The sequence below is a fragment of the Homalodisca vitripennis genome, chromosome 4 (assembly GCF_021130785.1).
Source record: "Homalodisca vitripennis isolate AUS2020 chromosome 4, UT_GWSS_2.1, whole genome shotgun sequence".
Classification (NCBI taxonomy): domain Eukaryota; kingdom Metazoa; phylum Arthropoda; class Insecta; order Hemiptera; family Cicadellidae; genus Homalodisca; species Homalodisca vitripennis.
The window spans coordinates 105127476-105249371 of record NC_060210.1 but is presented as its reverse complement, the minus strand read 5'-3'; the positions used below and the strand labels follow the sequence as shown (position 1 = coordinate 105249371).

General features: G+C 31.5%; 4 protein-coding genes across 4 annotated transcripts in view; 2 read left to right on the top strand and 2 right to left on the bottom strand.

Moving 5' to 3' along the window:
- Positions 1-1816: 1816 nt before the first annotated feature.
- Positions 1817-68484, top strand: LOC124359885 (oocyte zinc finger protein XlCOF6-like). Its single transcript, XM_046812999.1, has 5 exons — positions 1817-1856; positions 51148-51276; positions 55075-55242; positions 61175-61345; positions 65815-68484. The coding sequence occupies exons 2-5, from the start codon at positions 51250-51252 to the stop codon at positions 67198-67200; spliced, it is 1752 nt and encodes a 583-aa protein (XP_046668955.1). The 5' UTR covers positions 1817-1856; positions 51148-51249; the 3' UTR covers positions 67201-68484.
- On the top strand, positions 10276-21094 carry LOC124359883 (uncharacterized PE-PGRS family protein PE_PGRS24-like). Its single transcript, XM_046812997.1, has 2 exons — positions 10276-10388; positions 18066-21094. The coding sequence occupies exons 1-2, from the start codon at positions 10338-10340 to the stop codon at positions 20565-20567; spliced, it is 2553 nt and encodes an 850-aa protein (XP_046668953.1). The 5' UTR covers positions 10276-10337; the 3' UTR covers positions 20568-21094.
- On the bottom strand, positions 26120-31533 carry LOC124359886. Its single transcript, XM_046813000.1, has 2 exons — positions 31437-31533; positions 26120-27314 (listed from the first exon to the last, which is right to left on the bottom strand). The coding sequence occupies exons 1-2, from the start codon at positions 31473-31475 to the stop codon at positions 26577-26579; spliced, it is 777 nt and encodes a 258-aa protein (XP_046668956.1). The 5' UTR covers positions 31476-31533; the 3' UTR covers positions 26120-26576.
- A 20743-nt stretch (positions 68485-89227) lies between the features above and the next one.
- The window catches only part of LOC124359882 (heparan-sulfate 6-O-sulfotransferase 1), a 53860-nt gene continuing 21191 nt past the window's right edge, over positions 89228-121896 (bottom strand). Inside the window, exons 4-5 of the mRNA XM_046812996.1 lie at positions 113277-113458; positions 89228-105033 (exon numbers count right to left, since the gene is read on the bottom strand). Of these exons, the coding sequence (XP_046668952.1) occupies positions 104895-105033; positions 113277-113458 (321 nt within the window). The 3' untranslated portion in view covers positions 89228-104894. The remainder of the gene's footprint in view (positions 105034-113276; positions 113459-121896) is intronic.

Here is a 121896-nt window from a genome sequence, read left to right as displayed (position 1 = left end):
CCAAGTTAGCATTTGCTGTAAACAACAAGGCTTGTGCATCTAATAGTACATCACTTAATCCTTCTATCGGTTAACTTGAAAATTATTACAGAGTAAATTTGTCAATAAATTATGATGTTTAATTAAAGCTATGAATATATTCCTTTAAATAAATATATGTCAAACTAATTGTTGTAAGAAAACAAAGCTCAGTTTCACCATCAGCGTTTTTTTATTGTATTTAGACCTATTAAAGAGAAAATAATTTCTTTCAATAGTTCGCTTTTTATTGTAGGCTTATAAACTGGCGTGCATTTTGTTATATACTTGGTAATATCTTAAACTCATGAATGTTAACATATCTTTGTTTATATAGAATATATAAGAGAAAAAGAGTAATGTCTAAAATCTGCTGAAGTGATGAGCTCATCCGTGAAAACTTCCTAAATTGGGAAAAGTCATGAAATATGTTCACAAAAATATACACTAAAATATAATATGCAAAATATGTACTGTAAGATTACATATCCAATGTTAGTTTCTGTACCGTGCTAAATTAGCTAAGATAACACAAACCAAGTAATATTTCTTGTGTAATTGATTTTAGTCCTAAATATATGTTAATTTTTTACTTCGATAATTTTATAAAATAAAAATAATCTAACATTAGCCAGTAGTTTATTTTCACATTTGAATGTATGCCAATTAACTTCTAAAGTTATAAAAGAAGTATTCTTCCATTCACATACAAATACTAGACTTCTGTATTTGGGGAGAGGCAATATACTGTCACCTACAGGTGACAAAAACATAATATAAAATTGTTTTTATTTTGACTAAGTTTTTTGTGCTTAACTGGTATCAAGCATAATTTAACATAATTTTGTAACAAAATAAAGAAAAGTTAATTTTCTAGGTACCTACGGTATGGATCAATCAAGGTTCTTAATAAATAGGTATTAAGAAGTTAAACTTAAGTCTTATGTAGGATTAAAGAATAGATGTTATTTTTAAACAGAGAAAACTGTACTTTTTAACTCTTGGCTGAAAGTTCAGTAAAAAATACTTAATTTTATGAAACTAACTTGATTTATTTAAGTTGCAAACATTAAAAATATTTTAGTACCAGTATCCAGTATTAACCCTGAAGTTTGTTTCAAAGGTTCTTTGAATTAATACTTCTCTACTCAAAAGAATAAAACATAATATATAAAAATTAATTTTACAACAAATGAAACGGGTTCAAGTATTAAAAAAGCATACATTAGTATAAAACAATGTTCAATGTAGCCTCCATTTTTCAAACTAGGTACATGGGCCCAGGCGATTTTTCATTGATTTCTTACCTGCCCAAAGAATGGTATATTCTTCAGCTATCATTTTAATGATCTTTTGATATTCCTCTAATATGTTTGATTGGAAAAACAATCAAACATATTAAACCTTTGGCAGTTATTGGACATAAAAAAATTTACATACATATATGAACACACAACGTGGGGATCGGTCGGTGTACACCTCAAGATGCGGTTGGTAGCCTACTCTACAGCTACACATGATTATTCTTGGAACTGTCAAAATAAAAATAGAAAAAAGTTGATAATTTGTTTTGGTATTCATTAATCTGTCTATCGTATCTAAATTCTATGGTGATGATACGGACTATTTAGGGTTATCAAAATGTAATCAAGCTTTTATAGTTCTACCTATTTTACGGGAAATAAAGTGTGGCTTTTGGTATTCAGTAATTTAAAATTATGAATTTCCCATCAATGTGTCGACTATGTTTAATTCCTAATCAGATGAATCAAACAGTTGAAATATTTGATGACTCCAATGAAATACCGGAGAAGATTTTGGAACTTACTAATATTCATGTAAGTAAAATAAACCAGTTACTATATTCCTAAAGACATATTTATATATGTAATACAGTTTCATGAGATGACTGGTGTCCTTTTAACTATTAGGAATGTAGGCTAGGAATGTAAACATTTTATAAATAAAAATGTAAACATTAGGTTCAAATTTGGAGTACTGCTATCATTCAATTACAAAGTGTGTCCTCCTCCGTAGACTAATGGTTATAGTCTCGGCTCTCTAACTGAGAGATCACTGGTTCAAATCCCTGGGAGGTCCAATCATGTACTTGACAATAAAAACCAGTGAACATCAAAGCCGGCATAGCTAAGACGCTGAGGCTTAAATGAGGAAAAAATTACAAAATGAGCAGCAACACTAATAGGCTAATATATATATATATATATATATATATATGGTATCAATTTACAAAATCGTGACCATGGAAAGGTATGTTAATTTTTTTTTTCCTGAAAACTACAATTTTTCCTGAAAACAATAGTGAAGAAAAAATTCGTCGGCAACGAAAATCAAAGGAGTTACAATTTTTTTGAAATCCTCTGAAAACTCTGTTTTTGACAGTACCTCTGGCAATTTTACTGAAATGATGACGTTAATCCTGTCAACGATGCCTGCCCGCTGCGCAGTGCTTCGCACTGCTTGCTCTTTTAGAAAAAAAAATTAACTCGAGCTTGCAAAAGTCGAATCCCAGATCACGTGATGCCCCTGATCCTTAACCCTCCAAGTGTTGTTCGACAAAATTTTGTCGGTTATTTACCATCCTTAATGCAATAATGGCCGAAAGGCATCAATATAATACAATGATATACTTTCCCCCCAGTTTATATGCACCTGTGATAATAATACTTGGCTATAAATGCCCAACCCATGAAAAAAAGTCCATTTTTCATGGTCACGGTATTGTAAATAAATACCTATATATATATATATATATATATATATATATATATATATATAATAACACATTACCAAAGGACAGTGTAGTGTTGTGTGATGACGCTCTGAACTCCTTTGTAGCCAAACTGTTATAAGCAGACTAGTAACTAAAATATTAACTGGGTTTAGCAGTATTTCTCTTCATTTAGGCCTGAGCCTGGTTGAAACAACTGGGCTATTGGAGCATCTTGCATCTAAAATCATTGCAGTTCATTCACAAGAAAGCTGAGCAGTTGAGCTATTATGAACAGAAGTCAAAGGCTGTAACAAGTACTGAATATAGGCCTATTACAGCACGACCTATGCTCTATTTCTGTTCTGAAACTGGCACATTAGTCTCATGTGATAAGTTAGGCATAATTATATGGCAGAACATTTTTTATATTACTTAGCTGGTAAAGTTTGAAAAGGTACTTTGGCACAATCCAGAGGACACTATTTTTGGAGGAGTTTGGTTGCAGTATAATAATAAGCGGCCACTAACAAAATTGGATGATGATTATCAAATGAGTAGAATCATCGATATTCACGACCATCCAAAGGACTGAAAGCAAAATATCTGACTAAATAACGTAATAAATTTCAAAGAACAATATGGTTTTACTAGTTTTCAATCATAGAAATGAATATATAAATATTAATATAATTTACAAATTAAAATATAATATATAATTAAAAAAAAACATTTACTTACCTTATGTATTTTCAAGGATTTACGTGACAGCCTGTGAAACAAAAGAGACACGTATGTCACTGTTGTTGCTGCCATTAGTCAACAACAAAATACATTATTTTAATTTTGAATATATTTCCAAACACGTTTTTACTTTGAACAAATTTTGAACGATGATGTTGAATTGAATTAAGTTTTAGGCTTTAAAAATTTAAATATTGAGAAGCTATATTTTTTATGTAAAAGAAATGAATTTGTTTTTTAAACTAATAAAATAACTAAACTGTATTAAAGTACCATCAAGCTGTGTAGAACTAGCTATTACTTCACAGGGCAGACATGTTTGATGGCATTTAAAAAATGTTCAATGGTTCACCACCAGTTCCTTTTCTTGCAGTTATTTAAAACAATCCTCAGTGTTTATAAAAGCCAATATATAATTTAAGCCATTATCTGTATATTCATAGCCATTGTTCCTGTTGTCACTAGCTGTCTGCTACATAAATGAAATAACAACAACTGGTAATGACGTCACTAGTCTAAATAACGAAAGCTGGCAATGATTAATTATGAATATCTATAGGACTAGGTCAAATGTCGTATTCTATAGTATCAATATTTAAAATAGAAAATCATCATCTGTTTGTGTTGGTGGCTGCTTATTATACTATAGCCAGAAGTTTTTTTTACCAAGCACCTAATAACCTACATTATTACAAAGAACAGACTTTATTTAATTACTTACTGTGAAAATTATATGATGATTGGTTCTTGGTTTCTGCCTCTTAAAAGGAAGAGATGCAGGCAAGAAACAGGCCACTCCCTATATAATATTTGTTATTTGGTTATTATTATATAAGTAGGTTTAGATTAGATTATTATAAATTTGTTATTACTAGTACCAACATTAAAGATAACCTTTAATCCTCCATCTGTTAGAAGACTAGTTACTAGTCGCTAAAACATTTTTCTCCAACGTTGAACAACTATTCAATAGTCGATTTTGCAGTCATCTGTTTAATCAAACTATTGCTATCGAAAATCAAACTTAAGTAGGATAAATATTATACCAAATTCACTGGGATGTTTCACAGATTAATTTGATATATAGTTTATTGAATAAATGATATGTAATAAGTATGCACAGAAATTATAAAGTTGCAATACAAATGTTGGTTTGCTGTTTGGTTGCGCACTTCGAGAGAAAACGGAAATAAACAGGACTTTTTCCCTATACTTTTGCAGTGGGAAATTTCGTTTAAGAATGAGTTTGACTACATCACTGCATTCAGAATTTCTTTCTCAACAAGATCATTTGCTTTAAACATCTTCGTTAATATATGTTGCAAAGAAAGGCTTTTGACGCAAGAATTGTTTGCAACATTTCTGTAATGTGAGACGACTAGTTTCACTAGTATTTTGTTGTGTATCATAATATTATTAGAGTTGTGTTAGTATCAAACGAAATCAAACTTTTCCATATGAAATTTGACATCAAGTGGGTATAGATATCTTCAAATAATAAGTATATATATATATATATATATACGTATATATATATATATATATATATATATATATATATATATATATATATATATATACGTGTGTTCAGGTGATTTTTCATTGATTTCTTACCTGTCCAAAGAATCCTTGAGCAGCTTATAATTTTCATGATATTTTGATAATCCTCTAATAGTTTTGCTTGAAAGAAGAGTATTTTATGGTTTTAAATTACCGCTAAGGTGAAAAATCTGGTGATATGTTGAACATTAAGTTAGCCCCACCTAATATTTGGAAAACTGTAATGCAGGTGTTCCTTAACATGAATACTCACTTGTGCTTGTACCTGCCTCATGACGCATAAACTACATGATTTTATAGAACGAAAGAGATACATCATCATACAAGGTAGGGAGGTGTTTTAAAAGTTAAGTTGGACTATTCCATTAGCCTGATAGGAAAAATTAACCTAATTATATAATCTCCAAAAATGTCAGCAGACCCAAGTGATCTCTGAAAATTGACATTTTAGATTCTGTGTAATGGCATGAGTATTCTTGTTTGTCCAAATGTGTTAGTTATAGACCTATCATTAAAGCTGTTTTTGTAAAGTATTTTTGTAAAATGTGTAGTGTTGTTACATAAAACTCTTGAGAAAAAGTTTGAATCAATACATTTTTGTCAAAACTGTTAACCAAATAACAATACAAGGAAATAACCATGTTGCAATAGAGACTGGACTTACGGGATATAGTAGAGGTGTAATAGTTGCTTGCTTCGTTTTCCCTTCAGTAATGGATTGGTTGAAATTCAACCACAGTGCTAGCTCTCTCTCTCTCTCTCAGCAGTTCTATGGCCCAGGGTGTGACATCATTAATGTTCTATTTAGGTCTGTAAGTATCTGTTTTTCAGAGATATTAATTATTGCTAAACCTTTTTACATTCACATGATTAGAAAAATTCTCTTGGTACAACTGTTTAGCAACTGCAAAACTGTTGCAGCGTGCTAGCCCATACATTAAATGCATGTCAGTTACTTCAGAGTATGAATAAACATGAATATCACCTACCATATTCAATAATAAATAAGAAATAAAGATGAAATAGCAAAGATATTAAAGTGTTGAAAAAATGAATTTTATTTGGTTAATAGTATTATAATATTTACAACAAATATAATTTTCTTAGTTTATAATTATATCTATATTTTTATATTATGATATTTTTACAAAAGTGAATTAGCTGTTTTAGATAGCACTAATTCATTGCTAGCTAATTTACATGATTGAAGCCAACAGTGAAAGTGAAAATGTGAAAGTTTATTTGAGACTTTGGTGTTTATTTACGAGGTATATTAAAAAATGTACATTAATTTTTAAGTTTTATAGGTTTGAAGAGTCTGGTTGTCAGTATTAGTTTTTGTTATGTTGTTACTCATGCTCCTGAAATATATAAATTTCAAGCTCTGTTCATTGTTAATTGTTCAGTGGCAGCTGCTAAGGTTAGATGTGTTTTATAAACTCAGTGAAAGGGATCAAAGAATCTGTATAAAATTTTGTGTGAATAATTAAATAAAGTGTAATAAAATGTGGGGAATGTTAACAAAGGCTTATGGTGAGTCTGTTACGAGTTAAACAAAGGTTTACGAGTGGTATAAACGTTTCAAAGATGGTTGTGAAGACATTGAAGATGATGAATGCTCCGGACGCTCCAGCACATCAACAACAGATGAAAACAAGACAAACCCGAAAAAAATGGTTATAAATGATTGCCGTATTACGATCAGAGAAGTCACTGATGATGTTGGAAAATCAGTTGGCTCATGCCATGAAATGTTTTTAAATGTTTTGGGTATGTAACATGTGGAAGCAAAATTTCTTTCAAAATTGTTGAATGGCGGCGATTGAAAGGTACTCAGGAGTCACTAGATGAAGTCAACAATGACGTAGAATTACTACGTATTATAACAGGTGATAAAACATGGATTTACAGATATGACGTTGAAACTAAGGCTCAATCATCCCAGTGGAGGTATCCTACATCTCCAAGACTGAAAAAGGCTTGACAAGTCTAATGAAACGTGAAGGTTATACTCATTATTTTCTTCGATTTTAATGGTATAATACATAATCAATTCTTGCTATAAGGTCAAAAAGTCAATAAGGAGTAGTACTCACAAGTTTTAACACCATTCACGTGCAACAATTCGAAAAATGCCTGGATTTGTGGTAAAAGAATTCATGGCTTTTGCTCCATGGCAATGCACCTGATCACACTTCATTGTTTGTTCTTGAATTTTTGGCCAAAATAATACTCCACCCTCCATATTCTCCAGAAATGTCTCCGTGTGATTTTTTATTTCAAAAAGTATAAAGAGAACCTTAAAGGGCCTTTGTTTTAAGCATAGATAATATTAAAAGTGCATCACTGAAAGAACTAAAGGCTATCTCAAAAATCGAGTTTTAGAAGTATTTGGAGGATTGAAGAAGTGCTGGCATAAGTTTATAATATCTAAGGGGACTATTTTGAAGGGGACAGCATTAATGTAGAGGAATATATAATTTAAAAAAAGAAGATTTCTCTATTACTATTTGAACATACTTTGTATATCTGATATTTCAAATTAATTATTTTTAAGCAAATATTTTCAAAATACAATTTTATCATGGCTATTAAGTTTTTAATATTATTTTTATCTCACGAATATTAATAACAGTAGTAATTTTTTAAATTACAATAAGTAGACTCAAGGAGTTGTGTTGTCCATAGAATCCAGGAGTTCTTAAATAGTGTTTTACAGGATTCCTTAGCAGGAATTCTTGAAGCAAACTCTTCATTCTGTTTCCAGTCAGGTTATGGACAAAGAAAAGAGAGCTTTCAGCTTTTGGCCTATGTGTGATGGCTTTTTCTCATACAGGGCTGTTCTATGTTTGAATTGGATGAATCTGGAGGCATGGTGTGTGGGGTAGTTATTAAGGTCTATGTGATTCTGCAGGTTTAATGAATGATTAAACTGTCTAGACGAATACTTCCCTATTATTGATAGCTTATAAAATATCACAAAAATAAATAATACACACTTAAATTCAGGATAAAAAATGAAATGTTTTATTGTTATTTAAAAATTGTTCTTAGATTATTCATTTTAAATCTATGCCAAACGATTTCAACACCATTTTGAAATTTTTCAATTAAAATTTGATAATTTTTCAAGTTGTTAGGTCTTAGTTATAATGATTCCAATTGCCATACCAATTAGTGGTGATGATCTTGATAACTTTAAAAATCACATGTAACATTTAATTTTAATACCCCACTTTTTAAGTTTTTAAATGTACAATTTTCTCATTAATTTAATTTAGTTTTTTTATATCACAGTTTCAACAGCTTTATATTTTTTTTAAATCCAAGACTGAATTAAATGTAGAAAGAAAAGTAATTGATTTAATTTCATACCTATCTAGACCATACTAATAAAATATTAAAAACTTTCACATTTCTAAAATTGTTTATTTGTGACCCTGAACATAACATTTTATGACTACAGGGATAAAATATTGACCCCAGGAATAGAGGGCACCCAAACCAAAGCATTTATTGCCTTCTTAGGGAGAGAGGGTACAATTTAAAAGTTGCCTATATTATTACAACAACCTAATCACTAAAAAACTATCCTGAAATGAAGAATTGTCATTACAGACTATGTACAGCATCAGTGTTCTCAAATATTTAATCTGTAGCATGTATGGGAGCATCCATTTAGTCAGTCAGTTAGTCAATAAACACTACAGCTGTATTAAAGTGAATGGTAACGTATAATTTAGATCATTGTGGAATAATGTTTAGATTATCCAGGTTTGTTACTCTCTACAGTATAATGTGTGAATAAATTAGTTTAGGTGTTAATCGGTGCAAGTTTGGCTCTGCTCAGGTACAATTTAAGGTAGTTTTGGTGAAAATTAAGAGGAGAGTGAATGTAAACAAACCATGTAGACATTTGTAAGTAACGCCTGTATGTATTGATATAAACGTGTGATATTAATTCCTTTCGATAAAACATAATACTCATTATAATATTGTAATGTGTTAAACAAAGATGTAGTATATATACAAATCGTCACATTATAAATCATGTTTATTTTAAAACTAGAGAATAGTTGCGGCTTTACCCATTGCAGTTCCATCTGCAGGAACCTTTACGTTGATGTCAGATTGTATCCAGACATCGCTAAAATCTTTGATAGTCTTTAGAATAAGTAACCGTTTTAGCACCCTAACTCTTTCCACTGCACAAGACCTGTAATCTCATGGATTTTTGAAATGGATATTATCGAATACTTACATTCATCATTGTAAACAAATGTTCAAAAGTAAATATTTATTTATTTATATTTATACTTTATATATATATATTTTTTTTATTTCTAAGAAATGTAATGTAGATGGGTTTTCTTTTCTTTTTGAAAAAAGTAAACCCAATATGAATGTTGAGTTTAGCTCAATTTCCAAGTACTAATTAGTATTGAAAAGGTACTCTACTCCCTTTGTCTTACTGGATCTCTTCTAATATCAGGACTCCAGATTTCATAATTAATTGAAGTCTGTGACAAGGTCAGATCTCAAAGTCTGCTCTTAGTAGAAGGTAAAATTGAGCTAAACTCAAGATTCGCTTTAAAGACCTAATTCCGAATGAGCAGATGAATTAGATAGTGATTTAAAGGTTATTTACCTGAAAAATATACATTACACCTCAGCTATATTGCTTTATTGCTGTAAATATATGCAACCATACGGTGTTCTATAAAAAACTTTATTTTTAAGAACGCTATATAACTTTCTATAAGTGACACATTTTTATATAATAACATAAGAAATATTTCCTTTCCTGTCCAATTGTTGAGTGTTTGTTTTTTTTTATTATTGAACATTATGTAGGCGTGTATCATTCTCTTGAACATCAACAAACAAAGCTTGTTATGTAGTATTTTTACAAATGATGCATTATTACTTGTATGTAATGTGTATATTCAACCAGTCACTGTAAGAATGAGCGTAGTACTAGTACTGTCTTTTATTATACTGTAGAAATAATATCTGTTTACAATCATTTACTTATTACTTTGTTCTGTCAAAGTGTTAATACATTTACTCTACATGGCTGTTTGTAATGTGTGTCAAACATATCCTGTCAAACATTACCAAAACCATAACTGATCTACAAATTAGACACATCATGTGTTTACATTTTAACAGAGCATTTAGTTATGCATTTTAAAATAGTGACATGGTATGAATAAACAAGTGTTTGGTTTTTGTTATATATAAGGTAGTTGCGTCTTAGGGAAAGTTAATTTTGGATGAAGAAATGCATCAATTGACGCCGAAATTTATTTCCTGTCTCTTCTTTCTTTTGCAGGTAAGTTGGATTTTTAGTAAAGTTAGAGATCTTTTATATTTTAATATAATAATAATAATAGATAAAATTAATTAGATTGTTTGTTGTTTAAGATTATAAGGAAATAAATTTATATTCTTATTTAAAAAACTATTTATTGATATTTCTTTTTTCTTGAACTATGTAGTTGTATGTATTTTGACAAAGAAAAAATACCTAATAATTTAGACACGAAAATAAATGAAATGATTAAAATAATAATCAAATAATAATTACTTATTTAATAATAAATTTGGGTTGAAAACTTTAGTTACAATAAAAATATCTTGCAAGATTAACCTCGTAATGACAGATGATAGTTTTGTACTATCAACAATATTGATCAATATGATCATTTTACATTAACCCTTTCACTGGTGAGTTTTTATCCATCAATTTTTATCACTGTCAGAGTCATAAAAATCTCAGCAAAAAGTTCCACTGAAAATTTTTCTCCTGCCATTTTACACACCATCAATAACTACACATACACTTACACTAACTACACTTATGCATTTTGCACATCCGTAATTACACAAACACCGACGTTTATTTACTCACGGTAAACACATAAAAACGTTTACAAACTACCAGGTCAACCAGCGACATAAAAATAAGGTTACAACATAATTGTATGAGATACTCATATAACAACAGAATTATACAGAATAGAACCAGTGGAGTGTGCTTAGAAAAACTGATTGAACATCGTCATATGGTGACGATAAATTGGAACTGAAATAAATAAACACAAACATAACTGCAATCTAGTGGTATGACGGGAGCTACTTATAACTGTTTCTGATCTATTTCGCTATATCACTAATGTATTCAGGAGAGAGAATATTCATCACGAAACATTATTGTGAAAACTGCTCAGTGCCACAGCGCTCCCCGCATAGCTATCGGGAGTACCGCAGGTGGCACATAGTGCACTCCCAAATTCATTGCAGGAGTACTAGTCTAAGGGTTAAATGTGAGAAACAGGTGAAACAAATAAATAAATCTGTATGTATGACAACAATTATAGCAATCATTTAATTAAAATAAAATATATTTATTTGGTATGTTGAGTTAAAAAAAAAACACTGATAATAGCCTACTTACACTGCAGTCTAATTGATAACTGAAATGGTCTTTCGGTCATATCCAAAAACCTTGGTAATTTGAGTAAAAATTCAATGTTTTAATCAGTATAATTTATAAGAAATTATATTACTAGATATATGGTGTTAACAGTGGAATTTCAGAGAGAACAAATCTCTTCAAAACAATTAGACACTTATCAAAAGTAAACATGATATGATTCAATAGTTTATGAGAGTCGTACTGAAAGTTTTGGAAGACATGCAGATGGTGCATAATGCAATAATGTTATCATTCTTATCTGATTTTCTGAGCACCAGTCAGTACCTGACCGCAATTTTTAGTTGATTAGTGTACTTTTGTCATCTATTCGAAAAGCTCAATATCATGGAGTTATCGAGAGAGCATTTTCAGTAGACATGATTTTTTATGGTTTTAAAGTCAGTTTGTCTCATGAGGAGTGTGTTCAAAATTGTCTTTTGTTCTGAAACACCATCCTGTGCTACTGTTTTTAGGTGGTATTCAGAATTTTGAAGGGGCCATAATTTGCGTCAAGTTGGCGAACACTAGTGAAGGCCACATTCTGCTGTCACTCACAAAAACATTCATCAGGTGCATGCATTCATCAATACCTCTTCCAACCTGCTGCTGAAAGTTATACTATTTTGGCTGAAAATGGCATTAAAATAATGGAGCATCCCCCCTTTCCTCACCCTATCTCAGTATGTGGAACTCCTGATGATTCTTCAATGTAACAAAAAATTCGCACAGTCATAACTTCTTCAAAATTCAAAATTTATGATGAGATTCATAAATATTTTTACTGGATTCTAAAAAATTTAGTGGTTGGGTGCTTTCAGCAAATGAAAAATCATATTTCAAACGTGCTTTGGTCCGAGAGGAGATCACTTTGAACATTCATACATTTGCTAAGTCTAGCACAACAACTCTTCATATATCGCAAACCTTTCAGAGAGACCCTCGTACTACAAAAACAAAATTGATTAGGCTAACATATATATATATATATATAAACATATCTTTGGCTCCTGTCGAAGAAAGGTACAATGCCTTTTATGCTACTTTTTCATTTTTCTTTGGTTTCTCCTTTGACATAAAAACAATTTAAATGCCTGGATTAATTGAGACATAAGGTTAAGAATTTTGATTTAAGATAAACAGCTAAGAAAATACACACAGTATAGATTTGACCAGGGCAGTTCTACAACAAAACAGAGCTCATAAATGAGGAATTGTTGAGGTGAAAAGGTTTACTTTGATAGAAGAATAAGTACAGTATAATGTATTCTCTCCAGATTAATTTAGACTAGAAGTGATTTGGATTAGTGGAAATCTGGATGAACCGGGAATACAGAAAAAAAAATAGATTTCAGATAATAAAAAATTGATTTGTTATAAATATAAAAGTAAAAGATAGTAAATTTGTTATTTTGTATTACAAATAATAATCACAGAGAAAACAAATAAAAGGATATGAGTTTTACTGTTTCATAAAAAAATCTCAGACAGTTTTCTTCAGTACACTTTTCTTTCCTTCAAGTCCACTGGTCTTTGGTACACTTTTGTAGGGATGTATGATCACGCAGACGCTTTGAGGTCATCATTTCCGCTGATGAAGTCTGGCTGTCTGTCAAAATAAATCATTTACAGTTTCTAAATTTACAATGATAAAGCTCTTACCATACTAAAACATTGTTAATTTTTGATTATATTATACACATTATGAATGCCGTGCATGTATTAATGAAACAACAAATCAAACTAGAAATTAAAAAAAATTGTTTCTTGAAACAATTGGACTTCCTCCATTTTATAAGACTGATCTCATTAACCAATAAATAAATAAAGGTCTGGATAAAAGTAGTTGCACTGTAATTCCAATAATGTAGCAGAACTTGGGAGATATAATTAATGAAGAAATGTTAAGAAAAAGTAAGGTATCAGTAAATAGCTCTCAAATTAAGAAAACAGTTTCAAACACAAAGCAAGTTGTTATTCTTTTAAAACAATCATTTCATTGAAGTAGTTAATAACATGTAGAAAATAGTCATTAGTCAATTTTAAGTATTTATTGCATAGGCAAAATAGATTGGTATAGCAAATATCAAAATTTTACCATTTAGGCAACTCATACCTCATCGAACATTCATTTCAACATTCTTTTTGCACCTTTCATCGTTAAGTTTCCCACTTCTATTCGGAATTCATTGTATGGTTTCCCAGTTGTACGCCAGAAACTCATTTACATCATAAAGTAATACATTTGATGCTATACAGCATCCAAACAAGTTTTAAACGCTTTGAACATGATCACATTTTTTAATGAACTGTCAATGAATTGAATTTTATTGAAAACTATAGTACTGACTGTATAATGTATGCAGATGACACTACACTCCTTGTTAAAAATGACTCTACGGAAGAACTATCCACTAACTCACTAACAGCTTTACAAGGAGCTGTTAAGTATAGTGTATCAAATGACCTGGCATTAAATACTGAAAAGACAACACAAGTGCACTTTAGCAAGAAAAAAGGAATACCTGCAGATGTCCCAGATATAACTGTCCTCAACCAAGTCAAATTTCTGGGCTTAACACTTGACAGTGGACTTTCGTGGACTGAACATGTAAACACTATCTCCAACAAGATATGCACTGGAATTTACGTTATGAAACGTATAAAAACAGTTTGTACTCAAGCAGCAGCTAAGGCTGCGTACTATGCGCTTGTTGAGTCTCATATAAGATATGGCCTAATCATCTGGGGTACTTCTAATGGAAATCTGAATAAGATTCTGATACTGCAAAAAAGAGCAATTAGATCCCTTGCCAATCTTGAGCCTCAACAAAGCTGCAGAGAAGCATTCCAAACTCTGGGGATACTCACTGTACCAGCTCTTTATATTTATGAATCTATCATACATGTTTCCCGACTCAATCTGCAAACCCTTGGAGATGTCCACAACTACCCTACCCGCCACGCCTCTAGATATATACTGCCTCAGCATAGAACAGCACTTTTTGAGAAAAAACCATCCTATGCAGGAAGAAAATTTAGAAATCTACTACCGGAGAACTTACAAAGTCTAACTGGAAATGCACTAAAGGAACCACTCAAAAATTTCCTTCTTAAGAAGAGAATCTACAACATAGAAGAGTTCAAGGAAGCTGTATAAACTCTCTCTCTATATGTATATGTATATCTTACTTTATATTCTATTGTAAAACTTGACAAAATTACTGTACTTAATGTTCATGTAATAAAGATATTTGACTTTGACTTTGACTTTGAATACCAAAATCAGGAGTGCAAAAATGCAGGTCAAAGCATTTTAAATTTGAATTAGTTATCATTTTGTACTGGCTTGAGATAGAGACTTCTAAGTTTCATTGTTAATTTTCATTCAAAAATTACGTTTGAAACCATGTGTAACTTGATGGTGATTCATATTTAAAATGTTTAAATTGGGTCCAAAATTTGGTATTTTGGGGGCAGCGGCAATCTTGTAATACTAGTCGAAAAGTGCAGTTTTGCATCTAACAGATGTATACTGAGTTTAGTTTTTCTAGGTGCAGTCGATAGAGTTAATATGGGGTACCTATGCTTTTTATTCACCCTTTATGTGCCACAATATGTCTAACAAAAATTTTAAAATCCTCCACTCAAGTCCATGTTTATAACACAACACAAATCTTGAATGATTACCAAAAATCATAAACTTGATTTTATTTTTAAATAGCTCATATAACATATTTAAAGTTTTTCAACAAGCTTCCATAACATATTCAAAAAGAACAAAGGCTAACAAAGTTCAAATAAACTCTTTAATATTATTTATATAACCTGGCTTTGTATTCTTTTGATAAGTATTTCAATGTGCAATGGTTTTAATTGTATATGTAAATAATATAAAACTGTGTGTAATATAAGTACAACTAATCAGACATATACCGTCTCATAAACAGAAGCAAATGTATTGAAAATAAATATCAAAGAATAGCTACCAGAATATTATCAAACCTATTACATTATAGACTAAAGGTTGATCATACTGGAACTACACAAAGTAAATAGTGGTCTAAAATATGAGTGGTTCCATATAACTGACAAACTTTCTGCATTCAGTATATAATAATACAGTTTTCTCTGAGCCTGTCTTATTCACATCAAAACCAACTAAATCAATAGCACACATCTTATCTGCATTTATGCCTTATTAGATACACAGTAGCTATGCTAAGGAGGCACTAGCTTGCCAGCCAGCATCATTGTGGTATAAAAAAGATATAAACCTTAATAACAATCCTATCAGAAATCGGACATTTGTCACGTAACATTACATAATTGTAGTAGATAAGATCTACAATGAACAGGTGACTCGTCAATATAGTTTAACATATACTTATCCTAAATAAAATTATAAACATAATTAATAATTCATTGATAAATCTATATATATAAAAATGAATGTTTGTATGTTTGTCCTTTATGGAATCGTGAACTATTGGACCGATCATGATGAAAATTTGTACGTATATGTATTTTTCCACGGAGAAGGTTTATAAGCTATGCCCATCCCTTTCCCGATTCAGGATTCCGCCCCACTGGTTACAGAAATACCCATAAGAAATGCATTGCAGCAAACATATGTTAACGTCTTTTCAAATTTTTAATCAGCTGTTCTTTGTAAACATGTATTACACTTATAGTTTTAAAGCATAGAGTAAGCTTAAGAGAAACGACAAATTTTGTTTAAACTGTTTTTGCAATCACTGTTAAACATAGACTTTACTATCCAGATAATACAATTCAAATTTGACGTAAAAATTCACCTTTAACTGCAATATTTATTTAATATAAACCATGCTCATGCTTGATCAGAAGAGTAATGCAGATATCATAATTACTATCTTACGTTGGCTACAAATATAAAGAATGTTATAAAATCAACCTTAGTTGTTTTTTTTGACAGAAGTATGGTTCTCAAAACTCCGTGTGTACATATTCTCTCGATCGAGACAACAAAGCAAGCTCAATCGTGGCATCGGAGATATAACTAATTTAATCTAAAATTTATTATAGTAAAAAAAAAAATTTACTAAGTAATATAAGGACTTCGGTTCTTAAGATTTGCGTGCGAAGCCGTGGGTAACAGCTAGATAGAGGCAGGAATATGGTACATACCTTCATAATACGCCCAAGAGGCTCACGATGGAACGACTATCAATTATCTCAGCAATGTTTAGAATGTGATAGAAAAAGAATAAGTGAATATAGTGTACTGTTTTCAACGGGAAATTGCGTGCGAAGCCGCGGGCAACTTTTGCAAAAAATTATTGAAATGCGCAGCAAAGCGCGCCGGGCCCGCTAGTAATCAATATTAATCGCACAAAAGTGATATATACACATTAAATTCTAATGGTACAGGTACAAGTTATAATTTAATTCATACTACAATTCAATAAAGCTAGATGTAGCTATTCTTATCCTAAAATAAAATAATTTACAAAAAATTAAACACATTTAAAAATAATCAGTGATAAAATAAAATGCAGTGGAAATTTGCATTTTTGAAATGGTTGGAGTGTTAATTTACGAGTATTTAATGAACGTATCATCATTAGAAAATCATTTTCTGAATAATATTCTTTCCCTATTAAGATATTTTTTAATTTTATAGAGAACTTTTCTGGAGCAAAGAGGATAGAGATATTGGAATTTTATTTTAAAATTTTATCCTTTGTAATAAGGGGACATTTCAAATCATTTAGTTCTATGGATTAGGTATGTAAGTCTGTCTCTCTGTCTTGTATTGTAATCATAATCTTTTGTGGTGATATTTTATGGTGGTTAGTTTTTATGGGTATACATTAAGACCTCATATGTATATATATAAAGTGATGGAATGATCAATAAATTTAGCTGTTTAAATATAGACCTACAGGATGATCTAAAATTTAATTTTGTCATAATTCTTAAAGCTCTTTTTTTGCAATTTAAAAATAGAATCTAATCAGATTCAAAGCAGTATTAAGAATGTTCAGGCTTTCTGCAACTTCACACTTTTTTTATGACCCGTATTGGATCAGCCTCTTACAAAAGATATCTCAATAGCATGCTGGTTTCTTTAGCAACCCTATTACACCAAAAATGTTTTAATAATTATTATTGGGAAACAATGAAACTTAGAAGTAAAAGAAAAGTAATAAAACCAATAAAATATTCTTCATGTTAAAAAAACGCACTAAAGTATCAGATAATATTACAAAATATTTACAATTAGAAAATGTTCTTATAAAAACTGTAAACATCCTAATAAAAACCATTTGAATTTTATTTTCAAATCTCTTTGAGATGTAAATAATACACTACGTTTATTTTGTTCAAATCATTACAGCATTGTAATTTTATATATAATATCAGTACTCAGATTATATTATTTAAATGCTATACAGTAAGCAGTCTTTAAAATTCAGCTCTCAAATACTATTATTTAAATGTTACTCCAAATCTCCATAGAAGTATTAAAAATATTTTTCTAAATTCCAGGGTGTTTGGAGCATTCCATTTGAAGTCGGACTGTCATTTGGAGATACCAGTAAAGGAAGATTACAATTTGGGCTGAATGGCACAAATCAAATAGGATCAGAAATCACCAATGGAGTTGATTCAGGGATTCAGCTAATTGGAAATGGAGTAACACTTGGAATTGATGGTGCAACCAAATTAGGCTCAGATATTGCTAATGGCATATTAGGTTCAGGAGTAAAATTTATAGGTGACGGTGTGAAATTAGGAAATGATATTGCATCACAGGCTTCATTAGGATTTGCAAATGGAATTGGATCAGGAATAAAATTAGTTGGTGATGGATTAAAATTGGGAGTTGATGGAGCAACAAATGTAGGTTCAGGAATTGCCAATGGAATAGGTTCAGGAATCAAACTTTTGGGTGATGGACTGAAGTTGGGAGTGGATACTACAACACAAACGTCTTCCGGTATTGCTAATGGTGTTGGTTCTGGTATTAAACTAGTTGGTGATGGATTAAAACTGGGAGTTGATGGAGCAACAAATGCAGGTTCAGGAATTGCCAATGGTATCGGCTCAGGAATTAAACTTTTGGGAGATGGACTGAAGTTGGGACTGGATGGCACAACACAAACAGCTTCTGGAATAGCGAATGGCGTTAGTTCTGGTATTAAGTTAGCTAGTGATGGAGTTAAACTGGGGGTTGATGGTGCAACAAAAGTAGGCTCAGATATCGCCAATGGCATATTAAGTTCAGGAGTAAAATTGATCGGTGATGGTGTGAAATTGGGAAGTGATATTGCATTGCAAGGTTCTTTGGGGCTTGCAAATGGGATCGGTTCTGGAATAAAAGTGTTGGGTGATGGATTGAAGTTAGGACTGGATGGCACATCACAAGTAGCACCTGAAATGGCTAGTGGAGTTGTTTCTGGGATAAAACTAGTAGGTGACGGATTAAAACTGGGAGTTGATGGAACAACAAATGTAGGTTCTGGAATTGCCAATGGAATTGGTTCAGGAATCAAACTTTTGGGTGATGGACTGAAGTTGGGAGTGGATGGCACAACCCAAACAGCTTCCGGAATAGCAAATGGTGTTGGTTCTGGTATTAAACTAGTTGGTGATGGAGTTAAACTGGGAGTTGATGGTGCAACAAATGTAGGTTCAGGAATTGCCAATGGTATCGGCTCAGGAATTAAACTTTTGGGAGATGGACTGAAGTTGGGACTGGATGGCACAACACAAACAGCTTCTGGAATAGCGAATGGCGTTAGTTCTGGTATTAAGTTAGCTAGTGATGGAGTTAAACTGGGGGTTGATGGTGCAACAAAAGTAGGCTCAGATATCGCCAATGGCATATTAAGTTCAGGAGTAAAATTGATCGGTGATGGTGTGAAATTGGGAAGTGATATTGCATTGCAAGGTTCTTTGGGGCTTGCAAATGGGATCGGTTCTGGAATAAAAGTGTTGGGTGATGGATTGAAGTTAGGACTGGATGGCACAACTCAAGTAGCACCTGAAATGGCTAGTGGAGTTGTTTCTGGGATAAAACTTGTTGGTGATGGATTAAAACTGGGAATTGATGGAGCAACAAATGTAGGTTCAGGACTTACCAATGAAATTGGTTCTGGAATCAAACTTTTGGGCGATGGACTGAAGTTGGGAATTGATGGAGCAACAAATGTAGGTTCAGGACTTACCAATGAAATTGGTTCTGGAATCAAACTTTTGGGTGATGGACTGAAGTTGGGAGTGGATACTACAACACAAACGACTTCCGGTATTGCTAATGGTATTGGTTCTGCTATTAAACTGGCTGGTGATGGGATTAAAGTGGGAGTTGATGGAGCAACAAAAGTAGGTTCAGATGTTACTAGTGGGTTAAGCTCAGGGGTAAAACTTGTTGGTGATGGATTGAAATTGGGTGTTGATGGTGTAGCAAAATTAGCTTCAGAAGTTGTTGCTAATGGCATTGACACAGGCGTTAAAGTTGTAGATGGTGGATTGAAATTAGGACTTGATAGTTCATCAAAAATGGGAACTGGGGTAGCTGATGGATTAGTTTCAGGTATTAAAATTATTGGTGATGGTGTGAAATTAGGAAGTGATATTGCAACTTTAGCTTCTTCAGGAGTTGCCAATGGTGTAGGCACTGGAATTAAAATTTTAGGTGATGGACTAAAAGCTGGTATTGATGGTGTGACCCAAGCAACTACAGGGTTATCCAATGGGATCGATTCTGGTATTAATGTGGTAGGTAATGGTGTGAAGGTAGGAGTTGATAGAGCTACTCAGGCCGCAGTAGGCCTTACAAATGGAATAGTTTCTGGACTGAGGTTTCCTTTTCTTCTTGGAAGCAGATTTTCTGGAACTAATGGAGCAAATATTAATCTTGGATCTCAGTCTACTTCAACTTTGGGAAGCAATCTGCAAAGTGGAGTTGCAGGAGGTTTGAGAAGTGCTTTTGCGCCACTTTCTAGATCGTTTCTTGCAGGACGCAGAAACTATAACAATGCCTAACATTTTATTGAATTACTCTTGAAAGTAAATATCTGAAATTGAGTAATAAGCTGAAATCAGAGACTATTTTACACATCTAAGTAGGCTTTATATTGTATAGAATTTATGCCCAATATTTATGCATCTTTAATAATTTAATGTTGATTTATGTATTTCTGATGTATTTTGTATAATTGTAGGTATATTACTTTAGTTGCATTAGATTATGGTTAGAAATTGTTGTTCCAACCCTCTTACAAACATGACCGTTAATTGTTATAGTTTCGTAATCCACAATATCTATCAGAAGATTGTCTATTATTAGTATAATATGGTAATATCTTTGTTGATATTATTTGTCTTTAATGTAAACAATAAAATATTATTTATAAAATGTCTATTTTAGAGTATGTCAAAATTGTATTTTTTACGCTGTAGATGTGTTACCTTTTTTTCTTTAGTTTCTACACTAATAGAAAATTATACAATAAATTTGCTATACAAATCTTACAATGTAATTGTCTTAAAAATAAACTAAATTACTGTAATTTTGGTGTATTTTTTTCTTGTACCAGGCTACAGAGAACCCTCAAAAAGCTACTATTAGGCTGTGTGATGTGTTTAAACCACTTTAAAGTACTATTATTTACAGTATAGTACAGTATGTTTGTTTTAGTATAAATACAGCTATATAGTTTATTCAATAAATTGGTTTGCTTATAAATTCTTACAAATGATTAATCTCTTCCCTGACAAAACCAGAAGTACTAAAAAGTTGTAGTAATAACAATCAGCTGATTAAGTTAGTTGTTGGTGTGCATTACTTCATTCTATTTGTCAGGCTTACTGTGGCGTATTTGTTTTCCTTTTTTTATATTATAATTTGTTTTGTGTATATTTTGTATTGTCAAAACATTTATCTTTTGTTTGCTCACATTAGTAACTAAGATGGTTTGAAAGTAGTTTATTTTATCTTAGACATTCTATGTTTTTTCTGTTTTAGCCATTAGGACATGGTTGTACAGTTTTAGAAATTACACCTCAAGCATTTAAATTTTAAGCACCATAACTTTTATAAAAGGGTATCAATTTTAACACAAAGTAATTGGTATTGCAAACCTTTTTATGTGCAGTATGTTTTTTATGAAACGTTTGATATATAATACATAATGTCTAAAAACATTGTTATACTAAAAGTAACATTTAAGGGAGCCAACTAATATGTTTGAAAAGTGACCAACACTTTAACATGGCTTAATTACCACTTGGAGGATTAAACCAAACAATTCTAGAAAATAACTTCATAACATGAGTTGGTACATTACAGCAAAATGTAAACAAACAGTTTATATTTTTAGATGATTATACACACTCTTTTCCTTCTATTTCTTTTGTTTTCTTTTTCATATCTCCACAATACTATTTACGATGTAATATACTCGGTTTTTTCACCATTCACCGATTTGCTTAATATTCTTAATTTTGTAATTAGTTTTATTATTGCTAAAAAATACAAGTTTTCTAGGATAAATACCCACATCTATTAATTTCTATGGATTAAAAACTTTAACTCAAAATTAAGGGAAATTCCTCACTGCTAGGTTTTGAGATATATGTAGTATTACAGTAGTTTGTATTAGAATAAAGGATTTTGTTAAGAATACTAACAATCCTTGAATCAAAATTTACCATGCAAATGTAATTTCTCTAGAAAATAAATTCTCTTTGTTTCATATAATATGAGTTTATAAAAATGCAACATTGTAATATTATTGATTAGACAGCAAATGTTTTTGAATATTTTTATTAGAAAAGTGTTTGAAACCACTGATATAGACCAACTATCTGTTACATTCTAAGTTCATTAAATTACCTATATTATATTCAGCATTAAAAAGAAATTATTTTCATAAATGTATTTCCTATTATTTACATATATACTAACCTAACAGTCTGTGGTATTAAACCAAAATTAAATAATAATACAATAACACATTAAGAAATGCCACAATCTGCAAACAAAGATGTCTACAGTAAACAAGGGATTTGTTCTACAAAGCCACACTGCCATTGTTGTATGCCAGTTTACCTAGATCTGTGAATGTGTAAACTCCTATTTTTATAAAAATATGAAAAACTACTTCAAGCTCAGCTAATTCCAACAAACCCACCACACTTAAAAATATCCCTACGAGAGTTATTCTGTTATTAATCATTACTGACCTATATAAATATATAATATCCTTATTAATAATTTAGGTTATTTAAATATTGGTTATAATTTTTTTATGTAAATGTTATATTAGAAAAATAGAGTCCACTATTATTTACACTAATCAAGCAGGTTCTATAAAAGTGTTAAATTACTTTAACATTTATTTTGAGCCTGGTTTAAAATATCTTTTTTTGCCCACCACCAGTGTGTGGGGTGAACCAATACTGCAATTGTAGCAATCTCCTTAAGGTGCTGACACAAAATGTGTATGACATATAAATTAATTGAGCTTAAACAATGAAATGTGTCAAAGTTAAATAAAAGTTATATCCTACAACGTCATATTTTGCACAAATATTAACCCTTTAATAATATTATACAGCAGTCTCTTGGTAATGTGGCAGATATGAGACCAGAGTATTGCTGGATTACTGAAATGTACAAACAAAAAGTGTCATTGAAAATGTCTCACAGCTCATTTAAGTCACTGTTATCAATGATTGTTTTTTTTCTGATATTGCTCCAATAGTTCCATGTTAGGCCACAGGTTTGCCCACGAAGAATCACTTTTTCGGTAAGATTTTCCCAAGCATTGGCAAGTGAGAAAACCACATCTTTCAAGTTAACTTGTTTTAGCGATGTAATCACACTGTCATCTTTCGACCTAACCATGTACAGAAGGCTCACTTTATACTGAATGGCTTATATAACATTTTGGTCCATAGGTTGCAGAATGGGTGTTACATTTGGAGGTAGAAACATAAAACTGTTTTTATGTTCAGATCCTCTTCATGAGGTTGATCAGGGTAGTTGTCTAAAATAAGCAATGCTTTTTAGGGAAGCTTCTGTTTTTGAGGAATTGGTACAAATAGTTGTTCAAACCATTCAATGAACATAGACTTGGTTATCCATCCTTTAGTTTGAGCTTTATAATCAATGGGAAGATTAACATTCTTAATGACCAAGGTTTGTTTGCTTTACCAATTATTAACATATTCATCTTATGCTTACCACTGGTGTTTGAACAGAGCATAAATGTTACTCTTGTTTTTTGCTAGTTTGCGTCCAGGCACACTAGCTTCAGCTTGGTAAATGTAGGTTTTATGAGGTAAAAGCCGCCAAAATAAACTACTCTCATCCGCATTATACACTTGGCCTGGAGTTAAAGCCATTTCTTCAATATCTTTCTTGAAAGGTTTAGCTGTATCAGTATCACAAGATAGTTTTTCACCTATCATAGTTAATAGTCCTATACCGAATCATTTTTTAAATTTGTCCAACCAACCTTCGCGGGCATGGAAGTAATTTTTATTCATGATATTTTTGTAGAAAATGTAGTCTTTTCTTTCAATATTTCTCCTGAAATACTATTTAGTATGTATTTCTGTTGCGTTCTTGTAAAAACCACAAATAAAGACTATCTTCAACCTGAGGTAATTGGCATATCTTCATTGTTTTCTGCAAACTTATCATATTTTAATTTTTTCAAAAGAAATTCTGTGTCTTCTCACTATTCTTTCTCTTGTCATGGATTGTGGTACAACCAATTCCATATTCTTTAGTGAGACTAAAGAATGTTTCATCCTGTTCAATTCATTTCAAAATTTTTTTTATTCACAAGCGATAATGTTTTATGTTTACGCATGCTTTATGCAGCATGTTTCACTCATAGCCCTACTAACACACAAAACTGCAATGACGAAGGACAGCACGTTAGTTAGCAAACATATCACACAGCAGACTGGCACCATATTGACAAAAGCGTGTGTACATTGGCATGCACAGAAACCTGTTTTCAACCCTCAACTCCCGCTCTAAACAGAACTACTCACTTAATAGTTGCCCGTATAACATGCCGGATTACTGGCAGGGCCAGGCGAGTAAAGTGCCGGATTATAGAGAGAACACTGTAGTTTATTTTTAAAAATCAATATTTTACATAATTTTTATAGGGAATAAATATAATAATGGGTTGTCTAATAAAATGTGACACTTTTTAAACAGCTGATTCTTTGCTGTCATTATGTTTAGAGTCTTGATTGTTGCAACAATTAAAAACCCAGCTGATGCCATCAGTAATCTTTCTCCATTGGCTTGTGGAGGATGAGATAGAATTAGCCTCTGTAAATGGTTACTAATGTCTTGGTGCTTACTGTAGAAACTAACTAATTGGAGGATATTCCTCATTACTTATAAGTAACAACTATAAATCTACAGAAAGTAATGTCAGTAATTTCTGTAGAAACTAACTAATTGGAGGATATTTCTCATTACTTATAAGTAACAACTATAAATCTACAGAAAGTAATGTCAGTAATTTCTGTGACGAAGTAAATATTGACCTAGCTATGGGTTTTATTTATGAAATTAAAACATCATTTTTGATCACTAGTCTGTAGGTAATGTTTAGGTAAACCTTAATGTTTTTAAAATTTAGAAAACCTTTTACATTATATATAGTCACTCGTCTTCTTACAATATTGTACGGGGTAAAGTTTAAATATCAATGTTTATGTAACAAAAATACAACAATATTTATGAACTTGTGAAATGTGTTGTACAGTTGATCTTTAACCATTTGAATAACATTTCAACGAGGGGCAACCGTTGTCTTAATACGGATTTTGTTCCTTAAATATTTTGCTCTCAAGTGTTTCTCAATTTCCTTTGTCTGATCATGATGGCATATTTGTTAGCACAAACATAAAGGATGAAAGTTTTAATTTAAACGTCACATCTGTAATCTCTTAAGATATCATTCAGTTGTGTATACTTCAAGCTAATATAAACGATTTGTCAGCAAAATTAGGCTCTGGTATGTTTTGTTTACTTTAACGAAGGTTGTAGCCATGCATTAGTGTAGTCATTTACCTGAAGAATAGATCAGATTGCATATCTCAAAATGTAATATAAGTGATTGTATTGTATCACTGAACAATGGCAAATGTCCAGAAAATTCATGTTTCCTTCACAGTCCTTTCATTGTCAAAAGCAAACTTCAAACAAAGAAAGACTCCTATGGTTGGAAAAAACGATTCTATTTAAATTTAAGATTAATACAAGAATTAGTGAAGGAAAATCTGTTATTATTGGATAATTTAGTTACAAATGCAAGAAGAAACTGCAATAAAAATGTTAAATAACTATATTCAAGGAATATACAAAAAGCTGTAAAAGATTGTTGAATGCATAGTAAATAGTAAAATTGTATGCAAAGCAGCACGGACAGACTTATAGGGCATAACATCATCAGGAGAAAAAGTAGCATTAAAATTTATTTCAGTATTTGTCGAAACTTTCTTTGTTAATTCAACTAAAAGTATCAAACAAGAGATGCAAATCAGTAAATTATTCGGAATAATGATAATAATCTTTTATTCCATAAAATACAACAATTAACAAATATATGACAAAATAGAAATGCTATCCAACTGACTTAAGTAAACACAATAAAAGCAAACAAAAACTTATCATAAAATGGTGCTGTTCAGGTAAACCATTATTGGTAACATTTGGTTTTGGTTATGATTTACTCCATATAATAATTGTCAGAAACTTTCTAGGAATGGAAAAACAATAATCGAAAAAATTAGTAAATGCTCGTATAAATGGAAAAAAAAAGTGAGTGTCAAGTTGTGATACAATTTCTTCTGTAATCTTTTATCATTTTTTTATGAGACAGTGATAGTTTTATAGTTAAATCAAATCTTTCTATACTACATAAAATATATATTAGGAATTTGGTAAATTTTAAATTAATTAAACACATTTTGGAACAGTTAAAACACATATTTTTTGTTATTTATTGCATTTATTTATGTGGATGTGGAAGCATCAGCACTAGCACTGGCACTGGTGCTTGAACTAGCGTCTGCCACTTTTTCTGCAGCAGAACTGGCAGCAGAGGTAGCAGCATTGGTCGCAGAGTTGGCAGCATTGGTCACTGTGTTTGACACGGAGTCTGCCACAGAGCTTCCCTTGCTTGCTGCAGTGTTGATAGCTGAAGAAATGCCGTCACCAACAGTATTGATGCCACTCTGAATTTGGGATCCTACGCCATTAACCACGGTATCTGTAATGTTTGCTACTGTATCAGACAGTGAAGTAACTGTGTCCATCCCGGTGCTAATCATTCCCATTCCTGCTCCAGCCATTTTACCGGCTGCTTCCACTCCAGTACCAACTGCTCCGGCCATAGCACTTCCCACATTGATGGAAGCATTGACTGCAGCTCCTCCGATCTTGCCGGCAGCACTGATGCCGGAGCCCACCAATGCCATCTTGTTAGCAGCTACCTTGGTTCCCAGATTCATCCCGGCGCCCACCATTTGTGCTGTGGCATTGAGTGTTGTACCCAGAGCTTTTTGACCAGATGATGCTATTGTCGATGCTCCTTTTCCCATTGCACTTACCACATTGGAAGCTGTGTTAGGTATCTTGGACACAACATTTGAAATAGGAGTGGTTATTTTAGACATTCCATTTCTTAAGTTTTGCATGCTTTTCTGGAAGGCTGACTGTAATGTACTAAAGAATGGAGCACCCACTGCAGCCTAAAACATAAAATGTGAATTTTACTTAATAAAATTAAATTTAACAAGTAGTATGGAAATATTGGACAAAATTTCTCTTTTCATACTTCAAGGTATTTATTGGTTTTTTTCTTAGACATATATATATTATATAATGTTATAGTCTGATTATGAGCCACTCAATAGATACACAGTACCAAAAAAAGTGGAGATACTTACTCTCTTTCATTTCTAATTTATTACCTATTTTTTCCATTTCCCTGCGCACGTGTGTGTGTGCGTGTGTCATAAGTAAAAAAAATGAAATACTGAGAATAACATGATCATCGTAGCTGACAAACAAGTATACAGTACCTAATCTTATACTACTTATACCCATGTTGGTGATTTATTAATACACTAAAATTTTAATTCTGATTATGGACATGATGTTAATAGACTATTTAATAATAAATCACATTTGGCTTATTTTACATTTAAATTCACTCTCACAACAGTATTTGTGTTCTTAGTTTAAGATTTGTTTTTAACGAAAGATTTTAAAGAATAATATGTTTTTGAACATATTTCATCGTCCTGAGGATTGAAATTTTCCCTCTTCCTAAGGTGTTAAAAATCTCTATTACTCAAGGATAAAAATGCTCAGAAATGTTAAAACTAAAAACTTTGGCAATAAACTTGTTACAATTCACACTAAACTAAATTTGAGAAAAACAAATAGTATTTTAAAATACAATATTTTTGTTTTCAAATTTAGTTTAACATGTGGTAAGTTGATCACCAGTTTTTAGTTTTAAGATTTTTGTGCATTAAGGTCTATGCATTAGGGGTTTTTCACACCTGAAGAGAAGGGTATATTTTGATCCTGGAAACATAGTGTTTTATTTTTGCAAAACAAATTATGGTAATTTCCTGAAATCCTATTGTCCCTTCAACACTCATATATGGCAAATGTGGCATTGAAAAAATCTTGGGTAGGCTGTAGCTTTTGTATGACCATATTGAAAAGAAAGTTGTCAAGACAACACAAGTTTTGTAATGTTATTTTATATTCAAAATTGCAAGAAGATATGGGGTGTCTCATTCAATCACTTGTGGATAATATTTCCTAAGATAGCAGGAGCTCCATTGTGTTGAAACCGCATACATTGTCTTACATACATTGTTCTTACATGTATTAAATCAAGAATTATTTGCCTTAAAAAAGGAGTTATGTTACCACGTTTCTGTTATTTTAGTAGTTTTTTTTACAATGGTGGCATAGTTAAAATGGACACAGTTTTATATATATATATATATATATATATATATATACATAAAAAATAATAATATATAATATATATATATATATATATATATATATATATATATATATTATATATATATACAGGGTGAGTCAGAAATATGGTAAAATATTTTAAGACGTGATTCTAGAGCTAAAAATAAGAAAAAATGTTATATAAAGGTAGGTCCGGAAACGCTACATTTCTGAGTAATGGCTGGCGAAAGATTTTGCTTTGTTTTCAGTTCACCTGGTAAAATTAAGTGATTCTGAAAGGTTTTGTTCTTACTTTTTAACTCAAATAAGATAGATTTATAAAGAAAATCACCTGAAAAATCAAATAAAACCACTCTAGAAGTTGTAGTGTGAACAGTTTTTGAGATAAAGTGTGCAAATTGCCAAAAATCTAATAACAAAAATACCGTATTGAATGTTTGATGGCGAATAACATTGTTAAATGACCAATAAACAAATTGTTTTTCCTAATACAGATTGTAGAGAATTTAGTTCTGAAAACCACCATAATAAGCAAAGTTAACTAAATGTGTAGACAAAGTTATGAAATTGACTCCTCACGTATTACACTACACAGCAATTTTTTGCTGTTTTATAATAAGGAATGAGTATCTGATTATTAACAGCTCGTGATAAAGAAACATATTTTTAGTTCAAAATTTATTTTTAAATACAATAAACATCTACAATCGCTTTAAGCCTCACCGTAAGATTAAAAATGATGCTCAAAATGACTTCTGTTGTTCGAAATGCACGCTATCAGGCGTCTTCTCATCAAGTTTCAGACCCGTTCAAAACCTCCAGGTGTCTGCTTAATGGTTTCTATTCCATTAGAAATGTTTAATCGGAGTTCTTCAATGGTATCTATTGGGGAAGAGTAAACTAATGTTTTAAAATGTCCCCTAAGATAAAAGTTCAAAGGATTTAATTCCGGTGATCTTGCTGGCTATGAAACTGGTCCACCTCGGCCTATCGATTGATTTGTGAAACTCTCATGTAGGTGTCCACGAACAGCCAGAAAGTAGTGCGCAGGTGCCCCTTGCATAAACAACATGTTTTGGCGCAAATGCAGAGGTACATCATCAAGCAAGTTAGGTAGCTCGTATCTTAAAAAGTTCAAGTACACCCCGCCATTAAGCCTGGGAGGAAGCACGAATGCGACTAAATGATCTGCTAAAATTCCAGCCCAAACATTTACTGAAAACTGATGTTGTGGGCGATTAGGTTTTATAGCATGAGGATCTCTGTCTGCCCAAATGTGGTTGTTATGGAAGTTAATGATAGCTGTTCTTGTAAAGTGAGCCTCATTGGTAAACAAAATTGTATTTAAAAAGTTTGGATCAGCACATTTTAACAGAAGCCATCGACAAAAACAACATGAGGAGCGTAGTCTTGTGGCAAAATAGTTTGGACATGCTGGAAGTGGTATGGGTGTAACTGGTACTCGTGTAGTATTCTCCGAATACTAGATAGGCTGACATTGAACTGTAGTGACAATTCTCTAGTGCTCTTTTCAGGATAATCATAAATTTCATTAAGAACCAACTCTTCTAATTCAACAGTCTTACATGATCGGGCGATGCCTGCATTACTATGCTTCAAAGACTTCAAAGAACCTGTTTCAGATAGGCGTTGATGAATAGTGGCAAAAATCTTGCGCTTGGACACCTGTGGTTAGGAAATTTCTCTTGATACAGACGTCTTGCTGAAGTACTATTGCAGCGTCCCAAACCATACATTAAAATGCATGTCTGCTAATTCAGAGTTTGAATACACATGAACATTACCTTCCATTTTTAATAAATGAAACACACAACACAAAATCACTAATAAAATGGATGGAAATAACTGGTTAAAATACTTAACACAAGCACATAGTATCTTTACAGTTTGTTGTTTTGTTCAACAATGAGGTGACATAATATGTCATCTAATATTAAATACCCAGCTGATTATTTATTATTTAAAAATGTTGAAACAGTTGTTGTTTAAATGATTAATTATTACCAGCTTTTACCAATCAGATACTCATTCCTTATTATAAAACAGCAAAAGATTGCTGTGTAGTGTAATACGTGAGGAGTCAATATCATAACTTTTTTACACATTTAGTTAACTTTGCTTATTACGGTTGTTTTCAGAATTAAATTCTCTACAATATGTATTAGGAAAAACAATTTGTTTATTGGTCATTTAACAATGTTATTCGCCATCAAACATTTAAGACGGTATTTTTGTTATTAGATTTTTGGCAATTTGCATACTTTATCTCAAAAACTGTTCACACTACAACTTCTAGAATGGTTTTATTTGATTTTTCAGGTGATTTTCTTTATAAATCTATCTTATTTGAGTTAAAAAGTAAGAACAAAACCTTTCAGAATCACTTAATTTCACCAGGTGAACTGAAAACAAAGCAAAATCTTTCGCCAGCCATTACTCAGTAATGTAGCGTTTCCGGACCTACCTTTATATAACATTTTTTTCTTATTTTTAGCTCTAGAATCACGTCTTAAAATATGTTACCATATTTCTGACTCACCCTGTATAATTTTATCGATTGTCAAACGCTGTGTTTTTATGTCAAAATACAAAAGTGAACTATACGTAATTTTTTTATATATAATATATATTTTTAATTTATTTATTTTAATTTTTGTTAGTATTGATACACCTTTTCCTCTCTTGAAAATGACTAGTTTAGATTAAATATAGAGAATTTGTATACAAATTACTTTTATTTTGTTTGAGGATTTTATAATATTAAGATTTTTGTAGTAACTTTGTACCAAATAACTCCTTTGTTATTGTTATAATGATGTATTTTGTCTATTTAAAGTACATACCTGCAGAAGCAAGGTGAATATCAGGACTTGAGCAACCATTTTGGCTGAATAGATATCGACGTAAGTAATGGTGGTTTGGGTTTATATACCAGCTGAAGCCTGTGGCAGATGGCACCTGTCATCTGGTGTGTGATACCCCTTGAGCTGGACAAGTGTTTACTCATGTCTTTACCTCTGTTTATTTGGTATTTTGTTTGTTTTATGCTGATAGGTGTTTGTGTTTCTACACTGTTTCTGTTTTGTATGACGTCTCTAATTGACCTTCAACATATCAGAAGGTAACATTTCATGGTGCCTGTTATTATAAATTATAATACAAGTTTCACAATCACATTCTCATATTGGTATAGGAGAGCGAGAACTGAACGGGCTATTATAATCAGGACTTACAGCCTGGGTTTGAGGAGGCCAGTTTCAGATTCTGGCTTTAACTTACAGTATGGTTTACATTGTACTCTCTCTTCATTCATTTGACAACAAAAATTGCACCCGTGTCATCCACAGAGAATTTATGTCCTTGAACACCATGACTACCAGAGTTCAGTAGATTTCTTGCGTTGGTTTCGCCGTAATAAGATGACAATCCAGCATTCCTTAAATGTGTTTCTTCATGGCTGAGAACAGTTTCACACGTTACGGAATATTTATTTCCAACAACAGATATGTGTGGGCTGCAGAAAACCTCATGAAATTGTAGCAAAGGAAACATTAGTTTTCTGTCAATGTTTTAGCTGGAATCTTAGAAGATTGATTGATTTCACTGTGTGTTTCTCCAGACCTGTTGGATTTCCCAACATACCTACTTTTTCAAGGGAAATAATTCTTGTATTAATATATGTAAGAACAATGTTTGTGGTTTCAACACGATGGAACTCCTGCTAACTTTTGAAGTATTATCCACAACTGATTAAATGAGACACATGAACAACACTATTGGGCAAGGTGGACCAATATCATTCCCTACCTTCAAACCTCGACTTCCTCTTGTAGAGACATATGAAATCTGATTGTACAACTACATCAATTGAAAACATTGACTTGGTTACTTGGATTACTGAAGCCGTGGCTTTTGTACAAAGGGAGACTGAAGCAGTTAGATACTCAATGAAATACTATAGTTCACGTTGGAGGTTGAAACTTTAAGCAATACTTTTAAATTGTGGCCTTATAAGTTTATGCAAAAGAACTGTAATATTGTATTTGTTTCTTTTTTACACTTAATTAATTTTAAAAAAGTGAAAAAATAATATTGTTATATTTTCCCTTTCTTCTTGGCAGTTTAGGATCATAAAGAAGTTTTTTTTTTAAGTAGAGATGTAAACAGACTAATGAATCGTGAAATTTGATTTCATGAACAAATAAATAATAAGTGTTCTACTAAAATCTTTAATGTATATTACTATTTGTATGTAAATTATGAAGTGAATGAAGAGAAGTATTTTTTATTGTTACATTGTTGTGTTTTATCATAATTCAGAAAAGTTTAAAAAAGTATCATTGGAGTTTGGATAAAACATGGAAAACATTTTTACTCTTGTAATATTTTTGTATATTCAGCCAATTTTTCAGTGAAATGTTCAAGAGACTGCTAATTTGAAATTAATGAATGGATTTGTAAACAGCTATGAGTTTTACCTTTGTAAGTCTGTATATACCATTTCATTTAAAATATTTAGTTATTTTAGAAATATTTGTAAAAAAACTAAAATTACCAGTTAAAAAATCAAGAATACTTGTTATTAGTATATTGTGTATATTAGAAAAACATTTTGCTAACTTGAGTAGAATATTGGAAAAATTCCTTAAAATAGCAGGGGAGAGTTCAGGCACGCTCTGTAATATAAGAGAATAAGAACCCAGAGGATGATATTTTTAGAGAACTTAACAGAGCTAATCTAAATGAAAAGTGTACACTCTTTTGGTATCTTCATATGAATATGTCAAGAATAAAGAAACAAATTAAACAAACTAATAAACCGTGTATTGTTAAATCAAATATTTCTTTTTTTTAGCAGTGCCATATTTACATTTTTCATTTTTATTTATTGTCATTTGTCAATTTTACATTGCTATAGACAACGTCAAGAAATAAAATGTGTAATACATTACACTATAGAAAACATACATACTATACATTGTTAATTTAAAAAAAAACAATACTATAAATAGCCTAAACATGATAAAGTGTAAGACTAAGGTAAAGTCCACACTGCCCAAAGGCCTGTACCATCCATGGAAAGAATACTAGTAATAGATTCAAGTCAGCCCAAACAGAAAAATCCATCCTCAGAGAGTGAGAAACTGCCACACTTCTACCTATTCTAAGGTAGATTAATATTAGTTGTAAAAAATTCCTCTAGTGAATAAAAGGCCCTACATATAAGCCAACGAGACAATGTACATGCATACGGTTGAAGTTCTAAACTTCTGAACTCTTGTGGTAGTGTGTCAAAACACTTAATTTGCAAATTTATTTTGCTTGGGGGTTACAATGTTTTTGTCTCTTCAGGTTTGCCTGCCCTGACACGTTAGCTAAGTTTTAGTGAAGCACTATGGTTTTGGTTGCTTATTTAGACGCTGCCATACTTAGTTATTTTGGTATTTTCAAATGTATGTTATGGTTGTTTGTAAGGATTAGATATCGACTTAAATATTTCAGTCAGTATTAACTTATTACTGTAATGTCAATTTATTTGAAATAGTAGATGGTTTATTTGATTGTCAAACTGGTAGAATGCACTGGCCAAATACTAAAACATATTGTTTTACTTTTTATTTTCACAAAATTTACTGTAAAAGCTTTAGAACATAAAATATTTAAAACACAATAAGCCTACCTCTCTTAGTCAAAATCCTCCGCCCTAATAATTAGTTGATCGACCGCAACATCCTTCAACCCCTCATACTCCCAATATTGTTGTTCATTTTTTCTACATAATCGTAGTGTTTCCTCCACTGTTCTGCTGTAAATTCAGAGAACAATTTTGCACACAATTCCCTTTTGGTTTTATGACAAACTCTGCCATGCTTTGCCTTTTACATCAAACCATACTAACTCAATGGGATTTAAATTCAGGTGGTAAGGAGGAAGGCGAATGGTTTTATGGCCAGCATCAGTAAATAGTTTGTCAACGTTCTGTTAAGTTTGGTTACAAAATATCTCTGACCTACTTGGAATTGGTAAGATTCATATCATCATGTTAATCTCCAGATTTTTGTTGGGCTTCATCAGGCTCAGAACTGATACGCCTCCCAAGAGCGTACAATTTTAGTCTTTAACCTTTGCCAATTGGTTTGGATTTACTTACCTCTGCATCAGACTGCCAACAATAAGGTGTATGGGAGCTGTGGATTTAGTTTTAATCGAGGTGGATTATTTTTTCTCACTTTGTCTGTGTTCCCTTATTCCTCTTATTTGAGAGATATGTGAAGTACTTATCTCTCAAATAAAGAATTTGAGGTTGCTCCAATCAATAATTATTGGCTGATTGACTTTTAAACCATCGGAAGCCCATTCTTTTCAATAAGTTTCTCAAATATTCCTTACCACAATGAAGAATATATTCTTCCCTAAGGACAGAATTAAGTATGCAATGTTTTCTTAGACACTTTGACACCTACAAATAACGCTGTCATTATATCCGTTGATTAAAATTTTTATTTATGCTGAACCTTTTTGCCTGTAGGCACTGAAAGAGCATCGTTAGCCCACCTTGTGCATGCAAACAATCTCTTACCTTCAGTTATATTCTTGTAACTAATGATTTAGACATACCACCCGCTTCACTCGTTTTTGCAAACATTATATTTTAGGTTGTTTATTCTCTTTTGGTCTGTTAAATACCTCTCCTCATTATAAACAATCTCTCTAGCCTGCTTACATAGAGGTCTTCCAGATACCCACTTAGATGTCGATTCCATTGTATCCGTATGCATAAATTCCATTCATGTGTATGCATTCCATTCATGTATAAATAATTATGAGTAAAATAAACAATAATTAACCAATAAATCATTAAAACAATAAAAATAACTTTTTTGTAAGTAGTAAAATGTAAACACGGTCAAATGACGGCCCAGAACAAGTGGCTGGTGTGTGGCTTGGCAGGGAAGGGGCACGGCGCACGCCAGTTGTACCCCTCCGTGCGCTGAACACATGCACAGAAGATGGGTGAGTTTGCATCTTCGTTTGTTAGCAGTCGGCTTATAGTCTTTTAATATGCAAACGACTGAGTGATCCCACCAGACATTCATGTAACAGTATAATTATGTAATTAAAGTTTGTGATATATTAAACAATTTTATAGACTTGCTCAAAATTATCCAGTCTGAACCAATTAAATAACAACACTTTTAACTTAAAATTAATATTACGCTATGGTAAATATTTTTTTTATTTTCTTAAAACAATTGTTGTTTGAAGTTGTATACATTTCTTTTTAAGAAAATAAATTCCCTAAAAACAGTAAAAAATCTCCATCTTCATTGACTCTTTCTGCTACATTATCATTGAACTTATCCAGAACTTCAGTAAAGCCTTCAAGGAACTTGGCTTTCGTTTGGCTCTCGAGTTTGCTAATTTCTTTGGTGTTCCCTTCACCAACACTCTGCTCCATTATACCTCTACCTAAAAAGGATATTGTAAAATAATTATCCTGGAAAAAAGTAATACATCATAAAACTAAAATGTGGTTTTAAAATGTTGTTTGGTCTCACTTTGTGACACCCTTACTTTGAAACAATTATAGCATTGAATCACTTTGAAACAGTGTTATTTTAAGTGTATTTTAAAACTCAATTATATTTTTAATAAAACAATAATACAGTTATAACATTGCATTAGTTTGAAAGAATTATTATTTTTTAAATTAATTATATTTTAATAAAACAATATAACATTGTGGTAGTTCTGTTAATTGGAATTTGTCCCATTTAGTATTCCAAGAACTCCCAAGTATTCCAAGGTTTTGAAGTACGAGAAGTTATTGTAAGTACAATTAAATGAAAATTGTGTTGAAAGTAAACAATCCCTTTCAGTGTTTTCTTTTGTGTTTGAATTTTAATTAATTGGAAAATACCCAACCATTTACGTTGAATTTATGAATTTACTGTATTAACACTTGCAACAATAGTTTTAAAAAATTATAAAAACTGCTCATTGTGAGAACGTTTTTTAAGATATAGATATCAATATAAGGGAAATAGGATTTATGTTCTATTGTTTTGATACAAGTCTTCTCAAAGACTTCAAATTGTGTGTAGTAACTGAAGTGATGAGTCAAAGTCCTGTCCTGATCCCAAGAAATGTTATTGAAATTATCAACTTGCTATGAAAGCTTTCATCGTTCCATCTTGTAGTACATAGTGGAGCACTTAGAGGTAATAGTGTTTTTTTTTTTATTATTCATGAAGCATTTTTGTTTATCTTTTTGAAATTTATTTTGGCACTTTCTGTGAGCTCTAAATGTCATAAATTTTCAGACAAGTTTTTATAAATTATCTGTTAAGACTACCAGCATTAAGTAGTCAAGTAATTGCAGTAATTCTCTGTTCTGCTTTTTGTCTTTCACTTAAGCCATGACATCCAACAAGGAACAATATTTCCTGCTCCTTAAATATTTAGAAAGATGTTTACTTGTTTTGCTGCAAATTTAATTGTATGGAAGCCGCTGGTATTACTGAAGATTCATTTTTTTATCATAGCACAGACACAATCTTGTTTTCCTGAGTAAGATCAAAATGCGATTATATAATAATTTTTCTTAGGCAAATTAAACACTTTGAAATTGAGAATAAAAGTGAAAAAAATCATTTGTGCTTCTTCAAAACCGAAAGTAAGACCTGAACATTCATAATGTTTATCTTTATGGGTAAACCAACTTCACAGTTTAATTTTTAAAAACTTAAGCACTTTTTAAAGAATCACTAAAAACTTACCAAATCTATGATGTAGATACATTTCTTAATTAGTTACTGTTATTTACTAACAGAAACTGGTAATATGTAAATGTGGTATGGTTATCACAGAATTATCACTGTCTTCTCATGTCTCAACATTTTTTGGATGACAGTCATGTATACAATGCTTTTACTGTGGAAACTTGGATATTATTCCTTAACCCTAGAGCTGGTATGAAACGAATTTTCGTCACCAAAGGCCCGCCCGATTTGGCAACGACGAATATTCGTCGCCAAAGTAGACATGTACAGTTATTGAAATTTTAGGCAATTAAGGTCATATAAATGATTTTTATTTTATATATTCTGGAACAGCATTAATTATAGTACCGATTTACTGTTCTTACTTCGATTATTGTCTTCTTTGTTTACCGTAAAACATAGTTTTCTATGGACAGTTGACGTGAACGTGAACGTAGTACGGGTCAACCACATTGTTGTGAAACTGTAAACAAGTGCCGGGTTTGTGTTTGAGGTTACGAATCCAATAGTATTTGTGGAAATTGTATTTTATAGTGTTTTAGTGTTGTTATTATTATTTTTTAGCTTTCTTAGGTTATAGTTTTAGTATGGGTGAAAACTTTAGAGACCGATAAATCTAGTGACGCTGAGTGAAAAATGAAACTTTGTATATATTGTACATATGTAAATAAGGTAAGATTAAAATTGATTATTTTATTTTTGTTTTATCTGTCATACTTATATAAGTAAAAATGCAGTCATGAGATTATGTTTACCCACGAAAAATAATATTTATTTAGAAATCTATGCAGTTTTGAAAATAAGTAAATACACGTGATTTTTCATACAAAGCCCTGTAAACACATACGTTTTGAGGTAAAAGTTACAATAATTATATATTTTTGGAATCAGGTCAAAATTTGGAATAAGTTATACATTTACAGTTTTGATGTAAAGCTTATTGCTAAGCAGTTACACAACGGAATATTTACAAAAATAATGTCCAAAAAAAATGTTTTCTTACATTTCGTAAAAAAACAAAAATATGTTTCCACGGAAACAATAAGATATTGTTATTATAATGCTCTCCATATAGTTGTGAATATATTGACATAATAGTTTATATTTGGACTAACAGTTATGAGATGTGATACATTATAAGAAACGTCTGCGAGGCTGTTAAAATAGAGCCGCCAGTACAGAGTGACACCATTGCCAGTTCTAGGGTTAAAGAAAATAAGCATAAAATATTATTATGAAGGTAAAGGTTTACTATGAGGTATTTATTTTTTATACCTATTGGAATAAAATAAAAACATTTTTTCATAAAGATCTCATTTAGGATTTCAAAGGATTTTTTTCATTAAACATGGTTAACAAATTATAACTCTCACAAATATACATTTGTAAATACTGTACTTACATGGAGGGTTTCAACTCAGATATACTATACTCATATAATTTAGTTAAATAGTATTATAAAATATGTTTTAAGAAGAAAATGACTCTTTTTTTACAATAATTTTTGCTATACTGTTTAAAAGTCTTGTAATGTTCTGTAATTATAAGAGTAATATTTTTCAAAATAAATTAAACTCCAATATAAGTATTGTTATTTTTTATATTTAGTGTGTAAAATAAATGTGTTAACAAAAAATTATTTATTTAGTTGAGACAACACACAAAATATGATGTATACATATTATTTTTTCAGATATTGATTCTAATAAATAATTTTCAAGTACTTTATTATGTCAAATATATTCAAGCAAACTGTATTTTTTTTGTTTATTACCCTCAAGATGTTATAAATTAAAATATAATCAAATAAAAATCTTTGCAATGTGTTACTTTCACAATAGTAGTGAGTGTGTATAAAATATCAGAGCATTATAAAATACAATCAATGACAAATAAATATTATTGTTTACATAAAGAAATCTATATAATTACCTTTTTATGTATGTAAACTATTTTCCCTCATGTATCATTTAGATGGTTGTTGAGTCCTAACTTCCATGAAATTTCGTCTTAAAAGTAAACTCATTTACATTTGCATACTTTTTCTGGGAATCAAATTTAATATAGGGGCAGATGGAACCAAGCATATTTAGGATAATTGAAAGTTTGGTCAAGGGATTAAAGATTTGTTTCCTGTTGGTATTGATATCTAAAATCTGAGTCATGTAAAATTCATAAAACCTTTTTTCAGTAAAACAATGTGATTTCCGTACTGTAGTAAAATCTATAAAACATTAATAAAAAGTTGTAGTTTAAGTTTCTGTTTTAAAATTTTTATAATAATATCGATTGTATTAGGAAAAATATTTTAATTCTTGTAATGTACTTTAGATAACCGCGTTCTAAATAATTTGCTCATAGTGTACAAAATTACCTCAAATCTACACCATATAAATGATGTTTCATAATATTTTAAAATTCCTGATAGAAAGAAAACTGATAGAAAGAAAAATAATGAAAATTGATTTGTAATTATGTTGAGTATAACAAAGTAGTCTGAAGCATGTGTTATAATTTATACAGTTACTGTATGTTAAGAAAGGTGAGTTGGTTCAAAAATGGAAATAGTAGCAAACATTTTTACTGTGTAAAGATACACACACACACACACACACACGCACGCACGCACGCACGCACACACGCGCACACGCACACACACACACTATTCAATAAAGATCAGTTTTTTTATTTTGATACCTGAAAACATTTCGAAAAATATAGGAGGGCATTTAAAATTCACCATTTATTTATTATTATGCACACCTTGTCCATTTAGTTGTTAAGATAATTTTTGTTTGTATTTGGAAAGCTTGAATGATATCAGAAATTAAAAAATATAGGAAGCATTCTTTGCACTCCTCAACTGGGTCAACAGACATTGTTTGAAAATTGTTGAAAATAATATAAAATATATATAATCACATGCATTCAATTTGTATTGGTGGCAATAGTCTAAATAATTTCAATAAAGATTTTTGAGTGACAAAAAGTACTTGTTTAGCCAGGAGTTGAACCTTCAGGATTTAGTTTTAATGTTAAAATAGATTATCTTCTGGGGGTTGAAGGATGGGTCCAATCTATATAAATTTAAATAATACATATGCCTTGTTTGGAGTCATTTGTTCTAATGTTAAAAATGTTTGTGGGCTAAAATACTTAGGTAAATTAATACCTCACTATTGCTCAAAAAGTCAGTTACAGATTTATTACATGTATGTTCAAGAAATCATAAGAGTTAGATCAGTGATTAGTTGTGAAATATCTGCATTTCTTGTGATTTTTTCAGCAAGCTCTATGTAGAAGTCACCGATATTACCAACAATGTTAGAAAAACTTATATGATCAAAACCTCCCTGCCCAATGTTATTTGTTTGTTGGTTAAGAAATAGTTCAGGTTTCTTTTGGGGAATTTCCCGGTTTTGCCTTGTTAGCAAATGTCTGAGAGATCTACTATGGCTGGTGGAAATATCTGTAACAGTTGGGTCTATAATAAGCTTGCTTTTAGCAGGCCTATTTGAACTAATAAATAACTTATCATCAGCAATACCTTGTGTTATGGTATCCTCATTAATATCTCTTTTTCCTTTCATTGTAAAACCAGATAATATTTTATTTAAATTTACAAGAAGTCTGTTCATTGTTTGGTCATCAAGACTTCTCTTCAATCTAGATTCTAACTTTGTCAATAGTTCATCAAAACTATTAATAACTTGAGGACTTGTCAACTGATCAATATGCCTCTTATGTTTCCCAGTTAAAGAAGATAAGAGTTTACTGAATTCTCCAATAAATTGATCAATAGCTGAATTATCAATATCTCTCTTATGTTTTCCAGTTGAAGAAGCTAAGAGTTTACTGAATCCTCCAATAAGTTGATCAATAACTGACTGATCAATATCTCTCTTACGTTTACCAGTTGAAGAAGTCAAAAGTTCCCTTAAACTGCCAATAATTTGATTTATAGCTGACTGATCAATATCTCTCTTATGTTTCCCAGTTGAAGAAGATAAAAGTTTACTGAATTCTTCAATAATTTGATCAATAGCTGAATGATCAATATCTCTTTTATGTTTCCCAGTTGAAGAAGTCAAAAGTTTATTGAATCCTTTAATAAGTTGATTAATAGCTGACTGATCAATATCTCTCTTATGTTGCCCAGTGGAAGAAGCCAAGAATTTACTGAATCCTCCAATAAGTTGATCAATAGCTGACTGATCAATATCTCTCTTATGTTTTCCAGTTGAAGAAGTCAAAAGTTTACTTAAACCGCCAATAATTTGATTTATAGCTGACTGATCAATATCTCTCTTATGTTTCCCAGTTGAAGAAGATAAGAGTTTACTGAATTCTCCAATAAGTTGATCAATAGCTGAGTGATCAATATCTCTCTTATGTTTCCCAGTTGAAGAAGATAAGAGTTTACTGAATTCTTCAATAAGTTGATCAATAGCTGAATGATCAATATCTCTTTTATGTTTCCCAGTTGAAGAAGTCAAAAGTTTACTTAAACCGCCAATAATTTGATTTATAGCTGACTGATCAATATCTCTCTTATGTTTCCCAGTTGAAGAAGATAAGAGTTTACTGAATTCTCCAATAAGTTGATCAATAGCTGACTGATCAATATCTCTCTTATGTTTCCCAGTTGAAGAAGATAAGAGTTTACTGAATCCTCCAATAAGTTGATCAACAGCTAACTGATCAATATCTCTCTTATGTTTCCCATTTGAAGAAGCTAAGAGCTTACTGAATCCTCCAAAAAGTTGATCAATAGCAGACCGATCCACATTTCTCTTTTGTTTATCTGATGGATTGCTCAAGAAAGCTTCCATTTCGCCAATGAATCTTTTAAAGGAATCTTGGTCCGATGTCTTGAGTTTCGCTTGCTGAGCCATATCTAGATCCCTGCCCAGTATTACCTTTTCTAGGGCCATCATCCCATCACCTGTGAAACATAAAAATGAATGAATAATTTCTGTATTATTGCATAAAGTATAGAGGCAATAAAAATACATAGCACAAATATACAGTAATAAATATTACCTGTTTTTGGCTCTCAGGTTTACATGGCCAATGTCATTACTACAACTAATTTTATCTGTTCACATCATGTCTAAACATTGCTTACATAATTAAATTCATGAAATTTTATTCTCTTTGTGGAGAGTAATCTTCAGTCAATATTTTCAGTTTCACATGAGTATTTATCTAATTAAACAATACTAAATACTTATACCATTCCCCTCTAAATTTTGTTGGTATAGTTGTTCAAGATATTTTTAGTATTAGGAATAACCTTTCTGTATCCAAAAATTTTTTCCGTTTTTCTGATGATCAGCAAAACAAGTAATGAGAAATTTACCACACTATACTAAGGAGATGTTTACAATATCACAAACATGCTCAAGATTATTTTAAACGTGATCTGAAACCTCAATTACCAAATTTTTACACCCAGTTATTAAGTTGTCAGATTTTTAAACTTTGCAGTGACAGTTTAAAATAATTGAACCATGTAAGTAACTGTTCAATGTTGTTCAACTGTTGTTATCAGCACAAAACTTTTCAATATCTTCATTACAGTTGCCATTCTTTAAAATGATCAATCCCTAAAAGCATATTATTAACACTATTAACAATTCTAAAAAATTAATGGAGATTTATCATGTGCCAACAAGAATATTATAAAACATAATGATGAAACAAAACCCTTTAGTAGTTCATGAAAAATACACAACAAAAATTATGAACACTTTTACTGAGTGAAACCTATTTGTAACATTAATACCAATTCATGCATTAGAAACCTAGAACTAGCATACCAAATTGTAAATAAATAAAAATTTCCATATGTGTGTGTGTGTGTATTTCTTAATGTGCAAATATATTTTATAAGGGGTATGTTTTGACAATGGAAGGATTGTGAAAGAAACAGGATTTTTCCGGACATTTGCCATCATTAATGAAAGAAGTGAAGTTAGAAGTTAATAATACAACTCACCAGCTAATTTAAGAGGTGCAGCTACGAGGGTGGATGCAACTTTTAAGCCTGAGTTAAATGCTCCAGCTCCCCCTCTTATAACATTGCTGATCTTGTCTCTACCAGACTCCACAATTCCATTAAACAAGCCTGGCTCGCCTCTACGTCCTCCCATTATGACATCAGGCACCTTGTCTACTAGGTCTGCTATAGGCTTCATGAAGTTGGATATTCCAGCAATTAGATTTGCATGGACAGCACCCATATTCTGCTGGAAGTTTCCAGCCAGGTCGTCTCCCAAGGTTGGAGCGCCATCTGTAAACTAACAAAAATTTCTTCATGTTATTATTTTAAGAGCTCATTATAACACACACACACACACGTACACACACACACACACACACACACACACACACACACACACACATATATATGTTATGATGAGCATATATATATATATATATATATATATATATATATATATATATATATATATATATATATATATATATGCTCACCTGGCAAGTGAGAGATCCGGGTTCGAGTCCTGGCTGAGCAAGTACTTTTTGTGATACAATATTTATTTAAAAATTATATATATATATATACACATAGATATGCTATATAATGCTGCTTGTGGAAATGATAACACCCCATAAAAAGTCTAAATAAGTTAAAACTTATAGGCTAAGTATTTTGTCTTAGTTCATTGTCCAATTTGGTTCACCTACTTCATTCTAATTTGGTGTTCAAATTTAAAAAAATTTGCAACTGTTATTTATAGACTTGGACAAAAAGTAAATGATTTTGGATTGCATGTAACATTTCTTTAACTTTTTTATCCAGTAATCATGAAGATAAAGTACAACCTGTTAAGTTGTATGTTGACCCAAAACTATCATTGTGATATTAGGTTAGGTTAGATTTAAAGTTGTTACGTAACTCTGTGTATTGAATCTCATGTTTAATGGCAATAAAGGATGTCTTGTCTATTTTCTTTACTTTACTTTATCACAATTTGTCTAACATTGTCTAATGTTGATTTTATACTCTATGACTCTTAAAAACAATTCCAGCTGTGAAAATAAATAGTTGTTTTACTTTTTAGGCTACTTCGTCGTGTTCAGCGCCACTGAATTGTTCTAGCTGATATTTAATTACTCTTTGTGACTTTCTTTAAATTTCTCCTATAAATAATTAATTTAGTTAGGAGTAGAGATTTGTAAGTGTTTTGTACAAGTTTTTGTGTTTTTTTTATCTTTGTTTTAGTGAAGATGACAGACAACTTCAGCTGGAAATGTTAGTAAGTTACAAATCTAGTCAACGTGTTAAACATATATTTAATTTAGTAGGCAACAAATATTTGACTTTTTTCTCTATTTAACTTTGTTGTACTATACTACTTATTTTCTTCTTTCCTTATTTTTTTTACAAAGAGGATTTTAGCAAAAAAGTAACTGCAACATTTTAATATCAAATATGTTAAGTTACCATGAATTATGGTTTATAAATGTTTTAATAAAGTATTGCAATGTATTCTGTTTTACCTCTGACACTTTAGGGCATAAGAAAAATTAAGAAAAGGGTGCTAACATTGTTTTTACTACTGTGACTAATAATGTAATAGGATAACAATAAACTTATTATCTTTTCATTGTGATGATTATGAAGGAATATATATAACATGTTTCTCATTATTCCAACTGCAGTATGTGATGTGTCATTGTCAAAAGTATATCGTTAAATGAACCGGGTCACCTAAAGAAAATTATTTTCACCATTTTGTTATTATGAGTAATTTTTCTCAACATCAATTATGATCGATATAGAATAAACCTATTTTTAAGTTGCGGTGAAAATGTTTTGTGTTGTAAATATCACCTGTTAAATAAAGAACTAAAGTACAATATCAATCTCCTTGTAATACTCATCAAATTGAAAATCTAATGTCATATCAAAACCATTTTAATTTATAATATAAAAAAATTACAAATGGTGTCAGTTAAAATATTTAAAAGTATTGTTTACATTTGTTGAGAGGTAGATGTACAGAAAAAAAGGAGAATATCAATCAAGTTGCTCTTTGTAGGTATTATTCCAGTGAGTAAAAAGAGTAGTAGGTCCGTAGCCATTCTTGCATTGCTAACTTTAGTCATTTTCCTGTCTTTGGCTGAAATTCTGGTGGGAGGTGGTTGTAGACTTTCAGTCCATTGTATGGGCAGGAAAACCACTAAAGTCACTAATGCAAGAATGGTTACGGGCCCATATTTTTTACTCACTGGAAAAATACGTACAAAGAGCAGCTTCATTTATACTTTCTTTTTTCTATACGTATACCTCTAAAAAAAATGTAAGCAACAAATAAAGGGTTAAACATTTTATAAAAAGAGTCTTTTATGGAGTATTTAAACAGTTTTCACTAGTTTATTTTTAATATATCTTTTAAATGGATGAATAGAGTTCTTTTATTTCCTTAGGCAGAAAGTTGAAATATCTACTACTGCTTCCATAAAAACTTGAGTATTAAAACATGCTATATGAACAATAATTATTAATAAACTTTAAGGGATTTCTGGTTTCATGACAGTGTACATTTGTATATAGATAGACTTAATCCTTAGTTTTTCGTAACAAATGTCAAACACTGTAAGATATAAATAGATCAATCTGTTGGAATTCTATGCTTTAAAATGGTGGTGAACACCATCATGCCTGGCTCCAAACATGATTTGCAAAGTTTATTTCTGCTGCACAAATTTATTTTGTTTTAAATTTTTTATGTACAAAAAAAATGAGCAATGAAAAAAGTAAATCTGGTGTAAAGTTTTAAGAAGCTTACTCCGAAGTAAAAATATTTAAAGTCAACCAAAACCAGATCAAACTCATAACTCATAATCAAATATTATGAAGACCAATAATTGAAAGTACCAAAAGATACAGAAAATATATTAATAATCTTAACTCGACGAATGATTACTTCAAACAGTCTAAAGAATTACATTGGTTGTAGACATTTTCAGGTAAGTTTTAAACTTTTACACCAATGCAAAACTAAAAAGGAAAGTCATTTAAAACTCTCCTCATTTTTAAAATTTTTTGAGGATTTAAAAACAATAAATAATATATAAGTTAACAGATACTTTTCTAAAGCTGATTGTATTAACTTTCCTAGACATAGATATAAAGAAACTTTTCATGATGTGTACGGATCAGTTTAGTTAGATTAATACAAGATTATAATATTTTTCTATTTTATTCATATTGAAACAATAAATCAGTTTCAATATGAAAATTATTTTATTGTTACCTGAGAAACTAGTAATAAGAGTAGCAGCCCAAGCAGCATGTTATACTTTAGCATGTTGAAACACATCACTGGCCCTAGTGTAGTTAGTTATCAATACTTTCACTTTGTAATAGTCCAAAAGTGGATTTCACTTTGCCAATTACAGTCTTTCTTATCACTTCTCAAAAATCCTCATTTTGGGAACACTGTCTATCTAATCTCATTGGCACGCATAAATCTCCATGTGAATTAGGTGTTACAAAATCTTACTTGTAATACTTGTTTTTGGAAAAATGTAATACCAAAAGAAAACTGTTATGTATCATCAGAATCTTGTAAAACATATGTTATCTCTACTTCTTAATTATGAATAAACAAATTATTAGTAAAAAAATAATTATTAACATAAATCTCGTAATAATTTAGGATATAAAAAGTATAAGTCACATCTACTTCATTTATACAGGAAATTTCTGCATCTCTAGATAAATTTAATAAAACTCTACATTTACTCCAAAGCTTTTAATTGTATTAATTATTCCACTATTTTGTGTAAATTACAAGATTGTGAAATTTCAGATATTGCTTTTAATGAATGAAACTGTATCTATGTATTCTGAGTGTATAGAATACAAAGATTTCATTTGTAATTAAATATAAGTTCTAAGTATAACAAGAATGTATAACCAAATGTGAGGCCACAACGTTCCATTCTGGACAAGTTTCTATTTATGTAACTGTGTTTTCAAAACTTATCACATTCACTATGATTGCTTCCATTGTATTTTCACTGTTTATATACTTCTTTTGATAATATGGCTTTATTAATAACCTTACTAATAAAATATATCTGAGCATGTAATGTTGTGTTGAGTCAAAGTCACAAAATAAATAGCCATGTTCTTTAACTGATTTATATGAATTTTATTTAGATTGAAGGATGAGCCATGAATGTCTCATACTTAAGAAAACCTGTGTAAATCACAATTAGAAAATGTCCATTTTTGGTGAGTGTTTGCCTAATGTTTTATGTTTTATAAAGGCAAACTTATGATCCATGGGTTATTTAATTGTTAAAATGGAGGAATTCATTATAACTATGTGGAGAATTAAATTAATCCAAAGAGATACAAGTATTTCTTACCTATAAATCAATCAAAAGTCTATAAATAAATCATTACATAAAATTGGAAGATTCTGTTGGAATTTTATCCAATCTGGATTGAAGAATCTGGGATTTACATACCCTATGCCTTATTTTCTCTAATAAAGCACAACTTACTGTATGTTTTACTGTGGGCTTAGCTCACTAATATCTAAAATAGCTTAGTTTGCTGATTTCATTTTTCTTTACTGAGTTAAGACTATTAAATTGTAGCTTGTCTTCCTTATACAACTTAAAAATGTGGTTTTTTATAAATATAAAATAAATTCTCTTTGTTAAAAGTACATGGAATTGGAAAATGGATTGCTTATGGTTTCAGTAGTAAATTAATAGTTATCTTCTTAGTCTGTTTATGTAGATGTGATTATTTGTGAAATATAAAGGGTATTTGCGAACTCTCTGGAAATATTTTGAGGATTTTTTATTCATGGCAAGACAAAAAAACTGTAATATAAACATTGATCAGAAATGCTTAGTTTGCTGTCTGTATGTCTTTATTTATTACGGTAACACGTAACAATAAAAAAACTCAAATTTAGTACAATTATTTTTTGTGCTACATTTAATTACAAACCTTTTAACACATAAACTTAAAATTTACCAAGAAATAATGTAGATGTAAGCTTTAAAATGCTGTAATGCACGGTTATTGATGCCGTAATCATGTAAACATGGACAATGTTGCTGTCCATTGCAAATGTTTAAAGATAAATAAATATATATAAAATTATATATATATATATATATATATATATATATATTGTATATATATATATTTGGTATATATATATATATTGTATATATTTATGTATGTATGTATGTATTGTTATGTATTGTTGTGTGTGTGTGTGTGTGTGTGCGTGCGTGCGTGTGTGTGTGTTTTATGCATAAAATAAATGTACAGAAGGTGCTTTAAACAAGCTTTTGTACATTGTTTGTTTTTGACACTCATATAATATTATATATGTATTGTTGTGTGTGTGTGTGTGTGTGTTTTATGCATAAAATAAATATACAGAAGCTTCTTTAAACAAGCTTTTGTACATTGTTTGTTTTTGACACTCATATAATATAATTATAATAATATTAATAGTAATATTAAATATTATAGTATATATATATATATATATATATATATATATATATATAAATGAGTCAAAAACAAACAATGTACAGTTTTAATCTAGATAAAGTCCAAACAATCAGTTGAGCAATAATAAAAATAACTTCTCTAATACTAATAAATTTCGAGGAATATTACTCATTAGTTTATTCCCATTTAGCTTTTGGAATGGGAATGTATGGTGTTACATTATAGGAAATATGAACAGGTTATTATTGTAACAAAGAAGAGTCATTAAAATCATATACATTCTGATCAATGATGTTTCTGCCAAGCATCTTTTTGCGGAATTTGGTATTATTTCTGTTTATGGTTTGTATATATTAGATATGGTGCTGCTTGTAAAGAAAAGTTCAAAGTTAAATCTAACAAGTAAACACAATTACAATACCTGCACAAATCATCCTGTTGAGGTACATAAGTGTTTTGAAAAAAGGCCAATTTTATGGATATAAAGTTTTTATCCCATCTCCCTACAGAATTTAGAACTATTACAATAAATTATTATAAATACAAACAAATAATATCTAATAATACTGGCTCTGTACTCTATGGATGTTTTTTTTTTAATATGAATTATTTTAAATCTCACTTAAAGCAACTAGTTTTAAAAGTTTAGAACACGGTTGACTATCTATATTTATATTAGCATATATTACATATTTTGATTTTATACTCCTATTATTAACAAATAAAAATCAAGAATAACTTTTAAGTAATGAAGGTGTTCCTGGCAATGAAATCTTTTATTCCGAAAGGGCCATCCAAAAAATAAAAATTATTATTGGAAAAATATGTGATCATTATTAGTGGTATCAAATTAAACTCTTTCTAATTTCTACAAGAATTTCATATATAACTTAGTCATACTGTTATTGATGTTGATGCTATTTATTGTACACATTATATAATTCGCCATTAAAGGAGTTTAAATTGAATTGAAATACAAGGAGTTTGAAAAAGAACTCCCTATTTGTATTGTGTTCTAGAATCTGTACAAAGTGACATACACTATTCTAGTTTGTGGTGTTTGATTCATCAGCTCCAAGTGTGGCTCCCCTGAAGTTGGCAGGTCTGCTTGACCTTGAGACGGCACCAGTGCTGTTTTATTCCTCTGTTCCCTCAGTTCAGTCCAGGCGTAAGTGCAGAGCAACTCAGCAACAATGTGTACTCCGCAACAGAAAGCGCAGTCTGTTATTTGGCTTGTAAAAACTGAGTCAGTTATAACAGTGCAACATAATTTTAGACGTTAGTATGGTAGTGAAACACCTACAGCAAAAACAACCCGTCATTGCCTTAAGTCTTTCAAGTAATCTGGTAGTGTTTTAAAGGTAAAATCACTAGGTAGACTGAGAACTTCTGAAGATGTTGACCAGAACTTTGTTTCTTGTGTTCAGAGCCCGAAGAAGTCATTTACCAGACATAGTCTACAATTACCTAAAGTATATGAAAGACTTTACTAAAGTTCTATGACTGAAAATTGCAACTGTTACATGAAACCAAACTTATTGTGCAGGGCAACAAATGGATCCCATGTTTAAGTCTACTAACATTATATAAAACTTGAAGGAATTCTGTCATTCATAATATGTGATAATTGATTTAATTTTTCATTTATTTCTACATTAAATTTATATTTAAAACTAGGAAGTTCTTTTTCAATCACTCTGTACCTTAAATTTTTAAGAACACAACCATTATTTGTAAAAAATTAAATTCATTTAGATTTTAAATCAGGATTTTGGCTTATACCATATCTTTTGAAAGTAACAAAATGGTTTCCTTTATTATTTGAAAATTTTAAGTAAAAACATTTGTACAACACTAAAAATAAAATAATTTTTTATTATCCAATACATAATTTAACTCTTTTTGAAAAAAGTCCACATTATATGTGATTGGGTTTATATAACAAAACTCCCTGTAACTTTTAAATTACATACAATTCAGTAGGAAATTTTGATGGAAAAATATTATTGTAGTATATAAGAATATTTAAATGATAGTTTTATATTATAACTAGGCTAGTTATTCTAGTTTTGGCTTATTTTTGTCTTAATTGTATATTAATAGTTTATATTTTGACATTGCACTAGTTTGTTTTATTTAGTTTGTAAAACTGTCAAACGTTTGTGCAAAAAAGGCATATTAAAATTTAATGGGATTAGAAAATTAATGCATTTTATAATAAAGAACTGATCTATTGATTTTTTACAGGTTGCGAATGGGGATGGATTACCACAGGAGGTGTGCGTTATTTGTCGGGAACAATTGGACCGTAGCATCACATTCAAGCGACAAATCCAGAAGGCAGAGAGTATGTTGCGTCAGCATCTTACACAACATGTAATCACAATCACTAATCTATAGATAATCTAATATTTTTCATTTAAAGTTATTTTATAGTTTTTTTACTCGTTTCATTGAAATATATAATAATATTATTTTGAAGTTACTCAGAATAGAATAAAAATTCTTTATTGAGGTGAAATTAGGGCAACACAGCAACACAGCAAAATCTTACATTAAACCTCAAATAATAACAATTGAATCCAAAAAGTACTCGACCTTGACGTCTGGCATGAAATGACGTTACTTGGCGGCAACGGCAATCTGGTCCCCTTCAAAGCACTCCCCTCCACAAGCCACTACCTTATTCCAACGCTCCTCCCACTTCCGGAAACACTCCTTAAATTCATTTTGCGGAATGGCTAACAGGTCCTTTGTCGCATTTTGTTCTATTTCTTCAACATAGTCAAATCTTTTCCCTTTCAAAGGAATTTTTAATTTCGGAAATATCCAGAAGTCACAAGGAGCTATGTCAGGACTGTAGGGAGGCTGTCGTAGTTGGTTGATGTCGTGTTTGACCAAAAAACGCTGAATAAGATTTGAGGAATGAGCTGGCGCGTTGTCGTGGTGCAGGATCCAGTCACGGCTTGTCCACAGTTCAGGTCGTTTCCTTCGCACTGCATCTCGTGGCCGCCTTAGGACCTCAAGATAATACTCCTTATTCACTGTCTGGCCTCTTGGAGCATATTCGTGATGAACAACGCCGTCCTGGTCAAAAAAAACTGTCAGCATTGTCTTGATATTGCTTCGACTTTGTCTTGCTTTTTTTGGCCGTTGCTCTTCGTGAGCCCCATGAACCCCAGAATCTCGACATTTGCTGTTAGTGATATGCCGCTACTGGACATCCATAAGGTTGCCCAGATTGAAGTGGCACATAGGTTTTTGCTGTGCCCAGTGGTGGGTTCAACTGGTAGGTATAAACCAGCCAGAAGTGATCACTGCTGGGTGAAGATTGAGCCTTTGTTTCAGGGTCGTAGCCATAAACCCATGACTCATCACCAGTAATAACTTTTTAAAATAGCCCTGGGTCACTTTTTATCAAATCCAGATTGTCCTGTGCGATTTCAAGTCGACAGTTCTTTTGGTCTTCTGTCAACAGCCGAGGAACAAATTTTGCCGAAACAGGGTTCATTTTAAAATCTTTGTGTAAAATGGTACAAATGACGATTTTGGTACTAAATCTTCTTCCAGCTCTCGGACAGTCAATCGACGATTTTCATTAATTGCTGCACGAACACGTTCAACATTTTCAGTGTTTCTGGCCGTTGAAGGCCTGCCAGATCGGTCATCACTCTCCACTGATATGCGGCCATTTTTAAACTGCCTAAACCACTCTTTTATTTGTGTATCGCCCATAGACACGTCACCATAAACTTTCCGTATCATAGTAATCGTCTCTGTCTGATGCTGAATGGCCAAGTTTTTGGCAAAATTTAAAGCAAATGCACTGCTCAACACGTTCAGTCGTATTGAAATGCGACGCACACACATGGCAGTACTGTACGGAACAGAGCGCTGTGACTCACTGAGTGACCAGATCGTATTCAATGCCTAATATGGGAAGGAGTAGGCTCACCCCTCCCCTCCAATAACCGGTTCAAGCTGGTCGGTTACGCCGCGGCCGCCTACTGGTCGGCGGTCAGATACTTTTTCGACAGACCTCGTATTTTAAAGTTAACAATAAAACAACATTCATAAGTATTTACAATTAAAAAAAATATTACAAATTTTAGTTCTGCAACTTTAGTTAATTGTTTTCTTTCTCCTAGTATTTTGAATTAACTTAGTAAGTTATCTTGGTATTTTATAGTTTCCTATAGACTACAGTAGAGTAGACTTAAATTGTCTTTATTATCTATTCTTGAGTAACTTCCATAAAATAATTCTACATTTTGTCCAATCGTATTTCATGTTTTAGTTTATTAATAAACGCACGTATAAGTAATAACCGCTTTAAATTATTGTACATAATTATATTTTAATTCCTCACCAAAGAATTATACTTTGTGGTTAATTCATATTTTTCTAAATCATCTAACTTGTTTTTAAAACATTAATTCATATTGGCATATCTAAGGAAAAATGTTTCTATTTAGACAGAGCTGGCCTTGGCAATGAAAAAGGTGACTAACTTAGCTTACCAGAAGACAAGTAACTTGGTGGAAAAGGGATAAGGAATACTTGCTACTCCCCAGTGAAAGGGGGATTGGGGAGACCCCTGAACGTTTTGAAATTGTAAGCTTAGAAAACTAAAATAATTGTGATGTTATCAAATTGTATTTAGTAGGAATTCTTCCAGGCTATAGTAGGATCATCCTAGAAGCCATCTGTGTAGTGAAGTCTTCAAAGCTTTCCCACTCATACAACGCAGGTCCTGGATGAGATGGTTGAACAGTTTTTCTACCCATCTCATACAATGTGAAACTTTGGTTGTTTAGGATGTGCTTTGTGACATGTCTTGTGTTGTGTTGGTGTATGCTATTCAGTTTTGTCAGATCTTCACCATCGACATACATGATTACTTCCTCAATGTACAGCGCAATCACTGTCGATGTCCTGCTTCTCTACAGGAGTCTCGGTTTTGGAGTAGGCACAGAGGATCCTAATGGCCTTTGCTTGTAAGACAAGGATCCTTTTCAAATTTGTAACAGAAGTACTCCAAACCTGAAGAGATATAAAAATCCATGTAACAACATTGTTGCAAATGACTAGAAAATTCTTAATCACCTTTATGTTTTGTTCTACGATGCATAATATCTGAGCTATGACCATTCCTTTCTAAAGTTTGAATGGATGTCATCTAGAAACCTCATGATATCAATAAATGTGTTAGAATAAAAGTTGCTTAATTTATGAACAAACACTCCAATAAATAAGAAATTTTTTATTTTTGTTGTTTAATTATATAATAAAAGTTGTTTAAAATTATATAATAGTTTTAAAATATGTTGTTTTGTGTCTATATTGCAAAGTAGTCAATGGTGACAGCCACCTTCTTAAAACTTTTCATTTTTTTAAACTGATTAACAATTTACCCAAGCTATATGCAGATACTTTTTGTGTACAAAATTTAGTTTGAATCTATTAAAAAGTATAGCAGTTATTTTATTTACAATTGTACATATTCTACAGTGTTGTTCAATATTACTCAATAGTCTTTCCGGTTCAGTTAGAAGTACGTTGATTTTTTTTACAATTGAAAGAAGTATTAATTTATTCCCATAAGCTTTATATTTAATCAATATCTCATAAAACGTTCAATACAAAAAAATGGTATTACAAAATGTTGAGTTAATGTGATAAGCATTCCAGAAATCTTTGTTGTTTCCTTAGGTTCATAAATAACAGAGTTGTAAATTTTGTTTGAGTTTAGATGGTCACCAGTTTAAAACAAATTGCCGTATCAAGCTGGACAATGCACTGTCAAGATATTTATAAGATCGATTTCTGTACCAACTTTCAACTTGTGTGATTTTGTTTTTGGGACAGTTATCATTTTCATAAGCCAGGTTATATAGCATGTAATACATGTAAAACTATGTATATAAAGTTTATATATATAAACGGGGGTTCTTTTTGGCTCTGGTGATCATGTTTAGAGAAAACGTAGTTAATCTTCTGGAAATTCCATGATTATTACTATGAAATCTACCTTACACGATTAATAAACTGCAGGTTCTTTTGACCTGTAATAATACAACTTTTGTTTCTGTTATGGTAGCCCAGAATCTGTAAAGTCTGATTACAGTATGTTTGATATAATAATAAACTGCAGGTTCTGTTGACTTGTAACAGGACAGCTTCATTTTCTGTCCAAGTCCGGCACCCATTATCACTGGAGATCCCTTGTCAGAGGAGGAGGAAGGGAAGATGGCGCAAGACACTGAAAAGGATGAGTTGGAGTCTGAAATCAAGTCAGAAATGGAAACAGCTTCTCCCAAGTGGGATAGTGTCACAATCAAGGTGAAAGTTTCTTAGTACAATTGAGTATCTGAATTATATTTATTCTTGTTCAAAGTAAAACCCATACACTTCTAAATGTAAATAATATGTAGGCCTACTTATGTTTAATATAATTCTATTATGCACTTAACTTTAAGCTCTAGCATGCCATGTGATATTTGTTCAAAGTTTCGTAAAGAATCCGTACTATATTAGTGACCCATCTCCTCACTTACAGGAGCATGGTTGAAAGGCGAAGTGGGTCTGAGGTTGATGACAGAAAATTGCCATGGAAGAACTGGATTTCAAAGTAATATTTTGCATATATTATAAAATATTGAATAGTAACAAAAGATCAGTTTATTTCTTCAAACACATTTTTTAACCTCCCAATTCCATTTCATTCCTAACTTTAAGTAGATAAATAAACAAGTCCATTTCATAAATTATGTTCAAAATTGTATGGTGATTTAAATATATAGTTTATGTGGTTTAAAAATATTTTTATGTAAATTTGTGGACTTTTTGTAAATTTATTCACTTTTTTGTTTCTGAGGATCTTCATTGTTACACTAATGAAGTGGTGTAAATAAGTACTCCTTATACAACCTGATAATACAATGAAATTAATCCAAAAATAATCACATTCAATAATACAAAACAAACTTTGTGTAGTAAATCCAGTGATGACCGAAATATGTTGTAGTCACCAGTGCAAGACCCTAAACATTTCAACACTAACATTAATTTACATAATAAAATCAATATTACATAAATTATGACATTGATCAAATTAAGCCAAATACAATTTTATTAAGTAATTAGATATTACCGTAGCTTTCCTAAAGTCGGTAATTGTGTCATGCTGCACGGAAGAGCTGGTTGTAGTGAGATAACCTTGAGTTTTAACCCCATAAGAATAGAATCAAATCTCAAAACCTTTCCACTTGTACCTTCTTTGATTATAGAACTATGGAAGATTAAAGGAAAATATTAATACTATAATTATTTTAAAGACATGATTAATGCACACCTAAAGACTTTTTATCTTTCCATGTAAAGGTTTTTTTTCTAAATTTAAATGGTGAAGCACAAAAAAGTTAATAGATTTATTTCAGAATAACCAATAAAACAAACTAAAAAAGTGTTGTATTTATAGTAATTATGTCTTTAAAATAACACAATTCACACAGTTCTAGGACCAAAAATAAATGTGTAAAAGTATTTGAGGTTTCACATGATTCTTATTGGGCTAAAATCAAGGTGGCTGTTTTGCAGACATCTTTGAAAATATGCTACAGCTAGAGAGACATCATAATTAACTACATTGACTGCAGTGTGTATTACAATCTATTAACTTGGCTGTTCTAAGGTTGGTAAATGTTTCATGCTGCACTTAAGGCGTTAATGTTTAGTGTTTATATAATCATAAGTTCTTTTAAAATACTTTTAGTTTAAAAAAACTCTAGATAAATAAAAGCAGATTTTTAATTAGTGTTTTATCCTATTTAAATAAGGTAAGATTACGCCTCACCCCGTGCCATTTAACAGACTTCACTGAGGTTGCATTTCTATACCTTCATTTAATGAAATAGAAGTGAACTTTTTAATCACTGTTCCAACTTTGCTCATTTCCTCAAAATGGGATTTGGGAGGAGGAGGCTCAAAATTTTTAAAAGTAAAGACCAATTAAGACACCTCATTTGAAAGGTCTTGATCAAAGAAGAACAGCGGAAACTAGAGCTTTCTATCTCAACCCAGTACAAAATGGCAGCTCAATGAAATTAGTTAAGTTAAAAGCATGGATGCATTGTGCTCAACCTTCAATGGACAAAGATAGAAAGAAAAATGAAACTCAGGACACCCCTAGGAAACAAAAGCTAACCATTTTCTCAAAATGGGCATTTTGTGGGGCAGCTAAATATTTTTGTAAATGTAAAGTTACAGTAGCACTAGTTATTACAATTAATTATATTAAGCAATAAAATGGCTATAACTTACTAACCTGTGTTTATTATATCCAGATGTTCAAACTGTTGTCCCAGGACAGTTTGTCAATGTCCAAGCCTATTGTAGAAACTTGAAATGGCACGCTGGTATGTATTCGCAGAGGATTTGTTTGAATTTCCACCACTATGCTGTCTTTAATGTCATTAATGCACTGGGGTTTCGTTTTATAGACGTTTTTTAAATATGACCCTACACAAAGTAGTCAAGTAGAGATATATCTGGCGATCTTGGTGGCCACTCGATACTTCCTCTTCTAACTTTTCAGTGATTTGGAAAAATATTTATTTATTTATTTTTGTACAATAGCTACAGGAATATTATCCCAAAACAGCTATTTTGACAATACAAGTTAATTATAATAATCAACAATATAATATATAAGTACGTATACGAAGAGACTCAAATACAAAATCATTTTTAGGCTGAGTAAAAATTGACTGTTTCTATTACAGGACGAAAAAAAAGAATATAATATAATACATAATAAAAATTAAAAACTTTAACAAAACTCGGTTACTACCTTAAGTTTAAAAAAATACACAGGTGTATTTAATATTGTTTAAATACTCACCGACATGCAAGCCATAGTGTGGAGGTGCTTCATCCTGCTGGACCCAAACTTCATTATAGTTGTTGGTTGTTACTTGGATAGCTGGATAAACCTGATTTTTCAACATTTCTTGGTATACCTTGACATTAAGGTTTTCATCAATAAAAAAGTGCCCAACAAACTGATCCCTCACATTGCCTAGCCAAACGTTTAATTTTTCAGGATGCTGGGTATGTTGCTCTCTCATACAATGAGGATTAACATCAGCCCAATAACGAGCATTTTGTCTGTTAATGGTACCATTTAACATGAAAGTTGCTTAATCTGAGAAAGCAATGTTGTTTGATTGTATTATTATCATTGTTTCGCATCATTATTTAACAAAGTTCCACTTTACGATCAAAATCGTTGTTACTTAGTTCATGAACTAATTAATGCTTTATAACCACTGTTATATAAAACTTTACAAACTGATATTTGAGATATACCTAATATTTGAGAAACATTTCTTGTTGAGGTATGAGGATCTTCAAAAACAGACTGTAAAACGTAAAGTGACAATGCTCTGTTTGTATCTGATTTTGGTCATTCAGAGTTGGGGCGTTCTTTAACACTGCCTGTTTCCTGGAAACGTTGGATTGTTTTTTGAACTCGTGATTTAGATACAGGATTTTGATTGGGATAAGTGTCATTAAATAAATTCCTTACTTTATCATAAGATCTCACCCGGTCTCCGTAGCCGTGCATCATCAGGATTATAATACGCTCTTAGTCACTTAAACACTCCATTTCAACGTAAAGTATCACAAACATACATCTTAACTTTGTTAATTCCAACCAAAAACTGAACATGATACTGGACTTCCTCAAACCTGATAAGATAAGAGAGACCTACCCAGCAGCAGGTAATAGCTGTAAAACAGTTTTGAGTTTGTTAGGAAAGTGGTTGTCTTATTGAAGTTATTTACCTTCTGAATGTGGATGTTTATGTTTTGCCCCAATTAATTTTTAATTAATTTCAATGAGCTGCCATTTTGTTCTGGGTTGAGATAGAAAACTAATTTCACTGTTCTTCTTTTATCAAGACCTTTCAAATGATGTGTCACTTAATGGGTCTTTACATTTAAAAATTTTGAGCTACCCCCTCCCACCAAAATCCCATTTTGGGAAAATGGACAAAGTTGTAACAGTGATTTCTAAAAGTTCACTTCTATTTCCTAGAAAGGTGCCCCGAGTTCCATCTCTCTATCTTTATCCATAAAGTATTAAAAAGAGTGTATCCATACTTGTAACACACACTGTATACAGATTTCAGTTAACTTTTTTCAATTTCCTATCTCAAATAATATTCAAATTTAGGTTGTGTAATTATCACTTAAGAAAAAATTTGTGTAGGAGAAAATAAAAATGTAAACCGACACATACCTCATGTTGTCATCAACTAAACCACTAGTTACTTACACTTTCACTATCCCATGGATTGTATTGTGTACACTTTCAATTATCCCCTTCACTTTAGCAAATGTAATTATTACAATTGTGGCTGATAAGAAAATCCCATTTTTTACATAAAATAAATTGTGAGCATCTAAGCCATTAGCTACTACTTAAACATTTCTAGAATAGTTTGTGCTACCTGCAAAATACAGTTGATCTAAACAACACAAGAGTGCACATGTGACATCCATACTTCTCCATGAAAACACCTGTACAATAAATAATACTGAAAGTGACCTATTGGTTTGAACATTCAATCCCTGAACATTGGCACAGATGGAAGCTGATGATGGAAATGTGAATTGTTGTAACAGCTGTTTAAGTCAGGTGTTGTAAAATAGTTCCCAATCCAAAAAAGATATTACCACGCTTATTTGATATAGAAATAACATCTATGAGTAGAAGAGGGAGTGTTGTTTTGCTCCTCCAAGTAATAAAGACATACAAGATAAATTCCCACGGTTCCTCCAAACTTTTATGTTTCTTTTTTTATTTTATGCCTCTGACACAATGAAACCATTTCTTGTTTAGTTTATGTCCCTCTCTTCTAACTTTGTATTTTGAGCTCACAGACCGTCAACTTGATCATGTACAGGATCTAAGAAAATTCCAGAACAATAGTCATAAAAAAGACTGATTTGCCAGGAGACTGGCTTATTTCACTATGCCAAAGGATCTGTACATACAGCCATCTCTCTTGGCAAGTTTTTTACAAAACATAATATTGTACCACTAATTTACACACCTTTCTTATTTGACCTAGTTCTGTGTTTTTTCTCATTATTATGTGGAAGAGGAGTATGAAATTTGATAACACGGATAATTTCAAGAAAATAAAAAGGTAGGAAGCTCAGCCATTACGGAAGATATTATATTATATTTTGGTAATCTTCAGATCTGATATAGGACCAGATTAGTGAAATCCTGTTGTATCTTATAAATAAAAATGAATAGCTAAATGTGTTACTAAGCGTTATACTAAAGACCATTTTGGTTAATTTTATTTAAATATTCATTAAGTCCAAGAAGGGTTCTTATAAAGAGAAAAATTGTAAAGATTTCAAAAAATATTTTGAAATTCCGGAAAATAACAACAATAATAATATTTATGAAACATAATCCTAATTTGACTGGCACTGAACAGCTGTTGACACTTTAAGATGAAATTCGCAAAAGAGGCTGAAACTTTTTTTACATTTAGAGTCTTGGAAACACTTCTTATTTAAATCTTATCTGTAATCATTGTTGTGTATAGAGTTTATCCTTACAAGAAAATTGGAAGTTTTAGTAAACATTTATTTTCAACTGTAAATGTTAGAAAATATTAAATATACAGTGCTTGATTATCATTGTAATACAGATAACAAACAACAAAGTTACTATTTAACTTTTATCAAAAAATACAGCAGTGGTGACTTATACATATGTAGATATTGTCTTGATCGGGCAATAAGGCAAACTCAACTATGGCATCAGAATTCTTTAAAACCAGAAGTACTTCTATTTATGCATAACACCTAAAATAAGAGCCAATCATGGTTTCAATTAACTTTTGATCCTCTTAGCCATGTAAACTGAAATAACATGTATCTGATTTATGCCTACTTCCATTGGAAAAATATCAAAGGGATACAATCATTAGTGTTTTCACTAAGAAGGCTACAGACTGGTTTTGAAAATTACCTGTGAAGGCACAGGAAAATGCTATTATGTATCTTAAAATGTAAGTCTGGCTCTTCTTGGGTACTCCCCTTGTATTTTATTTTATTTTATCACTACCAGAATTTAAAAGCTAGGCTATGGAAACTAGCCTGTAGCAGAACTATGGCTATATGAAATCACATACAAAGTATGAAAGAATTCTCATAATAACGAAGTGTTTGTTTTGATTTACAGGAAGAGGACAGTTTTGTAGTAGCTGAGCCATGGCCTGAAGAGTTGAGCAATTCCGATTCTTTTTCAGCAGAAGATAGTGTTATGAATAGCGAACAGAATGAGAAAGCAGTCGACATAGAAAATATGCTGAAGCAGATTGATAGTGTCGAGGGAACTACGAAAGAAACAAGTGTAAGCCAAGTTATGTCCGAGTGCATTATGTGTGTAAACTTAGGTTTTAGTAGTTAATTTAGTTTGTATTATTAATTTAAATTCAGTTGTGTTTAAATTGCATTAGCGTTTTTCTAAAACCATTACATTATCAGTGGCTATACAGACTTTCTCACTCTTGTATATGGAATAAATTTAAAAGTTGTGTGAATAAAAACTCTTCAAGTTAACAACCACCAAGCAGAGTTTTATTTCTTTTATTTTATAAACGTCAAAAAAATAGTAGTTGTTACATAAATTGTTACATAAAATCAGGGAAGTATATTAGTAAAGGAGCAAATGAATTAAACTGAACAAATGAGTTATATTGATTTTCCTAGGTTGTCATCTTTAATAGAATATTAATAGAGATGAAAAAGGAGAAAAGTCATGAAAGTCTGAACACTATTGAAAAAATCACCTAATTGGTTTAATAATAATAATAATAACGTTATGTGTATTGTGTGACAGTTAAATAGCAAACTTGAGTCAAGAGAAAATTTATGCTAAGCTAAATGGAATATATTTATTTAATAAACTACTCAGGCAATAATAGAAAAATCATGTGTTCAACAGAATATTACAGCCAGGGGAAGTAGGTTTTGGTAAAACCTAAGAAAACTGTTTTAATTGAGCTTTTATGTTTTATATAAGTAAGGCTTAACCCTTTGAGTGCCGCAGCGTCTACATAGTACGAGGGTCGTCCCTAAAGTAACTGCCGTTTGGGCGTGGCGCGATAAGTAGTGGGGGTAGCGCCGCCATTCTCACATGATCGTTAATGTTCAGTACGCTTCTAGCTGTGCAAAGGAGAGCATCGTGCGATCACGTGTTCTTTTGTTACAACGTAAAAACATGAGCGCCGTGATAGAAAATCCCGCCAAGTGTGAAGTGCGTGGTGTAATAAGATTTCTGTGGTCGAAAAGTTACATAGCAGCTGAAATTCATCGTAAATAGAGTGCGGTGTATGGCCCAAACATTATGAGCGAAGGTGTAGTCCGTCAATAGGTTCGTTTTTTTAAAAATGGAAGAACGAACGTTCATGATGAAGACCGGAGTGGTAGGCCATCTCTCGTCAGTGATGACTTGGTGAACAAAGTGGATGAGAAAGTTCGCGAGAACCAGAATTTATGGAGCGTGGTACGACCATTACAGCTGCAGCTTACTGTAAAACCTTAAAGCGGCTACGACGAGCGATTCAAAACAAGCGTCGTGGTCTTCTGACATCTGGTGTTGTGTTTGTCCATGACAACACCCGCCCTCATACAGCTCAAAGAACAACAGAATTTTTGGAAAAGTTCAAATGGGACGTTTTTGACCACCGCCCCCTACAGCCGGACTTGGCTTCCAGTAATTTCCATCTTTTCCCGTACATGAAGTGGTGGCTTGCATCTCAGAGGTTTGCGAGTGATGAAGAGCTTCAAAACGCTGTGACAGGTTGGCTACGTTTTCAGGCGGCAGATTTTTTTAAAGACGGAATTTCAAAAACTGTTAAAAGATATGATAAGTGCTTGAATTTGTATGGTGAATATGTAGAAAAGTAGAAAAAAGCTGTAGTTTTAAAATTTATATAATAAACTTTTTGTATCTCAACTGGTTTATTTTTTATTTCAAAACGGAGGTTACTTTGTGGACGACCCTCGTAGATGTTGTGAAATGTGCATAAATTGCCAGCATCTACCCAGTAGACGATTTGTATTTAATTAATATCACATATAATTCATTTTTGTTTTGACAAATAACTTATTTCACGGCAATCTACAAGTTCGAACAATCGATTGTGATTGATTTTTATTGTTCACCGCCCCCTTGTAGTTATTTACCATCAGAAAAAAAAACAGATGACGCAATAGTTGGTCAGCTGCTACTTGTTGCCATTAACTACACAGTTTCGTTTGTTGTGTGTTTACATTGTGCTAGTTTCGTGTGTTTATGCTGAAAACTGTTGTTATTACTATTCTGCAATTGTGTTCAGTAAAACTTACAATGCATTTATAAACTTCTTTTTTCGTGTTTAGTGACGTATATTTTATTGTTGGATTGGTGATGAAGTAAAACGCAAGTTCCAATCAAACTATTGATTTTAGGTGAAGTAAGGTTATATTGTAGGCCTGTGTATATTTTTATATACTTTTTATATAATTAGTATTTTACAGTCGTCTTACTTCATTGAGTGAAATAGGATAGTTATAATATTGTTTCTAAACTTTTGACAAACTTGAACAAAAATTGCTTTTTGTTGTTTTTGTATATATTGCAGTATCTGGTTAAATATTACTGTAACACACCATATTATGCATGATTTTTGTTCAGTTTTTCATGCTCTTTCATATGGTATAGCTAAAAAAATTAAAAAATTATTGTATAAATAAAATTTTAGTTCAAACTTGAAATTTATTTTTTTTTATTTTTTAGTTTTTTGTTATAACCTATATTCTTTTTGTGTAAATAAGAATAAAATTACCTTGTTTTATAACACACAAACTAAAAAAAAAATTATTCAATTCGGTTGAATAGTTTTTTTAATATAGTTTTTTCCACACACACTTGCAAAACAGAAGGAAATGCTCCGGCAATTTATGTGTATGACTTGGAAAATATGCCGTGGCACTCAAAGGGTTAATAATTACTTTTATAATTTTGAAACAAATTAATTATTCATTAATTATTTATCTGTGTATTAAGATGGCAAGTGTTCTTATGCTGACGTTTATGTTCCTGGACGTTGAAGTCAGTATCAATCAGTATTCAATGAAACAAATCCAAATTTATGGTTATTGGAATTAATAGGTCATTATAAGGTTTTCGTTGTTGGTTGAAAGGAGGTTTCTTAATTTTCAATTTATTTTGGACAATGTGGTTTGGTGCTTTGGTGGGATACACCATTCATCATGTCAAGTATTATAGTGATGGATGTCTCTTCCACATACAGATAGAGGGAACAGTTTGTCCACATACAGGATAACCTCCTGAATGTAGAGGGTGATTATAGTCATTATTTCTAAAGATTTAAATGAATGGGGATATGATCGTTAAAGTAGGAGATCTACTAGGGATCCAATTGCTTTTTTCTGGATGACAAGAATTCGATTTAAGTTAACGTTAGTTGCTGAAGTTCCTCTCCTTACAGATAGGCTGTATTTTATTTGTGACTCTACAAGAGCATAGTAAGCAGTTTTAGCTGCTTCCAGTTTACTAATCTATTTTATTCGTCGCACTGCATAGACACCCGTGCTCATATTTTGCAGGCGTGATCAGTATATGCATTCCATGAAGAATACTTATCTGTTGTTAGTCTTAAGAATTTTATTTGACTTGGGTATTGCTGGCACTTCATTTTTTTTTTACTTATATGCACTTGGGTTGTTTTGTAGATTGTTTAACTAATTACGAGATCGTTTGACTTAGATTGTTGTATTACTTTGTTCAGAGCTATAGTGCATCTTCTTGTAGGCCAAGTGCTGAGCTGTTGTTTTTATTAGCAAGGCCATCTGCACATATTATTGGGTGACTTTGTAGTCTTGGGTGTATTTAGATTTTGTAATACTCTGTACATTTACAGCAATTAAAATTGAAAACAAATTTTTATCTGTGCCAAGAGACCTTTAAAATAAGGTACCACATGCACACCTTCACACATTTAACAATTTCCCAAAAACAATCGCCCCCCACCTTTCAAAAATAATACTCCTTGTACATTTTGTAGGGGATTCAAAATAATTTAGCTGAATTCTTTGACCACAAAATAGGGGGGGGGGGGAAGGAGTATAGTTGAAACAAGAGTTTCTGTCTTCATGTTTATACCGCTACAATCAGTGATACAGATGGTATACTTGTTCACCCTGTATAACAGCTGCTCCACACTGTCAGACATAGGACAAATGTGGATGTACAGTTCAAAATAAGCTGTATTTAATTTGTCTAGTTACCACAATTTTACAAGATTTGTAAAATATAAATATCTATAGAGAGAGACCTTCCAACAAATTTTGACGTGCCAAAGTGTCCAGTCAGCCCTCAATTAAATAAGTAGCATTCCTAGAAATAGTAGATTCACTCTTGCCTAGGATGGAATCATCCACTATTACCAAAGGTAAAAGGGAATTACTTTACTTTGAAACTGTTGGTCCTAAATTTAAGTGTTGTAAAATCTGGATAGACAAGCAATGATGATCAATTCATAAATTCTTCGGACATCTAGATTTTAGATTTTAGAAACTAAGAGTTAGAATTACAATCATCAGTAGATTGCACCACCTTTCTATTCTGAATTGATATCTTCAATCTTTTAATACATTCAAAATAAAGAACTGATCTTAAAATGAATGCCTACTGATTATTAAATAGATGTTATTTTTCTGACAAGACATCAAAACCCAAACACACACATGTTGCTCCTTTCTTTGAATATAAAATGTTTTTGTAACTAATTTGTTATGTGTTCTTTGTTTTAGATAAAACAAGAAAATGAAAACATAGATGCAAGTATAGAAGAGACCAATGAAAAAGGAGATAAAGATGAATGTAATCAGTATTCAAATGAGGACAGGGTAGATATGAAATGTTTTGCCACAATCGATTGTCACTGTTATTTATGTAAAGAAAACAAACATAAAAAGAAAACAGTTGAAAATCCCAATGAAAGTAAAATAACATGTGAACTTTGTGGAAGAAAGTTTGATACAGCTGTTTTCAAAAAACATCAAGCTGAACACAATGAAACTGTACCAGGAGATTGGTTCAGGTGCCCGTACTGTACCAAAAGTTTCCCAACAGAGAAGAGTTTACTTGCCCACCAACATGAACATTCATCTGAGCAAGATGGTACAGCTGAGGCATTGAGTGTACGCCGCAGTTCACGTCCAAGCAAGGCTCCGGAACGTCATGTCGTACCCCACTACAGTTGCACTAAGTGTGAGAGGATGTACAGTGATCAGGCAGCTTTAGAAAACCACCAAAAAAGTCACTTGGGTTTGTCTTACAAATGTAACCACTGTGGTAAAAAGTTTTATAGCAAAGAACTTCTTGAGAAACATATACAAAATGTACATTTACCTAAAGCAAACGTTCAACCAAAAAGAAGAGGCCATCAATGCAATATATGTGGTAACTATTTTGATACCCGATCAAGTCTCTTTTCGCATATGAAAAGTCACAAGAGCACAGTTCAATTGTGTGAAATTTGTGGTAAAACCGTAAGTATTAACGCGTATCCGGCACACAAACGATCACATGTGAGTACATGCTCTGAACAAGTCTTTTTGTGTGATTTGTGTGACAAAAAGTTCAACAATAAAGTTTCACTTCGTGCACACAAAAACTCTTATCATGGTACACTAAAATTCACATGTGAAATTTGCGGGAAACAGTTTACTACTATGGCACTGATGAAACATCACCAACATATCCATTCTGGTAAGCGTGATCATACTTGTCAGGTATGTGGACGAGCATTCACACTTAAAATTACCTTGAAATCACATATGAGGATCCACACAGGTGAAATGCCGTACGGGTGTGATAACTGTGGTAAGCGTTTCACGTGGAAAACTACATATAGAAATCATACTCAGTCATGCAAAATAAATCTAATTAATATAGATATTAAACAAACAGTAAACACACCTAACCCAATCACCCAGTATACACCCCACAGTCTATCTCAAGAATTACCAATAGACTATAGTGATGAGGCTAAATATAATGTTCCTATAGACTATAGTGACGAGGCTAAATACCCAAATCCTTCTGTAATAGGTGAAACTAAATTGTTTCCTACAGCACTTAATTTAAGTGAAGAAATAAAATACACTTACCAACAACCAATAAGTTATAATTAACCAAGGTTTCCTACCCTGAACAATTATTTTGTTTAAAATTTATTGGTACATTTTTCATTAATCTTTATTACGCAAAATAATTGTTTGGTATGACTGGTGAACACACTCAGCTCAGTCTGTTGAAAGTGGTTATGTGTGAATCCAGAATTTACAAATCCGATTCCAAATCCTAAAATATCAATTCCTGATTCTCGTAATTCGATTCCTAGTAGCATTTTAGTTTAAGCTTAATCAAAATCATTACTAATCTAGTGTTCGCCATTCTTAAACCTTTGCAGACTATCTCATAATAGGAAAATAATTGGAGAATGCTACTCTATTCTAAAGGGATTTGCAAAGGTTAAGAAAATAAGTTATATTTTAGGAGCAAAGTCATATTTCCTACCTTCTATTTTAATTTAATAGATTGTAATATGGGCTTCCAAAATATATGCCTTTAATCTTCAAAAATTATTGGCATATATTTGTATCACTTATAAACCATATTTTAAACTTAAAATGTTTAAAAAACATCTCAAACCATCACTAGTTAAAAATATAAACATAAGTTTTATAGAGAAAATATTTATACAACTAAAGAAATTGAAAAGTAAACAAAAATTACTGATCGTCTGTTGCTTCTCGTTGAGCAGAAAACATCCATGTGTATGCACAACAATGCATGGCATTGCACAAATGTAAATATAGAAAATAGGAATTGCAAGCAAAGTATTATTTACAAAAGTATGATAATTTGTTAATTAGGTTATCTATTTAAGGTTTTTTAAACGCAAACTACAAAAACAATCTGTTTTAGCAATCGGTAATTTGAGTACTACTGATTTGCTGCTATCCATGAATATAAGCAGCAGAATTGTAGTGAGATACATGTACCACTGTTTATAAACAAAATACCAAGGTTTAAAATTAGTTTGTGAATATAATTTTGTTATTTAGTAATAATTTGTATTACAAAATATTCTCCAGAAAATGATTTGAAATTACTTTACACAACTTTCATAAGCAGTTTTGTTTATTAACAAAAATTAAGTACAAAAAATATGATAGTAACCATCATCTTCACCTCATATAAATATATATTTAGAGACCCACGAAAAGTGGCCCACAGGAAAGCTCAAAATCCAAAACAAGTCTTCAAATAATTGAATTAGATCTTACATTTTAAAAAGAACATTTGTAAGCCTAAATTTGGTACACTAGGGATATTGTCATTATTGAGTGAGTATATTTAAGTAAATGTAAAATTATTGACCAGTTGGGATTGAAAAAATGGGAAAGTATATATATATATATATATATATATATATATATATATATATATATATATATATATACTTAATTTTTGTTTGTTTGATAAAGGACAATTTTATTATTTTTCGTTAATTCTTTTTGAGAACGGCAAATGCCAAAATATTAAAGGACATTTGTAACGAGAAGTCTTATTAATGTTTATTATATATATTTATATTTATTTATATGCAATGGTATGATTAACACATACAAAGAACTATTACAAGAAGGTTATTTGAAGTAGATCTCTACAAAACGGGAAACTGGAGGACCAATTCTAACTGTCATAAGATCCAGATAAACCCTTGTATTTAATTGGAGAATGCTAAGTATTAAGTAAATAAATTTATAACACATTTTTCAGTATTTATTAATTTTATGGAAGTCTGGAACTTACAATTAATTTTGATATTGCATATCTCAAATGTTAATTATAAGTTATTTATAGCTACATGCAGTTCACACCCAAAACATTCATGCTCTTATTTTGTTTAGATGTAATGGTTCTCCCATTTAAAATTAATTTTGTAAAAACCATATTAAAATAACATGTTGGAACTGTAAAGTCCGCTTTTAGAGTCACTGTAGAGTTATGATGTTCATACTTCCCTTAATAATAGCAAAAAAAATCAATTAAGTATCTTTTAGAATTCTCATTAAAGAAATATCACCGTTATCTCCCATGTTATATTGATTTTCTGATATTTTGTATATTTACCATTTAAATAAATATTTTAATTTTCAAAAGTAACTACAAAGTCTTGTTGACTTGTATTCACTGTTAGCCTCAAAAGATTTAAAAAGTTAAGGAATTTTTATAATCAAAATATTTACAACAGATTTTTTGGACATTGTTCGTGACAAAATTAGAACAGTACGTTTAGAGGATTGGAATCTGTCCACTTCTTATGTGTTGAAGAATCTTAGGACCTGATGTTTAAGCATAGGAAAGTCATATTAAACAATAGAACAAACTGTGTATATCACATAACTTTCAATGAAAGCCAATAAAATTCAAATAGACAGCATTACTTTGAGAACATGAACAGAAATGTAAGGTTGAAGCATTTTTTACCCTTATCCTTCCATTAATCACCACCTAGTCCCTTTTTCTTTCCTCAGTCTTTCAACTTCTCTGGTGTATTTTTCAGTGCACTTGCTCTGTGCAGTGACATGGTTGGTACTGTTTCTTACCACTATGGACCCACAGACACGTGCTTGGGTATTGTGGCATACATTACATATTTATCTTTTGCTAACTATGCCTTAGGCAAGTTCATTGTCACACATTAATTTTTTATAATGCTTAAGTCTGACTGAGGTTTTTTTGAAAACTGAAGAAGAAGAGAGTAGATTGGAATCGTTGAAACATAGTATTCTATTTTTGTATTAATGATGGAAAATGTCCAAAAACCTGTTATCCTTTAAAATAATTCATCATCAATAATAAATTTTAAACAAAGAAAATATTGACTTTAAAAATTAGTTTTACAATTAATTAATGCTGCAACTGTTTCCTTGGAAAGGAATCTCCATCACTATCTAACACTCTTAAGAAATTCACATGAAATCTGTAATCATATTAACGATCCAGGTCTGAACGTTAATTTCATAAGTTAAATTTGGACTGAGGAGTATTTTATTTTCCAACTTGTAAAAAAACTCACCAACCTGTCTTGGTGAGAAACCCTAGATACTTTAAAAAGGTCTTGTTAAAGTAATATTGGACAAATTTATAGTTATTCATAGTTGACAACAACCACTCTTAATGTTTTTTAATTCTCTTTCAGGATAAGTTGAGGTTGTTAAAAAAACAATCTGTTCTGGTGATATATAGCAGGCTCAGAGTTTATTAGATATTGGTTAGGTTGTCTCTGACAAGCCCAGCTAATAATGTGGAGAGCATCATACAGCATGACATAAAACAATATTGGTAAATAATCAGATTTGTTGAGATTGTAACATGCTTGATTTACAGGTGTTTTGCCATTTTGGCTTTCATCAGATGACATCATATAGGCTCGTCAATCAGCTGCTCGCTGGCCCCACTTACTTTTTTGTTTGTGTGGTCACTGCTAGTGCCCTACTGTCATAGCCATCTTAATCAGTGCTCTTTAGCTGTCTGCATCTAACCTGTTACTTTGTGAGTTGTGAATTATCAGTAGTTTATGAGTTGTTTATTGCAGTTTGTTAGTTACTGTTTAATGCAGATATTGTTGTCTTTTACTGTCACCTTAGTGAGTTGCTAGTTTATTGCAATATCAGATACATGGGGCATAAGGTAAATGTGTATTCATAAATAAAACACCTTCCTCTAACTTATACACAAAAGCTTGAAATCATAAAGAAGATAGAAAGTGGCAAGTGGATATATAATTATGAAAGCGTATAGGTTTGTCAACATTTTACAGTATTTAAAGAGTTAAGTTGAAACAGTTTTTGAATGAGTTAGAAAACAATGAAAAATATGATTAAAAGAAAAATTTAAAGAAATCGAAATTGTCAACTATACTCAATTTTGTACAGAGTTATTTTTCAAGTACATCATCCGAGAGGAAACATACGGCCCTATGGTTGTTGACAAAGCAAAACATTTTTAATGAGATTTAAACATCGAGGGTTATGGCAAATATTTTTGAAGTGTAATTGAGAAGTTTCAAAACTTTACATATCATAAAACTAAAAATTCCTGGTGAGCTAAAATCAACTGAAGTTAAAGGTGGATATGAGTTCAAAGTTAAAATCTAGATGATCATGTAAGAAAATAACCTGACTGCTTTTCAAATGTATAATGTGGATGAGACTGACTTTCTGTAGCATTCTGAGACTAACTTTCTGACCTAATTTCTATTCTTGTTGAAGGGGGTAAGGAAAGTGTAAAAGAATTCAAGAAAAGTAAACATTGGTTAACAGTATTGATGTGCTCTAATTCATCTAGGGGTCATAAAATAAAACCTTTTGTGACATGAAATTTAAAAATCCTAGAGATGTGAAAGCTGTGAAATCCTTAAGTGTTACCTACGGAGCCCAGTCAAACATATGGATTAATCAAGAGTTGATTAAAAACTTGTTCTTCAGAGACTTTGTGCCTGGTGTTAAAACCCGACAGGGATTATGGGGTGTGTGTGAAACAACCCTCATCCCTCCACCCAAGTGGGTAATATGGGAGTTCTCCTATTGAACAATTTCAGATTTATACACCAATATAGAGCCTTTTAAAGAATGTAAGCTAACATTTTAGAAAATATATTAGTTAATTTTATTTTGCTATTGAAAGGTATCTAATGTACATATGTATATTAAGAAATCTATCCTTATTAATATTTTTGCTTTTTTTAAATATAGTGCAGACGTTATAAAAGATAAATTAAACTAAATATAAAAGAAAAACTTCCAATACTAAAATAGAAGAAGATGGCTTAATGGCAATACAACATGAAGTAACATTTTCATCTGTTGTCTATAAGTACAAAAGTTTTGAGTAGAGGAAAAACGTTTCATAGATCAGTAGAAGATGTGACAGTTCAAGGAAATGAAATTTTATTGAAGAATTGTATTTTTGAGGTTTCTATACCAAGGTGTGACTGACCCATTTAAAAAGAAAATATATAATACATTTTAAAAGTTTTAGTTTACCCTTTCCAATGATAAAATTAGGCCTGCTGATGTCAAGTTCATAAGCAAGAACTTTTAAAAATCTAAGAGAAACTTGTAAAAAACGAGAAATGTACGATAAACAAATCTACAGATTCTAGCAGTTAATCAGATAATGAAAATTAACGAATATTAGTGAAGGAATGGTAGTAATAATGTAATGTCAATAGTATTGAATGGAGCCACTTATGAAGTGTCTATAAAACTTTATTACATGGGTCAAAGATTACCTATTCAAACACAGGACAAAACAGTGATGTTGTGGTTCTATACTCTCAGTTTGAGATAATGTTTTTACGAATATACAAAATCAGTTCGATACAACAAGAAATTAACCAAACAAAACTTTCATCTGAATATTATTTTTAAAACTACAATTATATCCTCTACTTTCTACTTGATGGATTATATTATATATGATAGGTTATAAAATGAGCTTCCAGAATCATAATATTTTCCATTTATGTGAACAAATAATGGGTATTGCTTATAATATAAACGTTTTAGAACATTCAAGTACCATGGGTTTAAATATTACATTGTTTGGAAACCGATCAGTCATAATGTTTGCTGATTGTGAAGAATGCATCAGAAAGTCTGATACAGAAGTTAGGATATAGAAGTTCTCACGGATCGAAATAATTTGACTCAAAACAAAATGTTTCAACCGGCCAAACTCTGTGCACATAGATTGAAGTGTTATGGTTCGAAACATAAAATGGTTTGGTAAAGAATCTCAGTTGTACAGTGACTACCGGAATGAATAGTGTGTTTTTGTGTGGGTTTTAAAATTGGACGAGGATATATACGTTGCTGTTCTGTTGTGGTAGATCATTTATTATTAAAGTCATCATTGAAGAGAAAATATTGGGTTAACTCCGGAGAGAAGTATTTTTTATTTTATTTTGGAACTCAGAAATGATCAATTCAAGTTTTATAACCACTGCAGAATGAGCACAATACAATTTTACTACTTTCGGAACTAATTTAAGGATAGCAGAGTAATAGAGAGTTACAAAGATAGTTTTGCAAAATAAAGGAGCTGGCAGGAAGCATGTCACCTTTCTTACTACATTGTATAATTATTTCCTGTACCCCCTTATACTATATAAACTTATTATGTTTTTAAGCATTTAAAAAATTGTATGATATTGCAAAATCAATTCAATCAAATGCATTCTAAATACAGTGTAGATTAATATTGCTGGAAACATTATATTTTTCATCCTTTATAAGTAAAAAAGAAAATTTTTCACTGTACCATATCAAATAGGAGAAGATGAAATAAAAAATTACTATACTATATGATCTAAGCCAGTCACTGTTAATTTAATATTGGCCTTTAGACTGGCTTTACCATAGATCAGTTATAAACAAATGTACCAGACCTACACATACCAAAGTGCTGAGGGCCTGTCTCCTAAGACTGACAACTTAAACCAATCACCCAATCATTCTGACATGTAATTGTTGTGTAGAAAGGTCACTTGAGCAAATCAGACATATCGTTGGTTTTAATTCATTTTTTGTAATTGAAATCAAATTATAGTGTAAATAAAATTTAAAGAAAACTTTCATACAAGTGATTTTTTTTATCTAGTGTTTTTTGCCTGAAATAATACTAACAAAAATCAACATCAGTTTTGCAAGGTGGTAGTGAATCATAATTATCATTCAACCTAGACAAACAAATAAAAATTTCCACAGATTTGAAAATTTTTAGATCAATTCCAGAGAACAACAGAACATATGAGTTATTACCTTATATTTTTGCTTTGGTTTAAATAAATGCATCAGTTCCAAGACACTTGTGATCAGTAATGTGAATCATTGCAAGCTCTTGAATGGTCGGTTTGGGTGGTATTTGTACACCGATTTAGCTAATCAATTTAAGTATTATTATAAATGTTTAAGCATTGCAGTTGTCTTTATCTTATTTAGTTTGAAGGAGTGTGTCAGTATTTGAGGATTAAGGATCTACCATGAGTTCTTTGTTTTGTCTGAAGTATGTTAGTATTGACATGTTAATTAAAAATGCCTGCTGGATGTATTGTGCAATAGGCCTTTAACAACTTCATAACCTCAAATGGACCCTTACACTACCAGAGTCTCATGTAAAGACTGATGAACACCTACCTAGTGTCAAGTAGTGTGATATGTTGGTACTCAAGGGGTTAATTTGAGGTAATTATGTATAAAACTAATTGTACATAGTTTAAAAGCAATAAATTGTAAATTCACTTGTCAAAAAGGTAAACTTGTTTTTCTCAAGTTATAACATTTTTTTTAAATAGTAGTCACTTTGTTAATAATTTTTGTTTGACATTTTTTTCAAATAAAAATAGCAAAGTTATATTTTATTCTAATAAAATTTAAAGAAATGCCCTACACAATGCTAAAATTAATTTATCTTGATGCCTATTAATTCAGCAGTGGTACAGAGGCAGTTTTTTACTATTAATTTTATAAATTGTCCCATTAAAAGGGATAGTAATTATATAAATGTTATCTTTGTGTGTTATATTTATTTAAATTATTTATTTCCAATTGTTTGAATGACTTAAATTAAAAGTGTTATCGATTTTATAGTTTTTACTTCAGTTCTGTTAGTATTATATTATTAGGTTTAGATAGTTCTTGTTATTTTAACTTTATTATTTCATATTACGATTTTTAGCTTTGAAATCATGGATAGTTTTACAAATTATTAATTACATGTATGATGATTACTTTTTTAATATTCACTCTTCTTATTTAAGCTTTATAGATATTGGTACTGGAAAAGTGTTGTAATATTTTATGATGCCATAAAGTTGACTTGATATGTTGCTATTTTAAGGATGGGCTTTGTGAAAAATGAAATAGACTTGATTTTGTTGTTAATTTCACATATTTGTCACATGATATAGTAATGTACAGAATATCTCAGCATTTATTTAGCCTACTGTTTATAATTAATGGATTTCTAAAGTTAGTATACTAACAAAAAGCTAGTAACAAGTGGTTATAAGAGATTTGTTGTATAATTCAACACTTATAACCAATAAACATAATAGGTTTTCTAAATTTTCTTTTCTTTTCTTCCTCTTTTTGATAAAGGAGAGACCGATCGCCTCATTCTTTCATTCCTCACAGGCCGTAGGTCTCTGCAAGGAATTTGTACTGTATGAATTTGTGTATTTGTACTCGTACCACATATTAGTTTAGTACATTATTATTAGTTTCTCATTCATGTTAACAAAATAACATATAGTAAAACAATGGTGATAATTATTAATGTAGTGTAAATTAGAAGAGTGTTTGGATTATAAGGTACTAATACATACTGTTTGAGCCAAACACTGCTGAGGAGGCTGCGCAACCTCAATTCAATTTGTACACAAATAATTACATTAAATTTTATATCTTTCACCATAATACTGTTATCATTAATCTCGGAAGTGCCTGTAACAAGTACTTAGCATCAGCGGAATGGACATTACATATGGCTTCTGCATGTTTATAAAACCGACAGATATTTTAGGACTACTGTTATGAATATTTTATTTTATCTAAAATTAAACCTTGTTATAGTTAATTATTTACAACTCTTTTACAGGAATACTTTACAGTGTTGGTACAGCACAATCCCAAACAAAGTTGTCTGTGTAAAGAATATATAGTTGAATAAAAATTAGTAAAACCAAAACATATTTTAGAGAGGAATCTTATAACTATAAAAATTGTGTAGATTAAAAGAATTGTTAAATGACAGTGTTTTATATTTATTATTAGTGAATGAGTTTTATTCCAACTCACTATTAAGAAACTGAACACTTAAACTACTTGTGGTATCTAATATCAATGTAATATTCTGGTGATTACAAACAATTATTTGTCATTCAAAAAACGGTAATATCGTATCATTATTTGTCATTCAAAAACATCAATATCCTAGCAAACACCTAGTGTAAGATTTATATTACCAACAACAAAATGCACACTTTTAAAACTTGCCTACTTGTAGACTTTTAATGTGCTAATTTTTATGTTTTGACTTATGGAAAGTACGGATAATATGATTTCATAAATTTGCTATCTTTATATGTTACAATATGTGTAACACTACGTTTCGAGATCTGTAATCTGATCTCTTCCTCAAGTGAATAACTAACCTAACACATAACTACAATCTAGGTTAAAATAAACTAATCGTGTAACAGCTAGGCTTACTTGGAGTCTAGTCCAGGCGTTGTCACTGCACAGGATGCAAGCCACGAGCATGGGAAGTCAAAAATGAGAAATTTCCCACGATTCTCTGATTAATAAACGCTTAAAAGGATTATATTCATGGTTTAACACTGTTCTTCATAGGTTAAACTCAAGGTTCTTTCACGAAGGCTGGATCGTGAAATAAATAAAAAAAAAACACTTTTGTTTATTATAAGCATACAGTAAAATATTTTTGGAAAAAGTACTACAGCTTTTCAAGTAGATTTTTTTTAGTCTAAATATTTTTTTAGTTTGTTAATTAGCAAGATAAAAGTCAGCTATGTCTGACAGACGCCACAAAGTGCAGCTCAATTGGTAGCAACATAATATTTATGGACTCAAGAATTGTATTAGTTTTTATTTAATACTATCTCTTACCAACCAGTATTGTGGTCAGTGTTTTCAGGGAAATTTTCATTTAATTTGTTTTGTGCATTTTAAATGCTGGAATAAATCATTATTCTCATCTTCAAATAATCTAAGTTTCCACCGTAATCTGAGTTCTGCTGAAGAGTGGGAGAGGCGAGAGGAGACTGAATATACTCAGAAAATGTGTTTTAGGTTTTTCGGTCATATATCTTCATTTACTGGAAAAAAATGGACATACCTATAAATTTAAAATTAATTTTGCATAGAAAAAGACAAAAACATATTTTGAACAATCTGTTTTCAGTTAGAGTATCCTAAATTATTTTAAACCAAATTTTCACTTATTTGAAAAGAGCATTGGAAATAATCAATATTAAATGCAACTACTGAAAAGAGATATTCTGAATGTTAAAATAACAGTTTGTACAGTGAAAGTTTCACTTACTCTGTTCTTTCCATTCACCAATGTACTTCCCATGACAGAAATGACATTGATGTACATTTCAGTTTTCCTTACGGTTAAAAAAATGCAGGACCATAAATAAAAAAATGTGCTATGTCTCAGCTAACCACTGAACTGCCACATGAGATAGTTGTATATTCCTCTCATAATCTGAGTTGAAAGTAGTAGGATGGGTGATTGTTTTTGTTATTGGGTACATTGTGGGTGGAAGCGGACTGTAGGAAATATTATCAGGAAATAGGAGCCATATTTTACATGCCCAGGAATCAAAGAAAAATTATGGCTGGGCATGCGTATTCAAAGCCAGTTTGTACACACATCCTTTGCAATCTATCCCTTGTGCAAGTCTTCCTCTTGGAATGAGGCAGATGAAGAACACAAAGAGGCTTTCACACAATGGTTACACTTGGAAGAAGCTCTTGATCATATTAACTTGAAGCGAATATTCAGCGATAAACTTGAGCTGAATGGTCTCACGGCCAAGCTATGCTTCCTCTACTTCAAAATGACCACACTCATGAAGCAGTACTCAAGGCTGAGAGGAAAGGGGACTGGGAATTACTTCATCGGATGAAGATGCTGCCACATTTTCATGCCAGTGGATTTTTTTGTGGAGTCAGCCCAGCTGTATGTGCAAGACATGATGGACTTTTCAAACAAAATATTCCCCAAGGACTATAAGGGGATTGATTTAAATGGTTGGTTCATAATCAGGAGGTTCGATAAGTTTTGGAGTGGAATTCAGTCGGATGTGAATATCAAGCAGACCCTGATTCTGGAAAGGAACATTGAAAAGCAGGGGGGGCTCAGTCATGGGCGAAGCATGTATACAGCACATTGACCAAATGGGTACTCACAATGTCTACAGTGGAGACTGTATCCGAGCAATACAAGAATTCCTGTAAGATTTCAATTATGACCACTGAGCAATATACTGATGCCAGAGATCCTCAAGTGCAGTGTAACAATGCCAATGTGAGAAAGTTTGTTGAGTAGCTCGGATCACACAATCCTTTTCCAGTAATTTTCTGTGATGTCATCAGTGTAGTAGAAGATAGAGCAATCAATTGTCACAGAGCATTCGAAATCAGGAATCTCCTTGATCCGGAGACAATATTTCACAGTATTGCCTTCTTAAAAAAAAATAAGACAACGAAATGTAGGAAATTTACCAATATGAACTTGTGCCTTATTTATTGTTGTGTTAGACTAAGTTTACTTGAGGAAAGTCCTTTTCTATAACTTATGTACACCTCTAGATGAGCAAAACTTTAATGAAGCACTCTATGCTATCGATGGAGGGTATCTTCTGTACCAAGTGGTATTGAAAATTGGTTAAGTACCTTAAAAAACATTACAACAGAGATTCAATCACTGTGGATTTTATAAATAACTGCCCACAATGAGTACCAAATCAGCCGAGAGGCTAATATCAGAGAGACGAATAGCTTCTGAACTCATCTTCTTGATGTCAGTGATGGTCATAATGCCTATTGAATGATAAGAATAAGGGATGACTTACAGAGAGCTTTCAAGCAGGGAGTATTTCTATAAAGCAAGCTTCTGAGGATGCTCAATAGTTAATTGTTATCATGACTATCTAATGAGCAGAGTGTCATAAAAAGGTTGCTCTCACAGATGAGGATACAGATTTGTTTGTGATTCCCTGTGCACTAGCCCTAACATATACCTCCTTAAACCTGGGAGAGGTACCAATTGGTATTCCTTCACACAATGAAGGCTGTGAAACTACTTAGGCCCTACACAGGGGAAGAAGGCTGTGAAGCTCTTGGTTAATAATGAATCCCTTCTTAAGATGGTGTCAGCATTCTTATGACATGATTCGGCACCAGAATTGTGTAAGTCGGGCAATGGTTTTTGATCACGCTTTACAGAGGCAAAACAGGGGATATGTTGAACACCTTCAGTTTAGACCTGTTTGCCAAATCCCTAGTGAAGACCAAATTCAGGCTTACCCGCCTATTAACAACCATCAAAGTTGCTTTTCATCAAAATCTCAGGACTTTCCTGTAATTTTAAACGTAAGAGAAATATAAGCATCCAATTTACTGTCTGCCTTCTGTACCCACAAAATAATCAACATACACACCCATATGACCAGCACTCCAATCATTCCAATGCATGAGGTGGTTACTTATAATATGTGTAACATATTAAATACTAAAACATAACTCTTTTTAACGAAAACCGTTTTAAAACATTAAAATAATAATTGTATTAAACTCACATTGGCATTTTTAATGTCTTGTATTGTTCTCCCTTTCCCTCTACCATTTTACAGTATAAAAGTATCCCATTAAAGAAATGTTGATCATAAACAGAAATTTTCCATTGATGTAATTTGTTCTAGATTGTATGTTTGCCTTGGCATATTTGAAGATTGCTGGTCTCAACGATTAGTTTTCTGTGCAATTTGATATAAAATTAACCACTCTATATCTTTTATATTCCCCATGTTATTGCATGTTGATTATTTCCTATGATATTTTTATAAAATAAAATTTAAAAAAAAATTGAAGTCACTAGACAATTTTAAGAAATTTTGAAAATCTGGTTCTTTTTTGAGATGGTCTAACTTGGGAACATCTGTTCCCAAAAAATTGAAAAAACTTGAAAGTTTTTGAAAAATTGTGAAAAAATTGTTTTTGTCTCATTTGATGTAAAATTCAATGTTTTTTAAAAATTTATTGTAGCGCTATTGTGTTTTTACCTCAAATGATTTATTATACATTACTGAAAAACAACCTATACAAATGTCACAGTGCATTCAGCCTCCCCCTTTAACACATCTCGTATTTTGGTGGACACTTTTAAGATTAATATTGAGCCATAGCTCACTAATTATTACAAAAGATTTTGTAGGGATGATTTTTTTTCTCAGATCTAATGATACGGGCATATTGTTAGAATGAAGTTTTGTATTGAACAAATGAAATAGTGACAGGATGACAAATATGCTGATTGCCATCCATAATATGTATATATTTGTATTGCTACTATTACATTTAAAAGCTAGAGATAAAAAGGTAAAATGTATTGTATTTTTATTATTTGTCAGTATGAAATTCATTTAGTATCCCAAAATAAATATTATATTTTACAAAAATACTACCAAAAAGATATGTGCAATATTGTTTTTAGGTTTGTGCAAGGACTAATACTGTTTACACTTTTAAAACCATAACTGTGAATAAGTTTATTAATATATTGATTGTTTATGATTTTGATTACCACTATATGTAACACACTTAGTACATGAAATTATTTATGAATCTATTTAGTTTGTTTGTAATCAAAATTTGTATATTTATTACTAAGAAATGTCTTTTTAATAGAAATTGTATATATTTTATAATTGAAAGCCCTTTAATACTTGTGTATTGTAAATACAGTACTAATTGTTAATGAGTAATGTGTGAATGTATTATTAATAAACGTTTAAAACTTGAATTAATCTTTTTATTGAACGTCCTATTTTCATTAAAAGATACAAATTTAAAAAATAAGTAAATTTTTCTATTGTTGCACAAATCAAAGATTATCAACAAAAGTTATGTTACATCTGCCAAGCCTACAGTACGAGTAAGATGAGTAACTACACTTTATTTCCTAATTTGACAATTACATGTATTCTCGTTGCATTACATTATTTAAGAATAAACCCAATGACTTAATTAGTTTTATCACTAAGATATCAGTTTTAATGAAGTAAATGATTAATAGTCAATTGAATTTTTAGGCTTAACAAAGCCATAGGATCTTCATCATGTTTTGTTATTTTTAAATTGAAGACAAAATTCTGTTTATATTGTAATTCATGTACAACAATTAGTGTATTAGAGAACAAGATAAACAATAATAATATTAATAATTAATAGACAATGTTATTTGAAATTCTGAACAGTGTTTTCTTTAGTAAAATTTTGTGATATTTCTGAACAAGATTTAGTGAGTTATTACTTAAATGTTTAGTTAATTTATTGAATTATAATTACTGAGTTCTTACATGTAGTGTTACGTAAATAAATAGCTCACCCTTCTAGGCCTTATTAAATTTTGAATGTTTAATTAAACACATCAAAACCAAACAAATTTATGTGTTTAAATTTTTAGATTTCTAAACACAATAGTGGTTGAACATGTTCCAAAGTGTATGAATAATAAATTATCCTAATGAATTTAATTTTGAGAAGGAGTTGGCATTAATCTTAATTATTTTACCTCACAAACAAGCTCATGCCTAAGTGTGGATTAAACAAAGGCAAAATAAGCATGTTTTAAATGATCTCTTCAAAAATACTAACATGTGTAAGAAAACAAATAAAACTTCATTACTTTATCCAGAAAATGTTACTGTAACAGTGGTTTTCATAATACAATTTGTCTGGTCAATAAAGCTAAACTTTAATTGAATACAAAATGCTGTCAAGTCAAGTGTAACTAAAACTGTAATTAAATGAGTGTATGTAAAGGTAGTTTTTAACAGTTACGTATAATAAAAACTTGACTAACAATAATAAATAATATCCCCTACATCCAAAACAAACGTTATACTACAACTAGAGGTATCTGATCATTTTATTTTTAAAATTATTAGTTAAAGTCTTGAGGCCATACACAGAAGAGTTCATTTAACATTTTACCCAAGAATAAGAGAATCCTTTCCTTCCAACTTAAAAAGCCTTGTATTGAGTCTGTTTACAAGATAATTCAGTCACACGGAGAACAACGGAAGACGTCAAGGGTCTACAAAGTGTCTCAATCAGCATTATGCTTGTATCATCTCGAGGGCTGATACACAGTCACAAGCATAAGCTATACACAATGCAATACAAGTAATATTCAGAAACTTTTAACATACAATCCATGTCCTCCCATTGCTGTGCTAAAGTCAAACGCTGCAATAAACTAATAAAACAGAAGGTACACCTTGAATTGCACAACCTCTTATTCAGCGGCTTTAGATAATATTTTTTATACCTGTACAGTCTATGTATCTTCCCACAGCTCATACTAAGTGACTATATAATGGGATCAAATTAATCTAAATAATCTATACTCATAAATGGAAAAAAGTAACAATAAGTGTTCAGTACGCTCGTCCACGTTGCAGCCGATTTCTAAAATCACTATGAATAAAAAAAAACTGTACAATTCTAACTTTTCTGGAGTCAGTCATCCAAATTCTTATGAAACATAAATTTTTTAAATAAATTACACTAAGAAAGGAGTTTAAACTTCAATATCCAATATTTAGTGTAGCAATTGTTGTCTAGATGCAGGACACGAGTTATTAGAAACAGTTTTCAAGTAAATTCCACCCGAAATCCACAAAAAGACTAAATTTAAAATTAATAATCATGTCAAAATTGCTAAAAAAATAAACATTAAAAAATATATACATATAAACGTAATTTGAGAGATCTTTATAATTTATAAAATTAATAACACAAATCCTGCAACTTATAGCATATAATATTTAAATAATGAATAATGAACTGGAAACTTATATGAATATGAGACGAATGGATCAAAATCATAAACATTTTTTCTATAGGTATAATATTTGTTTAAATAAACATAAAAAAGAATTGTTTGATAAAATGAACATATTAACTATATAAGAGAATGAATGTAACAGATATAAATAAATTCAGAACATTTCTGAATTTAATAATTGCTGTCATAGTAAAGATAAAAAGGAAGCATACTGTAGAGAATGTATAACAAAGATCTTTTATAAATCAGTTCATTGTGAATGTGAAAGATATTCAATAGTTTTTTTATTTACAAAAACATTTGAAAAAAAATTATCATAATAAAGGGGTTTGTTCTAAAATGTAATTATGTTTTGAAGTTTCTTCTTATTAAAACATAATAATCATATTCAAAAAAATTGAACTGTACTTTCATCAAAATCTTTACAAATTACGTATTTGTTATCAATTTAAATTTAATTTTTGGTTTTTTATGATTACACTTTCATTATAAATTTCATTTCTTAATTGCTTAATTTATTTTTTGAGTTTATACTCTCCATAACCAAATTTAGAAGATTTGTGCCTATTTTTTATTATATTATCTTAAAACTAAATAATTAATATTTGATTTATTGATAAACATAGTATCTTTATGCATGTTTTCAAGAGTACATTTAAATGACCCCTTGTATTTAAAAAATAAAATTTGTATATTTGCTGTCTTTATGAACATGATTTTTAACCGCTTTCTTAGTATTTTGATATTCTAAAATTTCTCCATCATTAGCTTTGAATGAATTTGATTTTTGTCCACTATTGTCAAAATTTTTTGTGTTTGAATTTGTTATTTGTTCTCAAGCTGGGATAAAATTCATTAACAGTCTCTCTGAAACACTAAATTTAGAAACAAATAAAAATTTAAAACCCAATAAAAATACTACCTGGTGTCTTGTGCTTTTTACTCAACTGGCGAGTTCATGAAGCATACTTGGGATTGATATTCGCTGCATTGTTGCCATCTTGAGGGTTGATATCACGAATTTTGTTTCTTTGTATGTGTATGAATGTGTGCCTGCGTGCAGTTGTATGGAAAGTTGAGTGAATGGATTTAGTTTTTAAGATAAATACTGTGAACAATTGGTATTATTGACTATTGTTGTAGATGGAGCTTATATTGGTACTGATAACTTACTTACATTAAAACATTAAACCAATATTTAACACTTATTATTTTGTGAGGCCTTTCGATATCAAAGATATCTTGTTTTGTGATGTGTCTGAAGAATATATCTTTGATATCGAAAGGCCTCACAAAATAATAAAAGTGTTAAATATTGGTTTAATGTTTTAATGTAAGTAAATTACTGACTATTGCAGTACAATGTAATATATATTGTCAACGAAATAAATATATTCTATTCTAAATAAATTAGATAAAGCTGTAAGGAACATAGTTTTTATGCAAAACATATACATATAAATTCTAGACAAATTGCAGATAAAATTTTATAAAAGCTAGTAATGGATAGATTTTTCTTAAAAGATGCTAGTTTAGGGGAAAGGTGTATTGCATTTTCAATAGTTGGAGCTATGTTTTTAAAGATAAAATTGGGAATGAAGATCGACGAAAATTTGAAATTATAGCTTAATAATAAATTTAAATTTCCACAAAAATCGAAAAGATAAAAATTACATCTGCCTTTAAAAAGAAATTACCCGTTAGTATTCAATTCAATGTAGATCTATTAAAAAAATGGAATAGACGAGATATGTTTAACATATTATAGACAGTATAATAAATTTGAAGTAAACAAGAAAAACAAGAATTGATTTTGTTTTAATCAGTTGAAAGAACTTAAAAATGGTGTATTATTGGTTGATGAAGGGAAGTTTCCTTCATCTGAGTCTTGGCGTTTAGTTTCCAAAACTTGCTGTCAACTTTTTTACTTCAAGCTCCAGGTGATTTGCCTTTCTTTAAGATCAATTAATTCACAAATAATTATGGGAGGTAAGGAAGTCTCTTTGGCAGGCTGAGCATCTCTGTTTATGTTTTGATGGTTTGCTCCTTCTCTCTGCAATGAGTCTTACTTTTAAGTTCTTTCATTATGTTTTCTAAACTGTATATCTTTTGCTCATATCTATCAATAAGTGTACTTAGTTGAGTATCATATTCTTTATAACATTCTTGAAGCTGTATTTATCATTTTCTTTCTTTATCAAGTTGGTTTTGTAAGAATTTAAGTTCTTGATGTAAGTTCTCAATTTTAGTTGAACATTTTTCTTTGTTCTGTTCCGTTTTCTCAATTTTTCAGTATTATCAGCTAGCCCCATTTCAAACTAGATACATTTGTCCACCACCTGATTTTTTAAACTTTGTATTCTCTTGTAGAAGGATGTTTCCTGCCTCATCTGCAAGAGTTAAAGATAGATTGAGTTCAAGTGCCTCTGAAATTTCTAGATTTTGAATTTTACCCAAAATGTTTTCTGAATTTACTTTGTGGTTAGAAATAGAGTATGTTTCATTCAGATTATATTTACTTTGAGAGGAGTTGCTTTTGGGGGCAGTGTCTGGTAATAGATGTTCACATTTTTTAAAGTACCAGTTTCTCATTTCTGATTGTGTAAACTTTTTGAGTTGTCAGAAATGATTACACATCCACCTAGAAAACATTTTCCACAGAGTCCAGTGCAACATTTCCCTGTGAACTTAACTCCTGTGGCGCAGAGTCATGGATATTTGGGATACATTTTCCTTTGCGTAAGAAATAACATAAAATATGTCTTGATATGATTAAAAATAAAAATACTGGGTGTCCCACGAAGAGGTTTAAACGTTTGATTTTATATTACTTGCTCATTTATGCACCGAACATTTTCAAACTCTACACAATTCATTAAATAGGTTTTAAAAATATTCTGTGAAAATTTCAGCTCTCTAGCAATTGTTGAAACTACATCGTGGCATTTTGAAATACTGTACTTTAACAGTATTTTTGATTTGGTAAAATTATTTATTATCATATTCTAGAGAAATAAAGCATTTCAATCAGAAAATTAGAACATAGCCTATTAAAAAACCTACACAGTCAACAATTATTCATCCATCCATAGCGACACACTAATAACAGTGCTTAAATGAATCGTAAGCTCTTACAAAGAAATTCTGCGGTATACGGAGAAGTTCCTCTTCAATTGATTGATTTAATTCCTCATCATTATTGAAGCTACGAGTATAAATTTGTTCCTTTAAGTAACCCCATAGAAAGAAATCACACACAGTTACAGTTCGAGGACTTTAGCTACGCACGTGACCTTGAGTGTGTGGTGATAGGCGGGAGAGGTGGCGGGGTAGCGTTATGCGCTGCGCCCCGAAAACATTTCCTGTGACTCATGAGTAAAACCCTCTTTTCAGGAATCGCATTGACCCAAATAACTCATAACACTCCCTACAATCAGTCTGTTTTGTGACAGTGCTGGAATTAAATAATAAGAGAATACCAAATAATTGTAATAATAGGACTTATCCTTGTTTTTCAGTTGTTATAGTGTTGTTTAACATGTTTTTGAAAATAACGTATTTGTCGATACTGATCTGCAAATCGAAATCGTGAGTTTAAAGTCGTTAAAGAGATTGTTGTGCCTTCATCTCAGCGGCTAGCACATAAACGCAACCCACCACACAGATAGCATTTATTTGTTGAAAGGGTAGTATTTGGGCCCTACAAGTACAGCTAAATTCCTCCAACTGTAAATCTGGGGATCGGAGTGGCCAGTCTAAAAAATCACTTCCACGACCAAACCAACAGCCATGAAGGCTGTCATTTAGTAATCTCAATTGCTTCAGCCTAAAAGGAATTTACCATTTAGAGCCAAATCCCAACCAAAATACTAGTTTGATAAATTTAAGAAATGTTGAAATCGCACATCAATTAATTTTATATTCAAGGCAACCAGATGGGTTGAACATAAGGTGATTCTCTTGTCCGTCTTATATAAATTTTTAGTTCTATGTAAACATTTACAAATATTCTACATACAGGTGATTGGAATCTTGATGTTTATGGTATTTATTTGTTAAAATTATTTTTTGGTTATGTTTTTAATTTTTAGTTTGGGTTCTGTTTGTTTGTGAACACTGGTTCTTCTGTTTTATTTTAACTTTGAACTACTTGGAAGAGTATTGAAGCCGATTGGTGTATATGTATGTATGTATATATACACACAAGGTCATCCAAAAAGATGGCCTTAATTTTAATTTTTAATAACTCAGAATGCAATAAAAATAATTTAATAATTTTTACACCAAAAGATAGAAAAAATCATTAAGTTTTATTGACATATTTAGTATGTTTCGATGTGAGTTCCGCCTGTGGCACGACACACATCAAAGCGATACTCCTCCTCCATCCAGGTCCTCTTTATCATGTCAGGAGTCACAGTTGTTATTGCATTGGTGATTCGGTCCTTTAGATGTTGCAGGCACTGGATATTTCGAGTGTTGTTTTTTTATGTAATCCCAAAAGAAAAAATCTAAAGCAGTTAAGTCAGGGTTCCATGGTGGCCACACAAGAGGACCACCACTACCAATCCACTGATTAGGGAATCTTCTGTTGAGAGCTTCACGCACAATAAGACTGTAGTGAGGCGGTGCTCCATCTTGTTGGAAAGTAACAGTTATTCCTTTTTCCCTTTTAACATCATAAATTTGTGAAAAACATAAAGAGTTCTAACATGTCCAAGTAGTTAGTTCCACGGATTGTGTCTTCAGCGAAAAAAATGGGCCAACAACACGATCCTGCATGAAGCCGCACCACATGTTTACCATGGGCGAATCACGGACATACTCAAACACTTCATTGGGTTGTTGAGAACCCCAGATTCTACAATTATGTCGGTTAACACTGCCATTAATGTGAAAGGTTGCCTCATCACTAAAACAAATCCCGTTGAGATAATTTGGATCACTGTCATTGCGATTTAGCATCTCAGCAGCAAAGTCAACACGTTTAGGTCGGTCTGCAGGCTTAATTTGATGCCGCAATTGAATTTTGTACGCATGTAGTCTCAGACATTTATGAATCACATTTTGAATTGTGGTTTTTGGTATACCTAGTTCTAAACTGCGTCGAGCTATGGACTTCTTAGGGCTACGCAAACACGACTGCCTCAAACGTTCAGATATTCTAGGCTGGCCAGGCAATTTCTTTATGTCTACATTTCCTGTGTCTTTGAACTGCCTATACCAACAAAGAATAGGTTTATTAGTAGGTGGGTTTTGTCCATAAGTTTGGAGAAAACGTTGTTGCACAAGAGTCACTAACTTCAATTCAGCATATCACAAAACACAATGAGCTTTTTGCTGCACACTCGCCATGACTGCGACATCTCTACTGACTGGAATGGTGACATTCGACGCGCGCCAAGCCTGCGCATGCGAAGAGCTCACTTCAAGGTCAGCCCAGTGGCGGAACTAAAACTTAAACAATTTGTCTCCATTATGACGTTTGTTTTGCACACATCGCTTAACTATTTTTTTTATAATAAAGAATCAAAACTAAGGCCACCTTTTTCAATGAACCGGTATATAACTGTAGTTTAGAACTGAATACATTAGTATGAATATCATACAGATATCTTGGCTATAAATAGTAATTTTCTCCAAAAATACTGATGAGCTACTGACACGCAGCTTTTTTGAAGCGCACTCAAGAGGCGCTTCACACACTGACAGGGTTAACTGGTAAAATAAAAAATGTCTGCTATCATAACAATTTGACAGGTGTAATGTTTTCTCTAGGATCACCATTTCATGACAGTAGCAGTGAGAATTCATACATATTTACATTACAACAATTTGAGTAAGGGATATCTGAACAACGAAGGAACTGACTCAGCTCACTTATATGATGCTCAGAACTACACTCTTCAGAGTATAAAAATGAACTTATGAAACATGATTTTGTATGTAATGTTTTATTTAAACATAATTTACAATGCAATATAATAAATTCCAATTAGTTAAATTCAGTTTCAACAAGAATGGAGCCAGGAAAAAATGTTGGGGGGGTCTCAATATTACTGACACTTTCAGAAAGTAAGGCAAGTCAACTGCTCATTCCCAATCTTGTTCCTTGACCCGATTCAATGTTAAAAACTATCTTTCATCAGTACATGTTAGTAATACTGAATTATTTAAATAATAATAATCGTTTGCTAAAAAAGTAAGTTATAAAATTGAAAATTTGAAGGGGGACCAGATCCCTTGGATTTCCTCACTAGCCATGTCCTTGAGTTTCAACACTAAATAATGTACATTTTACAATGTTTTACTGAATACCTGAGCTGTAACCAGTTTCACTAAAACCTTAGTCAACCTGATTTCCAACTAATTGGGACAATTATATGCTGTAGTTCTTCTGTACTTACCAAATGAAAAACCATTCTTGCATTTTTTTTAAAGAAAGAAGATAATTTAGTAGGAAAATTACATAGTACTGAAAACATATTTGTACGTTATATATTTATACTATATACAGTGTTTACATACATTGCAAGCCTTTATGATATGCAACTAACCTAATGGTTAAATTGGAGTTCACAGATTAGGACGGTGTTCTTAAACTAAGTCTTTAAATTCTAAATTGTAAATTAGTAAACATATGACTATTTAACTTGATTTAAATGAGTGACAAACAACAGTAACAAAATAATTTTTATTTTGTACCTCACAATAATATCTTTATATAATTAGCAGCTATTAAACTAATTGTCTTTGTATACTTAGTCTTTGGATACATTTTATAAATAGTTTCAAAGGTTTTCTTTTTACATAATATTTTAACAAGACATTGAGAGAACTACTTTATAACTATTCCTGCTCACAAAATCTACATTTTTGTAAAGCCTCTTGGAATGTTTTAGGCTTGTAACTTTTAATCATTAAGTGATTATTGCAATTTCAAACTATCAATAGGGAAACAGTGGAAATGCATCATGGCCTCAGAGCTTAAAGAGACCTAAAAATTTGGAGTTGTCCCCCTAGTTTCTATTTATGACTATGAGATATTAATGAAAATTTAGAAATACAAATTTACAATTTAAAAAATGTAAAACTCATTGTTTAATTCACTGACAACTAAGAAATGTTCTTTGGATTTCATACAATATGCATAAGTGTTCATAATGAATATATCATTAATTTTTCCGAAACCTTGTGGGCACTATTTTAAATATGATTGATAATTGAAAGCAGCATATTTATTTTTAGAGTTTTGGAAAATGAGATCTGATCACAGCAATTAGATGTCTGACCAACGTGAAATCTATCACAGTAGTCTAGTATATCAAAATTCACTGAAGAACTTATTTTAAAACTTGAGTACAATACACAATATTAAGGGTCAGCACTGTTAATAAAATTGAATAGCTAAGCCCAATTAAAATACAAAGGGTACTCAAAAACATCGGAATAGCCCTGCCAAAATGTGTTGGGTTTGTGTATATGTAACTCTCCCACTAGGCAAGTACAGACTACCAGCAACGTTCTGAGATTTCCTGCTACTCCTTTAATGGACCAGTGAATCATGCAAGTTAAACTGATAATGTACTAGCATGTTTAATCAATATAAACTTAACAGGAACAGAGTATCAAGACCACCACCAACCTTCTGGAGGTTTAATGTAACCAATTATTGGAGTGAGTAGCATGAATGAGTAATAAAATACAATTTGACAGTAAATTATACAATTTATAACCTTGAAATAATACTATACATCTAAAGAATCATGCAAAGTATTGTTATAATATTGTATATTACTGGGTTATATTTTACTCTGCATTCATGAACATAGTTTGGCAATGTGAAAATCTCTCATCTTTACTTATATATTGAACACATATTATAAAAGAAAAATCTAAAACATTGACAAACAACTAAATAATTCACACATGGTAAAGGATCCCTCCTTAAAAATATCATAAAAATAATAAATAACAGTGTTAAGACAAGTAGCATACTCCTACTCCAACACTTCATTATTAAATAATAACAGTAAAACTAATTCAAGTCTTGTTATTTCAATACACAAACATTTAAAATTTACCTGAGGTAGTGTGTAATAAGATTTTAAATAATGAAGACCTATTTGGACTTTTATCAGTCAATTTTATACATAATTAATTATAGTGACATTAAGCAATATACATAGATCTTAAAAATGAACAACATTAACCCTTAAATACAGATATGTCAATGCCATTGGAACTGTGGTAAACTCGGCATATGAGAATATCCGTATTGTCTTATTTTAGTTGATTGTATATAGTTCAAGAAAATGCTTTAAATATATAAGAATGTATAAATATGTTGACTTATGACTGTCGGGAAGCAAATTAGATTGCGTGGCATGTGAAAAAACAATAAACAACCAGTGTTGTTCTTTTATCGATGTTTTATATTATTATGCGAGGCAGGGCTTGCAGATAAAATCATACGGTGCACCTAAGTATAAAAATGGTGGAATTCAAACAAAATTTTTTGTAATTTCTCCTAAAAGAGAAAAACTGTAATGTAAGCAAAAACAAAGTTTTTAAAATCTATAAATGCACACTAATTGAAAAAGACCCAAATTTTCTTTAGTGCTTGAGAGTTAATACAGTCAATATTTAACTCTTTCACTGTTACACACAGCAGTTGTAGTTATTACAATATCGTCTGTTCAGATAGTTGCAGTGTTAAAATAAAATATCATGGTAATTTAAACTAAACAAACATATCTCTCAAGTGAAAACAAAAGTTATTTTAATCAATTGAATTCTTATTTCTGCTATAAAGTTAGATAAGAATATAAAACATTATTTTGTTTAACTTTCATAAGGAAATATATACAAAAATATGCTGTTACATATTGTAATTATTGTTATCAAAACACAATGGTAAATTCAATTTAATCATTAACATGTTCACGACAATGGCTTGTTTCCGGACTTTATTTGCAATAGATTTTTTCAATAATAGTAGCAAAAAACCGCAATAATTTTTTTATGTTAAATGTCTGAGTATAATAAAAAAAAGTATGTAGGCTTTACAATTTTGCACAAAAATAATTATTTTCATAATATGCTTTTTAAATGTTTTTCCATGTACCCCAAGGGGTATCTAAAAAATTAATTTACCTTAAAAATTAGGCAAATTTGTGCTTGATAGAGTACACGATAGTCTGAGGAATTTATTTAAGCATGGGATCAGATTTAACAAACCACCAAGACAGGCAAACAGTAAAAACACAATAAGGAATTGCATAGCAATGTGTACCCCATCGGGCACATGATGCGCTTTACGAAAGCTCGGTGTGTACCCGATGGAGTACACAATGGCAGTTGTAAAAAATCGCATGTACTGTAAAGAAGGGGTACATGTTGTCGTGAACGTGTTTAAAAAAAGATTAAGTCAGTGACAAAAATTTTATTTCCTTCATTGTAAAAATTAATATGATTATAGAATTATAATCACAAGTATTTCCTCACTAAACAGAAAAGTTCATTTTAAGATAAGATACTTCAGTACAAAATAACAAATCACTAACAACTGGACAATTATTCTAAAGAATTGACAAAAAATTCATATCTGGCACCTTGACTGTCGGAGAAATACACAATCACATAACATTCATTAACACAAAAATAAAAATTATTTAGTATAATCTAACAAAAATATTGAAGCTAAAACTAAAAAATATAATTAAACAATTTGTTTGAAGATTGAGAATCCTCAGAACTAAATGAGCTATTTTAGATCGCATTGAGGAACAATTAATAGCTGCTGATAAGTACGAGTATGCTAGTAATTGTCTTGTCTAAGCCACAAAACTTTTTATAAAAGTTTAGTACTAAACTAGTAGTAATACTTATGCTAATTTAAAGGAGGAAACTTTTATTACCTTAACAATTTTACATCTGTCTCATTTTTCACATTTAGTCCCCACATTACAGTTAATCTGCCATCCGATAGTTAAGATTTGGTGTATTAAAAAAAATGATGTAAGAAAGCATAAGAAGACACTTCAACAATGCTTTTGAATTTTCATAAGTAAAGCAAAAAATTACACTGTGTCAAAACATTTTGTTTATTTTACTTTATTTATAACTATAATTTTATGACCAATGCAACTAATTGTAGGTCTATGACACATAGCACCAAAGAATAATAAAATATATAATTTATAGAAAAAGGTTCAAAGAATTTCAATATTTCATGTAAATTATCCAAAAACAAATACTGAAGCAAGAACATGCCTGCACCTGGAGATTTTCGTAACTTTGCTTGCAATAATTTTTTATGAGTTTTTGAAGTAATTCCTGCAAAATACCATCTCATCTAGGATCCAGAGGGTTATAAATCTAAAAACTAAATTCCCCTTTTGTCTTAGTAATTATACAAGATGTACAATATATATTTTGTAATATTACACCACAGCAACAATAACATTTACACAATCTTCTGAAACTGTACATTGGAGATTAAACACAACTTATGCTAAATGAGTAATGTTATCACACACAAAACTGCACCAAAAATTAACAGAGAATCTACACTGATGGAGGGGGTTTTCTGGTAGTATTACATAATAATAAAACAATAATAATATAACACAATGAGTTTATAAATATAAAATAAATTGCAAGATAATAGAAAATAAATTAAATTGAGCATCAACTTAATTCTTGATTATAAAATCAACTTATTCGATAAATGTTCTTCTGTGGAAAGATTTAATCAGAATTAAGTTATTTATCAGTTATTTAAGTTATATTTATATCAAAACGTAATGGTATCTTCCTGTAACATTAATAAAAAATTGCAAAGATCTTTTAAATATGCTGACAGAATTTTTAAAACCATCTATAATAACAACATTCACTTAAATTCTATTTGTTTGAACATCAAAATTTAAACTTTATATGAGTGTTTACTCCACATCAATTTGTACATGGTATTGGGTTCCACCATGCCATTCATATTTGCTTCTTGTACAAACAAAATAAACAATTTTTCTAAAATTTGTTCTTATTGTTTAGTTGTAAATGTTTAATCATTAAACAAACATTTGTATGTTTTCTGATGGCATTTGTTATATGATGTCTGTCTATATACAACAACACAAAGACTGAAGTGAAAAATGACTTCAAACTAATATTAAAAATGTGTGTCGACATAATATATATATATATATATATGTTGGTATGTCTATGGTTCGATGAATGAAAATTAGTTCCAAATATTGCAACCACAATAATATGGTAATATTATCTTACTGATAATAAAATCGTATCAAGGATTAAAAAAATTTAACTTGGACAGGTAAAATTGATTTTTTTTAAAACTAATTAAAAGGTATACAGAACTTTTTAATATGTAACCATATTTCTTCAAACTCTTTCTTAAATTCAAGTATTGAAAATGAATACCTAAATTAAACATCTACTTATTCTTTATTTCATTGAAAGCAAACTACGAGTTATTGCTGTGACTGAGATCACACCCTATAAATATAACCTATACATATTATGTGCAGGACACTTTGGTAAATTCAATTATACAGTAGGGGTGAAATTGAAACATTCATTCATCATATGAAAATGTTAGTTGTATAATAATTGTAAAATAATTTAGTAGAATAATTTATCTGTAGTAAAACATTTAGCAAGCACGATGATATTATTAATTTTTAATCTTTAGTAGATAAAAATATTTTGAATCTCTTTAATTAAGCAGACTGTGCCTCAATTTTGTTTGAAAAACAGTGATTTCAATAGTTACTTAACAAAACTAAAAAACCCACACAATAATATCACTATTTGTCTTTTATGATGCGCAATTCCAAAATAAAAACATAAATGATACATGCGAGTCAATTACAATTGAATTTATTGAATTTACTACCACTAACTGTGTGGAAGTAATACAAAAAAAAACCTGAAAACAGGACAAATAACAAAACAGATTTTAATTGAACTATTCTCCTTCAAATTTATGAAGAATAACTGTTTAGCCCTTTTAGGACCATATGCTTCAGATTTCTTATTTTTAAAGATTTGATTTTTACCAAAACTGTAACAATGAGTTTAAAAAATTATATTTATTTATTAAATTTAGAAAAAGGCTAGCAAGCTTTTACAACATTTTTCTTTGGATAAGTTGGGAACAATAAAAACAATTTTGCTATTTGTAGATAACATTAAGTTTTTGTCAATATAAAAAGAAATACACAAAAAATTTATTTAGATAACTTGGAGACACATTCTGTGTTAATCACATGTGTATTAATCACATTAAGAAACACAAAAAGATAGTATTAAAACTCTATATTTCGGTTTAACCTTCATCAGGATGTAAAATATAAATACAAAACAAACATCATTATTACAAAATATGAAGAGGCAATGAGGCCAAATTGGTTACATATGATAAACATGTGAGTTAAGCAAAATGATTTAATGATCAAGTCACCTCAGGTTGCCAGACCACTTCTATCGCTATTTCTTGTTAGTGCAACAGTTTTGAATGTAAAAAAACTGAAAAAGAATCAATAATTGTGCTAAAAACTAAAATTAATGAATATGATTCTTTGTTTGATTTATTTGCAAAATTAAGAATTTTAACTGTTTACAGTCAATACATATACAATACAATAACTTACACAAAATTTAAAAATATACCTAACTAAACCACTCATAGATATAATACTAGGAGTGGTATAATTTTTGAAAATCATAAATTAGAGCTGTTTAAAAAGAAAACTGAATACGCCGGTACAACACGATTTATTCAACACATTCCTATTGACATAAAAAAAATTGAAGGAATCAATCCATTTAGAAATAAATTGAAAAATTATCTCATATCACGATCATTTTATTCTTTTGAAGAATTTTTTGAGAGTTTGGGCCATTAAACAAAAATAAAAATTGAGTTGATTTTAGTTATTTAAATTAACAATATTTATGTTAAGTTAACATAAGATTTTAGATAAGTTAACCTGTATCTGTGATGATATTAGTCTATCTGTATTTGTGACACTATTCTGACTGTATTTATAATATTACAGCTTTGAATAAAGATCTATGACTATGACTATGACTGTTAATTGTTCAAACTAACTGTATAAATAATAAAGTATAATAAAGGAATTTTTAACCATATTAAGGTTAATAATGCAATTTAAAAATATTGTTTGAAATTCTAGATTCTAATACCCAGAGACAAAAGGTACAGTATGTAAAAGTGGATAATGAATGGCAGAGCTAAATGTTTCACATTCTTACAAAATATTGTAATAGTGATAGGAGCCCAGATTCCAATTTTTTTGTTTTATATATTTCGTGGTTAACTTTAAATCTGTCAGTAGGTTAGAAGTTCAAAATGGTCAATCTGTATTCAGCAAATTTACAAGCTCTTTAAAAAAAGATCACCAGGAATATATACATATTACCCACATTATATATTGTTATACATACCATAGTCTTACTTTTCATGAAATGCAGATGACATAAAAATATAAGGTGAATAAAATATTATTTATAAAACTGTGCACAATTCGAACTTCAATCAGTCTTTAAAATTGCAAATAATTTTTATTACCAACAACAATTGGCAATAATCACATTTGTAATAGTGAAAAATAATATTCTTTAGAAATCTTGTTACAGATATTTGTGCAAATACAAAAATTACCTCATAGCTTTACTGCTTTCTGGTACAAGACATATGTCTTAATATCAACTAAAAATTATTGTTATACAGATAAGAAATGAAACTATAGAAAAGTAATCAAAACACAGATTATAATCCAATTAAAAAACTATTATAATCAATCAAAAGAAATGGTAACTAAAACTTAACTAAACATTATTATAACAACTTGACACAAGTTCTTTTTTTTTCTTTTTTAGTGATAATTCATAAGTCGCATCAAGCTGGAATATTGGTTAAGAACCTGTATCTTTTTCAATTGATACCAAAATCTTTGTGATATATATATTCTTGCGTGTGAACTTCTACAAGAATTTACTGGATGTTATACCCTACAAGTAAGTCCACAACTCTTCAAATCTGTGATTAAAAACATAACTTGGAAATACAAAATAATATCAATATAGAGTATTAAGATTTTTAATTTGGTATAGAATAAGTAGAATTTCAAATTGTTTTTGCTTTTTATTACTAGTATTTAATGTTAGACTGTGTATTATACTAGCAATCAAGTTAATTTACAAATATTCGAAAACAAAGTTTTTCAAGCACAAATTATTACTGACGTAAATTGAATAAAAACATATCATATATTGATTCACCAATAGAAACTAAAAGATATCACAAGACTATCAGCATATTACATTAATCATTACATTATTACAAAATGTTACTCATATTTTCTAACAATATGAACTTTTTACCTGATACACAATTTAAAAATATCTTATTTAGTACAAATTGAGGCAAAAATAATCATTTCCTTATTTCATCGTACTTTTAATCTTTACTATGATCTTTAAAAATAAATGCCTTACATAAAATTGATCTATAAACATACAAAGCCTTAAACACTAACAACAGCATATATAGCAAAGATAACGTTTCTATCTTGAGAAATTTATTTTAGACTTAATTTATAGATATGGCAGCTATATAAATTAGAAACATTAGGTGGGTATTGTTTACCAGACCTAAAGTAAAGGAAATTACACAGTTTTAATCTAATACCTCTTTTAATCAACAACACTAAATGTTAATAATTATCATTCATTCATACACACGTTACACTGGTGTAATAGATAAGATAATGTAAAACTTCCTTATTATTTTATTATGAAGTTTTGTCAGATCAGTAAATAATATATTTTATTTAATGGTACGAGATCATATTTTACATGCGAGCTGATGGTGAGCATGCATTTTATTCAATTGAGTACCAAAATAGCTATTTTAGACAGGTAATAACAACATGTTTCATCATACTACAAATATTAATGATATATTAATTATAAACAAACATTTTTTCTTTTCATCTTGCACATCTGAAAACTAAAATGAAACATTAAACATAATGAACAAAAAATAATTTTTCATTTCTGTACTAGTACTAAAATTAACAATTTTACAAACACAATACACATGAAATACAGTTGGTTTTAATGCAGTAAGATGTAAACACCTTATTATTTCAGAAATTAAAGTTATAACATACTTTTTACACCACAAATTATTTTACCAGAACTCCTCAACATTAAACACAAATGGCATAAAGAAGTTTGTGCTTTATTTTTTAAAACTATGTATTTTACACACAGACACACACCTTGCGGCAAGATACTGCAGTTTAATTGTATTACACCATTGCTATTACATGATTGGGATAAGTTATCTAACCTTTTATCAGAATTGTAATATAGAGTCTTCAATCAGATCATAAAATAGTTGAAAAAAGTCCACAACATTTTAATAAATTTGAATAGAACCCAATTTCCTGCCAGCTATTTCTTATAGTGGGATGGATTGTAATCCAAAAGGAACCAAATATGGGATATTCCCTCATATAAATATGGAAAGATTTGGATAGTATTGGACATAGAGTAATAAAGAAAAAATAGAGTGGAAAGGTAATGTTAAACATCGTTACAAAGATTTTATTCCAACACATTCCCATTGTAGTAAGTACACTACCTAGCTCACTGGAAACTGGAAGCTTTACATTCCTACATCTTACATGTGGTGCAATTCCAAAATTATTAGTATAAAATAATTTTGTTTTGTAAACATTTCACTTGAATTGTTCCATTGTTTTAGTTCGCAATACATTATAAGCATATATCAAATGCCATTCAACATAAAAGATGTTAAAGAGTTAAAAGAAGAAAACTGAGTGCGAGTATCGTAAACAAAATTTTATAAAAATTAAATTAAACATGAATAAATGTGGCAAAGTGGATGAATTATGCCAACAGTTGTAACCCAAAAAAAGAACTGTAAAGAAAGTAAATAATAAATATTCACATCATTTTATTTTGACAGCTGATATTTTGATATTAATACAGCAGTATAAACCCTCAGCCAATCAAAAATGAGGTATATGACTTTGGTGTGGTACCATAACTAAAGCAGGTATAAATTATGATCCAAGTCACTATACATGAGATAACTGGGCCTGATGGAACTCTGCTTTAATCAATTTTGGACCCAGAACTGGAAAGTAATGACTGAACTAATGGGTTTTTGTGGGCCAACCATAGATTTTTTTGAAACTTTTTTCACATTATACAGTTTTATTTTTTCCAAAAAAAGTCTAAGAAATCCATAACAATAATATAACCAATAACACTAGCATTTGAAGATACTTTGCTTATTTTATCACACTTTCCTCTTTGTTATCTTATTCGGTTTCAGACGTGCAGTAATGAACCAGTTTTCAACTGCAGACAAAGTTCTCTGGATTCCACTGAAATAGCTGACTTTGAATATGTCACAAGATGTTTTGGAATAATTCTATTTTTTAAATTACCAGACAAATGTTAAACATGTAGTATTAATCCAATATGACTAAACATTTGGTGAAAATAACCTCAATATGCACTAAGTCACTCATGTCTATGACTTTGAACATCAACATGATGCACTAATTTTCTAGCATGAAATGCCCCAACACAACTACTATTTACCGTAAATTATCATTTCAACCTAAACTGCTTGTATTTCTTGTGAGATTAAGAAAAACATATTTAAAAAATTAACATATCAGACAATAATAATATTGTAAAGTGAACAAATTGCCATAAGGTGTGCTTGCATGTTCACAGAAAGTTTCAATTGAAAAATGTTTCTTGTGAATTTTAAAGTCCTCTTAGCAAGATACAAATATATTTACTTTAATCCTAAATTTTACAGCTGCAGTATACTCAGCAGAAAGTTGTGCGATAACTTCCTGTGTACATTACATCATATAACTTAATGTTCTACAGTGAATTAAAAGTTAAATTTCTCAAACTTGTTGACATTTTACAAGTATATAATTTATGCAACCCCCTCGCTTGCAGAGGCATATTGAGAGTAGTATTCATCTCTCTTATTTCAATATGGCCATTTCAGTATTTGTAGTACATAACTGCACCAGTACCTGCCCAAAAATCTCACACATACCTGCCTACTTTACTCAGTACAGCAGCTGCAAAATATTCCCTTTGTTCATTTGTAAATGGTTACAACTCACTTAATACATTTATAAATACACAAGATATATACCTCTTGCCCAACTATAACCCTGTTTTCTCTACTCAATTCTCATAACCTGTTTTATAAACGTCACATTTACAATGAAATTAATTCTTTCTTTAGTAACTTTATAAAACTTTAATTCAGCTCTTAAAAATGCAAACTCATTACTAAACAACTCTAAAAATGTATTTCAATGCATTTGTTCAGAATCAGAAAATGGTTTTAATAGTCTAGGTTTATTTATTCAGCAGTAACACACACAGAATAAGTTTTGATTTTTCTTACAGACATTTTAGAAAGATCATAAAATATGTACAAATCACATTGGAATTATTTTAATATATTTGCCAGATTTATACAGTCGTTTCTAGGTAGGTAGATGTCCAGGAGTGCAGAACATGTCCGATCTGGCAATCGAGGATCAGGGAAACATTTTGCAAATTGGGGAAATATTTGGAGAAATAGATAATAGATTGTTATTTTTAGTAATATATTAAAAATTTACTGAATGCAAATATACAAAGTAAAAGTACAGTAAATCATTGAGAGTTTCAGTGAGCCATACCACAATGCTAATGTAGTGAGTGCCAGATTGAGAATCTGAATACATTTATAGGAAAACATCCGTGTGTACAGCATGTGCATTGGAGAATACTTAAAGCATTAAATGTGCGTGAGAGAATAGATAATATCATGTGGTGTGTTGTGGGGTAGTTACTGATGCAATTCTTAACAGTTCGAAAATTCACCCATTAGTACTTATCACAGAACTGTTCTATAAAGGCTGTGGTGACACCAAAACCCAATCACAATATGATGATGTTGCTAGTAGAGTTTTATATATTTCAATGAACTTTCTCATGTATTCTTATAATAATTATACAAAATTAAATATAAATATTTTTGTTAAGAATTTATCTACATAAAATATGCAAAGAAATATTTAACAATATTCTAGGCTTTTTACAAGTTTTGTTATAGACGACAACTTTAACACCCATCCCTAAATGGAGGATTAGGGGATAAGTTAAGTGTTAAATGTAAACCGCCATCAAATCAGAACCAAAATCAGATTCATCTTTATTAATAATCATCAAGATTACAAATAGTGTCCAGATTTTATTTTTATTGGTAGATTCAGGTCCGTCCTTGAAAGTTCCATGGAAAAATTCTTCAAAAGAGTAAAAAGGTCGGTCCATGAGCTTTTCTTTCAGTCCTACTCTTAGTGAGTGCCCCTCTTGTATGGCAGCTCTTGTGGTAGTTTGTTGTGACAGTTCGGTTTAGATTTATTTAGCTTTAGATGATGTACTGGAAGGTTGTATAAAACACCATTTCTGGTATTATAGTGGTGAATATTTCTGCTTCTAAGCAGATCTCCATCAGCATGCATTACATCTCCTAATATGTATAGAGCAACTATTGTCATAATTTTCAAAGATTTGAAAGCATCTCTGCAACTTTTCAGGTGACGTAGATCTGCTAGGGTTCTGTTAGATTTTTCTGGATGATCATGCCTATTTTTAGATTTCTTGCTGCTGTACCACCCTATACAGCAAGGCCATATCTTTTTTTTTTCTTGTCCACTTAGGACAAGACGCTTATAATTTGCACTTAGTCCTGTAAGAACCTTAGCGCTGCTTCCGGAGTGACAGGATATTTAGGATGGGTAAGGTTACGGGGTAGGGGCCACCTCCTATCGAGATCCATGAGGAAGAATTAGGGCACGAATCTCAGTCATGTCTCCCTAGAAGGGGAGGCCAGCTCTGAACCAGCCTCTCCAGTCAAACCAGGCAAGGGGAGGCACACCTTTGTTGAGGCTAGCAAGAACCTCTGATAGGGAACGAACCACACGAAACTCCAACAGTCATCTCCCACAGTAGACTAGACCTATCGAATTACCCTTGCACCCCAGAATCTCAAAATCTACTAAGGCCATATCTTAGATGTTAGAGTCAGGCCCAGGAACTTAATATGAGGCTTCATTTGTACATCCGGAATGATTTCAACTTCAGATGCTCGTCTTCTAAGTACTATCTGACTGGTTTTAGTAGGATTGTAACCAGGTCATTTCCATTGCAGGGTTGGTATGCCATAATTAGGGCAACGTTAGATGACACTGCTAAGTCATTTGATGATTCTCTGTTCAGTAGCAGAGTTGCATCATCAGCATACATTAAAGGAGTGCAGAATTCTCCTAGATATTGAGGCATATTGTTAACAAATAAAATGAAGACTGCTGGTCCTAGCACCGATCCTTGGGGCACTCCACTTTGGACTGGGGGGGGGGGATTTGATTGTATTTCTACAGTGATACTATTATGGTTGTGCTTTAGTTCCACTAATTGTTATCAGCTGCCATTATAGCTTTAAAACCATTTCTGTGCAGTGTTATATACTCCCATATGGGCCATATGTTTGTGACTCAAGCAATCAAAAGCCTTACTTAAGTCAAGCAGAATTTCTATTGATAAATTAACTGCTTCCAAGTTGTCAATAATGGTTTTGTGGTTAGTTTGATCATTACTGTAGTTGTTGATTTTCCATTAGTGAAGCCATGCTGGTGATCATTAAGCAAGTTATTCTTGGCACAATTCCAGCAATCTCTTTAGGACAATGTTTTCACAGACTTTAGAAATAGTTGAAATAAGTGAGATCGGTCTGTAACCCGATCTGGTTGAGATGGGTTTTTTCACCACTTTGAAAATTAGGTGTAAAATTCTATAAAAGATTTATTGAAAAGTAGCTAATCCACAAAGTGTTTTAGTATTTTTTTTTTTAAGATATCTCATTTAGACCAGTGGAGTCTTTTGGTATTAAATTGGAGATAATTCCCTGACTTCTGTTGTGTTATCTGTAATGCTGTCTGTAATGTTATTGGGTTTGCTTTTTAGTTCTTAAACTATAAGTTATATTACTTGCCTCTCAGAACCTGGAATTTTCCTTAAGAGTTTCTTTTGTCATATTTGTGAAATATGAATTAAAACAAGTACTTTTTTTACCATAATTAACTGTTTGTTTATAGATAGTCTGACATTTAATTTTAAAGGCACTTGTGCCTTTAACATGCTATACTAATCTATCTCTATCTCAATTCAGTACAAGGTGGTAACCTGTCCGTTTTAATTTTAAAACTCCAAAATAAATATTTTTGTTTACAATCTATCTATTTTAATAATTAACCAACAAAATTAAAATTGTATTACATTTATTTTCTAATTATTGTTTACTTCACCCTCCAATGCACACTCCTTTCAATGTCCTTATTGGTCCTCTCCAAAGCCTCACTGAAGTCATCAACTTGTTAATATAGATATCTATCAGCTTATGTATGAACCATTGTACGTTGCAAGTATAGTATTGATGTCATTGATATAAGCAGAGAACAAAAGCAAATCTAAGATTGACCCCTAAGGAACTCCACAAATAACAGTTTTGTAATCAGACAATAAAATATGTGAATAGAATAAGAGTAGTATCCTACTACTTGTTCCAAATGAAAATTAAAATTGGTAGTTTTTTTTAGTATATTTTGATACAAAAATGATACAAAATGTAGGAATCCAGCAAACTAAAAAAATAAGCCAACCAGTCTGACTCAACAAAAATGCAGAAAATAAATAACAGAACAGCTTCTTGTTTGTAGATAATGTTCAAATACAGAGAGTGAAGAACAGTCTTTTTTGATCGGTTGCCATATCAGGAAAAATCTCGCTACCACACTACCTGGATGTTTATGTTAATAATAGTTAGTGACTCTTCACATCCAATGGGGGATGGTCAACAAGGAGTTCGGCAAAACAATTTAACGTAAGCATAGCTCAAGATGTACATGGTTTTAAAGTGTAATATAACCTTTATAATGATGTACATCTTCAGCTAAGCTTACGGTTAAAATTCCTTGTAGACCATTCTCCATTGGATGTCTACTACCTTAAAAGCCATTTCTTAAGTCCAGTATTCATTTAATAATTTTAACTTTCACAGCTTAAGCCAAGACAAGAATATTAAACCATCTAGAACAGGACCTATATTGTAAATATTTCAAACCAGAATAATTTTTTAAAGAGTGAACCCTTTAAGGTCGGATTTGTGGCATTGTACTCTACTAATAAAGACCTTTGATTTGACGTACTACTCGACCTAAGCTCTCATTAAAGATTTTCTTCTGACTCGTTGCGGATCATCCCTTGATATGACAAAGAAATGGTAATTACTTCAAAAAGTAGATTTATACGTTCAGTAATGATGTACCAAGTTTTATTACTTTACCTGTAATTTTTTGGGAATTACCTAGTCAGTGTGGGACTTTTTTACACCCTGTATATTTATCAAGCTGTTATGGTCCATCTATTAATTAAAAGCTTAATTTTAATTACCACATATTTCATGGTTGCTTCTGTCTATAGCAGACAGATTTCAGTTGATATTATTGATCAGATTGAATTTGTGATCATTAATATGCCAAAGTAAAATGCTTGTTTGACAGTCAAATTCACTAAATATCTGAAGTGATCAATGTGAATTTTTTTAATGCCTAAAATTCAAAATATAAAAATTGTTACATTTTTAGCATAATACTGCAGCACAGGAAGACTATCAGTGGAAGCACCAAATTTAAAACAAATTAAAATACTAGTATTAGAACAATCACATTCCCTCATAGTCAGGGCTATAAACTTCAAATTTAAACCTATTATTTTGTATCATTTTAAGAGCTGAATTTTAATTTTAAAATAAAAAATTATCTTAGAGTAATGAATATAAATTTTTAGATGTACTTTAATGTGCGAACATACACAGACCACTTTATGCGTAACTTTCTTTTCGTTGCATTACTTTTGTTCGTATCCACTTATATTTATATAAATGCAAGAAGAGATCCATAAATACAGTGGTGTTCTACGTGTCATGGTGCTGCGTCGTCTCGTCCACTTCCTGGTCCCAGTTGAACTCCACTGCTCCTCGCCCAGGCAGTTCCCCCAAGTGAGCGAACCTCTCCGCAAACTGAGCATCACGAGAGCGCAACTTTTCGAACCTCCTGTAATGAACCCTTCAATTATTTAGATGTCTGAACCTGATATATTATTGTTCAATTACTTGTGTCATTTTTGGAATAAATAGGGTAGCCATACGGTAATGTTTCAAAATGAGGAAATTTTAGCTGAGGAGCCACTATTGTGAGAGGAAAGGGTTCAAAGGTAATGATCTCTCAGAAACATTTTAAAATTAGCACTGAGAATAATTTTTAAAGCATTATAACATTAAATAATCAATTATTGAATCAACTCAATTGTTAATGTTATGCCTATACTTCCTAAATGTTTTGTAGGAAATTATTTTCGTATTAGTTCTTATGCATAAATATTGTAAATCACATAAAACTATATAAAAAGAGTAAAATCTAAAATTAACAATATACTTGTTATAATTTTAGATAAACTTATATTGTTGATCTTAACTGGCCTATCTATGTACAGGGTGAGTAGTGAAAGAGTATGATTTTGAACAATCACCAATAATTTATTTACAAATAAAAAGATAATTGTTTTAAAATGAATCTTAAGTACATGAGTGGAAATTTGTTATATGTTAAAAACAATAATTTTTTTGAATATAGTGTCATTAAGGTTGTATGCTTGGTTTTGCACATATTGACGGAGTCTGAGATGTAGTTCTTCCATGACGTTCTGTACAATCTGCAACGGAATGTTGCTAATTCCGTGCTGAATTCACTCCTTCAGATCTTGTTTTGTTCTTGGTGAAATTTCCTTGAAGACTTTGCAATTAATTAAGATAGACCCAAAGTCTGGAGCGGTAAAATCATGTGAACGGGCAGACTAAGGGATATTATCATTCCTGCTGATAAGACGTCTTGCAAATGTGAGTCTTAGATCCGTTGAAACATTAGCAGTAAGGCCTGTTGCACCATCTTGCTGGAATCTTTCATCTGGATCATATTAATCCATTTCAGGCAGACTAAAAGTTGCCAACATGTCAGTATAATGTTCAGAGTTTACCATCCCTGTGTTACCATGTTCATTTTTTTAAAAAAAGGTCCTGAATCAGAATCATTTTATTGTCGTCCAACAATTACAAAATTGAATTGACAAAGTCAAATATGATATTAAAAATATCACTAAGTAGGCCTACAGAGCCTAAAATAAATACAATCTATATCTATGTTAAAAGTTTAAAATTGTAAGTCACTAAAATTAGCATTAAAAATCTCATCCACAGAATAAAACGTTTTTCTCTTGAGCCACTCTGCAACAACATTCTTAAACCTACCAACAGAAATTGATCTAGCACTTAATGGTAACTTATTGAATAGCCTAGCTCTGGTTATTGCATAGTTCTGTTGAGTTTTACTTAACCTAGCATATTGTACATCAATTGTATTTTTAATTCTAGTGTTGTGTTCATGGTTAAAGCTTCTAAGATTGAAAGAGTCGAGATTTTCCTTAACAAAAACTAAACTGTGTAATATATATATATATATATATATATATATATACATGGAAGCGTAAGTATACCCAGTTCTTCAAAAAATGGCCTACAGGACTTATTGTCACTAATTCCTACTATGCAGCGTATGGCTTTCTTTTGCCACTTAAACACAGTCTTGGCTCCACTAGAGTTGCCCCACAGTAAAACCCCATACAGAAGGTGTACATTAAAAAAAAGCGTAATATGCACTAATGACAAGATTAAGACTTGTATACAATTTTAGTTTTTTTAGTAGAAATATTACTCTTGCTAATCTAATACATAAATGGTTTGTATGGATTCCCCAGCTAAGCTTTGTGTCTAAATAGATACCAAGTAGTTTTACAGACTTATTTCCAGAATTATGTAAACTAAAGACAATTTCCTTGGTCTTGTTATTATTAACAGTTAATTTATTAGCAGAGAACCAGAGATAGGACCTTTCCCTCATATAGCCCATAATGACATCATTTAATTTTGAGTCTCTGTCTGATGATAATAGAGTAGTATCATCAGCATACAAGACAACCTTACCAGGGACAAATTTAGGGAGATCATTAATGAAGACAGTAAACAAGAAGGGGCCCAAGACTGAGCCCTGGGGAACCCCGCTTGCCAACCTCTTAAGTCCTGATCTCTGGTCACCTACTTTGACAAGCTGAAGTCTATTGCTCAAATAAGACATAATCAAAGACAAAGCATTGTTCTCCAGACCATAATTCAATTTTTGAATGAGTTCATCGTGAGGTACAACGTCAAATGCCTTACTTAAATCCAATAACACAGCAGATGTTTCTTCCTTATTTTCAAAGTTATTCAATACATAAGAGACAATATTTTCTACAGCTTTAACAGTTGACAGATTTTTCCTAAACCCATACTGAGATGAAGAAATCAAATTATTGTACTCAAAGTAATATTCCAATTGGTTTTTCACAATAGTCTCTATTAACTTTGATATAACGGGTACTAGGGCAATAGGCCGGTAATTGTTTAAATTCATTTTGTCACCCTTCTTATGTAAAGGTACTGTTATTGTTATTTTAAGGCACTGTGGATATATTCCATCAGTAAGCACCCAGTTTATCAGCTGTGTTAAAGGATAGATTATAGCATCTAATATTTCCTTTAATACAAAGTTGGAAAGTCCATAGACATCTTTAGATCTGGAATTACTTAACCTATACACATAACTATATACATCTCTACTATTTACAACTGTCCACTTAAAACTAGATAGGCCAGGGGGTTTAATACCTGACGATTTCAACATATCAACAGAACTTGCTACATCTAAAATATCACAGTTATTTTTTAACACATTAACAACATTAATAAAAAAGCTATTAAAATCATCAGCTGTCATTGGGATTATTTTCTTTGGCTTTGTTAGGCACACGACCTGTTTCAGCGTTTATAACTTTCCATGCAGCTTTACATTTATTGTGTGACTCAAAAATAAACTTTTCATTTGCTCTTTTTTTAGCCAAAATAATTTCCTGTCTATACATTTTCTTAAGCCTACCATGAATTGCCATGCACTGAGGATCAGTCCTTCCTTTTTCATGACTTAAGTCTAGCAATAGCCTTATTTCCCTTAGCAGAGGAGTGTACCAGTTCAACTTTAAGCTTTTTGACTTATATCTAGGTCTACTATGGTTGACAAGACTTTTCTTTTTTAGAAGGCATGATTCATTCAAACAATCAGATAAAACTTGCAGAAAAGTTTGAAAAGCTAACTCAACATTAGTTACTGTTAAAAAAATGCTATCCCAGGTTACAGATCTTAACCTATGCTTAAGTCTATCTAGACAAGGTCTGCTCAAAAGCCTATGTGTTTCAAATGTACAGTGAATATTTTGAAAAGGTTCAGAAGATGAAGTTAGGTGTTGCATATTATAATTTAAAAGTAGTGCACAATGGTCAGAAAGATGAGGTTGGATAATTTCACAGGTGAGCATTGAGGGGTGTAGGTTAGTGATAAAATTATCAAGACAGGAGGCAAGGCGGGTGGGCTGGAAATTTAAACAGACAAAATCATGAGATCGTAGAATATTAACAAAGTTTTGCACTTTAGGGTCGTCACTTTTTGGATCCATGTTTATATCGCCAGCAATTATCATCTTGAAATTTCTGTATTTATTTACAAAGTCAATAAGATTAGTCAGCTTCTCTGTAGAGATGTCGACTGACGAATCAGGTGTACGATACACAGACACAGTCAGTAAGCGCAAAGTAGGAAAAACTATCACAGCCACTTCAAATTGCTTAATTTCACACAGGCAATGGATGTCAACAACTTCAAACGCATGTAAAAAAGTGTTTTTCACAAAGATTGCCACTCCGCCAAATGAAATAGGCCTACAATAACTAGCAGCTAGTAGAAAACCTGCTGGTTGATAGAGCAATATTTCATCGTCTACACACCAGTGTTCGTTAATGCAAAGTATGTCACAATTGACATCCTCAAGGAAAACATCCAGGTCGTTAACTTTATTTTTAATTGACTGAGTGTTTATGTGCACAAAATTTACATCCAATTTCAAACCAGATATAGATTGAGAAGGAATAGGATCACTCACCTTAACTGCAAACTTTGGTAGGCCTAAGTTACCAAACTCGCACCATGGTTTGATTCCAAAAAAGACTCACTAGGAACATTATGAGAATTATTCTTCTGATTATATCGAAAACAAGCCAGATAAGTCCCAACTGGCCAGAAATCTGCATCGTACACTTTTTCCCAGAGGATAACGGGAACACTAACCTTAAAAGAACTATAACCAGGGTACCTGTTCTTAAGTTTTGTAACTCCATAGTTACCGTTTGCACCTTCATTAATATATCTTTTCACGGCCATACAGTCAACATCCTCATCAAACCTGGATACAAACAGAAACCTACACTTCTCGACAACTTTGAGTTGGTTATTTCTTGTTGCACATCCCGTAATAAAATCAGCGCGATTTCGGTTTTGCAGTTTATTGAAACCAATATTTACACCACGCTTTCTTTTGGCTTGAACTACTTTGAAATCCATACGATCGGATTCAACTTTACTCATCTTCGTAACTGTCCCCGATTCTGATAGTGACCGTTTACCCCAAACAACAGTGGAATAGGAATTGGGGACTGGAACAGAACTGCCTTGCTTAGAGTTAGGAGACTGAAAATTGTCATGAAGCCTCACAGTTGTTTGCCCATTAACACGACCAATTGGATCTTCTGCAGGCTTAGAAACTTTTTCCTTCCTCTTTGGAATAGTTATTTCCCTCAAAAAGCTGTTTGACGGAACAGAATTCCGTCTGCTTATGCATGAAGAGATGTCAGAGTTAACCACTGGAGTCAAATAAAATTCATCATTAATAACCTCACTAATGTTAGTTTCACCATCAGTCCTATTCGAATTATTTACCAAATATAATGAGCTTGTGTTTTTAGGAGATGATTTTAAAGCACTAGAATAAGAGGTCTGACTACTATTACTAGTTAAGATATTGCTAATCACTTCTGAATGATCGGTCAAAATTGAGGTTAGTCTAGTGTTCTCGGCCAACAGATCGGTAACCTGTTAACGAAGATCCTTTTGATTCTGAGTTATATCAAATGTTAGAATTCTAATATGCACCGAACACTCACACGAGTTGCTATCATCCCTGCAATCATCCACTGCATCGAGCGGCTTACTCACTAATACACATTTCTCCAACTGCTGCTGCGTACACTCACTGCATTGAAAGTTCGACTTTTCACCTTTGGAGAAAGAGTAATCCTTCTTAGATTTACCCGCACAATCAAAATGAAACCAATTTTTACAGTTTCCGGTACACATAACTCCTCCAGAGCTATTAGTCACTTTTCTTGGACATCCACCACAAACCGGGTTCTTACTAGCAGGCGCCATCTTGCTGCTCTTCCTACGATTGCACACCAAACTGTAACTTTATCTGAATGAAGAGGTTTTTCATTAAAATATTAGAATCAATGTTGGTTATTTTCAAACCAATATCGGAAGTTCTGCTTGTTTAAATACATCACTCATCCATAACTTGTGCACTCTTTCTTCATTTCTTTCATCAATAACATTAAGTATTATTTGGCAAAAATCATATTCGATTATTGTAGTAATTAGCTGTCAGAGCTTGCACTATTTGTATTTTGTATGGATGATAGTGTAGGTCATCCTTCAAAATCCATCTCACTGATTGAAGTTCTGCACTGTACCATCTCACTAATATTCACAGACTTCATGCTAATGCTTTACACACACGATCATGTTCAATACAACCTCTTATCTTTATTGTGCTACCAGTGCCTTCAAAGCTATGGCACCCAAAGGAGTCCTTTTTACCTTGATGGTACAGGAGCCTGTGACAGTAGGTTAAATTCACAATGGAAAGCGCACTGAGCACCAACCACACTATCTGAATCTTTGTAATACGCCTTTACAGGCGTAACAACGCACGTTTCTCACTCGCCCAACGCTCCATGACTACTGAAATTTCCACTTGTCTAGACGCTCACGGAAAACTTGTGGTTGGTTTTCCTTACTCTCATAACCCCCCACCACGCCCATCAGCTGGAGTCGAAATCATGCAGTTTCACAGCCACACCCTGTATTCCTGTGGAATATCTTGTGACTAAATAAATATTCTGTTCTATTCTATAAATACCCAGTTTCGTGTAACAGGTTTCACTGAGGTTCAATGCAAAATTTTAAATCCAAGGCTCATTTCATTACTGAAAGATAGAACAACAGACAATCAAACAAAATATAAATGTTACATCCCCCAGCACAAAAAAGAGAAATCGAGATAGTGAAATAATACTAATGTCATAATTATTTAGTTAATTGGGATATTTATTAAATGGGAGTTATTTCACTTGTATTGTATCAACTCTCCCTTGTATACTGTTTGATAAGATCCTCACATATGCCAGTGACCCTTGAGGACATCCAGAATGCTTAAAAGGAGATCAGACTCTCCTTTACAAAAATTTGCAGCACACTACAACTGGTACTTTGTTCACATAAATACAAAATTCTGAAGTAAGTATTTTGGGAAAAAATATGCTATATTTTATTCTCATATCTAAGCAACATCCACGCCAAATTTTATTTAATTTTGTCCACTAAATTTTGTGTGACGAGTATCAAACATCTTCACACCCAGACATTTCAAAATCATAATATAGACATTCACACTTTAATAATAACAGGATTTATTATTTTATTGTATACAAATTTAATACAACGTATTTTTCAAATAATATTTTTTATATTAAATGATTATATTCTGTCAAAGTAACAGTACTGCCCACCACATGTAGTGTAACAGGCTTCACTGAGCTTGCAAGTAAAATTTCAAGTATATAGCTTATTTCATTCTCAAAATATCCTGTGGAAAGATACACATCATATAGAGAAGACACTTTTCATGCAAACTTTTTAAATGTACAGATAATATTTTTCAAGATATCTTACTGTATGATACATTTACAATCTTGCTCATCGAGTTAAGTTTCATGGCAGTGTAGGAATGATAAAGTTCTACTACCGGTAGGGAGGGTACTACACCACAAGAGTGCACTGAAATAAAATCTTGTCACTAACTTTTGTCGTTGACTTTCCACTGCATTAATTTTGTTCTTTTTACTGAACGAATGAGCTACATTTATTACGTCACATGTTAAAATCTCATATGATTATACTCATTTGTTTACACATTTATTTAACCTGCTATTTTCTCGTTGCCATCATGGTTGACAATGAGAACCCATAAGACCAATGTAAATCTCTTGGTTTGAGATTTTATTTCTCCCTTGGTTAGAAACAATTATAATCACCTGCTTCAGATATGTATTGACTTCTTACAAGCTCTTGTATGATAATGAAGGAACACTTGTGGTCGGTTCTTCTCCTTCCTTAATGGTATAAACCACTGGCTGTGTTACTTATTTTTGTTAGTCTTGTTATATGCCAGTACTCAGGTTTCTACATAGATTGTCAATAGCAGTGTCCAGCTTACTTCTCTATCTATTATCACTTCCAAGTATTTTGCCTTTGTTACCACCTTAACACTAGGTAAGTGAGCTGTTTGTTCCTTTTATCTGTCTTTCCTGTTAATTTGCTTCAATGACTACCAGGTTGTTATATTGGAAATACTGCACAGCCATGTATGCAATATATGACTAGATCTCTAGTTTTTCTGCAGATTTTTCAGACAGAAGTAACACTGAATCATCTACATAAATTAAGGTTGTGGCATATTTCTCTGCCTCTAAATCTGTCCAAATTTTCAAATGAAAAAATTATAAAAAAACTTTTAATTTGTTTATGTGTTGATAAAGAAATATTTTAATTTTATGGTCTTAATACATTTGTATGCAACATAATTTATGGTCCCTGTGTAAGTAGGAACAAGTATAGCTTACCAAGTTTCAAAAACGTAATTATCTGTAATAATGAGTATGACTTTTCTTACATTACATACATACATTAGTGCAAAATATTTAAAATCTGCACTTACATAAAATTTGTCTCTCATACTTGGAAAATAGCTTTTACCAGCTGTAACAAATCAAATTGAGATAGATAATCTCCATTTATTTCATTTATTATGAACGAAATGAGACTAAGTACAATACCATGTCAACATTTAGTAACAAAATAATAAATATTTGAAAAGTCAATTTAGTAGGTTCTTTTACTTTTTGGAAATACCCACGGGCCAATCTCAATGTTTTTTGGCACTCTAAAGGTTAATCTAACGAAATAAATAAATGTTTACTAACTTGTTCATCAATTCCTGAGCAAATTCATACAGTTCAATGTCCAATGCATTGAGCCTTTTAATGGTGTCGATCTGATCAGGCCTTAGCTTGGCCAGTGTCATGCTAGACAAAGTGGAGTTGTGTTGTTCGAATGGCACTGCAAAGCGAAGATTAAATGTCTCCTCAAAAACATACTGCCCCATCTGAAAAATAAAATAAAATTATCGTAGCATTCTCCAAATGTCTGAATTTAATATATGCATTGTATTCCCATTACACTTTTGAACAATCGCAAGGAAAACTCAATAATACATTTGGAGGTCTAAAGTCAAATGAAAATGCAAAGAGACTCATGGCATAAGTCACTGATATGAATTAACCTTTCTTTCATTTATAAATATTTTTAAGACCTATTCCAGAAAAGATTGTTTTTCTGGGTTGTACTTTCAAGCAATATAACCGAAGTTATCAGGCAAGTCCATTACGATTTCTCTGCTAATCAAATAATTTGTGCAACATTATTATATTATCTTGTCATTCTCATTTTTTGTTGGTTTATCCTTTACATGATACTCTAGAACTTCCAGTTTGTCAAAATGGATAGTGTAATGCATAAATGTTTACAAGTGTTATTGTTCTTTAGCACCTAAACCTATGTGGATTGCTTGTACAGTGCTATATAACCAAATATAACTTAGGCTTATTATAAAAGAATATGTTTTTGACTTTCTAAAATTGTATGAACACAAAAATATATGTTGAAGATGGAGCTTATGTTGGATATTTTTAATTAAATCACTACATTTAAAACCACAAGACTGATAACTTTTTATTTATGAGGCCTTTTGATAGCAAGGCTATCTTCTTCAGACACGTCACAAGATAGCAAAAATTAAATATTCTGATTTTTAATACACTTAACTTTATGCTTAACAGATATAAAACATATATTTACAACAACAGTAAGACAATGTAGATAATATCTGGCTTATTTCTGCACTAATAAGCTCAAAGATTGGCATCAACTATTGACCTGTTGACTTGAATCGTTATTGATATTACGCTTGTATCTTCATTTTTATACTCCAGGTCACCCAGAAAGAGTTTAACTAATTGAATAAAGTAAAAAAAAAATTAAAAGCCAGATAATGTTAATAGATGTTAAACCATTTGCAACTCGGAAGGAGATTGGATTGGGTGGTGAATGTGAAGGGTGTAAATGGTCATAGTTTATGTTTTAATTAATGATTTAATTGTTGAACTTTTGTTATATAAAAGATTAGGCTTGTGGAACATAAAGAGTTTAAGTTAAGTTAAGGACTCAGCAAGTTAGTTTTACATTAATTTTATTTATAAACAAAAATATTACCTTTTTAAAAAAACAAGTCATATTATAACCTCAAATAAAGATTTTACATGGTGATCAAAATGTATTCAACACAATTAATATTGAGTTAAAGTTTTTTTTCATTATCAAAACACCAACTTAAGTAAAATAAAAATTAAGCAACAAATATTCAAATAAATAAATGTTAGTGATAACAAGCATCCTCAGTCACTCAATCCAGAGAAGGATATCTTATCTGACAATCCTTATCAGCCTATTATCAAGCCTGGTTAGCTCAGTCAGTTTGGCATCAGCTTACTACACCTAGGGTTCCTGTTTCAAATCTCACTGTTGTGCCATACTTTTTGCTATACTATAACTATTGATTAACTATTGACCTTTTTTTTAGGGAGAGGCAGGAAAAATGCAATTACGCACGCTGGTGGCCAGCCTGTAGTGTGGGACTCCCCTAAAAACGGGTTTACCCATTAACTTCTACTCTTTAGGATTCTAACCTGGGATTGTTTATCACATTACTTCGGGCTAGGCCTAAATTTGACTTAAGCCTGTGGGGCACGCTCCTTATCCAGCCGCTCGGTCAAGGGATCTGGGCCACTTCGCGGTCCAGATCGGGTTTCTTTTCCAGGAGGATGCCCCGGACGAACTGTGACAAACAATCCCAGTTCCCCTCATCCTCCATAATCTTTGCGCAGACCGTATCCACCAAAAAAACACAGAGCTTTCTTGTGGCGGGGCCTTTCCCAACGCGGACAGCGGAAGAAGGTGTGTTCCGCGTCGTCGGGAACGCCCGGGCAGTAGATGCAATCCGGTGAACCCATCCGGCTCAGGTACGACTTGAAATATCCGTGACCTGTCAGGAACTGTGTGAGGTAGTAGTCCACCTCGCCATGCCGCCTTTCGACCCATGGTTGAACCTGCTCGATGAGTCGTGCAGTCCATCGTCCTCGGGTTTCGTGCTCCCAGCTGTGTTGCCACTGCTGGAAGGTTCGGGCACGCTCTTCGGATCTTGCTGCGTCCTAGCCGATCTCACCTTGTCTCTGATAAATCGCCTTCCTCTCCCCTGCCAAGAGCTTGACAGGGATGACTCCGGCAACCACCACCACCACCAGGACGGCAGGCTCGGATACTGTCCTATAGGCTGAACACACCCGGAGCGCAGCTTGAGGCTGAACCCGAGCGAGTCACAACCTACAAAATTCCTTGGTAAGAGCGTCTGCCCACACCTCTGCCCAATAAAGGAGCACGGACTGGACTGCGGACATCAATAACCGTCTTTTGCTGGACCGAGGACCCCCGACATTGGCTTACTAAGATAAGAGACCACCTCAGCAGCCTTGTCCGCCGAACGGAAGATCTGGTCTCTCCAGCTTAGTTTGTTGTCCACCATGACTCCGAGGTACTTGGCGGCACGCGTTGACTGGACCACTTCCCTTCCCATTCGCAGCGGGGCGACGGTGTCAATTCTCTTCTTTGTGAGAATCACAATCTCCGTCTTGCTCAGAGCAAGCGAAAGACCGTGATCGGACATCCAGGCGTTGACCACTCGCATGACCTGGTTCAACTTTAGCTGGGCCAGCTCAATGTTGCGTGCGGCGATGAGAGCCGCAACGTCATCGGTGTACCCAACTAAGACGGTTTCCTCTGGCATCTCGGATCTCAGGAGGCTGTCATAAGCGATATTCCAGAGATCCGGGCCAAGTATTGAACACTGCGCAAAAACCCTGCACCAGAGGTAACTTCCACCATCCGCGCTCCGTCTCGAGTGTCATATATCAGACGCCTAGAACGGAGGTAGTCCTTGATGAGCCGCAACAGATACGTTGGAATTGACCTTACTATTGATTGACTATATACTATTGACCTTACCATTACTGAAAATAATAATAATAATAATAATATTTTTTTTTTTTTGCATTGTTACTTATGTGCTGATGAAATTTTATTAGTTTATCTACATAACTATATAAAAATGACTTACGAATCTAAAAACAAGTTTAAAGTTGGAGATCGGGTATTTGTTAAGGTCAAAGGATTCCCCAACTGGCCAGCTGTCATTGATGACTTTGATTGTGCAAGTAAAATATGCAAGTACAATGTGACCTTTTATGGAACAAATGAATTACGACTTTCAATAAAAGAAAGTAATATTTGCTCCTTTATGGAAAATAAAAATATTTATGGATTTGCTAATGTGAAAAACTTTACCAAAGCAATGAAAGAAGTCTAAATAATAGCTTTAGTTCAAATAAAAGTATTCAAACTGCTTCAGATATTTACCATTCAAAAAAGATTATTGGGCAAGATATTCAAACTCCATCTCAAGATGATCCAACAGCTTTTAGTAGTCCGTTAAATAACAAATTATGTGAAAACTAATCTAAACAACCAAACCCAACTAATTCAGAGCAAAAGAAAAATCAAGATATGGCTGTAGATACCTCCTTGCATTTAGATCAAATTTTGCAGTTGCAAGCAGTCACCGACAGGTGTATTGAACTGGAAAAATGTCTCCTTGAAGCAAGAGAAACAATTAAGAAACTAGAACTATCTTTAGGCCACCCCCATCCTAGTACAACAAAGGCTAATGATTTCCACACTCAAATCCTATTACAAGAGCTTCAAAATTATAAGGCTGAAAATCAAAGCCTTCAAATGGCCATGAAAATATTGGAAACAGATAACCAGGAGTTGACTAAAGAAATAGACAAGTTAAATATGGAAAATAAGTGCATGAACTGCTGCTATCCTCTATTCCAGCCAGTTTCAGCTAAATCCAAAAGTTCATATCATTCTCTATACCTCTTACCCTCTAAAGAAAAACTTAACAACACTAAAAACTACTACACAGTTCTAAAAAAAGAAAATGAAGAAATAAATAATTACTCTACTATAATAAACCATAACCCTATCCCCAAAATGAAATCCATACCAAATTCCAAGAAAAAAACTGTCATTACAAACAGGAATTTAAATGAAAAAAAAAAAAACAAAAGTTGACCAAAATTGATCATTCTTTCAGATAGTCTTGGAACAGACATTAGCTGGTTAGTGGAACAGAGAACTTTTACTAATGCTTCTGCTTTTGTTTGTCCCGGAGGAAGATTTCACCATGTGGTTAGAGATGTGAAGGAAATGTCTAAAGGCTTGACCATCGAAGACTATTTCCTTGTCATGGCAGGGACAAACAACGTAGAAACAACAAGTGTCAGACGGCTTGTGGACGATATGAAAAAACTTATCAACAAAGTAAACGAAACAAATTTAATTCTGTCCGCACTACCAATGCACCATGACCGTTCGGATCTTGATTTCAAAATTGCTATAATAAACTCAGAGTTGGAAAAGATTTTAAAGGAAAATAAAACTATCAACCTACTTCCTATACACTTTCTTCCTCGCCACCTATACACTACTCATGGTCTATATCTGAACTAAAGAGGGAAAGCTCAGGTGGCAGGAATGATCGTAGAGATTCTGAACATGGAAAAACAAACAGAATCCAAAACTAAAACATCAGCAATGTCACAAGAAAATGTGAAAATGTTGACATCTAAAATAAAACCACAAGAAATAAGTATTAACAACTGTAGGATGGAAGATATGATTGAGGCTTTCAAGAACAAGCCAGACACAGGTTTTGCCCATACAATAAGTGAAGATCGATACATGGGCACTAGAGTCGCTATCACTTTTCGACAAAAGTTTGACAGACCAAAAGCCTCTGATTTTGTGTACTCCAAACTAACTTGTCAGAAGGTTTCAAATGAAGCTTCAGTTCTAAGTCTGATAACCAAAGAAAGATATTATGATAAACCATCTATACATGACTATGACACAGCTTTTGAACAACTCACAATGCACTTCAAAGACCAAGATTTAAAAATGCTCATATGTTCGCCCTTGGGATATGTGCGAGACCATATTGAAGTGGAACACTTTGCCAAGAGGATAGTAGAATTTCACAGAGAAACTGGAGCAACAATATTAATATAGTATCCTGTGAACAACCATCAGCTCCAAGAGCCCTCTGGAAAGGACTGTCGTACGATGAGTGTCTCGAAAAACAATAAAGCGAAATATCTACAAACAGACCGCTGTCTTCCCCCTTTGACTCCGGCTACCTTAGAGACTCTAAGTGTAAATAACTTTGGGAATTGTTCTGAAAATATTCCTGTCTCTACAATTCTACCTCTCTCTACCACCAACAGTTCCACAACTACACATGACATCCTTCTTCAGTTGACCCCTTTTTCTAAATCTCAATCTCCCACTCTGTTCCAAACAAAAAAACTTGATTCCAACCCAAACAATAAAGAAGACTTAGTGATAATAAATAAGAGTAATATAGTAAGTAGTTCTACAAACCTAAAAACTAATAACAATCCAAAAAGTATTAATCTTTTGTTCTTAAATATACAGGGAATCCAAAATAAAGTGCATATTCTAGAAAGCTTTCTGCCAGATAATGAAAAAAATAAAATATCAATGATTGGTCTATCTGAGCATTGGCTAGATGAAGGTGCTCCCTCTTTATTCTGCCCAAAACACTTTTATTGTCCAGCTGACTTTTGCAGAAAAGATAATATCAGGGGAGGAACTCTTGTGTTTATTAATAAGGCTTTTGGTTCAAAAAAGATAGATGTTAGTAAATTTTGCTCTGAATTAAAATTTGAGGTGTCTGCAGTGGTTCTTGATTCTCTTAAAGTTGTTACAGCATCAATCTATCATTCTCCTGCAGGAAATCCACGTATTTTCTTAGAACTGTTAGAAGAATTTTTATCTTACATCTCATCACTCTTTCTACTACTCCATTCTACTCTTTAAAAGAATTTTTAGATTCTGACATAAATATCATTTTTTGATTAGTTTGATTTGTAGATTTCTGATTTTTCTATACTGTATTAGCTATAACGTAATTAACAAACCATGTGCACACTCTTCATAGATTATATTAAACCTGTTACTTGGTCATAAAATTAGTATAATTATAGTACAATATTGTAATAACTAATTTTGTTGTTGTAAATATCAGTGCTGTATATTTTGACGATGCCTATTTCATATTGTTGTGACCAATGGCTAATAAACTTCTTGATTCTTGATTCTTGATCACATCACGGCCATTCAACAGTAATTGGGGGGGGACATTAATGCTAGCTTCGATGTATCATCTAACAATAAAACTACAAGAATTTTTCTTAATGTTTTGAGACAATTCAACTACTTTTACATCAACAATGCTCCTACAAGGGGTGACTGTTGTCTTGACAATATATTTGTTAACTGTCCAGGGCAAGTTTTAGAATCCAAAATATTGATTTTCCTTTCTCAGATCATAACGGGGTTATTTTGAACATGACATGCAATATGAATCCTGACTGTAATAAATCTGAATATCATAACAAACACTGGAGCACATGAACTCTTTTACAATTAGTTTCCCAAAATCGGCAACAAACAATTTAGCTGAAAGTTTAATATCACATGACTGGAGTGCTTTAATGAACTGTGAAAACATAGCAAGTACCCAAGATTGGTTTCAAAACTTTTTAAGTGTTCTTGTTAATAAAATTGCTTATTTCTCAACTTTGAAATAATTTAAGACCATTAAAAACATAAAATTTAATAAAAAGTGGTATACAAAAGAATTGGTTCACATGAAAGAAAGGCTTCTGTTTCTAAACAAACTTGTAAAAAATTCAAGCAGTGATGGGTTATATGCAAACTATACTGACCTCAAAAGATGCTACATAAAATCTATTAAAAATACCAAATTATACTACAATACAACAAAAATTGAAAGTAGCCAAAATAAATGTAAAGCTGTTTGGAATCTTATAAAAGATACTACTCAACTCAAACTAAATTAGATATCACACCAGACTGTTTTAATACATTTTTCATTGACTTGGTTGAGCAGACCGTAAATAACATTAACCATCCCAACACAGACAGTTTGACCCTAACTTGTAACTATCAAATAGAAAGTAATAACTTTTACTTTACACAAGTCTCTGTTGATGACACTTCCACTTCTAAAGCTATAAAGAGACTAAAAAACTCTGACAGTAAAAAGACATTTTCACTATGTCCAACAATATGATAAAAAACTTATATCCAAAAGGTTGTCTAGAGTAATTTTTTTACTCAGGCGATTATTGTCGTGTGTGCCTAAAAACTATGTAAAATCAGCTTATTATGCATTTTTTCAATCAGTTTTAAGATACGGTTTAATAATCTGGGGAAACAGCAGTAAGATTGAAGACATTCTAATTCTGCAAAAGCAAGCTGTGCGAGTGATAGCAAGGGCCCATTCTCTGGACCACTGCAAGCCTCTGTACCACTGCAAGCCTCTGTTCATTGAACTTAAATTACAAACTGTGATAAAATCTCTACATCTTTGATTTAGTTACCTATTTACTCAACAATTTTCAAACTCTCACTCTAAGAAGTGATATACACAACTACTATACTACAAATATATATATAACTAATATTGCCATAGATCATGTTAGATTAGTCAAATCTCAAAATAGTCACATTATAATTTCTCAAAAAATCTTCAACAAACATTTGGCAGATAAGTATTCCACAAAATATTTCAAAACAAACTGTACCATTGGCTTTTGAACAATCCTTTCTATACCCTAGAGTTTTTTAATTACATGGATATTAAATTTTAGTTTGTTAATAAAGTATACAGGATCCATTTCACAGCTCGCTAAATCTGTTATACTACAATTGAAAACATATATTTGTAAACAACAATGAGATTTCAGTAAATTGTTCAATTTTAATCTAGAAACTGTCCTATTTTTATTCAGTACTGTAAATTTCATCTGTAGAATCTTATATTGTAACCTGTTATCCTAAGATTTCAATTTTTTGTGCTAGTATTGTAGTAATTCACGTGCAATCAGTTAAAATATTTTTTAATTTAATATCTATTAAACTTTTATAAAATCTTTTGTTGTTAAATTATTTTAAAATCTCTCTTTGTTAAACTATTGTCTTACATTATAATATTAATATTCAAAGAATAATTTTAAATTGTAATGGTATTTTAAAAATTTAATAGTTTGGTTTTATTACTTGTTTCTGACCATGTCATCTAGACAATATTACTGACTTTGTCAATGCATGTCATATGTAAAAGGCAAATAAAGATTGATTGATTGAATAAAGTAATTAGCGATAAATGGCCAAAACTGTTATAGAATATCATCACTGGTATCCTGCAATTTACTTCTTATATAACTGTAACAATTCTACTATAAAAACTGCTGGGAGATA

Excerpts from the sequence above, each read along its gene's own strand:
- LOC124359883 (XM_046812997.1), top strand. The coding sequence starts at position 10,338 with ATGCATCAATTGACGCCGAAATTTATTTCCTGTCTCTTCTTTCTTTTG. Across the intron at positions 10,389-18,065 it reads GTCTCTTCTTTCTTTTGCAG|GGTGTTTGGAGCATTCCATT; the intron begins GTAAGTTGGATT and ends TCTAAATTCCAG.
- LOC124359886 (XM_046813000.1), bottom strand. The coding sequence starts at position 31,475 with ATGGTTGCTCAAGTCCTGATATTCACCTTGCTTCTGCAG. Across the intron at positions 27,315-31,436 it reads TATTCACCTTGCTTCTGCAG|GCTGCAGTGGGTGCTCCATT; the intron begins GTATGTACTTTA and ends TTTATGTTTTAG.
- LOC124359885 (XM_046812999.1), top strand. The coding sequence starts at position 51,250 with ATGTTGCGTCAGCATCTTACACAACAT. Across the intron at positions 51,277-55,074 it reads GTCAGCATCTTACACAACAT|GACAGCTTCATTTTCTGTCC; the intron begins GTAATCACAATC and ends GACTTGTAACAG. Across the intron at positions 55,243-61,174 it reads GGGATAGTGTCACAATCAAG|GAAGAGGACAGTTTTGTAGT; the intron begins GTGAAAGTTTCT and ends TTTGATTTACAG.